The sequence below is a fragment of the Ranitomeya imitator genome, chromosome 1 (assembly GCF_032444005.1).
Source record: "Ranitomeya imitator isolate aRanImi1 chromosome 1, aRanImi1.pri, whole genome shotgun sequence".
Lineage (NCBI taxonomy): Eukaryota > Metazoa > Chordata > Amphibia > Anura > Dendrobatidae > Ranitomeya > Ranitomeya imitator.
In genome coordinates, this window is record NC_091282.1 from 969742827 (window position 1) to 969887005 (window position 144179).

The window sequence follows — 144179 nt, forward strand, 5'->3', positions numbered from 1 at the left end:
TATGTCCTCGTGTGCACCACATTGAGCATGGAGAAAAGAAAGAAGACCAAAGAACTGTCTGAGGACTTGAGAAACCAAACTGTGAGGAAGCATGAGCAATCTCAAGGCTATAAGTCCATCTCCAAAGACCTGAATGTTCCTGTGTCTACCGTGCGCAGTATCATCAAGAAGTTTAAAGCCCATGGCACTGTGACTAACCTCCCTAGATGTGGACGGAAAAGAAAAATTGACAAGAGATTTCAACGCAAGATTGTGCGGATGTTGGATAAAGAACCTCGACTAACATCCAAACAAGTTCAAGCTGCCCTGCAGTCCGAGGGTACAGCAGTGTCAACCCGTACTATCCGTCGGCATCTGAATGAAAAGGGACTGTATAGTATGAGACCCAGGAAGACCCCACTTCTTACCCTGAGACATAAAAAAGCCAGGCTGGAGTTTGCCAAAACTTACCTGATAAAGCATAAAACGTTTTGGAAGAATGTTCTCTGGTCAGATGAGACAAAAGTAGAGCTTTTTGGGCAAAGGCATCAACAAAGAGTTTACAGGAGAAAAAAGAGGCATTCAAAGAAAATAACACGGTCCCTACAGTCAAACATGGCGGAGGTGCCCTGATGTTTTGGGGTTGCTTTGCTGCCTCTGGCACTGGACTGCTTGACCGTGCATGGCATTATGAAGTCTGAAGACTACCAACAAATTTTGCAGCATAATGTAGGGCCCAGTGTGAGAAAGCTGGGTCTCCCTCAGAGGTCATGGGTCTTCCAGCAAGACAATGACCCAAAACACACTTCAAAAAGCACTAGAAAATGGTTTGAGAGAAAGCACTGGAGACTTCTAAGGTAGCCAGCAATGAGTCCAGAACTGAACACCTGTGGAGAGATCTAAAAATGGCAGTTTGGAGAAGGCACCCTTCAAATATCAGGGACCTGGAACAGTTTGCCAAAGAAGAATGGTCTAAAATTCCAGCAGAGCATTGTAAGAAACTCATTGATGGTTACCGGAAGCGGTTGGTCGCAGTTATTTTGGCTAACGGTTGTGCAACCAAGTATTAGCCTGAGGGTGCCAATACTTTTGTCTGGCCCATTTTTGGAGTTTTGTGTGAAATGATCATTGTTTTGCTTCATTCTCTTTTGTGTTTTTCATTTAACCCCTTAGCGACCGCCGATACGCCTTTTAACGGCGGCCGCTAAGGGTACTTAAACCACAGCGCCGTTAATTAACGTCGCTGTGGAAAAAGTAAATAGCGCCTCCCAGAGTCGGATTTTCTCCGGGGTCTCGGCTGCCGGGGGTAGCCGAGACCCCAGAGAACATGATTCGGGGGGTTTTTTACCGACCCCGCATTTGCGATCGCCGGTAATTAACAGTTTACCGGCGATCGCAAAAAAACAAAAAAAAAACGCGATTTCTTTTTAATTTCTCTGTCCTCCGATGTGATTGCACATCAGAGGACAGAGAAATGGGGTCCCATGTAGCCCCCCAATACTTACCTGTCTCCCACGGTGCTCCTCGTGGCTCCCGATGGGCGCCGCCATCTTCAAAATGGCGGGCGCATGCGCAGTGCGCCCGCTGGCCGGCACCGGGAGAATCTTTGGGGTCTCGGCTGCCGGGGGTAGCCGAGACCCCAAAGAACATGACGGACGCGTGATGGCGGACGCGACGTACAAAACAACGTTACATTGAATGTTTTTTGTGCTGATGGTCTGCCAAAACACAACTGATCCAGTGCACGACGGACGCGACGTGTGGCTATCCGTCACGATCCATCGGCAATACTAGTCTATGGGCAAGAAACGCATCCTGCGGGCACATTTGCAGGATCCGTTTTTTGTCCAAAACGATGGATTGCGACGGATGCCAAACGACGCAAGTGTGAAAGCAGCCTTAGGGTTGGGGCTAAAGTTAGGGCTAGGGTTGGGGCTAAAGTTATGTTTAGAGTTGGGATTAGGGTTAGGGTTTGGATTTGGATTAGGGTTGGTATTAGGGTTAGGGTTGGCATTAGGGTTACGCTTGGGATTAGGGTTAGGTTTGGGATTAGGGTTAAGGTTAGGGTTGTGATTAGGGGTGTATTGGGATTAGGGTTAGGTTTGAGGTTAGGGTTGAGATTAGGATTAGGGGTGTGTTGGATTTAGGGTTATGGTTAGGGTTGACATTAGGGTTGTTTTGGGGTAAGGGTTGTGATTATCGTTAGGGTTAGTGATTAGGATTATGGATCGGGTTGGGATTAGGGTTAAGGGTGTGTTGGGGTTAGGGTTGGAGCTAGAATTGAGATTGGGGTTTCCACTGTTTATGTACATCAGGGGGTCTCCAAACACGACAGCCAATTTTGCGCTCAAAAAGTCAAATGGTGCTCCCTCCCTTCTGAGCTCTGCCGTGCGCCCAAACAGTGGGTTACCCCCACATATGGGGCATCAGCGTACTCGGGATAAATTGGACAACAACTTTTGGGGTCCAATTTCTCCTGTTACTCTTGTGAAAATAAAAACTTGGGGGCTACAATATCTTTTTTGTGGAAAAAAAAATATTTTTTATTTTCACGACTCTGCATTCTAAACTTCTGTGAAGCACTTGGGCATTCAAAGTTCTCACCACACATCTAGATAAGTTCCTTGGGGGGTCTAGTTTCCAAAACGGGGTCACTTGTGGGGGGTTACTACTGTTTAGGTACATCAGGGGCTCTGCAAACGCAACATAACGCCCATAGACCATCCTATCTAAGTCTGCATTCCAAAACGGCGCTCCTTCCCTTCCGAGCCCTGCCGTGCGCCCAAACAGTGGTTTAACCCCACATATTGGGTATCGACGTACTCAGGAGAAATTGCACTACAACTTTTGTGGTCTAATTTCTCCTGTTAGCCTTGTGAAAATAAAAATTTGGGGGCAAAAAGATCATTTTTGTAGAAAAAATGCGATTTTTTTATTTTCACGGCTCAACGTTATAAACTTCTGTGAAGCACATGGGGGTTCAAAGTGCTCACCACACATCTAGATAAGTTCCGTAAGGGGTCTAGTTTCCAAAATGGTGTCACTTGTGGGGGGTTTCCACTGTTTAGGCACATCAGGGGCTCTCTAAACGTGACATGGCGTCCAATCTCAATTCCTGCCAATTCTACATTGAAAAAGTCAAACGGTGCTCCTTCGCTTCCAAGCTCTGCGGTGGGCCCAAACAGTGATTTACCCCCACATATGGGGTATTGGCGTATTCAGGAGAAATCGCACAACAACTTTTGTGGTCTAATTTCTCCTGTTACCCTTGTGAAAATAAAAATTTGTGGGCGAAAAGATCATTTTTGTGTAAACAAATGCGATTTTTTATTTTCACGGCTCTACGTTATAAACTTCTGTGAAGCTCTTGGGGGTTCAAAGTGCTCACCACACATCTAGATAAGTTCCTTAAGGGGTCTAGTTTACAAAATGGTGTCACTTGTGGGGGGTTTCCACTGTTTAGGCACATCAGGGGCTCTCTAAACGTGACATGGCGTCCGATCTCAATTCCAGCCAATTCTGCATTGAAAAAGTCAAACGGCGCTCCTTCACTTCCAAGTTCTGCGGTGCGCCCAAACAGTGGTTTACCCCCACATATGGGGTATTGGTGTATTCAGGAGAAATTGCATAACAAAATTTATGGTTACATTTCTGTTTTTACACTTGTGAAAATAAAAAAAATGGTTCTGAATTAAAATGTTTGCAAAAAAAAGTTAAATGTTCATTTTTTCCTTCCACATTGTTTCAGTTCCTGTGAAGCACGTAAAGGGTAAATAAACTTCTTGAATGTGGTTTTGAGAACCTTGAGGGGTGTAGTTTTTAGAATGGTGTCACACTTCGTTATTTTCTATCATATAGACCCCTCAAAATGACTTCAAATGTGATGTGGTCCCTAAAAAAAAAAAAGGTGTTGTAAAAATGAGATATTGCTGGTGAACTTTTAACCCTTATAACTCCCTAACAAAAAAAATTTTGTTTCCAAAATTGTGCTGATGTAAAGTAGACATGTGGGAAATGTTATTTATTAACTATTTTTTGTGACATATCTCTCTGATTTAAGGGCATAAAAATACAAAGTTTGAAAATTGCAAAATTTTAAAAATTTTCGCCATATTTCCGTTTTTTTCATAAATAATCGCAAGTAATATCGAAGAAATATACGAAAACGTGGAAACTCCAGCTCAAAAAATGGTGAAAATCTTTATTAGTCCATCTTCATTTAAAAGGACATCCTTACAGGTTACTAAGGACACCGGTGGTTACATGAATGTAGGCAACGCGTTTCGATCACGCAGGATCTTATTCATGCCCATATACATTCCACGTTTGGTCTTGCTTATATATATACTATGGACCTATCACATATTCCATTGAAATCACATGACAAATAGACAGGTCCTGCAGATCACTGCTGCATAAATTCTATCGCAAGACAAAGCGGAAAATAGCAGAAAATATATACAAATAGTAAATACTAATATAAAATATTAACAATGATAATATAAAATGTCATTCCTTCTATTTTGACCCCAAAAAGAGAAATGGAAAACAAAATTTTAGCCACTATACCAGAGTCACATGATGGTGCATAAGGTCCTAAAGACCGCAGTCAAATGAGCTTAAATACAGGAGACATGTATAGAAATAGCATCAAAAAAATTCTTATAATAAAGATATTAACAGTAATGATACAAAATTTCATTTCTTTTATTAAGACCTGCAGGGGAACGGGTATTTAAATTATACATCCAAAAGGCTTCTCTGGTAAGTAGCCGCCTTTTAGTGTCACCTCCACGTCTATGTGAGTGAACTTTTTCAATACCCTGAACTTTTAACGTTTTAATATCTCCCCTATGTACTGTATTAAAATGTTTGGAAACCATGGATACATTCCTGGTGGTAAAATTTAGAGATATTAGCGTCTCTGATATGTTCCGTAATGCGCGTTTTAAGTTTACGTGTTGTGCAGCCTATATATGCTAATTGACAGGCTGTGCACTCCATTTTATATACTACATTTTTTGTATGGCAATTGATATAGTTATTTATTTTATAACTCTTATTTTTTTCTGAGTTCGTAAATGTGTTCCCAGTTATAGAGTGTGCACATGTACTACACGCTGTTGTGCCGCATTTAAAGAAACCTTTATACTCCAACCATGTACTCCCTTCAAGTTTAATTGTAATAGTATTTGGAGCAACAATATCCCCTATAGTTTGAGCTTTTCTTGCAACCACATTAACTCCATCCTTCAGGATATCCGTAAGAATATGATCCTCATAGAGGATGGGTAATCTATTATTAATAATATTCTTAATTTGTCCAAATTGGGGGCTGTACTGAAGACATACATGGGGCTTATTATTATAATTGTGTCTCGCAGATAGGTTATTTTTATTTGATGTTAATAAATCATCCCTGCATTTCTTGTTCACTATTTTTTTGGCCCTATCAAGCGAGCAATACGGATATTTACGGTCACTGAATTTTTTCTTTAAATCCCCATATTCCTTGAGTCTGTCTTCCTCCCTACTGCAATTACGTTTAGATCTGGTGAATTCGCCAACTGGTATAGCTTTGATTGTGTGAGCAGGGTGACTGCTAGCAGCATGCAAGATAGTATTCCCACTTACCGGTTTAATGTGCGTCTTACTTACAATGAATTCACCATTTATACCGCACAGGTCAAGATCCAAAAATGAGATACTGCAAGGGTCCCAGACATAAGTGAACTTTATACCAAAGTTATTATTATTTATATATTCTACAAATCCCGGTATGGCAGACACATCGCCCCCCCAAATAATGAGGGTGTCATCGATGTATCTGCCATACCAGGAGATGCAATCAATGAATGGATTACTGGCTGAGTAAATATACTCCTGTTCCCATAAAGCCATGGTTAGATTAGCCAAAGATGGGGATTATTTCGCTCCCATTGGAACTCCTGATGTCTGCACATATATCTCATCCCCCAATGTGAACACATTATGTTTCATAAGAAAAGATATAACCTGTGAACAGAAATCAATTAAATTCTGAGAGTAATCTCCACATTCAGTGAGGTGAAATTGTAAGGCTCTTATTGCCACCTCATGTGGTATACTTGTATACAAAGATACAACATCACAACTGAGCCATGTGTAACTTTGTTCCCATTTTTTATGTTTAAATATTTTCAATAGTTCTCGTGAGTCCTTAATATACCCTGGCATTCTCAATACCAAGGGCTGAAGCAAAGAGTCCACCCATTCACATAGATGTTCCAGACCTGATCCAATACCCGAAACTATAGGACGCATTGATGGAAAGCCATCCCTTTTGTGCACCTTTGGGAGGCCATACATAACAGGAAGTTTTGGGTATTGTACGTAAATATAATCTGCTTGTTTTTTGTCTAGCACTGCCAAACTAACACCTTCAGCAATTAAATTGGCTGTTTGCTCATTGATTTTTTTAGTTGGATTTTCTTTCAATTTTTTATACGTGGCAGTGTCAGACAAAAGTTCAGTCATTTTTTCTTTATAATCCCCTATGTCCATAATTACAATAAGTCCCCCTTTGTCACTCTTTTTTTATAACAATATCCTTCATATTTTTTAACTCCTCCAATGCTTTACGTTGTTTATGTGACAAGTTATTCTTATGGGTTCTAATAGGGCTAGAATCTTGAAGATTCTTAAGATCCTTTTCAATTAATTCCTGAAATCTGTCCATACATTCAGCTCTTGATTGAATCGGGTAAAAGTAAGGATTTTTTGTTTTGAAAGTTCTTGAAAAATTCTCAGGTCCCTCTACCGATGTTACTTGTTGTTCTTTCGATAATTTCAGTAAACAATTCAGGGCAACTTGTTCCCTAAAATCTAGACTCTCAAATTCATTAATTCTTGGATTCCCCATATCCTCCGATACTACTTCATGGTCTGAGAAAAAATGTTTCTTTATTGTCAAATTCCTAATAAATTTATTAATATCCAAAATTGTTAAAAATAAGTTGAAATTAGCATCAGGAACGAAGTTGAGACCCAAGGCCAGTACATCCAAATGATCCTGAGTAAACTCATGTGACGATAGGTTCAATACATTATTTTTTCTTTCTATTGTCTGTATTTCCTCCTGTGACGTGTCGTTACCCCTAGATGTTCTTTTGTGTTTCCTTCCGCCACGTCTTTTCCATTTTTTAACACCTTATAATTTCCCTTTCTTCTTTCATTTTCTTTCAAATTTTGTATCATTACTGTTAATATCTTTATTATAAGAATTTTTTTGATGCTATTTCTATACATGTCTCCTGTATTTAAGCTCATTTGACTGCGGTCTTTAGGACCTTATGCACCATCATGTGACTCTGGTATAGTGGCTAAAATTTTGTTTCCCATTTCTCTTTTTGGGGTCAAAATAGAAGGAATGACATTTTATATTATCATTGTTAATATTTTATATTAGTATTTACTATTTGTATATATTTTCTGCTATTTTCCGCTTTGTCTTGCGATAGAATTTATGCAGCAGTGACCTGCAGGACCTGTCTATTTGTCATGTGATTTCAATGGAATATGTGATAGGTCCATAGTATATATATAAGCAAGACCAAACGTGGAATGTATATGGGCATGAATAAGATCCTGCGTGATCGAAACGCGTTGCCTACATTCATGTAACCACCGGTGTCCTTAGTAACCTGTAAGGATGTCCTTTTAAATGAAGATGGACTAATAAAGATTTTCACCATTTTTTTGAGCTGGAGTTTCCACGTTTTCGTATATTGCTGCTGCTTGGCGTCTCGGTCTGGACGCATCTCCGTGCTCAATCATCTATGGTCTGGTTGGTGAGCTGGCTACGGTTTTGTGCCGTTTTTTTCTCTTTATTAAATATCGAAGAAATGTTACCACTAACATGAAGTACAATATGTCACGAAAAAACAATCTCAGAATCAGCGGGATCCGTTGAAGCGTTCCAGAGTTATAACTTCATAAAGTGACAGTGGTCAGAATTGCAAAAATTGGTACCAAATTGGCTCTGTCACTAAGGGGTTAAGACAAATTAAATGAAGATAATAATAACAAAGAATTTGTGATTGCAATCATTTTCAGGAAGAAACTGAGTATTATCTGACAGAATTGCAATTGTCTCAATACTTTTGGCCACAACTGTATATTCATATGTTCACAAGTTACGTTTTTTCCTGCAAGCAAAACCTGTTCTCTTGACAATAAATAAGCTGTTTACAAAGAGCAGGTTTTGCTGCGTTTTTTTTCCCTGATTTTTTTTCATTGTCTCTCGTGCATGTTGATAAAGTTTAGTGCCCCCCCCCCCCAAAAAAAAAAAAAAAAAAACATGATGCAACTTCCTTAGGCTTTTGCACTAGCAATACAGCAAAACTTGATATCCGCATTTTTTGCTGTGTTTTTACACTTACTGCTTTCTATGGGTGAAAAAAAAAACGCTTCAAAAACACTGGAAGTGACATTCTACAGTTTTCAAATTCAGTCAGGAAGAAAAATGCGCATGAAACGTCTGAAATCTCATAGCTTTTGCTGGTACTGTAAGGCGCCCAAACAGCAGAAAACCCCCACTAGTGACCCCATTTTATAAATTACACCCATCAAGGATTTTATTCAGAGGTATAGTGAGAATTTTGAACCCATAGGAACTTCACAGTATTTGATAACATTAGGTCGTAATATTTAAATTTTCCTTTTTTTTTTTTTGCTTTATCCAGAAAATTTTGCACTTTTGTAAGAGGAAACCTGAAAAAAAGTGGACGCCACAATTACCCACTTTCGTTTGAGCGCGGCGATACCCCATATGTAGTCAAAAAGTTCTGTTTGGACACACGGCAGAGCTCAGAATGAAGTAAGCAACATTTGGAATGTAAATTTGGCTAGATTAGATTGCAGACACCACGTCTCATTTGCAGAACGCCTGAGATACCACAGCAGAAACCCCCCACAAGTGACCCCATTTTGGAAGCTAGACCCATAAAGGAATTTATCTAGGGGTGCGTTAAGCTTGATGAACTCATAAGTTACTTAGTTTCATAGGTTGAAAAAAGACCTACTGTAGGTCCATCAAGTTCAACCTTTCTCCATCAATTGTTCATTTTGTCACTAAATTAACTATAACCCACAATGTTATATGTATTGTGGAAATCATCCAGCCCTTTTTTAAAAGCTGTTATAGTGTCTGCCATTACTACCTCTTGTGGTAGGGCATGTAAGGGGAAAGACCGGATCGTGGGTACCTGCACTACACCGGGTCCAGAACTGTCGAGGCTGCGTCCCATGGTGTCCCATGTTGTCCAGGAGGAGACAATAAGGCCCGGACATGTGCCGTGATCCGGAAGCCGGGGGCGCAGTTAAAAGTGAAAGCGCACGCAGCGTCAGCTAGTTTCTTGCCAGCAGTGACACACGGCCTACCCGATGCCAGAACACTGCCAGGGCCCACCACAGTAACAGGGAGAGAGCCCTGTACAGCTGATCGCTGCACGTAAGCCTGAGGGCCAGAGAAGGTTGCAGAACTGTACGCCACTGCTCTCGTTGCTGGACATTGCCACGCCCCCCGACCAGGACCCTGACAGTGCTGCGGCCATGTTTGCATTGGCCACATCCAATTATGGACTAGGGGCCCAGCTGAAGGTATCGGAGACCGACCGCTGCTGCCAGAAGACTGACTACCGTTGCCTGCAGTACCACATTGGACAATCACAGCGTAAGCCATTGTTGGCGCTACTGACTTCCAAGCATCATCTGCAGGCTGAGGAACATCTGACCCGATAAGTGTTTGAAAGAACTTGTGTTACCTCATTTATTGTTCAATAACTCTGCATAACCATTACAATGTAACTGTTTCCTCATTTAACTGTTTGCCTCCCTGCGTGGAGCATTCCACTGTTAAATTGTTAACCCTTGTTCTGCCTCTCGTGCTTCACTGCATCCCGCAACCTGCTCACACTTGGCGTAGTCGGCAGGATGCAGTCTAGAAGCACAGAGACAGCAGATCAAGCCGCCACGGGTGCCCCAAGGGCTAGCTAGCCATAGGGGGCCATGCTCAGCAATCTCCCAAAATTCACAGGGAGCAATTCACTGCTGTGGGACTGGACTGAGCGAGTCAAGGGAATGCTGAGAGTACACCCCATGACACCCGGTATGCAGGCAGAGATTTTGGTGATGACCCTGGACAGGGAAGCCAGATGTTCTGGGATGTTTCCACCCCCCTTTCCCCCCCCCCCCCCCCCACGAGTGGAACACCTTTACCAAGGTTCTGCAAATTCTAGAGGAGATGCATGGGGACCCCACGGATACTGGGGAATTGTGCATGCGCCTGTTCAGCCGAGTACATGAGTGGAAGTCCATGACCCAATATATGAATGCCTTGCAAGAGATTCACGCAGCAATCACCAAGCGGGATGATATTGGTGTGTGGCCTCCCGACATGATACTAAGAGGCCAACTGATAGCCAGTCTTAGAAGCCCATTGCTTAAGCAGGCCCTGCGAGAGCGCTTGCACGTTAGTCCCTGCATGTCCTTTCTAGAAATAGGGGTGGAGGCTCTCACGAGCAAGAGCAGGAGATTTTATCTCTTTTTTTTATACACCCCAAAATCTTGTTTGCTTTTGTGGATGCTGCTTGACATTGAGTACTTCTGCTCAGCTTACTTGTAACGAGAATAGCCAAGTCTTTCTCCTGTTCTGTAGTCCCAAGTATGGTCCCATTTAATGTATATGCATCTATAGGTTTACTCCATCCTAGGTGCATTACTCTACATTTTTCTACATTAAATCTCATTTGCCAAGTGTTTGGCCATTCAGACATCTTATCCAGATCTTTTTGCTAAATTGTACTGTCAAGGTCAGTGTGAGGACATTGGAGACTCCATTTTGGATTTATTAATTCAGGCCCAATATATTTCCAAGAGATCTTCCTCCACTCCTGAAGTGGCCCCCACCCTTTGGAGAAGTACATAAATCCCCAAAAGAACAAAACTTCGCCATTTGGCCAGAGAATTATCTCCCACGTGTTAATGAAGGCAAAGAGGAGAAGAACTAGGACCTCCTGCAGTCTTTTATGAAAGGCGGCCCACATCAATGGAAAGCTCTAGACCGAGCATCACCAACATATAGAGATGAGTTATGAGAGTACCATGAAAGTGTAGACACTTGGGCACGACACCTAGAGATGAATTATGAGAGTACCATGCATCTTGGGGTTAAGTCCAATATACCACCAGAATCCTGGGAGCCCTCTGCACACACCCCAGTGTCTCATATTTCTCTAGTTGACCCGGATACCGAGCTATCGAGATTGGCTCTTCAGAACCTCTTAGCCGACTGAAGATTGGACTCTCCATATCGGTCCAGCCCAAACGAACCCGTTGAGACGTCAGTCGTCCCATTTGGACCTCCCACTAGGAAGTTATCTGACTTTTTGATGATATTCTAATTTTGTGAGAAGCACCACCTGGTATATACATATACAGTATAGTGTTGAGCATTCCGATACCGCAAGTATCGGGTATCGGCCGATATTTGCGGTATCGGAATTCCGATACCGAGATCCGATATTTTTGTGATATCGGGTATCGGTATCGAATCAATAGGGATGTGTAAAATAAAGAATTAAAATAAAAAATATTGATATGCTCACCTCTCCGGCGGCCCCTGGACTTCACGCTGCTATCTGGGAGGCTTCTTTGTTTAAAAAGCGCGCCTTTCGGACCTGTGAATGACGTCCCGGCTTCTGATTGGTCGCGTGCCGCCCATGTGACCGGCACGCGACCAATCAGAGGCCGCGACGTCATTCGCAGGTCCTCAATTCCTAGAATTAGCAGTTTTGTGAATGAGAATGACGTCGCGGCTTCTGATTGGCCGCGTGCCGGTCACATGGGCGGCACGCGGCCAATCAGAAGCCGCGACGTCATTCTCATTCACAAAACTGCTAATTCTAGGAATTGAGGACCTGCGAATGACGTCGCGGCCTCTGATTGGTCGCGTGCCGGTCACATGGGCGGCACGCGACCAATCAGAAGCCGGGACGTCATTCACAGGTCCGAAAGGCGCGCTTTTTAAACAAAGAAGCCTCCCGGATAGCAGCGTGAAGTCCAGGGGCCGCTGGAGAGGTGAGCATATCAATATTTTTTATTTTAATTCTTTATTTTACACATCCCTATGGATCCCAGGGCCTGAAGGAGAGTTTCCTCTCCTTCAGACCCTGGGAACCATGAGAATACCTTCCGATACTTGATGTCCCATTGACTTGTATTGGTATCGGATATCGGTATCGGCGATATCCGATATTTTTCGGGTATCGGCCGATACTATCCGATACCGATACTTTCAAGTATCGGACGGTATCGCTCAACACTAATACAGTATGTATTATAATAATGCTCCCACTGTTGAGTTATGCCCAGGACGAGTAAAGTCTGGGCATATCAAAAGATGGACACCTCCACACTGTTTCCCCTCATATTTTATAATGACACCCCATTCTTCCCCCATGAACGATGAACCACCACAGTGTCTTTCCTTATGAACAATAACTGTCAAGCCACCCCTTCTTATCAACTATGAACTATACACTGTCCGCTCTTCACACTGTACCTGCGTTATACAGTAAAATATAGCCTCAACACTATCCCCATCTTCAGTAGTCCTACCCACACTGTACTCCCTCCATACTGTGTCCTCTTTAACCCCTTAGCGACCGCCGATACGCCTTTTAACGGCGGCCGCTAAGGGTACTTAAACCACAGCGCCGTTAGCTGTGGAAAAAGTGAATAGCGCCCCCCAAAGGCCGATTTTCTCCGGGGTCTCGGCTGCCGGGGGTAGCCGAGACCCCAGAGAACATGATTCGGAGGGTTTTTAACCCACCCCGCATTTGCGATCGCCGGTAATTAACAGTTTACCGGCGATCGCAAAAAAAGCGATCTCTTTTTAATTTCTCTGTCCTCCGATGTGATCGCACATCGGAGGACAGAGAAAAGGGGTCCCAGGTGGCCCCCCAATACTCACCTAGCTCCCCCGATGCTCCTCGTGTCTCCTGGTGGGCGCCGCCATCTTCAAAATGGCGGGCGCATGCGCAGTGCGCCCGCCGGCCGGCCCCACGAGAATCTTTGGGGTCTCGGCTGCCGGGGGTAGCCGAGACCCCAAAGAGCATGATCGGGGTCGGTTTTACTGACCCCTGTTTTGCGATCGCCGGTAATTAACTGTTTACCGGCGATCGCAAAAAAAAAAAAAAGTAAAGTGTAATTATCTGTCCTCTGATGTGATCGCACATCAGAGGACAGAGAAATAGGGGGATTCGGGGACCCTACAATACTCACCTGTGTCCCTGGATCCTCTTGCTGCTCCTCCTGGCCGCCGGCAGAAGAAAATGGCGGACGCATGCGCAGTGCGCCCGCCATCTGTCTCCATCTGCTGGCCGGCAGGAGAACAGCAGTTGGGGCTAAAATTAGGGGTAGGGCTAGGGTTGGGGCTAAATTTAGGGTTAGGGTTGGGGCTAAATTTAGGGTTAGGGTTGGGGCTAAATTTAGGGTTAGGCTTCTTTCACACTTACGTCGGTACGGGGCCGTCGCAATGCGTCGGCCCGACATACCGGCGCACGTTGTGAAAATTGTGCACAACGTGGGCAGCAGCTGTAGTTTTTCAACGCATCCGCTGCCCAATCTATGTCCTGGGGAGGAGGGGGCGGAGTTACGGCCACGCATGCGTGGTCAGAAATGGCGGATGCGACGTACAAAAAAACGTTTAATTGAACTTTTTTTGTGCCGATGGTCCGCCAAAACACAACTGATCCAGTGCACGACAGACGCGACGTGTGGCCATCCGTCACGATCCGTCGGCAATACAAGTCTATGGGCAAAAAACGCATCCTGCGGACACATTTGCAGGATCCGTTTCTTGTCCAAAACGAGGATTGCGACGGAATGCCAAACGACGCAAGTGTGAAAGTAGCCTTAGGGTTAGGGTTGGGGCTAAAGTTAGGGCTAGGGTTGGGGCTAAAGTTATGGTTAGAGTTTGGATTAGGGTTAGGGTTTGGATTTGGATTAGGGTTGGTATTAGGGTTAGGGTTGGCATTAGGGTTACGCTTGGGATTAGGGTTAGGTTTGGGATTAGGGTTAAGGTTAGGGTTGTGATTAGGGGTGTATTGGGATTAGGGTTAGGTTTGAGGTTAGGGTTGAGATTAGGCTTAGGTTTGTGTTGGATTTAGGGTTTTGATTAGGGTTATGGTTAGGGTTGACATTAGGGTTGTTTTGGGGTAAGGGTTGTGATTATGGTTAGGGTTAGTGATTAGGATTATGGATCAGGTTGGGATTAGGGTTAGGGGTGTGTTGGGGTTAGGGTTGGAGCTAGAATTGGGGGGTTTCCACTGTTTAGGTACATCAGGGGGTCTCCAAACACGACAGCCAATTTTGCGCTCAAAAAGTCAAATGGTGCTCCCTCCCTTCTGAGCTCTGCCGTGCGCCCAAACAGTGGGTTACCCCCACATATGGGGCATCAGCGTACTCGGGATAAATTGGACAACAACTTCTGGGGTCCAATTTCTCTTGTTACCCTTGTGAAAATAAAAACTTGGGGGCTACAATATATTTTTTGTGAAAAAAAAAATATTTTTTATTTTCACGACTCTGCATTCTAAACTTCTGTGAAGCACTTGGGCATTCAAAGTTCTCATCACACATCTAGATAAGTTCCTTGGGGGGTCTAGTTTCCAAAATGGGGTCACTTGTGGGGGGTTACTACAGTTTAGGTACATCAGGGGCTCTGCAATCGCAACATAATGCCCACAGACCATTCTATCAAAGTCTGCATTCCAAAAAGGCGCTCCTTCCCTTCCGAGATCTGCCGTGCACCCAAACAGTGGTTTACCCCCACATATGGCGCATCAGCGTACTCGGGATAAATTGGACAACAACTATTGCAGTCCAATTTCTCCTGTTACCCTTGTGAAAATAAAAACTTGGGGGCTACAATATCTTTTTTGTGGAAAAAAAAAATATTTTTTATTTTCACGACTCTGCATTCTAAACTTCTGTGAAGCACTTGGGCATTCAAAGTTCTCACCACACATCTAGATAAGTTCCTTGGGGGGTCTAGTTTCCAAAATGGGGTCACTTGTGGAGGGTTTCTACTGGTTAGGTACATCAGGGGCTCTGCAAACGCAACATAATACCCGCAGACCATTCTATCAAAGTCTGCATTCCAAAACGGCGCTCCTTCCTTCCGAGCTCTGCCGTGCGCCCAAACAGTGGTTTACCCCCACATATGGGGTACCAGCATACTCAGGACAAATTGGACAACAACTTTTGGGGTCCAATTTCTCTTGTTACCCTTGTGAAAATAAAAACTTGGGGGCTAAAAAATCTTTTTTGTGGAAAAAAAAAATTTATTATTTTCACGGCTCTGCATTATAAACTTCTGTGAAGCACTTGGGCATTCAAGGTTCTCACCACACATCTAGATAAGTTCCATGGGGGGTCTAGTTTCCAAAATGGGGTCACTTGTGGGGGATTTCTACTGTTTAGGCACATCAGGGGCTCTCCAAACGCGACATGGCGTCCGATCTCAATTCCAGCCAATTCTACATTGAAAAAGTAAAACGGCGCTCCTTCACTTCCAAGCTCTGCGGTGCGCCCAAACAGTGGTTTACCCTCACATATGGGGTATCGACGTTTTCAGGAGAAATCGCACAACAACTTTTGTCTAATTTCTCCTGTTACCCTTGTGAAAATAAGAATTTGTGGGCGAAAAGATCATTTTTGTGTAAACAAAAGCGATTTTTTATTTTCACGGCTCTACGTTATAAACTTCTGTGAAGCACTTGGGGGTTCAAAGTGCTCACCACACATCTAGATAAGTTCCTTAAGGGGTCTAGTTTACAAAATGTTGTCACTTGTGGGGAGTTTCCACTGTTTAGGGGCTCTCTAAACGTAACATGGCATCCGATCTCAATTCCAGCCAATTCTGCATTGAAAAAGTCAAACTGCGCTCCTTCACTTCTAAGTTCTGCGGTGCGCCCAAAAAGTGGTTTACCCCCACATATGGGGTATTGGCGTATTCAGGAGAAATTGCATAACAAAATTTATGGTTACATTTCTGTTTTTACACTTGCGAAAATAAAAAAAATGGTTCTGAATTAAGATGTTTGCAAAAAAAAGTTAAATGTTCATTTTTTCCTTCCACATTGTTTCAGTTCCTGTGAAGCACATAAAGGGTTAATAAACTTCTTGAATGTGGTTTTGAGAACCTTGAGGGGTGCAGTTTTTAGAATGGTGTCACACTTCATTATTTTCTATCATATAGACCCCTCAAAATGACTTCAAATGTGATGTGGTCCCTAAAAAAAAATGGTGTTGTAAAAATGAGAAATTGCTGGTCAACTTTTAACCCTTAACTCCCTAACAAAAAAAAATTTTGTTTCCAAAATTGTGCTGATGTAAAGTAGACATGTGGGAAATGTTATTTATTAACTATTTTTCGTGACATATCTCTCTGATTTAAGGGCATAAAAATACAAAGTTTGAAAATTGCAAAATTTTAAAAATTTTCGCCATATTTCCGTTTTTTCATAAATAATCGCAAGTAATATCGAAGAAATGTTACCACTAACATGAAGTACAATATGTCACGAAAAAACAATCTCAGAATCAGCGGGATCCGTTGAAGCGTTCCAGAGTTATAACCTCATAAAGTGACAGTGGTCAGAATTGCAAAAATTGGCCTGGTCATTAAGTACCAAATTGGCTCTGTCACTAAGGGGTTAAATACCACTCCTCACTGTCTAAAATAAAAATTCCTTGTATCTTCAGTTCCACTAAGGAGTACTTACCTTCCTCTCCTTAGTGACGCGCTCTATCACAAACAGTCCGCACCCCATGTACCGTGCTCATACAGCCTGCACCCCCTAAATACTGTATAGTCCACACCCCATGTACCACGAACATACAGCCTGCATCCCATCTAACCCCCACATATAGCTTGCACTCCCTTTTCCCCCTCACACACAGTCTGCACCCCCATGTACTTATACCTTCACTCCCATGCCCCCACATATACAGCTTGTACCTCCATATGTAGCCCCCCACATACAGTCTGCATCCCCATATGTATTTTATTTATTATGCATTGCTCATATCACCGCATCATGTTTCACCGTGCTTTACAGACATCATCATCGCTGTCCCTATTTGGGCTCCCAATATAGATTCCCTATCAGAGGAAACCCAGGCAAACAGAGGAGAAGATACAAACTCCTCATATATGTTGTCCTTGATGGGATTTGAACGTAGGAGTAATGTATATAGGGAACTGTGTAGGCCATCATATTTTATGTAGTGGGCTGTGAAAGCCATCATACTGTATATAGGCACCTGTGCTGTGAGAATATCACGCTGTAGGCCACCATACAGTATATGGGGAGCTGTGGGGACACCATACTATAGATATAGACTTGTGGGGACACCATACTTTTTATAGGGAGCTGTGTGGACATCAAACTATAGGAAGTTGTGGGGATAGAATACTGTATATAGGGAAGCTGAGGGGGGCATCATACCGTATATATGGGGCTGTTGGAGTATTGGTGCATTTTATTAAATTTTAGGGGTACTTGGGGGAGAATATTAAATGTTAAGTGAAATTATATATATATATATACACAGCAGTTAAATAACAGGTACAACTCTAAATAAACTAAATTTACATCGCTAGTAAATTGGAATACTGTATGTCCCAAATCTGCAATAAGTGCATATTGTATGAATACCTATAGTGAAGTACCTCTAAAGGTCATAATTCACAGTATGAGGCAACTAGTAATGGTCAGTATTCGTAATGGTATATAATAATGACATAAAAAAAAACTAAGCCCTTCACTACCTTTGACGTACATGTACGTTAAAGGTAGTGTCACTGCCTTTGATGTGGGCTTGCTCTTTGAGCCCACATCTTTCCCCGCACTTGATGGCTGACTTGATCAGCCGTCTATTGCCTCTAACAGCAGGAGGAGTGGTGCTCTGCCCTCTACATGTTGCTTAAAAAATGTCTGAAATTATAATTACTTAAAAAATTGAAATACTGAGGAAAATTTGGAGTATACCTTTATTAATGTTGATAATGTGTGTACAATATAGTCAGTTCAACGCATAAGAACTTGTGGATAATCTTGTAGAAGTTATCAAACATCAAGTTTTGCAATAAGTTGTCTTCCAACATGACGACTTATCCATTCAAAGTAGTGCGCGACTTTTGTGTACACTCCAGGGTAACCAGGTTCACCACAGTTCTCCCCCCAGCTTACTATCCCCCATACATATGCCACCTTCCCAGCATAACATATCAGGGGTCCTCCTGAGTCGCCTTTGCAGGAATCTATTGATCCATCATAAGTCCCTGAAACAGAAAAGTAAAAAAAAAAACACTTTATATTATAATGCTTCATTTTATTTGAATGAGTTCATAGCTTTAGACGTAAAACATTTCATTGTAGTGTGTGATAATCTTAGAGTGGACTTTTTATACAGAATTGGGAATTGTATGAGTTGCAATCATTTACATTACAACTCTAGTGCCACAGGTTCCTATACAAAGTATAGAAGTCACACACGTAGCGACCGTGGTGATAAAGATGTCAGTATGATGAAGTGAGCTTTGTCATCTTGGTTGCTGTCTATGCAGAATGTAGCTGCAGATGATAAACACATTTAAACTTTTGTGAACTGCATAGGCAGCAAATGAGATGACTAATGTGGTGGTAGTTCCCCAGGGGATGAAATGTTTAGTTACAGCAATGAGTATACACTAGAGCAGTATACCAATCTGCAGAACTAATGTAGTGTGTGGAAAGTGGCAGTAAGAGTTAGGCCATGGCACCACAAAACTGCCATCATTTTATGGTAAATCTCACACCAGTTGACCTTCCATTCCATCTTTTACTGTCCGCTCAGAGCCATACACTTTTTGGATGTTTTCCTTATAAGCGCTACAGGTGTAGTTGTGGGTGTCTGGTTTTACTGTATCTGTAAAATCTGCAACTTCTTATTATTTGCTAGGGTCGCCAAAGGAAACTTACTTTAGGCCAGATTTATTAAATAGGAGAAAGTGACACAAATTTTGGCACAAATCTGTAGCTGTGCAGGTGTTGATATAATTTACTGTCCAACAAGGAAAAATGCTCCAAAAGCATTGATGGGGACCTGTCACCAGGTTTGGCCGATATAAGATACGGCCATCACATTTCAGGGCTTATTTATAATGCTGTATATAAACCTCTAATCCGACCTGCAAGAGAAGAAAAATAACTTTTATTATACTCACCTGCAGGGCGTTCCGGTCCGATGGGTGTCGCAGGTCCTGATCCAGTGCCAGCCTCCTGCTTGCTTCATGGCTTCCCGGCATCGTGCAAAGTACTGCAGTGCACAGGCGCTGGGCCTCTCTGACCTGCGCACTGCATTACTTTGTTCTGCCCACAACAGAGCAGAGAAGTGCGCCTGCGCAGAAGCGGGATGCCAGTGAGCCAGCCATGATCAAGCAAGAGGGTGGCGTCGCAAGAAGATGGGAGGCACCGAACCAGGACGTGCGATACCCATCGGATTGGACCGCTCCACAGGTGAGTGTAATAAAAGTTATTTTTCTTATCTTGCAGGTCAGATCGGGGGCTTATCTACAGCATTATAGAATGCTGTATATAAGCCCTGAAAGGCAGTGGCCATAACTCGTATCGGCCAAAACTGCTGACAGGTTCGCTTTAAACCTTTCACTATGAAAATGTAGGCTAATCTGCAAGCATCGTGTTATAGAGCAGGGGGAGCTCAGCAGATTTATATATAGTTTGGTGAGAAAAGATTCAGTATAACCTGTGTTTTAATCATTTAATCCTCTGCTCAATCAACAGTATAAGGGGACAATACATGAGACAGGTTGTGCCGGCATTCTGACATAACACTGTCAAAATTGAGATGTCGCACATTTTTTGCATAGCTCCTGCTTGCACAAAAACACTAACTTTTAGCATTTTTACGTCAAGTTTAGAAACTTTTTGAAATGTCGGAGATTAGCAGGGGGGGGGGGGTCAAATTCATCAATGCAATATAACTGTACTAAGTAGATTTCTTATGTTGGCAAACAGGAAACTGAAATATGTGCCAAATTCACTAAGACATACACCCCGTAATGAGATTAACATATCTTTCCCCAACAGAAATTAATCAATACTGGCATACAAATTTGTCAGAGTGTAAATGTGGTCTTAATTCGTGCCAAAGTTATTGCAGTGACTCATGCCGTATGTTAAATTTGGCGCATCTATAGAAACTTTAATCTATAACACCTAAGTCTCCTACTTTGTGCCAAAAAATTGTTCCAAAGCCATGCCTTCCCTGAATGAAACCACACCCTTTCCCGCTAAACCTGGCCCGTTGTTGAAGGAGGAGCAAATAGAATCTCATACATACAGTAAACGGTATGTAACACAGTTTTTTTGTGTAAATTTCACAAGGTTTCTGTCACATATAGTTTTGTAAATATGTTATTTATTTTAAAGCACCACTAAGTCCAGAGTGCTGTACATGTGCTAAAGTGAAAAGCAAGTACAAGAAACAATATACACTGCTCAAAAAAATAAAGGGAACACTAAAATCCCACATCCTAGATATCACTGAATTAAATATTCCAGTTGTGAATCTATTCATTACATAGTGGAATATATTGAGAACAATAAAACCTAAAAATTATCAATGTAAATCACAACTAATATCCCACGGAGGTCTGGAGTTGGAATGATGCTCAAAATCAAAGTGGAAACTGAAGTTAAAGACTGCTGAACCAACTTAAGTGGAAATGCCTCAAGACAAGAAAATGATGCTCAGTAGTGTGTGTGACCTCCACATGCCTGTATGACCTCCCTACAACGCCTGGGAATGCTCCTGATGAGGCCTCGGATGGTCTCCTGAGGGATTTCCTCCCAGACCTGGACTAAAGCATCGATGTCCCAGATGTGTTCAATCGGATTCAGGTCTGGGGAATGGGTGGGCAAGTCCATAGCTTCAATGCATTCATCTTGCAGGAACTGCTGACACACTCCAGCCACATGAGGTCTGGCATTGTCCTGGATTAGGAGGAACCCAGGGCCAACCGCACCAGCATGTGGTCTCACAAGGGGTTTTAGGATCTCATCTCGGTACCTAATGGCAGTCAGGCTACTTCTTGCAAGCACATGGAGGGCTCCAAAGAAATGCCACCCCCACAGAAATGCCACCCCACACCATTACTGACCCACTGCCAAACTGGTCATGCTGAAGGATGTTGCAGGCAGCAGATCGCTCTCCATAGCATCTCCAGACTCTGTCACATGTGCTCAGTGTGAACCTACTTTCCTCTGTGAAGAGCACAGGGCGCCAGTGGCGAATTTGCCAATCCTGGTGTTCTGTGGCAAATGCCAAGTGTCCTGCATGGTGTTGGGCTGTGAGCACAACTCCCATCTGTGGACGTCGGGCACTCAGAAAATCCTCATGGAGTTGGTTTCTAACATTTGCGCAGACAAATGCACATTTGTGGCCTGCTGGAGGTCATTTTGCAGAGCTCTGGCAGCGCTCCTCCTGTTCCTCCTTGCACAAATGCTGAGGTAGCGGTCCTGCTGCTGGGTTGTTGCCCTCCTATGGCCCCCTCCATGTCTCCTAGTGTACTGGCCTGTCTCCTGGTAGCGCCTCCAGCCTCTGGACACTACGCTGACAGACACAGCAAACCTTGCCACAGCTCGCATTGATGTGCCATCCTGGATGAGCTGCACTACCTAAGCCACTTGTGTGGGTTGTAGAATCCGTCTTATGCTACCACGATTGTAAAAGCACAACCAACATTCAAAAGTGACCAAAACATCAGCCAGAAAGCATTGGTAATAAGATGTGGTCTGTGGTCCCCACCTGCAGAACCACTCCTTTATTGAGTGTGTCTTGATAATTGCCAATAATTTCCATCTGTTGTCTATTCCATTTCCACAACAGCATGTGAAATTGATTGTCAAACAGTGTTGCTTCCTAAGTGGACAGTTTGATTTCACAGAAGTCTGATTTACTTGGAGTTATATTCTGTTGTTTAAGTGTTCTCGTTATTTTTTTGAGCACTGTACTATGTTATATTTACAGATAGAAGGGGAGAGGTCCCTGACCGTAAGGGTTTACAATCTGTGGAATCTATGGGGATTGTGCTACAGACACAGTGACTTTGAAATCTCCCCCACCACATCTACTTGTGATAACTCTAGAAAATCATCAAAATATACATTTGGGGAAACACGTTTGTATAGGACAACTACTTCAAAGAGTGTTAACTGAGTAGTTCATCAAACCACGGTCCCTATGAAAAGGACACATGGGTGTCATCTCTAATTAGGATAGCTAAGGGTGGTTTCACAATGCATTCTGGCACCCGTTCTGTGGCCTCGTTGAGGCTTATGTCCCAACTCCACCGCAAAACGGGATTTGGATGTATGTGTAAGGGGGTTACCTTCTCTGCTCCGTGCCTGGAACCTCTTAGCTGTGCAGCAGGTATCTCTGGGGGCAGACTTAGAGGCCGGGACAGGAAGGAAGCCGGGCTGAGAGAGTAAAGAGGCGCGCTTTCCAGGGCTAGAGCAGCGTGCACATCAGAAAGAGCAGCGTGTGCAGCAGAGAGAGCAGCGGATACAGCGAACAGAACAGCACGCAGCTGCGCTCCGGGGAGGAGAGAGAGAGCTCCTGGTCGGAGGACTGAGACAGGAAGATTGTCCAGAAAGACTGCATCTTGTGAGTACGTGAAAGCGGACTCTGCTGTGACTGGAGAGGTGCGCCCTGACGCTGGTGCAAAGACAGAGACCCGTGCAGAGACAGTGGCCCCTAGCACCCACGGCATTAGTGCAGAGCTCCTGATTCCTGTTGGGAGACCCAATAATAGACTGAGCATCGTTCTCCTGAGATAGGCTGCACTGTTGAGGCAGAAGACTCAGGCAAACTGGGTCCCCTGTACTCTAGCATCCCCTCTACTCACCACAATAACCCCTCAAACCCCAGGTTGCGGGTTCCCAGAGACTACACAGCTCACGGATAACAGAGGGACGACAAGTGCCGCTGTTTCCCAGTGCCTACTTTGGAGAAGATGACCCTACAAGCAAATCCTCATCAGACTGATAAGTGTTTTTCCGAAGAACTTCCGTTTACTTCTGTTATACTGCTTCCCATATATTTTGCACCATTATTTCTGCAGTTTATATTCTACTGTTTTCTCCCTGCGAGGAGAATATCGCCCCTGTTAATAAACCCCCTCAACAGTTGGTCTGTCTGTTCCGTGGTGACATGGTCTACCCTGCACTCTATTACATATGTGCCAGCAGGGCCATACACTATAATGGTGCCGACAGAGTTAATGTGTGCTCTACTGTGCATCATTTTTGAGTGTGTACGCCTACTGCGTGTGACTGTCCTATGCCCGAAAATGATGCACCTCAGAGTGCATGTTTGCTCTGCTGGCACCATTATAGTCTATGGCCCCGCATACTTCCGAATCCCACTGGGCCACTGATTGGGTCCCAAAATGCAATGTGAATGCACCCTAAGAATTCTGGCATTAGCAAACTAGTCTGAAACACTGGTACAAATACTACTGCAGTATGAAAGAAGATAAGGAGTGGAGGAAGTGTGTGATTGGGATACGGTATACAAGCACTATTTTTTTTCATGTAATGGGAGTCTCTCTTCCCGATCGCTAACTAAACCACTTATACAAGTTTGTAGAGGATGTAGCCCCAATAAAGATCATACCTATTGTAGAGCTTTTAGTGGCGTAGATAGCATAAAAAAATTATTTTGTATGCAAATGGTGGGGCTTTAGTGCACATTTCATATGGCCACTGAACCATAAGGCCACGTTACCACAATGAGTTTTTTGAAGCTGTGTATTTTGGAGAAACCTATTTTACATAATGGGTGCAGAAATGAACATGACAAATTAATCAAAAGGCTAATCTTGGGAATGTGGCCTTAGTTCCCCTCAATTTGCTAACCAAGCACTGCTATATCTTGATTGGAGCCCTGCCTGAACTCTGCAGCTGCGCTGACAGTGTCATTGCTGGCTCTAGTCGTTGGCTCCTGTCTGCGAACGGCGCTCAGCACTGTACTGCAGACAGGAACTGATGATGAGAGCAGGCAATGACACTATGTGAGCGTGGATGCAGAGTTTAAGCAGCGGTGGTATACAATATTGTTTTTTTTATATCAACTAAACTACTAAAATCTACTATAGGTATCATTTTTTAAGTCCCCTACATACCTATATAAATGGTTTAGTTAGCGTTTTGGGGAGTGACAAGTTTCCTTTAAAGCGTAAGCGTAGCGCAACATTCGAATCTTACCTGCACATTCCATTTTCTCAAAGAAACGTCCCTCGTAAACAGTTGAGCAGTTATTCATCAAGTGAATATTGCCCCACTTCAAATGGAACACTTTGCTGAATCCTAGGGAAATCACAAAGGAAAATCAAGTCATCAATTAGCAATATTCTTGTATAGATATTAACTAATTAATTTGTATCACTCTGGTCTAGTAGGTACATCAGTATTCCTTGACTGTTGGATGACTGCCCTGTAAGCCACCACCTGCCTCTCTGGGGCCACTTCTGATTAGTAGGCCTGGCACGAGGTCATGGTTGTGGCCTGACGAACAGTATGCATGACATTGCACCGAGCCTACTAATCGGAAATGGCACAAGGGATGGCTGTGGGAAGGAGGGGGCTTAAGAGCTTCTGTCTAGCAGCCACAGACTTCTGCACATTTTATTGTAGTTGAAGAATGAAAGAACATTTTAAGTCCATCACAGTAAGGCCATGCTCACACTATCAGTATTTGGTCAGTTTTTTTCATCAGTATTTGTAAACCAAAACCAGGAGTGGGTCATAAATGCAGAAGTTGTGCATAAGTTTCTATTATACTTTTCCTCTAATTGTTCCACTCCTGGTTTTGGCTTACAAATACTGATGTAAAATACTGACCAAATACTGAATATGTGAGTGTGGCCTTACTGTGTGGGTTCATTTCTGTAGTTCTGATAAAACACTGATATCTGCGATCCCTCTGAAAGTCCAATCAATGATAAGCTCCTGCTATTCAGTCCTCCAAATTGATTAGTTCTGTCTTTCTTCGTACCCCACCATTGATTGGTAGCTTACTGCCTATGCAGGGTGTAGGCAGAAAACTGTTGATTAACACCAGGAGGCTATCAGAGCTGCAGCCAGCACATAAAACTATCATCATCTACAGAAAGTAGCCCCATAAGTGATACATCACTGGAATAATAATAATAATCTTTATTTTTATATAGCGCTAACCTATTCAGCAGCGCTTTACAGTTTGCACACATTATCATCACTGTCCCTGATGGGGCTCACAATCTAGATTCCCTATTAGTATGTCTTTGGAGTGTGGGAGGAAACCAGAGTACCCAGAGGAAACCCACACAAACACGGGGAGAACATACAAGCTCTTTGCAGATGTCGTCCTTGGTGGGGTTTAAACCCAGGACTCCAGCGCTGCAAGGCCGCAGTGCTAACCACTGCGCCACCGTGCTGCCTAATGGAATCAGGATCTCTGTCGATACATCATGCTGAGAGAGTTTATCACCTTATGTTGTATCTCGGTTTTATAATACACATTTTGACTCATGTATTTACTAGTCTTATTTTATGATTGTAAAATTCTTATTCTAATTTCTGTACATAATTAGAAATGAATCCATCTTGAAAATGACCTATTAATTTATATGGGAGAGTTTTGTAGGCATGCTGTACATCCTGTGAAGTTCATATAAGATCGGTATCGGCATGTGATTATGCTGCCTGTAAAGCCATGTTCACACTTTCAGTATTTGGTCAGTATTTTACTTTAGTATAAAGTAACAAAGAAAGTTGAGAGCGCTCACCATAAAATTTTCAATCCTTGAATAGGACCCGTTGAAGCGCAGGTACGCGAAACGGCCGTCGTCCAATTGCAGTACATGTTCTCCCTTGTCTCCCTGCTGCTGACTCTTATGTCACAATAAATGATTGAACATTTTATGGATGGTGAGTGCTCACAACTTTCTTTGTTACTTTGGACTGCACTGTTTTTCATGATTGAGCACCCGAATCCCTCTGTGGCAACATTAAGCAACTAATCAGCTGTTCCTGAAGGACGCATGTGGTGCATCTGTTGTAGTACATGCGGTACATATTTTTCTCTTTTTGATTCATTTTACTTTAGTATTTGTAAGCCAAAACCAAGAGTGGAACACAGGAGAGGTATAATAGAAACACATCACCACTTCTGTATTATCACCCACTCCTGGTTTCGGCTTACAAATACTGATGTAAAATACTGACCGTGTGAACGTGGTCTAAAGCTTCATATAAATTGAGTTGGGTGATGCCCATATTGAAAAAAAAACACACAAGTAGTCAGCTCACCTGGAAATCAGCCATCTCTCATCTGTTCCTGCACGTAGGTAGGAGCACACAGTCCACAGGAGAAAATACCATAAATCCAGCAGGAAATTCAAGTAAAAATTCTTGTTTATTTCTTCATATTAAAATATAGATAATGGTAAACCACTCAAAAAGCCATGATTAAGACATCAAGTCAATAACGCTGCCACTCCATGAACTTTTCATGCGTGATGCTGTGTAATACTTTTTGAGTGGTTTACCATTATCTATATTTTAATATGAAGAAATAAACAAGATTTTTTTTTACTTGAATTTCCTGCTGGATTAATCGTATTATGCCCGTATTGAAGTGCAAAAGTATTTGGATTTCCCTAGCCTAAACTAATGTTAGCAGCATTACAATTAGGTAGTTTACAGAAGAGATTTAAAACGAATACTGAGGAGTAATCTGAGGTTTCCATTAACTTTACGCATTTACCTTCTGCACGTCCCCATCCAGATACTGTGCAAGATTCCCCTGGCATGAATTGATATGGTGACCAAGGCACACAAGCAGCTACAAGGTTATTATCAACTTGCATACATGCTGGATTATTGTATATGTTTATAACCTCCAGCAGAGCAATATCATTTTCATATGTGTTAGGGTTGTAGAGTTCATGGACTTTTACACTTTTCACTGGGAAAGAATCAATGTCTTCATCATAAGCCAGGCGATCCAGGAGCTCAACCATTATCCGGTATCTTTGGGCCTGGTCTGCCCTGTAATCATAAAAGATCACTTTTATTGCAAATAATCACATATTTATTAAGAAAAACTAAACATCTATGGAGCTAAAAGGATAATAAATTCTGCATTTACCACTCCTAGGAGTTTACTAATCATTTTTATTATTGGCTTCAATGTATAAATTCATCTCCAGGCAGCCATAATTCTATAATTTAACTTTGGCAGTGGGAAATGTATGGAACACCTTGTACCTGACGCAGTGAGCAGCTGTCAACACCCAGCAGCCACCAATATAAATTCCTCCACAGTTGATCTTTGTGCCATCTTTTATGGCCACTTGCCATGGAAACTGATTCTGAAATAAAAAAGAAAATGAATGCCACATATCAGTTTTGGGTTTTAAGTAACTTGCTTGCAGAGATAAGGACCATGTTGAGTGATAAATAAATTCGATTCTCCACTACCCTTTACAGATAAGAAAAAAAACATAGCTGCTGATATAGCCAGAATAAAATTTTACATCCATGCATTCAAAAACCCAGCATTCTCTGGAGTTCTCCAAAGCCTCCTTGACTAATAGGGAAATGTCATTAAAATGAGGAGTAGCAAGTTATATTACTGCTAAACATGTAAATAAAATCCATGAACGACCATTTTTAAAGGGTTATAATCAATATGTAAAGTTATCACTTATGCAAAGGACCAATGATAAGTTACATATCGATGGGAGTCCAACAGCTGGGACTCCTACTAATCATGAGAACAGGCTCTGAAATACCCAATAGGAATGGTGTAGTGCATGAACACCACCCCACGAATTATTCATAGTGGCACTGCCAGAAAAAGGGTTATGCAGAGCTCATGAATATGGAGGACTACATAGCAGCAGGTTTACTAGTCCTCTAGAGATAATAATCTTTATTTTTTTTTTATATAGCGCTAACATATTCCGCAGCGCTTTACAGTTTTTGCACACATCATCATCACTGTCCCCGATTGGGCTCACAATCTAGAATTCCTATCAGTATGTCTTTGGAATGTGGGAGGAAACCGGAGTGCCCGGAGGAAACCCACGCAAACACAGAGAGAACATACAAACTCTTTGCAGATGTTGTCCTGGGTGGGATTAGAACCCAGGACCCCAGCGCTGCAAGGCTGTAGTGCTAACCACTGCGCCACCGTGCTGCCCGTAATATAAGATAAGATATAAGATAACATTATGTGGATAAAATAGGGATTCTATCAAAACTGTACCAAGCAGCCCAGTAAGTTATACATTGCTAGAATCAGGGTCTCTGTCTCTACATTATGCTGCTCTCATTTTAGCTGGCAAAAACTTGAGCCAGATTTCCTGTAGGGGCTTATGCATGTGTGTTGGTTGTAGGTTATGCAGTGTCATGTAAAGCATTTTACCTTATCTGCTTTATGACCTCCGATGATTCTTTTCACTCTTATGTGCTCTTGTTTAGGAAGCCCACAATGGAGTTTTGGAATACTATCCTTTATAAGTCTTCTCTCTTTTTGGATAAAAGATAAATATTAATAATTGTAAGGAAACATGCCACTGTCATGACAGAAGTCAAGTGCCCAAACAATTACATGCCTGTAAACCACATACATAGGTAGTACTCATCCTCCCCGGGTACGGCACCAGATTACAAAAACACAGTGTAATAAATGGTTGATTTGACTAAAGAGAAACCATTGTACGAGGGGCGTTCATTAAAGATTTTCCCTGACCCACTTCTATTTATCACAGGATGCTGACACATGAGTAATGATGTAAGGGTACCGTCACACTATACGATTTACCTACGATCACGACCAGCGATACGACCTGGCCGTGATCGTAGGTAAATCGTAGTGTGGTCGCTGGGGAGCTGTCACACAGACAGCTCTCCAGCGACCAACGATGCCGAAGTCCCCGGGTAACCAGGGTAAACATCGGGTTACTAAGCGCAGGACCGCGCTTAGTAACCCGATGTTTACCCTGGTTACCAGCGTAAAAAAAACCAAACAGCACATACTTACATTCCGGTATCTGTCCCTTGCCGTCTGCTTCCCGCACTCAGTGACTGCCGGCCGTAAAGTGAAAGCACAGCACAGCGGTGACGTCACCGCTGTGCTCTGCTTTCACTTTACGGCCGGCAGTCAGTGAGTGCGGGAAGCAGACGGCAAGGGACCTGACGGACACCGGAATGTAATTATGTGCTGTTTGTTTTTTTTTACATTTACGCTGGTAACCAGGGTAAACATCGGGTTACTAAGCGCGGCCCTGCGCTTAGGAACACGATGTTTACCCTGGTTACAAGCGAACGCATCGCTAGATCGCATTGCTAGATCGGTGTCACACACACTGATCTAGCGATGACAGCGGGAGATCCAGCGACGAAAGAAAGTTCCATACGATCGGCCGTACTCTGATCCTTGTCCACTTGTCCTCATCCCGCCTGTTTAAAGATGTTTTAACGGTGTACTAATAAAGTCTGGATTTTAAGAACAGTGAGTGCCACCCTTTTTTCTTTTTTTGCATGGAATAGAAAGTCAATTTACTCCTAAACACACAGAATATATTAATAAATTGAAATATCTAAGAATCCTATGTGTTTGCTTACCTGCTTCAATGTCATAGGGCACTGCATTGCTTCCCTCTGCATAATAAAAGAGATTGCTTAGTGCATAAGGTATCGCAATATAACAATGTAATGTAATAACAATGTAATAACAATGTAGAACAATATCATTCCCTATAATTTATATGTACATGTAGCTTTTTCAAAGACAAGTCAGCAATACCTTTACATGGCCCATCCGTCCCTCCATTACTGAGAAATCAGAGTTTGAGCTGATATGCTGGAGTCTGGTATATATGAAGCCTCTCTCACTTCAGCATTATGCCTCCTCCTGCTTGACTGACGGCTTTTTAGTCTAAAGTCACACAGCATAGAGGATGTCAGTCAAGTAGATGGAGGCTACGCTGGACGGGGAACAGAGCTGTGGTGACTGAGGCTTCAGATCTAGCATAGTCTTTCATTCTCATTTGCACATCCAATTCAAATGTTGATTTCTCAGAGAAACGGACTGGCCACGTGAAAGTATTGTTAGACTTTGAAACCGCTACATGCACATGTAAATAGTATATGGTATGAGATCCTTCTGACCGATTCCCTTAAAGTTTAAGAAAAATCTTTTTTGCAGATTTCCCTTTCCTGTGAATGAGATAAAACGCTCTCCTTAAGGGCAGTCCCACACGTCCAGATAATTCCGGTACCGGAAAAATCGGTACCGGAATTATCCGTGTCCGTGTGCCCGTGCGTTTCTGTGGCAGACGTGTGGCACACGTGTGCTGCCCGTGTGCCCACTGGGTACCACACGCACCGTGCAGGAGACAGCACTAGAGATAAGTGCTGTCCCCCCCACATGGTGCTGAAGCCGCCATTCATATCTTCTCTGCAGCAGCATTTGCTGTAGAGAAGATATGAATAATCCTTTTTTTTTTTTTGTTTCTCGTGTTTAACATAAACATCCATGTCCCCCTCCCGCCCCCTGTGCGCCCGCCCGCTGTTATTAAAATACTCACCCGGCTCCCTCGCTGGCGCTGCTTCCTGTCCTGGCCGCACCTTCTACTGTATGAGCGGTCACGTGGGGCCGCCGATTACAGTCATGAATATGCGGCTCCACCTCCCATAGGGTACCGGTACCGGAATTATCTGGACGTTTGGGACTGCCCTTATATAGACAAGTTTTAAGACGTACATCACCATAAAGTCTGTGAGACCCAATTAGTTCCAAATAACTTATTCTAAAGCCGAGCATACCATGGGGATCTGATAGCAGAAGAACCTGCTGCTGCTGATACCCCTTATGTGTAGAACAATTGTATTTTTGCATTGTAGGCCATGTTCACATGTGGTGGATTTGCAGTGGATTTTTTGAGTGGCAGCCATACTAAAATTCTGCAACAGAAGTATGATTAATGCTAGCAAGTGGGAATTTATAGAACTCTATTCACATGTAGTAAGAGATACCCACATGTATCTGTGGGCATGCTACAAAAATAACCATATCTGTTTCACATTCATCTCTCCATTGTATTGAAATGGGCACATTACATGTGTGAAAACAAAGAAGCAAAATGGCTGAATGAAATCGGGCTATTGCAACCTTCACTGGTTCTCAAAAATTAAATACTGATGGGGATTCAAACCCCATTGATGTAATGTTATGGCATATCACAGTATGGGAAAGAGAAACATGCAAAATAAGATATGTAATAAATAAAGCTTGGGCCTCCTGTGACATATGGCTCTCCTCTCTCGCTGAACCTGTGAGTGCACACATTTACCCATTTTCACCTGGTAAACTTAACGTATAGTTACCATCGGGAACACTGGTTACAGGATTTTCTGATTTAGCTTGTGGACGTTTTGAAGTATCTAAAGGAGAATAGTAGACATTAACTTCGAAAAGCATAGTTAAAAGTCAGATTGAACACTGAAGACATATTTCATATTGTTCTCACATCGGAATATCAAGTTATTTTTAGGTCTAATTCAGATCTCCAAGAAACTTGGTCCGAGTATGGACCCTGAAGCATGGACTAGCCAAAGATGTAGTGTTCTGAACTTGACAGCCACAAAGGCATATATGAGGCTGTTGAGTTTGAATCAGAGACCCATGCCCAGTCTGTACATCACGGTCCGTACATGGACCATATTTCACAGACATCTGAATTTGGCTTTAGAACTCATTCAGGTTTCCATGTCCAAGTACAAACTGCGATGCACTGATTGGCCACGGCTCTCCTGATCACGGATGTCTGTATGCAGCCTTAGAGCTCATTAAGGTGTCCAGGTATAGAGGCATGTATGAGGCAGTAGAGTTTGAGTTGGAAACCCACGGCCAGTCTGCACATGAACCGTGTTTCATGGACGTCTGAATAAGGCCTTAGAGCTCATTAAGATGTCCATGTATCATTGAGTACAAACCGTGATGCACAGACTGGCCGCATTTGGATCATGATACATGAACGTCTAAATTCAGCCTTAGGGCAGAGACACTGCCGTATTTCTCGTGTGGGAATCGCATCGTACTGCACGGACTGGTCTGGCACCCTCCTGACCTGAGCAAGACAGTATGATGAAGTTTGTTCGCCCCCATGTGGCCGTGGGGTACTCGGTACCGGGTCCTTCGGTTCACAAGGGGGATGTCACGGTGGCTGAACCGGTCCGTGGCCCTGGGACGTCCGTGTAAAAGGGAAAGGTCTTTAAAGGGATAAGTTTTGTGTTCGTGACGCCACCTGTGGTATACGGTCAGGGTGCCGGCACTGCTTTAAGGGGTCTGCTGGGGTGATGGTATGGCAGCTAGATGGTATACCTTCCCACAGGTGAAGTATGTCCCCAGGGCTTCCCAGTGTGTAGATGGTGGATGGTGAGAGGCGCAGAGAAGAACGAGGACACAAGGTTGCAGTCTCTTTACCTTTTATCATGCCCCAGCCTCTAAGGGGTGACACCGTCCCTCCTGGGTGTAGGGCGGACAGGTAACGTGAAATTAGCTATCCTGCCGGTCTATGGAGCAAGGCATAAAGGTCGTTACTCCCTCGGTGTTCCGGCTACCGGGATTCTGCGCTGTTGTGAGTTCTGTTGTCGGGCTCCCTCCTGTGGTCATGAATGGTACTTCGGCTGGTTCTGTCCATGGACTTCCTCTGGTGGGTGTTTCTGAGTTTCCTTCCTCAGGTGACGAGGTTAATTCGTTAGCTGGCTGCTCTATTTAACTCCACTTAGATCTTTGCTCCATGCCACCTGTCAATGTTCCAGTATTGGTCTAGTTCACTCCTGGATCGTTCTTGTGACCTGTCTTCCCAGCAAAAGCTAAGTTCCAGCTTGTATTTCTTGGGTTTGCTATTTTTCTGTCCAGCTCGCTATTCTTATTGTTGTCTTGCTTGCTGGAAGCTCTGGGACGCAGAGGGAGCGCCTCTGCACCGTGAGTCGGTGCGGAGGGTCTTTTTGCGCCCTCTGCGTGGTCTTTTTGTAGGTTTTTGTACTGACCGCAAAGTAACCTTTCCTATCCTCGGTCTGTTCAGTAAGTCGGGCCTCACTTTGCTAAATCTATTTCATCTCTGTGTTTGTATTTTCATCTTTACTCACAGTCATTATATGTGGGGGGCTGCCTTTTCCTTTGGGGAATTTCTCTGAGGCAAGGTAGGCTTTATTTTTCTATCTTCAGGGCTAGCTAGTTCCTTAGGCTGTGCCGAGTTGCATAGGGAGCGTTAGGCGCAATCCACGGCTATTTCTAGTGTGTTTGATAGGATTAGGGATTGCGGTCAGCAGAGTTCCCACGTCCCAGAGCTCGTCCTTTATTATCAGAAACTATCAGGTCATTCCGTGTGCTCTTAACCACCAGGTCCATTATTGTCCTGACCACCAGGTCATAACACTGCGCCTCAGAAGGAGGCAGCTTGTGTAGGGCTGGTCCCCTTTTGGTATCCTCTCCTTTGCTACGACTTCCTTGCACGCTCGCTGCAATACATTTCTGCCTTCGATGTCTCTTTCTAGGAGCTGCAGCTCTGAGGGCATGCACAGCTCCGTGTCCTTCTACTTCGTTCTCTGACAGGATCCCACCCCTGCCAGGGACCAATGAACTGAGCAGAGCTCAGCCAGCAACTAAGGCTACTTTCACACTTGCGACGTTTGGCCTCCGTCGCAATGCATCATTTTGGGAAAAAAACGCATCCTGCAAATGTGCCCGCAGGATGCGTTTTTTTCCCATAGACTTGTATTGCCGATGGATCGCGACATATGGCCATATGTCACGTCCGTCGTGCACTGGATGTGTCGTGTTTTGTTGGACCGTCATGAAAAAACGTTCAAGGGAACGTATTTTCATACGTCGGATCCTGCATTTCCTACCGCGCATGCGTGGCCGGAACTTCGCCCCCTCCTCCCCGGGACTTTAGAATGGGCAGCGGATGCATTGAAACACTGCATCGGCTGCCCACGTTGTGCTGAATTTTCACAACGTCCGTCGGTACGTTGCGCCGACGCTTAGCGACGGCCGCGTACTGACGCAAGTGTGAAAGAAGCCTAACTCACTTTCACTACAGGCGAGCATTTTTACCAATGTGGGGAGTGACCTAATAAATAGGAGCAAGAGCTCCCCCTGGTGGCCTGCAGTATGAAATGTGTTGCATGTATGTGGTACCTGGATACAGTTATCCTTCTTTGCCTCCAAACGTAGAATCACTCTCCCCGAGAGGAAAGCAATACCACAGTGACCACCAGGACCCTGGGGCGCCGCATATTTATATGCAGCTGTCAAGCTCAGGTCAGGAGGGCCGACAGTACAAGGTTTACGATGCGATTGTCACACGAGGAATGCGGCAGTCTGTTTCTGCCCTTAGTGGTATATTTCATTATGGTGTTATTTATAAAGTAAAATACAACAAAAATTGAATTTCCAGTGTCTTGCATCTTTCTACAGCAGAAGAAAAATTCTGTATTAGGCAATGTTCATATGTTGCATTTTTGCTGCAGCCAAAACCTGATCTCATGATCTCATAGCAGTAAAAAAAACTGCAGCCAAAATGCAGATTTTACTTTTTTTTCCTTGCTACATTTTTACTGCGTTTTTCAGGATCCCAAAGTTCAGCTTTGCTTCTACCTTGCAAGCATAAACGATGGAAGGTGTTAGGGTATGGGCACACATAGAAAGCTCCTCTGCATATTTTTCTGCAGCGGATTTGATAAATCCGCAGTGCAAAACCGCTGCTGTTTTTTCTGCGGATTTATCGCGTTTTCTATTGCGGATTCCGCTACGGTTTTACATCTGCAGTTTTCTATTGGAGCAGGTGTAAAAACTCTGCGGATTCCGCACAAAGAATTCACAAGCTGCGGAAAATAAAATGCTGCGTTTCCGCACGTTTTTTTCCGCAGCATGGGCACAGCGTTTTTGGTTTCCCATAGGTTTACATTGTACTGTAAACTCATGGGAAACTGCTGCAACTTGAACTTGAGCGTGGGAAAATATTCCCATGCTCGAGTTCATATGAGGACATCCAGCAGAGGGCGCATCACCGCAACTCGAGGTAACTACAGGTCATTCACCTACATTCCATTCATTCGCTGGGTTTTTACAGGCAGGGGCGGCTGCATTAGCAGGCTTCTGCTTGTAAAATTAGTTAACCCTTTCAGATGGATTTACAGCGTGGGACGAGACTGATCGTCGGAAGGTATGGAATATTGTTGTTTGTTTTGTTTACATTTGTTTCAGGTCACAAGGGTCTTCAGGTGGATTACTCGATAAGCGCTATAGTTTGCCCAATAAGGAGGGAGCCAAACATATTCGCTCATCTCTAATCAATAGCAAAACATTTTAGTAAATCAAATCCCCCTTTATCATCCCTTTAGTTAGATAAAAATTATAAAGTAAAACATTTTTTTTCCATTCTTTTCAGTTGGGGTTGGGGTTGTGTTAGGGTTGGCGTCAGAACTGGGGTTTTTTGGAAAGTATAAAAAAAATTATGATATGATGGCTAGTGATGATAGCAATTGCTCGCTACTAGAGTTTGGAACATGTATGCACGGAGTATCGCGGATCCTCACATTTTTTTTTTGCTTATACCAGCCGAAAAACATACAGGGCAAAAACTCGAGCATGTCACTCGAGCACCCACAATATTTGGCGCATACCCAAGCACCCAAAGCAAATTGTCGTAGTGAGCACGTACGCTCAACACTAATGACGACGTATTCAATATGACAACCTAATGTTATCAAAGTCTGTGTCGTACCTGTGAGTTCAAAATACTCACTATACCCCTGGATAAAATCATTGAGGGTTGTGGCTTCCAAAATGGGGTAACTTTTGTGGGATTTTCTCTGTTTTGGCACATCAGAGGCTCTCCAAATGTGACATGGCATCCTCTTAATTATTCCAGCAAATTTTACATTCAAAAAGGCAAATGGCACTCTTTCCATTCCGAGTCCTGCCGAGCGCTCAAACAGTAATTTTTTTCCACAAATGAGGTATCTGTGTACTCAGGAGAAATTGCACAACAAATTTAGGGGTCCATTTCTCTTGTTACCCTTGTGAAATTATAAAAAGTTTGTGTCTAAAGTAAATTTTTTCTGAAAAAAGTTAAATGTTCATTTTTTCCTTCCACAATGCTTCAGTTCCTGTGAAGCAACTGAAGGGTTAATAAACTTCTTGAATGTGGTTTTGAGCACCTCGAGGGTTCAGTTTTTAGAATGGTGTTACTTTTGGGTACTTTCTGTCATATAGGCCCCTCAAAGTGACTTCAAATGTGATATGGTTCCTAAAAGAAAATGGTTTTGCAAATTTTGTTGGAAAGATGAGAAATCGCTGGTCAACTTTTAACTCTTCTAACTTTTTCAACTATTTTGTGTCACATAACTCTAATTTTAGGGCATAGAAATTAAGTGTCAATGGTCATTAAGGTCAAAATTGACTCAGTCACTAAGGGGTTAAACCATGTTATTGCTCACTGTGGTTAGTAAGTATGATTTGGCCCAATATTATGTGCCTGATGAAGACAATAGCTTATACACTACTTGCATTTGGCAGCAGTATGTGTTGTCATGTTGAGTAACTTAGTAACTTAGTGGTATGACATGCTTCACTTCTTAAATATAACAGTGAAAATGAATAAGCTATTTTAATAGTTTTGTTACACACTTGATCATTCTGATCTGCAGTGAAGGAAGATTTTTCCTGTGTTATATTAAAAGCTGTAATTTCTCACTATACTGCAACAGATATGTCTGAATTACAGCCACAATCGCAATTCCCAAAAACTGGGACGCTGTGCAAGAAGTAAAAAAAAAAAAGAATGCAATGATTTGGACATCTCTTATAGCCATGTTTTATTCTCAACAGAACACAGTTGAGAAGTTGAATGTTAGACATTTTTTCCATTTTATTTGAAAAAAAATTAGCTCAAAATTTAAACATTTATGGTAGCAACATGTCAAAAAGGTTGTGACACAAAAGGCTGGAGAAACAAGTGGTGTTAAGGAAAAACATCTGGAGGATCAATTTTTCAAGTCCAAGTCACATGACTGTATAAAAAGAGGCAAAGATGGTCAGAGGTGCAACAATTCGTGAACTGCGTCTAATAATTGTGGGACAATTTCAGAAAAATGTTCCTAGATGAAATATTGCAAAGACTTTTAATATCCTATCATCGACGGATTCAGAGATTCTGGAGAAAACCTTGAGCACAAGGGACAAGGCTGACACACAATATTGGATGATACATGGGCCCTTAGGCAGCACGGCGTGATAAAAAGGATATCGTCTGTGAACACAGTTCGCCGTGCAATATACAAATGCAAGTCAAAGCTCTATCATGTAAAGAAGACGAGAGCCAAGACTGGGCTGTGAATTTACAGGGCTATAGTCTGTTCAGAAATGACTGTATAGATAAGCGAGGGGTGTGTGTGTGTTTATATGTAAAATCATCCTTAAAACCCATCCTGCGTGATAATGTAGGTGAATCTAATGAAAATGTAGAGTCCCTGTGGGTGGAGATAAGGGGAGGAGGAAAAAAATAATAAATTATTGATAGGGGTTTGTAATAAGTCTCCAAAAATAATGGAAGCAATATAGAATATCCTCGTAAAGCAAATAGATGAAGCAGTGACTCAAGGAGAAGTCATTATTATGGGGGACTTCAACTACGCTGAAATAGACTGGAGAACAGAAACCTGCAGTTTGAGCAAATGTAATCAGTTTTTGACCTAATTTTAACCCCTTTCTGACCTCGGACAGGATAGTACGTCCGAGGTCAGATCCCCCGCTTTGATGCAGGGCTCCGGCGGTGAGTCCGCATCAAAGCCGTGACATGTCAGCTGTTCTGAACATCTGACATGTGCCCGCAATAGCGGCAGGTGAAATTGCGATTCACCCGCCGCTATTAACTAGTTAAATGCCGCTGTCAAACACTGACAGCGGCATTTAACCGGCGCTTCCAGCCATCCGGCCGGAAATGAGTGCATCGCTGACCCCCGTCACATGATCCGGGTCAGCGATGCATCTAAATGGTAACCATAGAGGTCCTTGAGACCTCTATGGTTACTGATCCCGGCTTGCTGTGAGCGCCACCCTGTGGTCAGCGCTTATAGAAAACCTGCAATTCAGCTACATAGCAGTGATTTAATGATCGCTGCTATGTAGCTGAGCCGATCGAGTTGTGCCAGCTTCTAGCCTCCCATGGAGGCTTTTGAAGCATGGCTAAAGAAAAAGAAAAGTTTGAAAAAATGTGAAAAAAATAAAAAAATATAAAAGTTTAAATCACCCCCCTTTCGCCCCATTAAAAATAAATCAATAAAAAAAAAATCAAACCTACACATATTTGATATCGCCGCGTTCAGAATCGCCCGATCTATCAATAAAAAATAAAGGATTAACCTGATCACTAAACGGCGTAGCGAGAAAAAAATTTGAACCGCCAGAATTACGTTTTTTTGGTTGCTGCGACATTGCATTAAAATGCAATAACGGGCGATCAAAAGAACGTATCTGCACCAAAATGGTATCATTAAAAACGCCAGCTTGACACCCAAAAAATAAGCCCTTACCTGACCCCAGATCATGAAAAATGGAGACGCCATGCGTATCGGAAAATGGCGCAATTTTTTTTTTTTTTTAAAAGCTTGCCATTTTTTTTTCACCACTTAGATAAAAGAGAACGTAGACATGTTTGGTGTCTATGAACTCGTAATGACCTGGAGAATCATAATGGCAGGTCAGTTTTAGCATTTAGTGAACCTAGCAAAAAAGCCAAACAAAAAACCAGTGTGGGATTGCACTTTTTTTGCAATTTCACCGCACTTGGAATTTTTTTCCCGTTTTCTAGTACACGACATGCTAAAACCAATGAGTCGTTCAAAAGTACAACTTGTTTCACAAAAAAATAAGCCCTCACATGGCCATATTGATGGAAAAATAAAAAAGTTATGGCTCTGGGACAGAGGGGAGCGAAAAACGAACACGGAAAAACTGAAAATCCCAAGGTCATGAAGGGGTTAACCAACAGGCCAGCTTGCATATCAAATATGAGGAATGGGGGTCACTTGGGTAATAGTGATAAAAAAATAATAAGTTTCCATGTATCCTTTAATAAGATGTATAATAGAGGGGTTACAAGGACACTAAACTTCAGGAAGGCAAATTTCCAACGGATGAGAGAGGATCTTGGTGCAATTAACTGGGACGATATCCTGAGACATAAAAATACACAAAGAAAATGAGAGACGTTTATTATCATCCTGGATAGGACCTGGGCACAGTATATACCGTATGGGAATAAACATACTAGAAATAGGAGGAAACCAATATGGCTAAATAGAGCTGTAAGGGGCGTAATAAGTGACAAAAAGAAGGCATTTAGAGAATTAAAGGAAGTAAGTAGTGAGGAGGCATTAAATAAATAAAATATAGAAAATTAAATAAATTCTGAAAAAAGCAAATCAAGGCAGCAAAGATTGAGACAGAGAGACTCATTGCCAGAAAAAGTAAAAATAATCCCAAAATATTCTTTAACTAGATAAATAATAAAAAACAAAAAAATGATAGTGTTGGCCCCTTAAAAATAGTCTGGGTGAAATGGTGGATGAGGAAAAAGCCAATATGCTAAATGACTTTTTTTCATCAGTATTTACACAAGAAAATCCCATGGCAGACAATATGATCAGTGATAACAAAAATTCCCCATTAAGTGTCACCTGCTTAACCCAGCATGAAGCACGGCAGCATCTAAAAATCACTACAGTTGACAAATCCCCGGGCCCGGATGGGATACACCCCCGAGTACTGCAGGAACTAAGTACAGTCATTGATAGACCATTATTTTAAATTTTTAAAGATTCTATAATAACAGGGTCTGTACCACAGGTCTGGCGCATAGCAAATGTGGTGCCAATATTCAAAAAGGGGACAAAAACTGAACTCGGTAATTATAGGCCAGTAAGCTTAACCTCTATTGTGGGTAAAATACTGGAGGGCATTCTAAGGGATGCTATAGTGGAGTATCTGAAGAGGAATAACCTCATGACCCAGAATCAGCACGGGTTTACTAGGGACCGTTCATGTCAGACTAATCTGATCAGCTTCTATGAAGAGGTAAGTTCCGGACTGGACCAAGGGAACCCAGTGGACGTAGTGTATATGGACTTTTCAAAAGCTTTTGATATGGTGCCACACAAAAGGTTGATACATAAAATGAGAATAATGGGGAAAGGGGAAAATATGCGTAAGTGGGTTAAGAGCTGGCTCAGGGATAGGAAACAAAGGGTGGTTATTAATGGTTAACAGTCGGACTGGGTCACGGTTAGCAGTGGAGTACCACAGGGGTCAGTATTAAGCCCTCTTCTTTTTAACATATTTATTAATGACCTTGTAGGGGGCATACAGAGTAGAATTTCAATTTTTGCAGATGACACTAAACTGCAGTGTAATCAATACAGAGGAGGACAATTTAATATTACAGGAGGATTTATGTAAACTAGAATCTTGGGCTGATAAATGGCAAATGAGCTTTAATGGGGACAAGTGTAAGGTCATGCACTTGGGCAGAAGAAATAAGTATAATTATGTGCTTAATTGTAAAACACTGGGCAAAACTGTCACTGAAAAAGACCTGGGAGTATGGGTGGATGACAAACTCACATTTAGTGGCCAGTGTCAGGCAGCTGCTACAAAGGCAAATAAAATAATGGGATGCATTAAAAGAGGCATAGATGCACATGAGGAGAACATAATTTACCTTTATACAAGCCACTAGTGCGACCACACTTAGAATACTTTGTACAGTTCTGGTCTCCGGTGTATAAGAAAGACATAGCTGAACTAGAGCGGGTGCAGAGAAGAGCGACCAAGGTTATTAAAGTACTGGGGGTCTGCAATACCAAGATAGGTTATTACACTTGGGGTTATTTAGTTTGGAAAAGCGAAGGCTAAGGGGTGATCTTATTACAATGTATAAATACATGAGGGGACAGTACAATGACCTTTCTAATGATGTTTTTATTGGTAGACCTGAGATGGGGACAAGGGGGCATCCTCTACGTCTGGAGGAAAGAAGGTTTAAGCATAATAACGGATTCTTTACTGTAAGAGCAGTGAAACTATGGAACTCTCTGCCGTATGATGCTGTAATGAGTGATTCATTACTAAAATTTAAGAAGGGTCTGGATGCCTTTCTTGAAAAGTATAATGTTACAGGTATATATACTAGATTCCTTGTTAGGGTGTTGATCCAGGGAACTAGTCTGATTGTCGTATGTGGAGTCGGGAAGGAATTTTTTTCCCCAATGTGGAGCTTACTGTTTACCACCTGGGTTTTTTTTTGCCTTCCTCTGGATCAACATGTTAGGGCATGTTAGGTTAGGCTATGGGTTGAACTAGATGGACTTAAAGTTTTCCTTCAACCTTAATAACTATGCTCCAATGTTACTATATATTAACACAAACCAGAAATGCTGTCGTCTTCTTTGGGCCAAAGTTAAAATGGGCTAAGGAAAAATAAAAAATTGTTCTGTGTCTGAATCAAAATCTTCATGAAAACCACAGATGTTGTGTCCTCAAGAGGGAAGGGATTAGCTAGCTGGTTATCAGTGCACAGTTCAAAAGCCTGACTAATGTCTGTGACATGGCAGCTTTCACATCTTGAAAGCCACTATCAATGGTGAGCATTATATTGAGGTTTTGGAACAACATATGCTCCCATACAGACAATGTCTTTTGCAAGAAGGCCTTACATATTTCACGAAAATAATGCTAAACCACATACTGCATCCATCTTTGCAGAAGAAGAGTTTGGGTGATGACCTGTCCGCCTGCAGTTCAGACTTTTCACTTATAGAAAACACTTGGTGCATTATGAAATGTAAAATTCAACAAAGAAGTCCCAGAACTGTTGAGCAGCGGGAGTCTTAGGCTATGTGCACACGTGGCGGATTTGTTGCATTTCTGCAGCGTTCTTTCCATGCGAAAATGCTATAAATCTGCAATAGATTATTAAAGCAATGTTAATCAATGGCATTCCTGAATTGTTGTGCACATGCTGCGGAAATTTCCATCCTTATTTGCAGCATTTTACATTCCACAGCATGTCAATTCTTTTTGCGGATCTGCAGCGTTTCTGCACCAATTGACTTCCATTGAATCAGTCAAATCCACAGCAAAACCGCAGGTATAAAAAGGTTTGCGGATTTGCTGTGGAGTTGCGTGCAAAAAGCGCTGCAGAAAAAAAATGATGTCAGAAGGAGGAAGAGTGTGGGGGCGGAGAATGTGTGTGCGGATGTCTCCGTGTGTGTGCCGCTGTATGCGGGTGTCTGCGTGTGTGTACGGGTGTTTGCATGGGTGTGCGGCTGTGTGCGGTAATGCTACCGCCGGTACTGTTGGTCACAGCGCTGCGGGATCATGCTGCCAGATGTCAGCATGATCCCACAGCTGACTGTGACCCGCAGCGGTGGCCTGCGGTAAACATGCAGGCGTGGGCCGATGAGAGTACTGCTTCCATCGGGCTATGTCTGCTGTCACTGATAACAGTGGCAGCAGGTGCCGCTGATTGGAGAGTAGTATCATTTGCCGGCGCCTGTGCTCACAGTTAGAATTAAAAAATACCTAAGATTACATACATATTCACATAAAAATAAAAACCCATTCTATTCACCTCACACCAAATCCCCGACGCCCTTGTCTCCTAGAAATAATGTAAAATAATAATCCAACATATACTCCCTGTCCGCCATAGTCCAGGTAATCCAGATTGTCCCACAACGATCTCACGTGTAGAAGAGTCCAAAGTCCGATGTGACTCGCTCTACCTGGCCTCCGGCAATACACTGACAGGCACTTGCGGCACTGCTGCGTGGGAAAGTTCTCACACAGCGGTAGTGCCATGAATGACAGCTCCGGAGCTGATGAACTCCGGTGAACTCTCACGGCAGCACAGTGATACACTATGGGAGCGATCATCTCCTGTCAGTGTATCAGTGGAGGCCGGGTAGAGCGGTCACGTCTCCCGATGTGACTGTTCTACACGTGAGATCATCGTGGGACACTCGGTAAATGGACTACGTTGGACAGGGAGTATTATATGTTGGTTTATTATTTTATTTTTGTTGCAGGAGACAAAGGAGTAGGGGATTAGGCGTTCAGTAAGTATGGTAAATTAAGGTTCAATAAAGGAGTCTGTGTGATTATTTGAAATAAAGGACTTTATTATGGCTGTGTCTTTATTTAACATATAACTATAGGATTAGTAATGGATAGGTGTCTTATTGACGCCTTTCCATTACTAAGCCGTGGGTTTGATGTCATCGGACAATACAAAGGTGACATCAACCCTAGAAATATGAACCCCACTTGCCACCGCTATAGGGCAAGTGGGAAGAGCGAGGCTAAGTGCCAGAATTGTTGAATCTATAAGATGCGCCATTTCTGGGGCGGCTGAGAGCTGATGTTTTTAGCTTGGGGGGTGCCAATATCCATAGCACCTTCCCAGGCCATTAATATCAGCCCGCAGCTGTCTGCCTAGCTTCTGCTGGTTCGATTTTATAGGGGGACCCCATGTCAATTTTTTCTGGGGTTCCCCTGTAAACTAGCCAGTAAAGGCTAAACAAACAGCTGTGAGCTGATATTAATAGCCTGGGAATCTTTAAGGCTATTGGCTCCTTGCCAGAATATTAACCTCAGCCGTCGGCATTCCCTCTGCTGGTTATGAAAATTCCACGGGAGCCCACATAATTTTTTTTTAAATTTTTTTAAAAATAAATATTGCGTTTCCCGCGAATTTTGTGTGTGTGTCTTTATTTAACTCTTTATGTACCGTTTTATTAATGAGGGTATCTGGCTGACACCTGTTCATTACTAAACCTCGGGCTTGGTATTATATATATACAGTATTTATAACATATTCACTTATATTTGTTTTGTTTGTGTAAACATTATATTTGAACATGGTATGTAATGATATTATGGTCTTCGATGGAGAATGAAAAAGAAGTGGTTGAAAAAGGAAATTACATCACAATTCTTTTTTATTTTAATAATATATCTTTATTTAGCTTAAAAAAACGCATACAAATCCGCATGAAAATCCACATGGATTTTCAACTGTGTTTTCTGCTGAGAGGCAGAAACCGCGTAGAATTTTACAAAAGCATGTCCGCAACGTGCACACGTAGCCTTACTGTAATGTGGTGCAGGGCGGTAGCCGTGGGTGAGAGACTCGTCTTTCAAGCCACAGCATGCTACAAGAAGAGGGGGTCCTGGCTGGGTGTGTGGGCTTCATCTATGGGGGCGCTACGCCACATGATGTCAGCAACTTCGGCTCGCCAGGCCCGGATCTTGAAGAAGTTCAGTGAGGGAGACCACCACTCAAAAATAAACAGACTTTTACTTAACCTTAACTTTGTGGGAATTATGTTCAATAGATAGCAGGTGCATAACTTCACAAACGTTTCCTTTACAACAAGGAGCATCTTCACACACAGTCTCTGTACCTCTTACCAGGTTACTTGTTTCTGCCCCCAAATTCCTCTGCCTTCACCGCAACCAAGCATAGTACTACGGTCCAGTAAGTTAGAGTCCTGTCCTTAACCCGCCGTTCTGCTTCCTCCTTTACCTTAGGGGAACTAGTTTACCACTATGGCAGTTACTTTACTTCTTCACTTGCTGACACCTTTGAATTACCGCCCAGGGCACTCTCTTCATCTCACGTTCCCTGTTTTGTCCTGGCCCGTTACCTCTCCATCTTCTGAACTCGGGGCCATACTGCTAGTCATCCTATCCCAGGACCTGTCTCTAGTAAATCACTCTGTCTTTCTATCGCTTTTCATTTCTCTGCTCAGGATTAGTGATGAGCGAGTGTACTCGTTGCTCGGGTGACCTCCGAATATTTATGACTGCTTGGAGATTTAGTTTTCATTGCGGCAGCTGAATGATTTACAACTACTAGCCTGCTTGATTAAATGTGGGGATTCCTAAGCAACCAGGCAACCCCCACATGTACTCAACCTGGCTAGCAGCCATAAATCATTCAGCTGCCGGGATGAAAACTAAATCTCCGAGCCAAGTAGTCATAAATACTCAGAGGTCACCCAAGCGTGCTCTTGAAAACCCGAGCAACGAGTATACTTGCTCATCACTACTCAGGATCAGACTATCCACTGCCTTGGTCTCCACTCACTTTGGGGACACCCAACTCATGCGGCCCCGCTGAGTGCTCAAACTAAAGAACTGACTCACTATCAGGAAGTGCTCTCTGTGCTAGTCCCAACTCTTTATCCATACCTACTCACTACCGATTGCTCGGCAGGACATATCTCTATCACATAACAATGTAAAACATTTTAATGCATCATATCACAGCACAGCACATATCAACAAGGGTGAATGTGGGCACAACTTCCATGTTCTTTTACTACATCAGGCAAAAGTGGGACAAAATTCGTTTCCCAAAGCTCCAGCAATTGATTTCCTCACTTCACAGATGATTACAAATTGTTATAAAAAGAAGAGAGATGCCACACAAAATGGACTGTCCCAACTTTTTAAAGATGTGTTGCTGCCATCAATTTCAAAATGTGTTAATTTTTTCAAATTAAATGGAAAACTGTCTCACTTTCAATTTATAATACGGTATGTGTTCTATGTTCTGTTGTATTTATTTAGTGTTATGTCTCCATTGGTATGAATAAACCACACTTTTGGTAACACAAGACTTAAAACAAGATACAAGATATTTTCAAAGTGACCCTTTATTTTTTTTTTCTACGGACATGTTCATTTTACCTTCGCAGTTGTCCTCGTCTTCACCACTGATACAATCCACCTCACCATTGCACTTATTTTCCATTGGGATGCATACATCTGCTTTACAGTGGAAGCTATTTTTACATTCTGAAATTACATATGAAAATGAATGTAATACCAGTGTCAATGTATGCCCTAGCAATAGGAAAGATATGATAATTAAATCTACTATATAATTGTCTAAGGGTCACTTCCATCTTTCTGTCTGTCCTTCTGTCTGTCCTTCTTTCTGTCACGGATATTCATTGGTCGCGGCCTCTGTCTGTCATGGAATCCAAGTCGCCGATTGGTCTCACCAGCTGCCTGTCATGGCTGCCGTGACCAGTGACGGCCACAGTCCGATTAGTCCCTCCCTACTCCCCTGCAGTCAGCGCCCGGCGCCTGCTCCATACTCCCCGCAGTCCACGCTCACACAGGGTTAATGCCAGCGGTAACGGACCGCGTTATGCCGCGGGTAACTCACTCCGTTACCGCCGCTATTAACCCTGTGTGATCAAGATTTTACTATTGGTGCTGCCTATGCAGCATCAATAGTAAAAACATCTAATGTTAAAAATAATGAAAAAAATAAAAAATCATTATATACTCACCTTCTGCCGCCTTTCCCACTCCTCGCTACGCTCGGGTGACCACTCCATGCAACTGGCAGGTTCCAGTGGCAAGGATGGTATGGGAGAAGGACCTGCCATGACGTCACGGTCATGTGACCGCGACGTCATCACAGGTCCTGCGTGAGAACGACCTGCCATGATGTCACGGTCATGTGACCGCAATGTCATCACAGGTCCTGCGCACCTGCGCGAGAAGGACCTGCCATGACGTCACGGTCATACGACCGAACTACAAGGGGCCCTCGGAAGGTGAGTATATGTTTATTTTTTATTTTTTAACCTGTGACATACGTGGCTGGGCAATATACTACGTGGCTGGGCAATATTCTACGTGGCTGGGCAATATACTACGTGGTTCTGTGCTGTACACTACGTTGCTGTGCAATATACTACGTGGCTCTGTGCTGTATACTACATCACTGGGCAATATACTACATAACTGGGCAATATACTACGTGGCTGGGCAATATACTACGTCACTGGGCAATATACTACGTAACTGGGCAATATACTACGTCAATGGGCAATATACTACGTCAATGGGCAATATACTACGTGACTGGGCAATATACTACGTCAATGGGCAATATACTACGTCAATGGGCAATATACTACGTGACTGGGCAATATACTACGTGGCTGGGCAATATACTACGTAGCTCTGTGCTGTATACTATGTCGCTGTGCAATATACTACGTGGCTCTGTGCTGTATACTACGTCACTGGGCAATATACTACGTAACTGGGCAATATACTACGTGGCTGGGCAATATACTACGTCACTGGGCAATATACTACGTAACTGGGCAATATACTATGTGGCTGGGCAATATACTACGTCAATGGGGAATATACTACGTGACTGGGCAATATACTACATAGCTGGGCAATATACTACGTCAATGGGGAATATACTACGTGACTGGGCAATATACTACGTAGCTGGGCAATATACTACGTGACTGGGCAATATACTACGTGACTAGGCAATATACTACGTGACTGGGCAATATACTATGTGGCTGGGCAATATACTACGTGACTGGGCAATATACTACGTGACTGGGCAATATACTACATGACTGGGCAATATACTACGTGACTGGGCAATATACTATGTGGCTGGGCAATATACTACGTGGGCTGTGCAATATACTATGCGGCTGTGCAATATACTACGTGGCCATGCATATTCTAGAGTTCCCGATGCGTTAGAATCGGGCCACCATTTAGTGTTATATATTGTATCAGTGGTTAGTCTGTCATAGTTACCTGTACAGCACAGTTCATCACTGAGGTCTCCACAATCATTTTGCCCATTACAAGTTTGATTAAAATTAATGCATTTTCCATTGACACAAGTGAAGAGACCTTTGTCACATTCTGCAATAGAACAAGAGATTAGTTGCTTGTGCAAGTGTTTTATGCATTGTCAGGACTTTTTAGAAAAAAATAATTTTCACCACTGATGATGCGCTGAAATCTCATCTCCCGAGATCTTGGTGCTGAGATCTCCATTTGCATATGCGCCGCCCCCGGCCGGCAGCCATTTTCCCGGAGTCCAGTCCACCGCATGTCACTGCGGGGGCTCTGGGCTTTCACAAGATGTCGGCAGAGCCCCCACAGCAGCGGACCACATCAGAACACCCCCTGATCCCAGCCTGCAGCCAGTAAGGTATATCGAAATTATGAGACGCACCCCCATTTGCCCCCCAAATTTTTTGGGGAAAAAGTACGTCTTATAATCCGAAAAATATACGGTAACCTATTTAGATATCACATTAACAGACTATAGCTTGGCAGCATAAATAAATATCAACCCATACTGAAAGCCCATAGATTGTAATTCCATTTTAGAAGCATACTCATGTCAACAAGATTACATTATAGAATCTAAAATCATTATGAACAGACTAAGGCAAAGAGGTTATTCTCACTGTTCCTTGTGGAAAACTGATTCCATAGTGGATAATATAGAGAGAGAAAAATTGTTGAAAGACAAAAAGATAAAATATTTATCTAAATAAAAATTACAACATGACACCAATCACGTTTTTGACCCAATATAGTCCAAAATATGATGATATAGTCACAATTATAAAAAAATACCTCCCCATTTTGAATAAAAATAATTTTCTAGCAGACGAACTAAAAGAAGCAGAAGTCAGATTCACAGCCAAAAAGGCTCCTACACTCAGTGCGGTACTCGCACCAAGTTTATTCCAGGGAAAACAACATCAATGAGAACAAAACATGGTTGTCTTGTAAAGGCTTTTACAAATGTGGACATATACCCTGCAAAAGCCTGTCAATATGTAAATGTAAAAAACTACAACATTTACTTCTATCACTACGGGTCAGGAATTTAAATTCAAAATTTTATTAATTGCAATACCGTAGGAGTTATCTATCTAATTGGATGTGCAGAACGTAAGCTACAATACGTAGGCTGTACCACGGGTCCCCTCAAAAAAGAATTAGAAGACATTTATCGGATACAAAAGCCTAACAGCAGTGAATATATCAGCTGTTTCCAGACATTTTGCACAGATACACAAAGGGGATACCAGATCTTTTAGATTTATGGGGGAAGAAAAAGTTATGAAACCAAATAGAGGGAAAGATATAAAAAGGAAAATATTGAATAAAGAATCCTATTGGATTTTTAAACTCCAAACAAGAGCATGACAGGGTCTAAATATAAGGCAGGATTTAATATTAGAATATAATTAATCATAGTTTGTTTTTCCACTATTTGTTTCCGAGTATATTTTTTTTTACACCTTCACCATCTGGCATTTAATTTTTTTTCTTAAATATGTTTCTCTCCTCAGCACTATAAGGGATTAATTCCTCAGACCCACACCAACTAATTACCAAGCATACAAGTGCACGAGTGAGAGGCTTTCTATAAAAGAATTCAATTTTCCCTGTCTAGTAGACCAAGACGTATTCATCGAAACACATCGGAAGGCAGTCAGTGGTATGCTGGCGTTACTGTTTTTATGAAAGGCAATACATGTGAAGTTTTATTCAAGAAATCAGCGTTGGAGAATCCTCACTTTTTTCTCTTGTTTGAAAAACATCCCAAACCGAGGCGGCTCCGTGCGGAGAAGTACACCTGGACAAGGTGCTACAGATAACGATGATCTGACCTCCCCTCTTCCTAGTATAGATAGTAAAAGCTTCAACTCAATCCGCAAATAAAAGCAAGTTCACACTCCGGCCCGTCGTCTGTCAATGAAAATATAGGGGGCTTCCACGTTACTGGTAGCACAGAGGCTCTGGAAAAGTGCTATGACTCCTTGACCACCAAAAGAAATCCAGCAAATTCTGCGCTACCAAATCCAAATGCCCCCCCCCCCCATCTTTTCCAAGCCTCACAGTGTGCCTAAACCACATTTTGCATCCACATGTTTGGAATTTTTGTAGCGTTGAGACTGAGAGTCCACCGAATTTACTGGGTGCGTGTCTGCAGTAGCACAAGCTGGGCACACTGTATGAGTTCTACAAAGTACGGGCACTACAACGTACTGGTCACTATATTCTGCTGTTCTATCACCTCATGGCACTTTCAAACCATTCCAGCAAAATGGCGCTACTTCTCTTCTGACCTACTCAAATTGTGTAACAAATTGTCTGGTACATTTTTTCCTATTATCCTATTTGAAAACTTGAGGACCAAAGCAACAGTACGAGGCCCCGGAAAGGTCAGAGAGGCCCGGCGCCTGCGCACTGCAGTACTTTGCTCTGCCCTCAACAGGGCAGACAAAGTACGCCTGCGCCGGAGCCGCGGCGTGAAGACCAGAAGAGGACATCATGGAATGAAGATAGGAGGCACCGGAGCGGACCTGAGACACCCATTTGACCAGACCACAGAGGGACCGCCCCTGGGTGAGTATAATCTAACTTCTTTTTCTCCTCTTTCAGGTAACATCGGCGGCTTATCTACAGCATTACAGAATGCTGTAGATAAGCCCCTGATGCTGGTGAGCTTACCTCACCATCGATTTTGGGGGTGACAGGTTCCCTTTAAAAACAACTATTAGAAAGCAATCAGTAATTTTGCATCCTATAAATGGGAAAAATAACAGCATTTTTGTTGCTAGCAAATACTATGAGGATATGGAAAACTATGCATTGCAGTCTCTCCAGCTCTGCATTATGACCACTTCATCTTAGGGGGAATATACGTGCCTGTTGTGCACGGCCCTGTTCTTCGCTGGCACAGAGCGGCCACAGATCGCTCCTGCCAGCGATTCAGCTGCTTCTACTAACATCACGTCAACAGAAAGGTGTTTTTTTTCTGCTCTGCTTTGTTGACAGAGTGGAACTGCAGATGTTATGCTGATTGACAGTCGCCTCCCTGCTGCCTAACTGGGGGAGCCGGCTGCCAATCAACATGATGTCGGCAGTCATGCTCCATCGATTCGATTGCCTGGAGAAGAAGAGCTTCTTTGTTGATGTGGAGCAAAAACAGTCAATGATCGCTCTGTGCCAGCGCTGGATACAACAGGCAGGTAGTTGCCTCTGTTAGCAACTACCTGCCTGCTAGTTTTTTTGACAAATAGTAAAAAAAAATTCCTGGACCACCCCTTTAAATCATTACTTCAAGACGTCAACTGTCCTGACTATGTTGCTATACTATGGATAACATTCCTTTGAGTGTATGGGTTTTTTCCTAACAGTATCACAGTTACAACAGTGGCTTACTATTATTATTATTATTTAGTATTATAGCACCATTTATTCCATAGCGCATTACATGTGAGGAGGGGTATACATAATAAAAAACAAGTACAATAATCTTAATCAATACAAGTCAAAACTGGTACATAAGGAGAGAGGAGAGAGAGGACCCTGCCCGTGAGGGCTCACAATCTTCAAATGTTCTGAGGTCAGCTAGTGCTTTATATGGTCCATGATACCCACCATTTTTCTTGTCATAACATGAAACAGCAGCTCGCTCTGTCTTAGTACTTGTGCTCTTTATAATACTACATTCAGCCAAAGTATTTTCAGATCCCCGACATTTCACCTGAAGACACTCCTGATTGCTTTCTTCATGATTTGAGATATTGTACTTTAATGCTTCAATAGTAGCACCTCTGAAAGAAAAAAAAATAAACCAAGGGTGCAACGAAAAGTTCTATAAGAAAATACAATAAAGCTGTTTGGACAGGAACCCCCCTACTCACGTTTGGAAAATGCCCTACCAATCATGACCATTTGGCCAAAGATTTTGTATGGCGCTGTGCCCTCCCCTTCACAGCAGAACTACTGTCAACTGATTATGCAGGGAATACAGTACTGCACTACGTACCATATTTTTCGGACTATAAGACACATCGGACCATAAGACGCACCCCAAATTTTGGGGTGGAAAATATCAGAAAAAAGATTTTCATAAGATGGGGGTCCGTCTTATTGTCCGAATTTAAGATATCTTACCTGAGGGCTGGCGGTGGTACAGCGAGGTCATAGAAGGCATGGTCCCTTCCTCAGGATGCCAGTGGTGGCAGAAGTGGGGCAATTCTGCAGTCCCAGGGTGCGATGCCATGAATCCAGTGCCAGCGGTGAGACAGAGCATGGAGCAGGGTCCCTTCATCAGGATGCCGTCGGCAGAAATGTGGCGACGCCACGGCCCGGTGGCCATGTGGAGCAGAGCCAAGTGCATCACCGGTTTCCCTGCAGCCATCTTCCTGAGCTTCAGGCCATTTTCCTAAAACCGAGTGCAGCCGAGATTTCAATCTGCACGCTTGCGGCCTACGGTGGCCATTTTCCTGAAGCCTCCGTCTGCCCACGGCTTCAGGAAGATGGCCGCAGGGAAACCGGTGATGCACTCGGCTCTGCTCACCGTGGACACAGGGCCACAGCATCGCCACATTTCTGCCGCCGGCATCCTGAGGGAGGGACCCTGCTCAGGTGCATTCCGCACTGCCCACTGCCGCAGCATCGCCACACCTCTGCCACCGGTTCTGCTGCTAGACCACTGCCGCAACCCCCCCGGTAAGCCTGCATTCGCACCCCCCATTTTCCTTCCAAATTTTTTGGAGAAAAAGTGCATTTTATAGTCCGAAAAATATGGTAATATTTATTATGCTTTGTTTATAGTGCTATCTTATTGTGCAGCGCTTTACAAACTATTGGCACTGTCCCCATTGGGGTTCACAATCTAGATTCTCTATCAGTATGTCTTTGGAATGTCAGTATGTCTTTGGAATCTGCACCTTGCAGATGTTGTCCTTGGTGGGATTTGAACCCAGGACTCCATCGCTGCAAGGCTGCAGTGCTAACCACTGAGACACCGGGCTGCACAAATAATTGAGTTGTGCTGCAGTTTCCAAATACCAGGGATACTAAAGCACACAGTTCTAACAATGTTATGCCAAATCATACAGTTTATAATAGTGTTGATCAGCATAATTTGCTTATTTTCAGAACACAATTCTTGAGCTAGGAAACAGACATTGACAACTGTATCAATACTTACTGGGGAAAATCAAGTTGTCGGCAGGCTACATTGGCTTCTGTGATTGTCCATTTTTCAGAACACACAAAGGATTCACTATGATGTTTAGGTAATTTAATTTTTACAACACCATTTTTGGTTGTTGACTCTCCATTGCTGTTTTTCAAGAATATTTGAAATTTGCCTGGAACGTGAAGGAAATAGTTGTAATATTGTATGTTATTATGTAAAACACTTGATTCAGCTTTAATCTGTATACTATTATTAGTATACACATACTAATATGTTTAAGCTGCAATGCTAATTTTCAAATGGTTTTCATTTCACCAATTTTTCATATTTTTTTAATTACGGTATTTCTTGGGCCATTTTAACTCTATATTTTCATAGTTTCTGTAAAGCTGTTTACAGAACTAAAGCACAAAGCAGTTCCAGTTTAATACTATATACAATCCCAATCCCAAAACGTTTGGACACTGTGGAAAATGTAAAGAAAACAAGATTGTAATGATTTGGAAATTTCACAACAGAACATAGAACACAAATCAGAAGTTGACAAACACTTTTCCATTTCATTCGAAAAAAAAAAACCTCATAAAAATTGATGGCAGCAACACATCTCAAAAAAATTGGGACATAGAATGGGGTTTTTGGGTGGGGGAGGGAATGGGTTGAGTTTATGACTTCTAATCCATTTTGTTATTACCAATTGTTTGTTGGACATATTAAAAAATTTAATAAACAGATTTACAAAAAAAAATTGGGACAGAGTTAACAAAAGGCTGGAAAAGTAAAGGCCCCTTCACATTTAGCGACGCTGCAGCGATACCGACAACGATCCGGATCGCTGCAGCGTCGCTGTTTGGTCGCTGGAGAGCTGTCACACAGACCGCTCTCCAGCGACCAACGATGCCGGTAACCAGGGTAAACATCGGGTAACTAAGCGCAGGGCCGCGCTTAGTAACCCGATGTTTACCCTGGTTACCATGCTAAAAGTAAAAAAAAAACAAACACTAGATACTTACCTACAGCCGTCTGTCCTCCAGCGCTGCGCTCTGCTTCTCTGCTCTCCTCCTGTACTGTCTGTGAGCCGGAAAGCAGAGCGGTGACGTCACCGCTCTGCTTTCCGGCTCACAGCCAGTACAGGAGGAGAGCAGAGCGCAGCGCTGGAGGACAGACAGCGGTAGGTAAGTATGTACTGTTTTTTTTTTTTTACTTTTAGCATGGTAACCAGGGTAAACATCGGGTTACTAAGCGCGGCCCTGCGCTTAGTTACCCGATGTTTACCCTGGTTACCAGTGAAGACATCGCTGGATCGGTGTCACACACGCCGATCCAGCGATGTCTCCAGGGAGTCCAGCGACGAAATAAAGTTCTGGACTTTATTCAGCGACCAACGATCTCCCAGCAGGGGCCTGATCGTTGGTCGCTGTCACACATAACGATTTCATTAACGATATCGTTGCTACGTCACAAATAGCAACGATATCGTTAACAATATCATTATGTGTGAAGGTACCTTAAGTGGTACTAATGAAAAACAGCTGGAGGGTCGAATTCCAACTAAGTCATTTGTGTATAAAAAGAGCATGTTAGAGAGGCAGAGTCTCTCAGACGTAAAGATGGTCAGAGGTTCACCAATCTGTGAACAACTGCGTCTAAGAACAGTTTGCCATACAGTTCACAAATAAAAATTAAAACTCTATCATGCAAAGAATTAGCCATATATCAACACAGTCCAGAAACGCTGCCGTCTATATAAAATGAGGGAAAATGGAAGTGTTCTGTGGTCAGATTAATCAAAATGAGTCAAAATGTTGTGTCCTGTGGACTGAAGATCAGGGGAGCCATCCAGCTTGTTATCAGTGGATGGTTTAATAGACTATATCTCTGATGGTATGGGGTTTTATTAGTGACTATGGCATTTTGCACATCTTGAAAGGCACCATGATGAGCATTATATAGAGGTCTTTAAACAACATACTGTATGTTCCCATCAAGACAATATCTATTTCAGTGAGGTCCTTGAATATTTCAGCAGGACAATGCAAACCCACAAATTGCATCCATCACAACAGCATAGCTTAACAGTAAAGGTTGGATGAAAAATTGGCCAGCCACCTGCAGTTCAGATCTTTCACTAAAAGAAAACATTTGATGCAGTATGAAATGAAAAATTTGGCAAAGACGACCCAGGACTATTGAGCAGATAGACTCCTACAACAGACGACATTCCTCTTCCAAAACTACTACCAATTGGTCTCCTCACTTACCAAACATTTACAGACTGTTGTAAAAAAAAGGATGCTACACAATTGTAGACATTGCCCTGTCCTAACTTTTTTTTTAGATGAGTTGCTGACTGTTATTCCATCAGTGTTTTTCACAAATAGAACACCTTCCAATTATAGTCTATAGAGCTGTTCGCATGTCTGTGTTTTTTGTGGACCTTGTGGCCTCAAAAAATCATGGAGACATGTCCATTTTTTATTTGAGTTATGGATCAAAATTACCCCAAAAAGGCTACGAGCCTGTAAATCGCAGACAGCACACATTGCCATCAGTGTACAAACTGTATGCTGTCCATGATTAACATTAATCCTAATGAATAAGAAAAGCTTTTCAATGTATTTATTTTTTAAATCAGTGAAAACCACTGATGGTAAAAACTGACAAATGACCAAACACTGATGAAATTCGAATCCAAAATACTGATGAACAATGATCTGTATTTTTACAAACGAGAAAAATCACGGATGTCTGTAAATACATGGCCAACATAAAGAGTACAGAGCAGATATTCTAATGCCCTCACCAGCGCATGGAGATTCGGAGTTAAACCTGTATTTTTGGTCGTTGCATTCAGCAGCCTTCAACTGACAGTAGGTCAGAAATGATTTGTTGGTTTCACTGCAAGCCCCTATGGTCTTATTTTTAGGACATTGGTAAGCGATTTTACAAATACACCTCCCATCCACACATCTCTGCCAGGGAGCACAAAACACTTTATGACATGAATTAACAGTGTACTTCTCATCCCAACATGTCTTCGCTTTCTTCTCTGACGTGGTGCCCTGTAAAAGACAAGATGTTAACTAAAATTCAGTAGATTATCTTATTATGGTCTATAAACCCTGTCTTTAAATGTTTATTGGAGAGTTGCATTGTATGTAGCTATCCTGGGTAAAAGGATGTGTTAGCAGCGGATTAATCTCTGTACTATCCAGTCATTCAACAGTGTATATATTTATTTAGGAACAAAAATAACATAGCTTACAACTGGTATTTTGTTTATAGCTTAGGATTTTAGCATTTTGTCTTTTTTAACAGTTTATTATTGGCAATATAACACTATAGCTTAAGACAGAACCTCATGCACTATTAAACAGTAGTAAATAAATAGCAATTAATGCAATATATACAATAATAAGCATTATTCCAACACCCCTACTCAACAACTACGTATCCTGTTAATCCCATAGTGGTTCTGAAGTCTTCAAACTTGGCTCTTGGAAGGTGCTTTGTCAAAATATCAGCTATATCTGGCCAGTCTCGCAATAAACAAACTCAATTTGTGAGCTGCAGCATGTGCTACATGTTCACAGACCGACCAGAAGAAGAATCAAATTTCACCTGTCAGAAGTGTAGACTAGTGGCCCTTTTAGAAGAAAAGGTGCGGGGTCTGGAAGAAAGAATAGCAACTTTGAAACTCATCAAAGAGAATGAAGACTTTCTAGACAGAACAGAAGCATCTCTACTGGTCACAGAAGGTGAAAAAAGTGTCAGAGAACCTCCAAAAGCAGATGAGTGGAAGCATGTGACCAAAAGAAGCAAGAAGACCATGGAGAAATCACCAACCACACAACTGAAGAACCGATATCAAATCTTTGTAGAGGATGAAGATGGCACACCTAAGGATGAAGCAATACCAGCAAGCAAAAAAGAAAAGGGCACACAGCAACAAGTGACAGCAAAAAGTACAGCCAAGAAGCAACGAAGAGTGGTGGTGGTGGGAGACTCACTACTGAGAGGCACAGAAGCAGCCATCTGCAGACCGGACATAACTGCAAGAGAAGTATGCTGCCTTCCAGGTGCGATGATCAAGGATGTGACCGATAGGATACCAAAGCTCTTCAGCTCCAAGGACGTCCACCCATTTCTTCTGATACATGTTGGCACCAATGACACGGCAAGGAAAGACCTACCGACAATCTGCAAAGACTTTGAAGAGATGGGGAAGAAAGTAAAGGAACTGGATGCACAGGTAGTTTTTTCTTCTATCCTTCCAGTAGACGGGCATGGCACCAGGAGATGGAACAGGATCCTTGATGCAAACAACTGGCTAAGACGATGGTGCAGACAACAAGGATTCGGATTCCTGGACCACGGTGTGAATTACTGGTACGATGGACTCCTCGCCAGAGATGGACTACACCTCAACAAACCTGGGAAACACACATTCGCCAGAAGACTCGCTACACTCATCAGGAGGGCGTTAAACTAGAAGAAGAGGGGACGGGAAGAAAAACATTAGACTTGAACAAAGAAGACCCAGGAAAACATACTCAGATGGGAGGTAAGAACATTTCTAAAGCAATCCACAGCGAGGAGATTGGAACAAAACAAAATCCTCTAAACTGCATGCTCGCAAACGCCAGAAGCCTGACAAACAAGATGGAAGAACTAGAAGCAGAAATATCTACAGGTAACTTTGACATAGTGGGAATAACCGAGACATGGTTAGAGGAAAGCTATGACTGGGCAGTTAACTTACAGGGTTACAGTCTGTTTAGAAAGGATCGTAAAAATCGGAGAGGAGGAGGGGTTTGTCTCTATGTAAAGTCTTGTCTAAAGTCCACTTTAAGGGAGGATATTAGCGAAGGAAATGAGGATGTCGAGTCCATATGGGTCGAAATTCATGGAGGGAAAAATGGTAACAAAATTCTCATTGGGGTCTGTTACAAACCCCCAAATATAACAGAAACCATGGAAAGTCTACTTCTAAAGCAGATAGATGAAGCTGCAACCCATAATGAGGTCCTGGTTATGGGGGACTTTAACTACCCGGATATTAACTGGGAAACAGAAACCTGTGAAACCCATAAAGGCAACAGGTTTCTGCTAATAACCAAGAAAAATTATCTTTCACAATTGGTGCAGAATCCAACCAGAGGAGCAGCACTTTTAGACCTAATACTATCTAATAGACCTGACAGAATAACAAATCTGCAGGTGGTCGGGCATCTAGGAAATAGCGACCACAATATTGTACAGTTTCACCTGTCTTTCACTAGGGGGACTTGTCAGGGAGTCACAAAAACACTGAACTTTAGGAAGGCAAAGTTTGACCAGCTTAGAGATGCCCTTAATCTGGTAGACTGGGACAATATCCTCAGAAATAAGAATACAGATAATAAATGGGAAATGTTTAAGAACATCCTAAATAGGCAGTGTAAGCGGTTTATACCTTGTGGGAATAAAAGGACTAGAAATAGGAAAAACCCAATGTGGCTAAACAAAGTAGTAAGACAGGCAATTAACAGTAAAAAGAAAGCATTTGCACTACTAAAGCAGGATGGCACCATTGAAGCTCTAAAAAACTATAGGGAGAAAAATACTTTATCTAAAAAACTAATGAAAGCTGCCAAAAAGGAAACAGAGAAGCACATTGCTAAGGAGAGTAAAACTAATCCCAAACTGTTCTTCAACTATATCAATAGTAAAAGAATAAAAACTGAAAATGTAGGCCCCTTAAAAAATAGTGAGGAAAGAATGGTTGTAGATGACGAGGAAAAAGCTAACATATTAAACACCTTCTTCTCCACGGTATTCAGAAAATGAAATGCTAGGTGAAATCCCAAGAAACAATGAAAACCCTATATTAAGGGTCACCAATCTAACCCAAGAAGAGGTGCGAAATCGGCTAAATAAGATTAAAATAGATAAATCTCCGGGTCCGGATGGCATACACCCACGAGTACTAAGGGAACTAAGTAATGTAATAGATAAACCATTATTTCTTATTTTTAGGGACTCTATAGCGACAGGATCTGTTCCGCAGGACTGGCGCATAGCAAATGTGGTGCCAATATTCAAAAAGGGCTCTAAAAGTGAACCTGGAAATTATAGGCCAGTAAGTCTAACCTCTATTGTTGGTAAAATATTTGAAGGGTTTCTGAGGGATGTTATTCTGGATTATCTCAATGAGAATAACTGTTTAACTCCATATCAGCATGGGTTTATGAGAAATCGCTCCTGTCAAACCAATCTAATCAGTTTTTATGAAGAGGTAAGCTATAGGCTGGACCACGGTGAGTCATTGGACGTGGTATATCTCGATTTTTCCAAAGCGTTTGATACCGTGCCGCACAAGAGGTTGGTACACAAAATGAGAATGCTTGGTCTGGGGGAAAATGTGTGTAAATGGGTTAGTAACTGGCTTAGTGATAGAAAGCAGAGGGTGGTTATAAATGGTATAGTCTCTAACTGGGTCGCTGTGACCAGTGGGGTACCGCAGGGGTCAGTATTGGGACCTGTTCTCTTCAACATATTCATTAATGATCTGGTAGAAGGTTTACACAGTAAAATATCGATATTTGCAGATGATACAAAACTATGTAAAGCAGTTAATACAAGAGAAGATAGTATTCTGCTACAGATGGATCTGGATAAGTTGGAAACTTGGGCTGAAAGGTGGCAGATGAGGTTTAACAATGATAAATGTAAGGTTATACACATGGGAAGAAGGAATCAATATCACCATTACACACTGAATGGGAAACCACTGGGTAAATCTGACAGGGAGAAGGACTTGGGGATCCTAGTTAATGATAAACTTACCTGGAGCAGCCAGTGCCAGGCAGCAGCTGCCAAGGCAAACAGGATCATGGGGTGCATTAAAAGAGGTCTGGATACACATGATGAGAGCATTATACTGCCTCTGTACAAATCCCTAGTTAGACCGCACATGGAGTACTGTGTCCAGTTTTGGGCACCGGTGCTCAGGAAGGATATAATGGAACTAGAGAGAGTACAAAGGAGGGCAACAAAATTAATAAAGGGGATGGGAGAACTACAATACCCAGATAGATTAGCGAAATTAGGATTATTTAGTCTAGAAAAAAGACGACTGAGGGGCGATCTAATAACCATGTATAAGTATATAAGGGGACAATACAAATATCTCGCTGAGGATCTGTTTATACCAAGGAAGGTGACGGGCACAAGGGGGCATTCTTTGCGTCTGGAGGAGAGAAGGTTTTTCCACCAACATAGAAGAGGATTCTTTACTGTTAGGGCAGTGAGAATCTGGAATTGCTTGCCTGAGGAGGTGGTGATGGCGAACTCAGTCGAGGGGTTCAAGAGAGGCCTGGATGTCTTCCTGGAGCAGAACAATATTGTATCATACAATTATTAGGTTCTGTAGAAGGACGTAGATCTGGGTATTTATTATGATGGAATATAGGCTGAACTGGATGGACAAATGTCTTTTTTCGGCCTTACTAACTATGTTACTATGTTACTATGTTAATTATGCTGCATTCTATCAAGTCACTCAGGTAATGTTGTTTAATGTCAATGTGTTTGGTTATCGCATTGATCTTCTCACTGGATGCAAGTTTGGTTGTCTTCATAAAACACCATCAGTTGAGTTGATGGCTTACCAAGATCACCTAACAATTGGTTTAACCAAATGATCTCTTGACTCACGTGGGCTGCAGACACATACTCTGCTTCTGTAGATGACCAGGCTACAGACACCTGTTTTCTGCTAGGCCAAGAAATTAAACTTTCTCCAAGCATGAACAAATAAGCATTTGTTGATTTGCAATCAATTAAGTCACCAGCCCAGTCTGCATCCACATAGCCTGTGAGTTGTAGATCTCTTGTTACAGATATCATTAATTTTATTTCTTGAGTCTCTTTCAAATATTGAATCACTCTCTTAATGGCATTTTGGTGTGATTTTTCCACGTATCTGCAGAGAAATCAAATTGTTGCTGCGATATTCAGTCAAGACATAGTTACTATGTGTAGAAGTGCCCTCACTGCCTGTCTGTATTTCTCATTGCTAGGTAACATAGTCAGTCTTCCCAGTGCATCATATAAATGTATCATAGAAGTGTGTGGAGCTATGAAAGAATTAATCCAGAATTGAACCAGAAGGAAACTGAAGGTAACTGGACAGTATCTGTAAACAATGTTTCTGTTTGTTTTCACTCTCACCCCTATAATCCTTAACTTTCTGCTAACCCCCGTAATCTCTGGTTATCTCTCCCTCCATCCTCACCATTTATCTCACCTCCTCCTCAGAACTGTTCCTCAATATACAATCCCTTTGTCTCCAAACACAGACAGCTCCCTCATGTCCTCTCCTGCTCCCACTTTCTTTGCTCCTCCTGACTGCCGGTGATATCTCTCCAATTCCTGGCCCTACTTACCACATTCCTAAAGTCTTTTCTACCTCCTATCCACAATCTGTCACAAATTTCAGTAACCTCTCTAACCTTATACCCATTTGCTCAGCCCCCACTTCCCCAGTCCCACTAACAGGAGTTCTATGGAATACTCTCTCTGTCTGCAACAAACTTTCATACATCCATGATCTTTTAATTGCTAACAAACTTTCCTTCCTCACTATCATCGAAACCTGGCTCACCCCCTCTGACACAGCCACTCTAGCTGCACTTTTGTATGGTGGATTCCAACTTTCCTACATCCCCTGTCCCAGCAGCAAGCATGGCAGAGGAGTTGGGTTTCTCCTGTCAGATAACTGCTTCTTCATCCACAACCCTCTGCTTCGAATCTAACCTCTGTAACTCACCTTTAACTCTTTCTGACCGCAACCTGCTTACATTCTCTTCCCTCTCCTCTCCAGGTACACAATCCCCACCCCACAAACTTGCACACCCTCCCAGAAATTTTAAACACCTTGATCTACACTCACTCTCTGAATCCCTTCTCTCTCTTAAAGACATGTTTCCTAAACAGTGCAAATGCCACTGCTGCTTTATATAACACCACCATAGCTGAAGCTCTTGAATCGGTTGCCCCTCTCACACATACCAAAGCTTGCAAAATCAATAGACATCCCTGGCACACCAGCCTTACCAAAGAACTGAGGTGGGCTACCAGAGTTGCTGAGTGGAGATGGAAGATCACACCCCAACAAGCACTTCATCGCATTCAAACAGTCCCTCACTACTCTCAAGGCCAAACTCGCCACAGCAAAACAAACCTACATCTCATCTCTCATATCCTCCCTGTCTAACAACCTTAAACAGCTATTCAACACCTTCAATTCTCTCCTCCATCCCCCAGCACCTCCTCCCTCTCCACTCATCTCAGCTGAAGACTTTGCCTCATTCTTCAAGCAGAAGATTGATAACATCAGAGAAAGCTTTGGTCTACAACCCCTCTTCCTAACTATGACCAACTTCTACTCTCGAGATCACATCTCGCCACCTGTGCACTTGACCCGATCCCATTCCACTTCATCCCAAACCTCATCACAGTCCTCATCCCAACCCTAATCCATCTCTTCAACCTATCACTAACAACTGGTGTTTTCCCGTCATGCTTAAAACATGCCTCAATCACACCCATCCTCAAAAAGCCCTCTCTTGACCCATCCTCTGTATCTAGCTATCGTCCCATATCACTTCTCCCTTATGCCTCAAAACTACTGGAATATGTCCATTTCAAACTGTCCTTCCAACTCTCTTCCTGCTCCCTCTCCGACCGCTTGCTATCTGGTTTCCGACTGCATCACTCCACTGAATCTTCCCTAACTAAAGTCACTAATTACCTCCTGATTGCCAAAGCTGCGGGACACTACTCTGTCCTCCTGGACCTGTCCTCTACCTTTCACAAAGTGGACCACTCCCTATTACTACAGACTCTCTCATGATAATGTGTGCAAAACTGTAAAGCGCTGCGGAATATGTTAGCGCTATATAAAAATAAAGATTATTATTATCTCTTGGCATCAGAGACTTGACTCTTCAGAGACTTGACTCATCTTGGATCACGTCATACCCAACAGACTGGTCAGTGTCTTTCACTCACACACCATCTTCTCACCTCGCCCCCTAACTGTTGGAGTCCCCCAAAGTTCAGTCCTAGGGCCCCTGCTCTTCAGCTCATAGAATCTCATGTCTTGCAATATCACCTCTATGCTGATGACACACAGATCTTCCTCTCTAGACTAGATATCACCTCCCTATTAACCAAAATCCCACAATGTCTGTTTGCTATTTCATCCTTCTTCTCCGCTAGATTTCTAAAAGTTAACATGGACAAAACATGGACAAAACAGAATTCATCATCTTTCCCCATCTCACTCGACTCCCCAACAGACCTATCCATTAAAGTAAATGGCTACTCACTCTCCCCAGTCCCACTAGCTTGCTGCCTCGGGGTAATCCTTGACTCTGATCTCTCTTTCAAACATATCCAAGCCGTTTCCACTTCCTGCTGACTTCAACTCAAAAATGTTTCCTGGATCCGTACATTCCTCATTCTAGAATCTGCAAAAACTCTGGTGGATGCCCTCATCATCTCCCACCTTGACTACTGCAACCTCCTGCTTTGTGGCCTCTAACACTCTTGCGCCCCTCCAATCTATCCTAAACTCTGCTGCCCGACTAATCCACCTGTCCCCTCGCTATTCCCTGACCTCTCTTCTCTGTCAATCCCTTCACTGGCTCCCCATTATTATTATTTATTTATATAGGACCATTAATTTCATGGTGCTGTACATGAGAAAGGGGTTACGTACAGAGTTATAGATATCGCTTACAGTAAACACATTTACAATTACAGACTGGTACAGAAGGGAGAGGACCCTGTCCTTGCGGACTTACATTCTATGGAATAATGGGGAAGAGACGGAAGGTCGGGGTGCGACAGCTTTGGTGTTGGTGAGACGGCAGCTCTGGTGGTGGTGACGCAGCAGCTCGGGTGGTGGCGAGGCGGCAGCTTGGGTGGTGTGATGTGGCAGCTCGGGTGGTGGTGAAACGGCAGCTCAGGTGGTGGTGAGGCGGCAGAATGGTTATTGCAGGTTGTAGGCTTTCCTGAAGAGATGGGTTTTCAGGTTCCATCTGAAGAATCCAAGGGTGGTGGATAATTGGTCGTGTTGAGGCGTGGAATTCCAGAGGATGGGGATATTCAGGAGAAATCTTGGAGGCAGTTGTGTGAGGAACGAATAAGTGTGGAGGGGAGTAGGAGGTCCAGGGAGGATCGAAGATTACATGAGGGAAGATATTGGGAGATTAGTTCAGAGATATAAGGAAGGGACAGGTTTGTGGATGGCTTTGTAGATCAGTGTTAGTAGTTTGAACTGGATTTGTTGGGGAATTGGGAGCCAGTGGAAGGATTTGCAGAGGGGAGAAGCAGGGGAGTAGCGAGGAGACAGGTGGATTAGCCGGACAACAGAGTTGAGGACAGACTGGAGCAGTGCAAGAGAGTTAGTGGGGAAGCCACAGAAGAGGGTGTTGCAGTAATCGAGGCGGGAGATGATAAGGGCATGCACAAGAGTTTTAGCATATTGTGGGCTGAGGAAGGGACAGATTCTGGCAGATTTCAGGTGCGGGAGAGAGCGTGATGCCATTTACCATAATAGATAGATCAAGTAGGGGGGATACATGAGATGGGGGAAAGATGATGAGTTTGGTTTTGTCTACATTGAGTTTTAGGAAGTGAAGAAGGAGGATATGGCTGATAGACATTCCGGGATTCTGGACAGCAGAAAGGTGACATCTGGGCCAGAGAGGTAGATCTGAGTGTCGTTTGCATACAGGTGGTACTGGACGCCATGGGACTTTATGAGTTGTCTTAGGCCAAGGGTATAGATGGAAAAAAGTAGGGGCCCTAGGACAGAGCCTTGAGGGACTCCCAACAGAGAGAGGGCGGGATGAGGAGGCAGTTTGGGAGTGGGAAATGCTAAATGGGCGGTCGGAAAGGTATGACGCAATCCAGGACAGGGCAAGGTCTTTGATGCCAAGGGAAGAAAGAATCTGTAGCAGTAGGCAAAGTTCGACCGTGTCGAAGGCAGAGGACAGGTCGAGAAAGAGGAGGATGGAGAACTGTCTGTTAGCTTTGGCTGTGAGTAAGTCATTAGTAATTTTTGTCAGGGCAGTTTCGGTGGAGTGGTGGGGGCGGAAGCCAGATTGGAGGTTGTCAAGGAGAGAGTTAGATGAGAGGTGGCAGGAAAGTTGAGCATGGACATGCTGCTCAAGGAGTTTTGAAGCTAACGGGAGCAGTGATCTGGGGCGATAGCTGGGCATAGCAGTTCGGTCAAGGTTAGTTTTTTTGAGGATGGGTGTGATGGTGGCATGTTTGAAGGCAGAGGGGAAGGTACCAGAAGATAGCGATAGGTTGAAGAGATGGGTTAGGGCTGGAATGAGCGTGTTATCGAGGTTGGGGAGCAGGTTGGAAGGGATGGGGTCAAGTGCACAGGTGGTGAGGTGTGAATTGGAAAGGAGGTGAGTAAGCTCTCCTTCAGTGATGTTGGAGAGGGAGGTTATTAGGGAAGGGCAGAGGTCTGGTATATGGAGTGGTTGGGGTGGTGGAATATTACCCAGAGACTCCAGTTCAAAACCCTAACCATGGCATACAAAGCAATCCACAACCTGTCTCCTCCATACCTCTGTAACCCCCTTCCCCGGTACTTACCTGCACGCAACCTCTGATCCTCACAAGATCTCCTTCTCTATGTTAAGAGCCATGGAATAAATGGCGCTATAAAAATAAATAATAATAATTATAATAGTAACATAACATCTTCCCCTTCCAACTTTAAGTCATGGTGGTTCCATTGGGGTTGATGTACCTTTGGCTTCTGACATTCCAAACGGATTCAGGATTGAGTTTATTTTGCACTTTGGTTAAAAAGAAAACTTCAATCTTCTTCTGTCAAAATGCTGATTCCGAATTTTAGTCAGCTTTGCAAATTCTGTTTTCTTTTTGATGAACCATAATCACATCGTCCACATATAAGAGAATATATATCCTCTTTCCATCTGTACATTTTGTGTATAAACACGGATCTGCTTGACCCCTGTTAAATCCTTCCAATAAGAGTTTGTTCATTTTGGTGTTCTATGCTCCTGTCGATTGCTTAAGACAAATAGAGAAATTTTTGTAGTTTGCAAACAAGATTTTCTTCACCCTCTTTGATACAACCCTCAAGTTGCATCATGTACAAGTCCTCTTCAATGACACTATTTCAAAAGGCAGTTTTGATGTCTGATAAACATCTCTTTTGTACATCAGCTATAGCCATTAGAGTCCTGAATGTGGTCTGCTCAGCAACTGGAGAAAATATAACATCGTAATTTTCACTATTTTCTAAGAATATTCTTTTGCGACTAATCTTGCTTTAAATCTGTGAACATAGCCATCAAAGTTTTAAAAATACATCTACATTTGATTGCTTTCTTGTCTTATGGTAGTTTTGTGAGTATCCAAGTTTGAAGTTGATGAAGGGACTTTGTCTTATTAGCAGCATTATTCCACTTCAGTTTTTCATGGACAGGTAATTGTTGCATCTCATCTGTGACTGTGGCTCTAAAGGTACCGTCACACTCAGCGACGCTGCAGCGATATAGACAACAAGCCGACCTAAACTAGATCGCTGGAGCGTCACTGTTTAGGTCACTGTAGAGACGTCAAACACAGCAACTCCAGAACGATGCAGGAGCGATCCAGTGACGTAACGGCGACTCACTTCTCGTTCTCGCTGGTTCTTAGCTCCATGTCAAACAGCCGGAGTGTACCGATCCGACACACATCTAAGGACCCTATGCTCGTTGCTGGCGTCGTTGCTTTTGATGTCAAACATGACGATACACGCCGACCTGGCGACGAAATAAAGTTCTGGACTTCTAGCTCCGACCAGCGATGGCACAGCGGGATCCAGATCGCTGCTGCGTGTCAAACACAACAAGATCGCTATCCAGGACGCTGCAACATCACGGATTGTTGTCGTTCTCTTTGCAAAGTTGCTGAGTGTGACGGTACCTTTACTCAGGCAGTGTTTTTACAAAGTAGGGTGTACAATAACAAATTGTATTGTGGTACAGTGTTGGGTAGATGTTTACCGTAACTGGTATACCATTGTTTGATCTCAACGATCTCCTGCCTTCAGGTTCACCTGATTTTCTTGTTCCTTCTTCAGTGGTTGAAGAACCTAACCAAACCTTTACATTATTTTTCTTGCTATTTTGAAATTATGACTGAGGTTGTTGTTTCAGCTGGACTACTGGTATGATGTCATGAAACTTGAACGACACAAAATTCTCATCAATTATTACATATCTGCTTATTGTGTCTTTCATTTGTTTCTGGGTGTTGGATTCAATATTCTTTCTGGGTTTCACTGTAGTCCACCAGGATACCATCTTTTGCATGAGATTCCCATTTGGTGAGTTTTTCTTTGGGAATATGTACAAATACTCTACTTCTAAATATTCTTATGTGTTGTAGTTCAACCTTCTTGCTGTTCCATTGCTCAAATGGACTCACTAGCTTTACCTGGCAGTTTGTTTTGAAGATAGCAAGCTGTTATGATTGGTTCGCCCCAATATGTTGTTGGCAAATCTGCATCAAATAGCATACTACTTCCACTTTTACAAAGTGTCTGGTTCCTTCTTTCTGGTACACCATTTTATTAAGGGTTGTATGGTACATTCTGAAACGCAACTCTATTTTTTCCTTAAAACACTTTGTGTCTCATTACTTGTATATTCAGGTCCATTATCTGCATGCAGAATTTTTTGCATTCTCTCAAGTTTGTTCTGTACATCAGCAAGATATATTTCAAGTTTCTCTGGAACTTCATCTTTCTGTGAATATGCTGCCAGAAGATACAAAAGTGATTCCAGCGGAATAGTAAAAGAAATAATCTTTATTAATATACTAATAAAATAAAGCAATAAAGAAAACAGTGCGGGAATGGACCTCCAATGGGGGGAGGTGCAAAATACAAGGCTGGGTCAACTGAAGCATGGATGGATGGATGAAGCATGGATGGCATGTCATTACAGTAGGACACATTTAGAAGAGTGGTGTCTCTGGAGTTGTGGGGAGTTTACAAGATTAGTTATTTTATTTATTTTAAACATTTAATTATTTTAATTATTTTTTTTTAGTACATGTTGAGTATATTTTAATTCCGGAGAAGTCGTTTAAGTATGGTTTATAAAGAATAGAAATTTTTAGCTGGCAGTACAGTAAGATATTTCACAATTCTTCCTGATAAATGTGTATTTAACTATACAAATATTTGCATTGGCCTAGAAGCTATATATGTTACACAAGCCTATTGAATAAACATCTGAAAGCAAACTATTGAATACATTGTGCAAGAACACTTGAAATAATAGTATAGCTTTTACAGGCTTACTCCAAAAACTGATTGCAAAGACTATGATTGAGGAGGCAACTGTGTTACCATACAAGAACTCACATATAAATTGAAATCTATGTACCCAACTTGTCCTTTAAGCCATGTACACAGACACAGCAATATAACAAAATCACAGCTGCCATCACACACTAGGTCATTACTCAGCATTTTTATGGGCCATTATGGGAAATCTGAAAATAAAAATCTACAATAACTGTAGATGCCCGAGCTGATCAGCCCCACATATTAATAGGGACTCTAAGCACAGAATGAAAAGATAATATAACGGAAATACGGCACTACTAAGGTTTCCGGATGCTCGCATGGGATCCAACTCCGTACAAACACAATAAAGAAGAGAATTTGGCAAATTCTTTAATTATATCGTCCACTGTGATGTATATATATGTGAGACCTTTTTTAAACATACACCTGATATAAGCACGCCTTTCTCTCAGTGATGAAGTTTTCATAGCGCAACATTCTTCAAGCCATTGATGTGGTCATGTCCTATGGGTGTATGTTTGGAAAAGGTGTTACTGACCGAAATAAAGTATTTATAGATATGGCATATCTATACTTTGCGTCGTGTTCAAATTTTTTGTGGATTATTCAATAAAACCATTGATTATTATATTTGGATCTTTGGAACTGGATATTTCTTTGTTTTCGTAACATATTTATACACCACAGTGGACCAAATAATTAATAATTTCCTATATTCATTTTTGAGAGTGCTGGACACCCTTTTTTTTATTGAGCACAGAATGATTGTTCAACCCAAGTACAGGCGCTTGATTCATCTTGGTGGGGCCAATCAATAAAATGTACCTTCCCAAATGCTTTTCCCTCTATATCCATGCCCCCCTCTTTTGATTGACAGCTCTGACTTCATAAAGTCAGATAAGGGAGGAGATAGAGGGGGGGGAGGGGGGAAACAAGTAGGTGGGACAGTGCAATTGTTTGGACCATCATGATGGTCTCTAACATCATGTCCTCCCTCTATCTGAAACTGAACCTGTCAAAAACTGAACTCCTCATGTTCTCTCCCTCAATTAACCTACCTTTGCCTGACATTGCCATCTCCGTGTGCGGTTCCACCATTACTCCAAAGCAACATGCCCCCTGCCTTGGGGTCATCCTTGATTCCGAGCTTTCATTCACCCCCCACATCCGATCACTGGCTCGCTCTTCTTATCTGCATCTCAAAAACATTTCTAGAATTCGCCCTTTTCTTACTTTCGACTCAGCAAAAACTCTTACTGTCTCACTTATTCATTCTCGTCTGGACTATTGTAACGCTCTACTAATCAGCCTCCCTCTTACCAAACTCTCCCCGCTCCAATCTGTCCTGAATGCTGCTGCCAGGATCATATTCTTCACCAACCGTTACACCGATGCCTCTACCCTGTGCCAGTCATTACACTGGCTACCCATCCACTCCAGAATCCAGTACAAAACTATTACCCTCATCCACAAAGCACTCCATGGCTCAGCACCACCCTACATCTCCTCTCTGGTCTCAGTCTACCACCCTACCCGTGCCCTCCGCTCCACTAATGACCTCAGGTTAGCATCCTCAATAATCAGAACCTCCCACTCCCGTCTCCAAGACTTTACACGTGCTGCGCCGATTCTTTGGAATGCACTACCTAGGTTAATACGATTAATCCCCAATCCCCACAGTTTTAAGCGTGCCCTAACTCATTTGTTCAGACTGGCCTACCACCTCAATGCATTAACCTAACTATCCCTGTGTGGCCTATTAAAAAAAACAAAACAACATATTCAGGTTCCTCGCATCATGTTCTCATTCACTTTATGCAGTTAATAGCCCTCTGTGTCTGTACTGTTACATACTTAGGCAGTTAACTGGTTCATGCAGCTTTACATGAACACCCGAGCCTTACACTATGGCCGGTCCGAATAACTAAAGCAATTGTTACCATCCACCTCTCCTGTCTCCCCTTTTCCTCATAGTTTGTAAGCTTGCCAACAGGGCCCTCATTCCTCCTGGTATCTGTTTTGAACTGTGATCTCTGTTATGCTGTATCGTCTATTGTCTATACAAGTCTCCTCTATAAGTTGTAAAGCGCTGCGGAATATGTTGGCGCTATATAAATAAAAATTATTATTATTATCATGATGCACCGAGTTCCTGTACTTGGTTTGCACAGTCATTATGTACAGAAAGTCCATTTAAATAATGAGAGTGATTGAAATATTTCTGATTCGTCACAGGGTGTACCCTCAGCACCAATGTCAGTATGCTGATGTGTCCATTTTTTGTTTTATATGTTAAGGAAATACTGAGTTCCAAGCAAAATGCCAGCCTCACATTACTGCCATTTTATGGTAAATGTGTTTGATTATGTCTTCTTTTTACAGGACAAAGACGGACTGATCTAAGCCTTTATGATGGACTGCACTCCTTTTCCATTATCGTAGCAGAGTGGATCATAAGAAACACATTTTGTAGCTTTCCTTTTAATTTGCTGCAAAATGCTATTTATGTTCTGTTCTTTATTACACGTGGTTCAGTATGACCAATGCTCTTACTCGGTAATAAGATTGGGTTCTGTTTGTAAATCCAACACGATCATGGTTGCCATGATGCTAGATTCTAATTAACTTGGGGTATGTGCTCTACAGGACTAAGTGGATGCTGTTTAACCCGTTATGGACCTAAGAACTTTTTGTTTTAGTGGTTTAATTTTTTGTTACCCATGTTGCTAGAACCATAACTTTTTAGTCGACGTGGCCACAAAAGTGCTTTCAGTGCAGGATGAGTTGTAGTTTTGAATGATACCATTCATTTTATCATACAATTGTGAGAGGTGGACATACTCAGCTGCTTCCCAAGGTGGACACAGGAATGCTTCACCTGCTGGTTTAATGTGGAACATCATAAACCATGGCAGGGCTCAGCAAAGTAAACAGGGCTTTTCTGGCATAACAGCAAAGCAAAAAGACAAACGTATAACAAAGTCCATATGTCTGAGGGGTTTGCCCGCTCAGACCTCCATGTATCTTCAGCTCCACCAGGAGCCACCGTTTGGAGCCTTGCCTCTCCAAACACAACACACAGACTGCCTCTCATGTCTAGCGATTTAACCTAGACCATGTGATGATCACATGACTATGACATCATCACAGGTCCTGTCAGGACTTTGTAGGTGGAGATACGGTGGACATCCTCCCACCCGCTCTATGAATGTCCATCAAAAACCAGCCCATGTAACTTTAACTTAACCCTCTCAACACAGTGTGCTGGAGGAAAATATCTTGATTTCACATCACAGAGGCCAGTGTCAGACTGGGGTGCCAAGGGCCCACCAGTAACACTGACTTTAGGGGTCCACTTGCATACAAATATTACGCTACCCTCGTTCACAAATTTACCTATATCTCTCTATAATAATAAACTGTAGTTTGATTAATGAATGAAGAGATTCTGCTTTCTTCTATACAGAATCAATTGAATTATGCCAAGTACTGCTCATACAGTGGGGTTGGGGGCCCAGACCTGCACAGAGGCCCACAGGAGAATTACTCTGTTACCCTATGGGCCAGTCCAAGCCTGACTGAGGCCATTATGTGCAGTGTCACTTAGCTCCCCTCATACATTGTGCCAGTTACCCTGTCACATAATGTACTGGAAACCGGGAAAAAAAAGTCCAGGGAAAATCCGGGAAAAAAACGCATCTCCGACATTACTTTTTGGGTTTTATTTTTGCAAATACATTGTGTGGTAAAACTAACCTTGCAACATTATAATCCAGGTCAATACAATTACGGTGATACCAAACTTGTCCAGTTTTTTTTTTTTTTTTATTAGTTTAGTGGTATTTTTTTTTTGAAATTTGTAAAAAAGAAAAAAAAATAGTTTGTGTGCCGTTTTCTGAGACCCATAACTTTTTTATTTTTTCCGTTGATAGAGCTGTGTGATGGCTTATTTATTGTGCACTGAGCTGACATTTATTTATCCCATTTTGGGCTAAATATCACATTTTGATTGTAATGTTTTGATTATACTGTGTTGAATACTTTGAGGAGGTGTAGTTTTTAAAAAGGGATCTTTTTGGTGATTTTCTGACGTATAATCTTTAAAAGTTACCGTATTTTTCGGACTATAAGACCATAAGGTTCCGTTGGGGTGGAAAATAGCAGAAGAAAAGATTTCTATAAGATCGGGGTCTGTCTTATTCAGATATTATTCAGGTATCGTACCTGAGGGCCGGCGGTGGTACAGCGGGGTCACAAAAGACAGATTCCCTTCCTCAGAAAGCCGGCAGCAGTAGAAGTGGGGCAATGCTGCAGTCCCGGAGTTCGATGCTGTGGATCATTGAGCAGGGTCCCTTCTTCAAGACGCCGGCGGCAGAAATGTGATGACGCTGCTGCCTGGTGTCCAAGTTGTGCGCAGATTGAGATCTCGGCGACCATTTTTCTGAAGCTGAGTGCTGCTGAGATTTCAATCTGCGCATGCGTGCCCTGCGGCGGTCATTTTCCTGAAGCCTCCGGCAGCCCATGGCTTCAGGAAGATGGCTGCGGGGAAACCGGTGATGCAATCTGCTCACCATGGACACTGGGCTGCAGCATCGCCACATTTCTGCCACTGACAGATCCTGCTCAGAGTGATTTATTTCAAATGTTTATTTCTGTTAATGTTGATGATTATGGCTTACAGCCAATGAAAACCCAAAAGTCATTATCTCAGTAAATTAGAATACTTTATAACACTAACTTGAAAAATAATTTTAAAATCCGAAATGTTGGCCTACTGAAATGTATGTTCAGTAAATGCACTCAATACTTGGTCGGGGCTCCTTTAGCATCAATTACTGCATCAATGTGGCATGGCATGGAGGCGATCAGCCTGTGGCACTGCTGAGGTGTTATAGAAGCCCAGGTTGCTTTGATAGCATCCTTCAGCTCATCTGCATTGTTGGGTCTGGTGTCTCTCATCTTCCTCTTGACAATACCCCACAGATTCTCTATGGGGTTAAGGTCAGGCGAGTTTGCTGGTCAAATAAGCACAGTGATACTGTTGTTTTTAAACCAGGTATTGCTACTTTTGGCAGTGTGGACAGGTGCCAAGTCCTGCTGGAGAATGAAATTTCTATCTTCAAAAAGCTTGTCGGCAGAGGGAAGCATGAAGTACTCTAAAAATTTTTGGTAGATGGCTGCGCTGACTTTGGTTTTAATAAAATACAGTGGACCTACACTAGCAGATGACGTGTCTCCCCTAACCATCACTGATTGTGGAAACTTCACACTAAACCTCAAGCAGCTTGGATTGTGTGCCTCTCCACTCTTCCCCCAGACTCTAGGACCTTTATTTCCAATTGAAATCCAAAATTTACTCTCATCTGAAAACAACACCTTGGACCACTGAGCACCAGTCCAGTTCTTTTTCTCCTTGGCCCAGGTAAGACGCTTCTGGCATTGTCTATTGTTCATGAATGACTTGACACAAGGAATGCGACACTTGTAGGCCATGTCCTGGATTCCTGGATACATCTGTGTGTGGTGGCTCTTAAAGCAATGACTCCAGCAGCAGTACACTCTTGCGAATCTCCCCAAAACTTTTTGAATGGCCTTTTCTTAACAATCCTTTCAAGGCTGCGGTTATTGTGGCTTATGCACCTTTTTCTACCATACATTTTCCTTCCACTCAAATTTCCAGTAAAGGGAACCTGTCACCTGAATTTGGCGGGACCGGTTTTTGGTCATATGGGCGGAGTTTTCGGGTGTTTGATTCAATCTTGCCTTGCGCAGGCGTGTACTACGGAGGACAGAGAATGAACCTCAATCCAATATTGCGGCCAGCATGCAACCAGCGGGTAAGGAAAGGGTGAATCAAACACCTGAACACTCCACCCATATGACCAAAAACCGGTCCCGCCAAATTCAGGTGACAGGTTCCCTTTAATATGCTTTGATACAGCACTCTGTGAACAGCCAGCTTCTTTAGCAATGACTTTTTCTGGCTTACCCTCCTTGTGGAGTGTGTCAATGACTGCCTTCTGGACATCTGTCAAGTCGGCAGTCTTCCCCATGATTATGGAGCCTACTGAAGCAGACTAATGGACCTTTTTAAATGCTTAGGAAGCCTTTGCAGGAGTTTTTGTTAATTATTCCAATTCACTGAGTTAATGACTTTCGGGTTTTAATAAAATATAATATATGAGTTTCACTTTTTGTATTGAAGAACTGAAATAAATTATCTTTTTGATGATATTCTAATTTTGTGAGAAGCACTTATATGTTACTAAATTGAACTTTCATGCCTGAACCTGACCTCATGCTGGCTGATGAGAACACTATAGGGGAGTTCTTTTTTATATGGTGTATATGTAAGGAGGTGGTGAAGAACCTCATTGCTTCTCTCCCTCTCTCCCGTGTGCTGGGTCTGTGCATTTTATATGGTACCTGGACTGTGTACCCATTTAGCAATGTCTGCATTTCTTATAATAATAATAATCTTTTATTTTTATTTTTATATAGCGCTAACATATTCCGCAGCGCTTTACATTTTGCACACATTATCATCACTGTCCCCGATGGGGCTCACAATCTAAATTCCCTATCAGTATGTCTTTGGAATGTGGGAGGAAACCGGAGTGCCCGGAGGAAACCCACGCAAACACGGAGAGAACATGCAAACTCTTTGCAGATGTTGTCCTTGGTGGGGTTTGAACCCAGGACTCCAGCGCTGCAAGGCTGCTGTGCTAACCACTGCACCACCGTGCCGCCCGGTGGCGCAGTGCCTTGTGTATTAATGTATTACCCTTTTATTCCTATGCTGTGATCTGTGTTAACTTGTAATGTAATGTATGTGCTGTGTTTTCTAATGTCTGATAATGTTCACTATGGTTATTGCATGTATGTTAAAGAAAGGGACATAAGGGGTTAACTCAGGGGGTTGGGTTAACAGCCCCAAAAAGGAGCAGGAAGTTCCTACTCCTCAGTTGGAGCTGAGGCAGGCTTGCCTATGGCAGGACATTCTCCCCTGTGGAGAGCTGGCCAAACCCCAGGAGGAGAAAAGACGCTGCCCCAGACCTTTGGGCAGTGAAATGGGCACCAAGACTACGGAGGTGCCCTGACGAAGGGACTTAAGGCATCCAGATTCCGGTGTATGGACTGGGAGAGAGCAGGAAGTTGATGTTGCACTTTCTTCAGTCCTGTTATTAAACCATTTCCCTGTTGGACTGCAGCTGCGTCTGGGATTGCGTTTGTCCTGTCCTTTTCTATACAAGGTGCCAAGGTGTATACTGACTGTGGATTATTTGACTAGGCTGGGACTACCTCCTCGGGACACCTTGTTACATACACTACCGTTCAAAAGTTTAGGGTCACCCAGACAATTTTGTTTTCCATGAAAACTCATACTTTTATTAATCAGATGAGTTGCCAAATGAATTGAAAATGTAGTCTGCTGTGAATTCAGCTTTTGGGCTCCCTCCGGTGGTTGTAGAGGGTAATGCAGTTGTGCCTGGATTGCAGGAGTGGACATGTGTATCTACTAATTGCAGGACTGACTGGGGTATATAGCTTTGCAGGATCCTTTAGTCAGTGCCAGTTGTCCATTGTTCTTGAAGGATTCACTTCCTGCTGGTCTCTCCAGTTTGCTGTGCTTTTCTACAAAGATAAGTCCTGGCTTTTTTTTTGCTGTCCACCTGCTGTGGACCTTAAAGTTCTGTGCATTTTCATGTTTTTGTCTTGTCCAGCTTAGTCTGTGAAGGATTTTTTGCAGCCTAGCTTTTTCTCTGGAGATGCAGATATACCCCCCATGTCTTTAGTCAGATGTGGTGATCCGTATTTTCTGCGGTGGATATTTTCTAGTGTTTTATACTGACCGCATAGTACTCTGTTCTATTCTTTCTTTTTAGCTAGTATGGCCTCCTATGCTAAAATCTGATTTCATTTCTGCGTATGTTATTTCCCTCTCCTCTCACAGTCAATATTTGTGGGGGGCTATCTATCCTTTGGGGATTTTCTCTGAGGCAAGATAGGTTTCCTGTTTCTGTCTTTAGGGGTAGTTAGATCTTAGGCTGTGCCGAGGGGTCTAGGGAGTGTTAGGTACCCCCCACGGCTACTTCTAGTTGCGCTGCTAGGTTCAGGGTTTGCGGTCAGTACAGGGATCACCTTCTCCAGAGTCCGTCTCATGCTGCTCCTAGGCCACCAGATCATAACAGTACAACTGGCCCCTAATGAGTTAAATGCATCTCAGAAGAAGGGAAGAAAGGTCTTGAGCCATTTTTTTTTCTTCAGTCTACTTTGTCTACTCCTCCCTCTTAATCCCTGGGTGGCTGAAGAGCCTTGTGCTAGCATGAACGTTCAGGAATTAGCTTCTCGTGTAGACCAGCTTGCTGCTAGAGTACAGGGTATTTCAGATTTCATTGTTCAGACTCCTGCCTTAGAACCTAAGATTCCCACTCCTGATTTATTCTTTGGTGACAGATCCAAATTTTTGAGTTTCAAAAATAACTGTAAACTGTTTTTTGCATTAAGACCCCGGTCTTCTGGTGATCCTATTCAGCAGGTTAAAATCATCATATCTCTGCTGCGTGGTGACCCACAGGATTAGGCATTTTCCCTGGAATCTGGCAATCCTGCTTTGCTTAATGTTGATTCGTTCTTTCAGGCTTTGGGGTTGTTGTATGATGAGCCTAATTCTGTGGATCAGGCTGAGAAAATCTTGTTAGCCCTGTGCCAAGGTCAAGAAGCGGCAGAATTGTATTGCCAGAAATTTAGAAAATGGTCTGTACTGACTAAATGGAATGAGGATGCCTTGGCGGCAATTTTCAGAAAGGGTCTTTCTGAATCCGTTAAGGATGTTATGGTGAGGTTCCCCACGCCTGCTGGTCTGAGTGATTCTATGATCCTTCATGCATGATATCTTTCGGAGTTATCTTGATAAATTCATGGTTGTATATTTGGATGATATTTTGATTTTTTCCAATGATTGGGAGTCTCATGTGAAACAGGTCAGGATGGTATTTCAGATCCTCCGTAATAATGCTTTATTTGTGAAGGGGTCAAAGTACCTCTTTGGAGTGCAGAAGGTTTCTTTTTTGGGTTTCATTTTTTTCTCCCTCATCTATAGAAATGGATCCGGTTAAGGTTCAGGCCATTCATGATTGGATTCAGCCCACATCTGTGAAGAGCCTTCAGAAATTCTTGGGCTTTGCTAATTTTTATCGTCGTTTCATTGCCAACTTCTCCAGTGTGGTTAAACCTCTGACCGATTTGACCAAGAAGGGCGCTGATGTGACGAATTGGTCCTCCGCGGCTGTTTCTGCCTTTCAGGAGCTTAACCGCCGATTTACTTCTGCTCCTGTGTTGCGTCAGCCAGATGTTTCTCTTCCATTTCAGGTTGAGGTTGACGCGTCTGAGATTGGGGCAGGGGCCGTTTTGTCTCAGAGGAATTCTGATGGTTCCTTGATGAAACCGTGTGCCTTCTTTTCTCGGAAGTTTTCGCCTGCGGAACACAATTATGATGTCGGCAATCGGGAGTTGTTGGCTATGAAGTGGGCATTTGAGGAGTGGCGACAATGGCTTGAGGGGGCCAAGCACCGTATTGTGGTCCTGACCGATCATAAGAATCTGATTTACCTCGAGTCTGCCAAACGGCTGAATCCTAGACAGGCTCGATGGTCCCTGTTTTTCTCCCGTTTTGATTTTGTGGTCTCGTACATTCCTGGTACTAAGAATGTTAAGGCGGATGCCCTCTCTAGGAGTTTTTTCCTGATTCCCCTGGGGTTCTTGAGCCGGTCGGCATTTTGAAGGAAGGGGTGATTCTTTCTGCCATTTCCCCTGATTTGCGACGGGTTCTTCAGGAATTTCAGGCTGATAAGCCTGACCGCTGTCCTGTGGGGAAACTGTTTGTTCCTGATAGATGGACTACTAAAGTGATTTCTGAGGTTCATTGTTCTGTGTTGGCTGGCCATCCTGCGATTTTTGGTACCAGAGATTTGGTTAGTAGGTCCTTTTGGTGGCCTTCTTTGTCGCGGGATGTGCGTTCTTTTGTGCAGTCTTGTGGGATTTGTGCGCGGGCTAAGCCTTGCTGTTCCCGTGCTAGTGGGTTGCTTTTGCCATTACCGGTCCCCGAGAGGCCCTGGACACATATTTCTATGGATTTTATTTCTGATCTTCCTGTTTCCCAAAGAATGTCGGTTATCTGGGTTGTCTGTGACCGATAACGGCATGGTATTCCGGAGAATATTGTGTCCGACAGAGGTTCCCAGTTTGTTTCTAGGTTTTGGCGGGCCTTTTGTGCCAAGCTGGGCATTGATTTGTCTTTTTCTTCTGCATTTCATCCTCAGACAAATGGCCAGACTGAGCGAACTAATCAGACCTTGGAGACCTATTTGTGATGCTTTGTGTCTGCTGATCAGGATGATTGGGTGGCTTTTTTGCCATTGGCCGAGTTTGCCCTTAATAATCGGGCTAGTTCGGCTACTTTGGTTTCGCCTTTTTTTTGTAATTTTGTTTTTTTTCATCCTCGTTTTTCTTCTGGGCAGGTTGAGCCTTCTGACCTTCCTGGTGTGGATTCTGTGGTTGACAGGTTGCAGCAGATTTGGGCTTATGTGGTGGACAATTTGGTGCTGTCTCAGGAGGAGGCTCAACGTTTTGCTAATCGTCGTCGGTGTGTTGGTTCCCGGCTTTGGATTGGGGATCTGGTTTGGTTATCTTCCCGTCATGTTCCTATGAAGGTTTCTTCCCCTAAGTTTAAGCCTCGATTTATTGGTCCTTATAGGATTTCTGAGATTATTAATCCGGTGTCCTTTTGCCTGGCGCTTCCGGCCTCGTTTGCTATTCATAATGTCTTCCATAAATCTTTGTTGCGGAAATATGTGGAGCCCGTTGTTCCCTCTGTTGATCCTCCGGCCCCTGTATTGGTCGATGGGGAGTTGGAATATGTTGTTGAGAAGATTTTGGATTCTCGTTTTTCGAGGCGGAAGCTTCAGTACCTTGTCAAGTGGAAGGGTTATGGCCAGGAGGATAATTCTTGGGTTTCTGCCTCTGATGTTGATGCCGTTGATTTGGTTCGTGCCTTTCATCGGGCTCATCCTGATCGGCCTGGGGGCTCTGGTGAGGGTTCGGTGACCCTTCCTCAAGGGGGGGGGGTACTGTTGTGAATTCAGCTTTTGGGCTCCCTCCGGTGGTTGTAGAGGGTAATGCAGTTGTGCCTGGATTGCAGGAGTGGACATGTGTATCTACTAATTGCAGGACTGACTGGGGTATATAGCTTTGCAGGATCCTTTAGTCAGTGCCAGTTGTCCATTGTTCTTGAAGGATTCACTTCCTGCTGGTCTCTCCAGTTTGCTGTGCTTTTCTACAAAGATAAGTCCTGGCTTTTTTTTTGCTGTCCACCTGCTGTGGACCTTAAAGTTCTGTGCATTTTCATGTTTTTGTCTTGCCCAGCTTAGTCTGTGAAGGATTTTTTGCAGCCTAGCTTTTTCTCTGGAGATGCAGATATACCCCCCATGTCTTTAGTCAGATGTGGTGATCCGTATTTTCTGCGGTGGATATTTTCTAGTGTTTTATACTGACCGCATAGTACTCTGTTCTATTCTTTATTTTTAGCTAGTATGGCCTCCTATGCTAAAATCTGATTTCATTTCTGCATATGTTATTTCCCTCTCCTCTCACAGTCAATATTTGTGGGGGGCTATCTATCCTTTGGGGATTTTCTCTGGGGCAAGATAGGTTTCCTGTTTCTGTCTTTAGTGGTAGTTAGATCTTAGGCTGTGCCAAGGGGTCTAGGGAGTGTTAGGTACCCCCCACGGCTACTTCTAGTTGCGCTGCTAGGTTCAGGGTTTGCGGTCAGTACAGGGACCACCTTCTCCAGAGTCCGTCTCATGCTGCTCCTAGGCCACCAGATCATAACAGTAGTCCAGACATTGACAAGGTTCGAAAAAAAGATTTTATTTTAAATAATAATTTTCTCCTTTAAACTTTGCTTTCGTCAAAGAATGTCCTTTTTCAGCAATTACAGCATTGCAGACCTTTGGCATTCTAGCAGTCAATTGGCTGAGGAAATCTGGCGAAATTTCACCCGATGCTTCCAGAAGCCCCTCCCACAAGTTGATTTAGCTTGATGGGCACTTTTTGCGTACCATACGATCAAACTGCTCCCATAACAGCTCAATGGGGTTGAGATCTGGTGACTGCGCTGGTCACTCCATTATAGACAGAATACCAGCTGCCTGCTTCTTCCCTAAATAGTTCTTGCATAATTTGGAGCTGTGCTTTGGGTCATTGTCCTGTTGTAGGATGAAATTGGCTCCAATCAAGCGCTGTCCACAGGTTATGGCATGGCGTTGCAAAATGGAGTGATAGCTTTCCTTTTCAAAATCCCTTTCATCTTGTACAAATCTTCCACTTTACCAGCACCAAAGCAACCCCAGACCATCACATTACCTCCACCATGCTTGACAGATGGCGTCAGGCACTCTTCCAGCATCTTTTCAGTTGTTTTGCATCTCACAAAGGTTCTTCTGTGTGATCCAAACACCTCAAACTTGGATCTGTCTGTCCATGACACTTATTTCCCAGTCTTCCTCTGTCCAATGTCTGTGTTCTTTTGCCCATATTATTTTTTCCTTTATTAGCCAATCTCAGATATGGCTTTTTCTTTGCCACTCGGCCCTGAAGGCCAGCATCCCGAAGTCTCCTCTTCACTGTAGACGTTGACACTGGTGTTTTGCACTATTTAATGAAGCTTCCAGTTGAGGACCTGGGAGGCATCGATTTCTCAAACTAAAGACTCAAATGTACTGTACTTGTCTTGTTGCTCAGTTGTGCAGCGGGACCTCCCACTTCTCTTTCTACTCTGGTTAGAGCCTTTTTGTTCTCTCCTCTGAAGGGAGTAGTACACACCGTTGTAGGAAATTTTCAGTTTCTTGGCAATTTCTTGCAATAGCCTTCATTTCTAAGAACAAGAATAGACTGTCAAGTTTCACATGAAAGTTCTTTTTTTCTGGTAATTTTGAGAGTTTAATGGAACCAACAAATGTAATGCTCCAGATTCTCAACTAGCTCAAAGGAAGGTCAGGTTTATAGGTTCTCCAATCAGCCAAACTGTTTTCAGCTGTGCTAACATACTTGCACAAGGGTTTTCAAGGGTATTCTAACCATCCATTAAGCCTTCTTACACAGTTAGCAAACACAAAGTACCATAAGAACACTGGAGTGATGGTTGTTGGAAATGGGTCTCTATACACCTATGAAGATATTGCATTACAAACCAGACGTTTACAGCGAGAATAGTCATTTACCACATTAACAATGTATAGAGTGTATTTCTGAATCATTTAATGTTAGCTTCATTGGAAAAAAAACTGTGCTTTTCTTTCAAATATAAGGAAATTTCTAAGGGACCCTAAACTTTTGAACGGTAGTGTATATACCATCAAAAAACAAGAATTATGTAGTAATGGAGTGGATTGTTAAAAGTTGCTTTCTACACTGTTATGTCATGGCTGGATGTGAACAAGACTAGTTCACATAATATGCAGGCATGTGTACTGTGTACATTCAAATATAGGGGTGATTTTAACACTGGTCCTAAATCCATTAGTCATGACTCATAATGATCCTAATTTCGATACCTGACACTACACTTTATGCTACTGATGGATATTTGTTAGAATTTTTCTTATGCATTTTCAGTTTAGCAACATTGTGAAATCGTATAACTGGACCTTGTATCAGGAAATAGTTTGAATTTTCATATGAATAATTTGTTTGCTCGATCATTTGGACGCATCTGGCTGGCTATGCTACAATTCTGCGAACATGAATATAATTGCAAACATGTTTATGTCAGATTTCACCAGGATGTTCTTAAAAAAAGGAAAAAAATGTAAAAGAGTGTAGAAGAAAGAACAATTTGTTACAAAGATGAACGATGAAGGTTCTTTTAATACCAATTATTAAGTTATAAAATATGACAGATCAGATTCTGTTGTTTTATTTACTTGATAAAGACACCTGTCAGGCATTGAAATGCGTTAAAGACACAAATCTAAAGGCAAGGTACACATATAAAAAAATCAGAAAAAAATCTGAAAAAAATTTTTTGAGAAAAAATTAGAAAAAGGGTGGAAAAATTTCTCAACCATCACCATTATGTATACCAAATGGACAATCTAACAGACAACTCGGCAATTACAAACAGATAAACAAAAACAAAAAAAATGAAAAAAAATCCAATAATTTGCTAAATAATAATATTTATTGAAGATATGAACAACATGGGGTAGAGGGGGAAGAAAATACCAAAGAAAGGGCACTATGCCAGAGGACGACAAAGTTAATTACAAAATAATGTGGTAACACATGAGAATTGTATGAAATATTTGATCAAATGGCAAATTCATATAGCCGAATAATTATTCACATATATTAATACCACAGACAAAAATGTGATTAAAATGCATTGTCGGTCATCCCCCATCTTTTGAAGCAAATGATTCTTTCTCCATCATCACAGCCTTTTAACGTTTTTTCCCCTTTTTTTCCCGAACAATTTTACCTGGGTATAAATACGTCCAAGGTCATGTCCCTGCGTTTGATGTGGGCATCTTTCCCCTCACATGACAGCTTGTCTGATCAGCTGTCATGTACCCCTAAGGCTGCAGTCACACTATTAGTATTTGGTCAGTATTTTACATCAGTGTTTGTAAGCCAAAACCAGGAGTGGAACAATTAGAGGAAAAGTATCATAGAAACATATGCACCACTTCTGTATTTATCACCCACTCCTTGTTTTGGCTTACAAATACTGATGAGAAATACTGACCAAATACTGATAGTGTGACTGCAGTCTAAGGCCGGCGTCACACACAGCGTAAAACAATACGGTCCGTATATTACGGCCGTAATACGCTGAAAAGTCCCCAAAAAAATGGTCCGTTGCTCCTCCGTAGGCAGGCTGTGTCAGCGTTTTTTGCGCATGGCATCCTCCGTATGTAATCCGTATGGCATCCGTACTGCGTGGTTTTCTCGCAGGCTTGCAAAACCAACATACCGCTATAGAAGTGATCCATGTGTCCCAAAAAGAAAAGAATATATATATATATATATGTCAGTAGACACATATATGTATATATATTAATACTTATTCCAGCGCTATACAGCTTGAAAGCCGGTAATTCAATTACCGGCTTTTTCTTTCTCCTTCATAAAACCCGACATGATTTGAGACATGGTTTACATACAGTAAACCATGTCTTCTCTCCATTTTTTTTGCAGATTCCACACTACTAATGTCAGTAGTGTGTATCTGCAAAATTTGGCCGTTCTAGCTCTTAAAATAAAGGGTTAACTGGCGGAAAAAATTGGCGTGGGCTCCCGCGCAATTTTCTCCGCCAGAGTAGTAAAGCCAGTGACTGAGGGCAGATATTAATAGCCTGGAGAGGGTCCACGGTTATTGGCCCCCCCCTGGCTAAAAATATCTGCCCCCAGCCACCCCAGAACAGGCACATCTGGAAGATGCGCCTATTCTGGCACTTGGCCACTCTCTTCCCATTCCCGTGTAGCGGTGGGATATGGGGTAATGAAGGGTTAATGCCACCTTGCTATTGTAAGGTGACATTAAGCCTAATTAATAATGGAGAGGCGTCAATTATGACACCTATCCATTATTAATCCAATTGTAGTGAAGGGTTAAATAAAACACAAACGCATTCTTTAAAATTATTTTAATGAAATAAAAACAATGGTTGTTGTAGTATTTTATTCAACGCCCAATCCAGTCACTGAAGACCCTCGTTCTGTGAGTAAAGAAACATAATAAACCAACAATATACTTACCCTCCGCAGATCTGTAACGTCCAACGATGTAAATCCTTCTGAAGGGGTTAAAACATTTTGCAGCAAGGAGCTGTGCTAATGCAGGCTGCTCCTCGCTGCAAAACCCCAGGGAATGAGGCTAAAAATAGATCAATGATCTATATTTAGCATCATTTGCGGTGAGGCGCCCTCTGCTGGCTGTTCATAGATCGTGGGAAATTACCTAGAAAGCTCCCTGGCTCCCTGGCTTTCTAGGTAATTTCCCACGATCTATGAACAGCCAGCAGAGGGCGCCTCACCGCAAATGATGCTAAATATAGATCATTGATCTATTTTTAGCCTCATTCCCTGGGGTTTTGCAGCGAGGAGCAGCCTGCATTAGCACAGCTCCTTGCTGCAAAATGTTTTAACCCCTTCAGAAGGATTTACATCGTTGGACGTTACAGATCTGCGGAGGGTAAGTATATTGTTGGTTTATTATGTTTCTTTACTCACAGAACGAGGGTCTTCAGTGACTGGATTGGGCGTTGAATAAAATACTACAACAACCATTGTTTTTATTTCATTAAAATAATTTTAAAGAATGTGTTTGTGTTTTATTTAACCCTTCACTACAATTGGATTAATAATGGATAGGTGTCATAATTGACGCCTCTCCATTATTAATTAGGCTTAATGTCACCTTACAATAGCAAGGTGGCATTAACCCTTCATTACCCCATATCCCACCGCTACACGGGAATGGGAAGAGAGTGGCCAAGTGCCAGAATAGGCGCATCTTCCAGATGTGCCTGTTCTGGGGTGGCTGGGGGCAGATATTTTTAGCCAGGGGGGGGCCAATAACCGTGGACCCTCTCCAGGCTATTAATATCTGCCCTCAGTCACTGGCTTTACTACTCTGGCGGAGAAAATTGCGCGGGAGCCCACGCCAATTTTTTCCGCCAGTTAACCCTTTATTTTAAGAGCTAGAACGGCCAAATTTTGCAGATACACACTACTGACATTAGTAGTGTGGAATCTGCAAAAAAAATGGAGAGAAGACATGGTTTACTGTATGTAATCATGTCTCAAATCATGTCGGGTTTTATGAAGGAGAAAGAAAAAGCCGGTAATTGAATTACCGGCTTTCAAGCTGTATAGCGCTGGAATAAATATTAATATATATACATATATGTGTCTCACTGACATATATATATATATATACCTATTCTATGTGTACACATTTATTATATCTATTGGACTGGAAGCTGTCAGTGTGATTTTACTGTACACCGCACTGAATTACCGGCTTTTCTCTCTAACAGCGCTGCGTATTTCTCGCAAGTCACACTGCTTGTCCGTGTGTAATCCGTATTTTTCACGCTTCCATAGACTTTCATTGGCGTATTTCTTGCGCAGTACGGTGACAAACGCAGCATGCTGCGATTTTGTACGGCCGTAGAAAGCCGTATAATACTGATCAGTAAAATACGGCAAATAGGAGCAGGGGCATAGAGAATAATTGTGCCGTATTTTTTGCGAGTTTTACGGACGTAGATTCTGCGCTCTTACGTCCGTAAAACTCGCAAGTGTGACGCCGGCCTAACAGCCACGGGTGGATCCGAGATCAACCTACTGAACAGCCGCACAGCCAGCTCTTCCCTCTCCTAGTGTATCCTCACCCACCCCCTGCAGACTGTGAGCCCTCGAGGGCAGGGTCCTCCCTCCTTATGTACTCGTGTGCCTTGTTATCTGCTCATGTTTAATGTATTTGTCTATATTTGCCCCGTATTCACATGTAAAGCGCCATGGAATAAATGGCGCTATAAAAATGTATAATAATAATAATAATAATAATCCCCCCGGGGCTGTCAACCAGTTAAATGCTGCATTTAACACACGCTGGGTGGAAGCGTGTCACAAGTCCTGCTCATTAGCACCCCTGTCACGTGATCGTGAGGCACGGATGGGTTGTCATGCAGCTGTGGGTCTGCAGAAGACCTTCGTGCCTGTCATTGTGACTCTTCTATGAACGCCGATCCGTGGCAAATTCATAGATTGTGATTTTTTGCTACACATAGTAGGGCTAATGCCCCGCTCTGCATAGCACAGGCATTCGGATGATCGTAGCTTCAAGCCTCCTGAGGGGACTATTGAAACCAGTAAAAAAAAATATATATATATTAAAAAAGAAAAAAAAAGTTTAAATCATCCCCCTTTTGCCTCATTGAAAATAAAACAATGAAAATACACATATTTGGTATCACTGTGTTTAGAAATGTCTGATCAAAATATAAATCTATAAATCAAATTAATCCGACTGGTAAACGACGTAACAAGAAAAAAATAGAAATGCCATAATTCCTTTTTTTTTCGCAGCCACAATATTGCAATGAAAAGCAATAGCAGGGCGATCAAACATTGTATCTACCCCAAAATGGTATCAATAAAAACATCAGCTCAGGGTGCAAAAAATAAGCCCTCATCCAACCCAAGATCATGAAAAATGGAGACTCTACGGGGTATCAGAAAATGGCGACATAAGCAAACATTTTTTTTTCTTACAAATTTCAGATTTTTTTTTTTTACCACTTAAATAAAAAAGAACCTACACATGTTTGGTATCTGTGTACTTGTAGTGACCCTTGGAATCATATAGGCAGGTCAGTTTTAGTTTTAGTGAGCATGGTAAATAAAAAAAAAACCAAAACATTTGTGGAATTGCACTTTTTTTTTGCAATTTTACCGCATTTGGAATTTTTTTCCCCATTTTTCAATATGCTATATGTAAAAATCAATGGTGTCATTCAAAATTACAACTCATACTGGAAAAAAATAAGTCCTCAAATGGCCATATTGAAAATAAAGTAAACAAGTTAAGGCTCTGAGAAGGGGAGGAAAAAACGAAAGCGCAAAAAACAGAAGATCAAAAGGTGGTGAAAAGGTTAAACATGGACAAAAATGTAGATTATGCATATATTTTCTGCATGTATATACACAATATCAATTAAGAGCATAACCATAGCATGACAATACAGCAGAGCTATCTGCAATGAGTTTCCATCATTAGGGTCCAGTTAAACGTGGACACGGGTTTACTGGAGATTAGAGTAAAGATCAATTAACTACCATTGTAGTTTCCTACCGTTGTAATGCAGACACAGAGAAGGCTCAACATAAGCCATGTTAAGCTTGAGGTCTTCATCCTGATGTTTCTTCCAAACTTACTGTCATTTCTCCCCAAACCATCAGTTTCTAGGGAATTTGGGCAGAAATCTACAATGCTTAATCTTTAACCACTGATCTAACAAGTGGAAGAGGTTTATTTGTAGTACTATGAGTGTGCACAAGACTGGAATCTGAACCCTACAGATTAGTATCACCAATGCAACTCAAAGAGCTATAATCCTGTACACAAAGGGAGTGAACAAAGACTGTAGTCATTTAAGTTTTGACAGTGATTGTACTGTATTTCTTCATCTGTTAATTTCTTCTTAATTTCACCAAGGAGTGGCTGCTCAATGTTTAGTATCCTGGTGGTAACCACATAACAAAGAAATATGCATTGTGTGTATTTTTTTCTCATGAACCAATACAAAAATAAATTATTCACAGCGAATCCATAGCATTTATAGTCCGTTATAGTCTCTTTAAAGCAGAGAATAGAGAAGTTCAACACCAGTTGAATAACTACAGCTCACTGATGACAATCGATGACCCTTTTATCTGGCTAAGATTTAATTGTCAGGAACCCCCAGAGCTGCACCTTGAAGGGGCAGTAGGAGAGGCCAGATGTCCCTGTGCTATGTTTTAATACCACTTTGCGGCAGCCAATGTTTTTTCCTTCAACAAAATGATGCCGGCGACAGTGCTTGCTCAGTAGCATTTATTGGTAAGAGATAGATGCTACTGCGCAGGCGCCGCAGGCAGTGCTATTTTTCTGGATGTAAATTTTTTTTTCTAAGCCTCACAATAGCCACACTATTATAGGTATTATCAACGATATTACATATCAAGAATATTATCAACAGTAATATCAACACTATTATATGCATTATATAAGAAAGGGGGCAGTCAGGAGCCTGTCATAAGCCCATACAGAGGAGTATGTAAGCAGAGCACCACATAAAGACCCCCCTCAGGCCGCCCCAAAGCAAGAGAATCTCATTAACTGAAAAATACAAATACAGATTAAACAACAACCACAAGACGGATTTCATCTACCCAGGTATCATTTTAATCAGTGTAACAGCGCCAACCTGACAGTGTCTGTAGTTTACTGGGCACAATCCTGCTGACAGGTTCACTTTAAGAGACCATTAACAGAAAAACAACGGGGAAAATTTCTAACAGCGCTCACGCTGACGTAAGTTAGGTGAAGTGAGTTCATTGGTCCCAAGATCTTTCTGACAGCATCACAAGCGTGAGAACTTTATAGGAGTTCACCGCGAGACACTGAGCAGAGGTAGCAGACGCTGCTCAGTGTCTCTGCTGGATGGCAGGCTGTATGGTCGCATCATGCAACCATGGAGCCTGCCATCTAGATCTAGCAGAGATTAAATGGATTATTATCTTCTCAGTGGACAGGTGAGGAATACTGCTGTTTATTGTCAAGCAGCTGCAGTACAGCGCAACCTTCACCAGGGGGAGCTTTATAGGGAAGCTAGACTGCACACACTGAGCAGCAGAACAGATGCCACCTAGTGGCAAGAGAGTAGTCAGAAAAGCCGAGTCAGGGCACAAGATAGCACGTCAGTACAAAAAGGATTTAAACAGAAAGGATAGTCAGGATGTAGCAAGAGATCAGTAAACCAGGACGGGCAATATACAGTACAATAGGGACAAATCAAAACAGAGTCAATAGCCAAGCCAGGAGGTCAGAATCAGAGAATCAAGCAGAACAGACAAACGCAGGGAAAGGGCAGACAGAGGGAGATAACAGACACAGGACAAGTCAGGGTTCACAGCAGGACAAACCAAGGGCTTCCAGAGTCAGGTTCACCAGCCGAAGACAGAACAATAGCTGACACTGCCAGCAAGATTCATGGGAGCTAAATAGCAAACCTGAACCCAGAATGAGGCAGAGCAAAGTTAACCCTTGACATGATCCTTCCAAAAAAGGGCAGACACTAATAAACCCTGGAACGGATCATGACAGTACCCTCCTCTCAGGGGGGGGGGGGGCCACCGGACCCCCAGGTTTCCCAGGATAACGTGCATGAAATAACCAGATCAATCGATCAGCATGGACAGATCACGCCGGGACCAAGATCGATCCTCAGGACCATAACCCCTCCAATGGACCAAATACTGAAGTGAACTACGGACCATACGAGAATCCACGATCCGTTCAACTTCAAACTCAGTCTGACCATCCACAGAGACAGGAGGCGGAGGGGATGGAGGCCCAACGGAAGATGGTACAAAGGACTTAAGAAGGGATTTATGGAACACATTGGGGATCCGAAGTGACTGAGGAAGGCATAAACGAAAGGCAACTGGATTGACCACCTCAATGATCTCGTAAGGACCGATAAACCTAGGACCAAGCTTAGCAGAAGGAATCTTTAGACGAATGTTCTTGGTAGACAACCACAGTTTATCTCCTACCAGAAATATAGGTCCTACAGACCGTCGGTTATCAGCAAAAAGTTTATGTTTGCCCTGAGCCTTCCCAATGTTCTTCTGAACCTCCCTCCACACCTCCCCCAACCGTTGCATTGCCGTATCAGCCCCTGGACCTCCTTAATCCAGCCTAGAACATTCACCAAAATGGGGGTGAAAACCGTAGTTACAGAAGAATGGAGAGGTGCCAGTGGACTGGTTAATCCGATTATTAAATGCAAATTCAGCCACGGGCAATGAAGAACACCAATCATGCTGCTGAGACGTAGCAAGACACCTCAAAATCTGTTCAAGTGACTGATTGGTCCTCTCTGTCTGCCCATTGGTCTCAGGATGGTAAGCAGAGGAAAAGTTCAAACAATTACCCAATCTTTTACAAAATGCCGTCCAAAATTTGGACACAAATTGTACCCCTCTATCAGAAATCACACTCAAAAGCACGCCATGCAACCGTACCACATGCTCCACAAACAATCTAGATGGTGTCTCAGCATTAGGCAATCCTGCCAGAGGTACAAAATGCGCTTGCTTACTGAATCTGTCAACCACTACCCAGATTACAGTTTTGCCATTGGAAGGAGGGAGATCAGTGATAAAATCCATGGACAAATGAGTCCAAGGTCTATCTGGAATTGGCAATGGCACCAATTCCCCGGCCAGCCGGTTATGGGAGCTCTTAGCATGGGGACAGGTATCACAAGCAGACACAAACACAATGATATCAGAGTTCATGTAGGGCCACCAAAACAGCCTAGCAATAGCTTTCCGGGTGGCAGAGATCCCCAGGTCACCATTAAGAGCAGAATCATGGAACTCCCGGAGAATCCTCAATCTGTACTGAACTGGGACAAAAAGCTTATTGTCAGGCAAAGAGGGAGGAGCAAGAGACTGAGCCTTTCGAATCTCCTGCTCTAATTCAGAGGATACCCCCGCAACAACTACCCCATGCTGAAGAATGGAGGAAGGAGGTTTGGGGGGTGATATCGGATCAAAACTGCGAGATAAGGCATCAGCCTTGACATTCTTGGAACCAGGCCGAAAAGTGATTGAAAAATGAAAGCAAGAGAAAAAAAGCGACCACCTAGCCAGTCTAGGAGTTAACCGTTTGGCAGTTTCAATATAAGACAAGTTCTTGTGGTCAGTAATCACCGTGATCCAATGAACCGCCCCCTCCAAAAAATGCCTCCATTCTTCAAAAGCCAATTTTATAGCCAATAACTCCCGGTTCCCAACATCATAGTTCCTCTCAGCAGAAGAAAACTTCCGGGAGAAAAAAGCACATGGTCTTAAGTTGGTCAAAGTAATGGGTTCCTGAGACAACACTGCCCCTACTCCCACCTCTGATGCGTCCACCTCTACAAGGAATGGTTTAGATGGATCGGGCTGAACTAATACAGAAGCAGACATAAAACACTTTTTTAATGTAATAAATGCTTCAACTGCCAAGGATGACCAAACTTTGAGATCAGCCCCCTTGCTAGTGAGATAGGTGAGTGGCTTGACTGTTATGAAAGGCAATTCAGTACTACAATGGACATAGCGGTCAGAGCACATACAGTGATCTGACAATAACCCAAAATCATAGAACGAGCTCTGAGACGTGGGAACTCTGCAGACCGCAATCCCTAATCCTCTCCAAACAACACTAGAGGCAGCCGTGGATTGCGCCTAACTCTGCCTATGCAACTCGGCACAGCCTGAGAAACTAACTAGCCTGAAGATAGAAAATAAGCCTACCTTGCCTCAGAGAAATACCCCAAAGGAAAAGGCAGCCCCCACATATAATGACTGTGAGTTAAGATGAAAAGACAAACGTAGAGATGAAATAGATTCAGCAAAGTGAGGCCCGACTTTCTTAACAGATCGAGGATAGAAAAGGTAACTTTGCGGTCTACACAAAACCCTAAAGAAAACCACGCAAAGGGGGCAAAAAGACCCTCCGTACAGAACTAACGGCACGGAGGTACACCCTTTGCGTCCCAGAGCTTCCAGCAAAAAATAGACAAGCTGGACAGAAAAAATAGCAAACAAATAGCAAAGAAGAACTTAGCTATGCAGAGCAGCAGGCCACAGGAATGATCCAGGGAAAAGCAAGTCCAACACTGGAACATTGACAGGAAGCCAGGATCAAAGCATTAGGTGGAGTTAAGTAGAGAAGCACCTAACGACCTCACCAGATCACCTGAGGGAGGAAACTCAGAAGCCGCAGTACCACTTCCCTCCACCAACAGAAGCTCACAGAGAGAATCAGCCAAAGTACCACTTGTGACCACAGGAGGGAGCTCTGCCACAGAATTCACAACACTTGACTACTTGAGAAAACCCCTTGATGAATTTCCGGTAATAATTGGCAAAAACCCAAAAAAACGCTGCAACCCCTTGAGGTCTCTGGGTTGCACCCAATCAACAATGGCCTGTACCTTTACAGGATCCATCCGAAACCCATTTCCAGAAAGGATGATCCCCAGAAAAGAAAGCTCATGGACACAAAACAAACATTTCTCCGGTTTAGCGTACAAAGAATTTCCCAGTAACCTGTGAAGAACAGCACGTAAATGACCAATGTGACATTCCTTGTCAGGTGAGAAAACAAGGATATCATCCAGGAATACAACTATAAAGCGCCCGATAAAATCAGAAAAAATATCATTTATGAAGTTCTGAAACACCGCGGGCGCGTTCGTGAGACCAAAGGGCATGACCAAATTTTCAAACATGCCCTCGGAGGTGAGAAATGCTGTTTTCCACTCATCCCCTTCCTGAATACGGATAAGGTTATATGCTCCCCAAGATCAAGTTTGGAAAACCACTTAGTCTCCGACAATTGGTTATAGAGATCAGGAATGAGTGGGAGAGGGTAGGTATTTCTCACCGTAATTTTATTTAGTTCCCGGAAATCGAGGCATGGACGTAAACCACCATCTTTTTTCTTGATAAAAAAAATCCTGCGGCCACAGGTGAGACAGAGGGACGGATGTGACCTTTGTGTAGACTATCAGAGATATAGTTTTTCATAGCAGTACGTTCCGGGCCAGAAAGATTGTACAAACGGGCTTTGGGCAATTTAGAACCCGGAATAAGATTAATGGTGCAATCATAAGGACGATGGGGTGGTAAGACCTCAGCCTCTTTTTCGGAGAACACATCCCCAAAGTCCTTTAGGTACTCAGGAATACCCTCCGGACTAATGGCGGACACAAACACAGCAGAAAGACAACCATTGGAACAATTAGGACCCCATTTAACAATATCACGAGATCCCCAGTCTATAACAGGATTATGCCTCTGCAACCAGGGGAACCCCAACAGTCCCACAGGAAGATGATTCATAACATAATATGAAATTTGTTCCTGGTGCAATGAACCCACCTTGAGGAGGAACTCCCCAGAGACAAATTTAAGGACATTTTGAGCCAACGGTGTCTTATCAATGGCAACGATATGGATGGGAGTCTCTAGCCTAACTGTCCCTAACTTTAACTTGGACACCAGACTATAGTCAATGAAGTTCATGGAAGATCCACAGTCCACAAATGCTGAAGTGGATGCAAAAACACCTCCATAACACAGTTACACCTCTAGCAAAAATTTTTGAAATGACGAAAATGGTACCTGAGAGTCTGGATGACCTCCTAGACCATCACCCAGACTCGGCAGCTTGTTACTTGATGGACAAGAGGGGCAGTCTTTCTTCCAATATCCCGGATCTCCACAATAAAAACATAATTTCCCATCACGTCGCCGTTTCCTCTCCTTCTCCTTCAAATTGATGGCACGAACTTCCATAGTCTCCTCAGACTTGACAGGCAAAATAGGAATCTCATGCTGGATAATTCTTCTCTCCCGTAATCTCTGGTCCATACGAATGGCCTGAGTCATGGCCTCCACCAGGGAACTTTGTGGCGTATGAAGGGCCAGCGCGTCCTTGAGATGATCAGAAAGTCCTCCCTCAAACAGGCATCTCAGAGCAGAGTCACCCCAAGACACCTCACCGGACCACTGTCTAAACTCAGAAAAATACTGTTCAGCAGTGAGTTCATTCTGAGAGAGACTCATGATCATGTCCTCTGCAACCCTGACCCGATCTGGTTCGTCATAAATAAGTCCCAAAGCTTCAAAGAATCTATCCACAGACACACGTTCAGGGGCAGAAGCAGGTAACGAGAAAGCCCATGATTGAGGTCCCTCCCGCAGTAAGGAAATAATTATCCCCACCAGCTGACTCTCATCTCCAGAAGATTGAGGTCTAAGAGAAAAAAAAAGCTTGCAACTCTCCTTAAAAGTATGAAATCTATCCCTCTCCCCAGAGAAGGTATCTGGGAGTTTGACAATAGGTTCAGGAGAGTGCAAAGAGACATCCACAGAGTTACCAGGTAGACTAAGAACATGAGAGGTGTCTCCCTGCACAGTCATAACAGTCTCAGTCAGTTTTTTCTGTAAATGGGTATGAGACGTGACAAGGGACTGATGTTTCACAGAAAAATCATCTGTGTCACCATCTGTGTCAAACTGGACACTTGATCCGCCAAGTTATGCAGCGGATCCATGACCAGAGGAAAAAAAAAAGCAAAATCCTGTTTAAATGTATGGTCAGCTATAATGTCAAGCAGCTGCAGTACAGCGCAACCTTCACCAGGGGGAGCTTTATAGGGAAGCTAGACTGCACACACTGAGCAGCAGAACAGATGCCACCTAGTAGCAAGAGAGTAGTCGGAAAACCCGAATCAGGGCACAAGATAGCACGTCAGTACAAAAAGGATTTAAACAGAAAGGATAGTCAGGATGTAGCAAGAGATCAGTAAACCAGGACGGGCAAAATACGGTACAATAGGGACAAATCAAAACAGAGTCAATAGCCAAGCCAGGAGGTCAGAATCAGAGAATCAAACAGAACAGACAAACGCAGGGAAAGGGCAGACATTGGGAGATAACAGACACAGGACAAGTCAGGGTTCACAGCAGGACAAACCAAGGGCTTCCAGAGTCAGGTTCACCAGCCGAAGACAGAACAATAGCTGACACTGCCAGCAAGATTCATGGGAGCTAAATAGCAAACCTGAACCCAGAATGAGGCAGAGCAAAGTTAACCCTTGACATGATCCGTCCAAAAAAGGGCAGACACTAATAAACCCTGGAACGGATCATGACATTTATTATTTTAATTCTCTCACAGAGGACAATGGCTTCACTGGAATAGGCGATGCTGTAAGTATGGTTTAATTAAGATTGATTAAAGGAGTCTGTGTCATTCTGTCAATTAAATGACTTTATTCTGGGTGTGTGTGTTTTTCTGCAATATGACTATGTGGATAGTAATGGGGGCGTCTTATTGACGCTTCTCCATTACTAACCTCTGGGCTTGATGTCACCTGACAATACAAAGGTGACATATACCCCCCCAACTATCACCCCACTTGCCTCTGCATCAGGGCAAGTGGGAAGAGCAAGGATGGCTCCCAGAATTGTTGCAACTTATAGATATGCCTTTTTTGGGGCAGCTGAGAGCTGATGCTTTTAGCCGGGTAGGGCCAATATCCATGGTCCCTTCCTAGGCTATTAATATCAGCCCGCAGCTGTCTGCCTAGCCTTTGTTGGTTATTAATTATACGTCATTTTTTGGGCACATTTTAATAGCCAGTAAGGGCTAAATATACATCTGTGCACTGATATTAATGGCCTGGGAAGCTCCATGGATATTACCCCCTTCCCAGGATATAAACATCGGCCCCCAGCTGTCAACTTTCCCTTTGCTGGATAAGAAAATTACGTGAAAGCCCACACCATTTTTTTAAAGAAAAATAATCTTTTAATAATTAACCCCTTCTTGACATTAGCAGTACATGTACGTCATGAACGGGAAGGACTTCCCGAATGATGCAGTACATGTACAGTACAGACCAAAAGTTTGGTCACACCTTCTCATTTAAAGATTTTTCTGTATTTTAATGACTATGAAAATTGTACATTCACACTGAAGGCATCAAAACTATGAATTAACACATGTGGGTTTATATAATTAACAAAAAAGTGTGAAACAACTGAAAATGTATCTTATATTCTAGGTTCCTCAAAGTAGCCACCTTTTGCTTTGATGACTGCTTTGCACACTCTTGGCATTCTCTTGATGAGCTTCAAGAGGTAGTCACCGGTAATGGTTTTCACTTCACAGGTGTGCCCTGTTATGTTTAATAAGTGGGATTTCTTGCCTTATAAGGCTGCCGTCACACTAGCAGTATTTGGTCAGTATTTTACATCAGTATTTGTAAGCCAAAACCAGGAGTGGGTGATAAATGCAGATGTGGTGCATATGTTTCTATTATACATTTCCTCTAATTGTTCCACTCCTGGTTTTGGCTTACAAATATTGATGTAAAATACTGACCAAATACTGCTAGTGTGACGGCAGCCTAAATGGGGTTGGGACCATCAGTTGTGTTGTGCCTTCCTCATTTCAATGCAATTTTCATTATTATTACTATATATAGTGGGGAAAAAAGTATTTAGACAGCCACCAATTATGTAAGTTCTCCCACTTAAAAAGATGAGAGAGACCTGTAATTGACATCATAGGTAGACCACAACTATGAGAGTCAAAATGGAAAAAAAAAAACAAATCCAGAAAATCACCTTGTCTGATTTGGCAAGACTTATTTTGCAAAATATGGTGAAAAACAAGTATTTGGTCACCTAAAAACATGCAAGATTTCTGCTTCTCACAGACATGTAACTTCTTCTTTAAGAGGCTCATCTGTCCTCCACTCACTGCCTGTAGTAATAGCACCTGTTTGGACTTGTTATCAGTGGACAAGTCACATGTCCACAACCTCAAACAGTCACACTCCAAACTTTGCTATGGTGAAGACCAAAGAGCTGTCGAAGGACACCAGAAACAAAATTGTAGCCCTGCATCAGGCTGGGAAGACTGAATCTGCAATAGGCAAGCAGCTTGGTGTGATGAAATCAACTGTGGGAGCAATAATAAGAAAATGGAAGACATACAAAAACACTGATAATCTCCCTCGATCTGGGGTTCCACACAAGATCTCACCCCGTGGGGTCAAAATGATCACAAGAACGGTGAAAAATCAAAAATCAAAGATCCACATGGGGGAACCTAGTGAATGACCTGCATAGTGCTGGGACCACCTTAACAAAGTCTACCATCAGTAACGCACTATGCCGCCTGGGACTCAGATCCTGTAGTGCCAGAAGTGTCCCCCTGCTTAAGCCAGTACATGTCCAGGCCCATCTGAAGTTTGCTAGAGAGCATTTGGATTATCCAGAAGAGTATTCGGAGAATGTCATATGGTCTGATGAAACAAAAGTAGAACTGTTTGGTAGAAAAAAAAACTTGTCGTGTTTGGGGGAGATAGAATGCTGAGTTGCATCCAAAGAACACCATACCTACTGTGAAGTATTAGGATGGCAACATCATGCTTTGGGGCTGTTTCTCTGCAAAGGGACCAGGACGACTGATCTATGTACATGAAAGAATGAATGGGGCCATGTATCGTGAGAATTTGACTGCAAACCTCCTTCCATCAGCAAGGGCATTGAAGATGAAACGTGGATGGGTCTTTCAGCATGATGATGATGATCCCAAGCACACCTCCAGGGCAATGAAGGAGTGGTTTCGTAAGAAGCATTTGAAGTCAGTCTCCAGATCTCAACCCCATAGAAATCTTTGCAGGGAGTTGAAAGTCCGTGTTGCCCAGCGACAGGACCAAAACATCACTGCTCTGGAGGAGATCTGCATGGAGGAATGCGTCAGCATTAGTGATGAGTGAATATACTCGTTACTCAAGATTTTTCGAGCATGCTCGGGGGTCCACCGAGTATTTTTTAGTGCTCAGAGATTTAGTTTTTCTTGCAGCAGCTGAATGATTTACATCTGATAGCCAGTATAAGTACATAAGTGGGTGTTGCCTGGTTGCTAGGGAATCCCCACATGTACTTAAGCTGGCTATCAGATGTAAATCATTCAGCTTCAGCAAGAAAAACTAAAACTGCGAGCACTAAAAAATACTCGGAGGACCCCCGAGCATGCTCGACAAATCCCGAGTAACGAGTATATTCGCTCATCACTAGCCAGCATACCACCAACAGTGTGTGTCAACCTTGTGAAGACTTACAGAAAACATTTGACCTATGTCATTGCCAACAAAAAATATATACCGGTAACAAAATATTGAGATGAACTTTTGATAATGACCAAATACTTTTTTTCCACCATAATTTGCAAAATATATCTTGCCAAATCAGACAAGATGATTTTATAGATTTGTTTCCTCATTTTGATTGTCATAGTTGTGGTCTTCCTATGATGTCAATTACAGGCCTCTCTCATCTTTTTAAGTGCGAGAACTTGCACAATTGGTGGCTGACTAAATACTTTTTTTCCCCACTGTAGTGTGGTTGTGCAATGCATAACACTAGAAAAACAAGAAATAAAATGTAAATATTTTTTTTCCTTTTTTTCCTGTTAAGTGCATGTAAAATAAATACAATCGTATCAACTGGTTTTAGGCCGGTTTCACACTAGCGTTTAGAGGAGCTGCGGAGCGCTGCAGGCTTCCTCCGTGAAGCCCCACCCTCGTCCGCACCTCTGCAGCTAGCTCCGCCTACTTCTGCATGCGGCCTGCATGCGGCCTGCATGCGGCCTGCGTACCTATCTTTAACATTAGGTATGCAGGTCGGGCAGCTGTATGTGGATGCTTCAGCGTTTTGACGATGCGGCAACCAGCGTAGGATGCAGCTGGTAGCAATTAATTTTTTTCTCCGCATCGTCATAACGACGCATGCAGAAGCATCCGCATACAGCCGCACGACCTGCGTACCTAATGTTAAAGATAGGTACGCAGGCCACATGCAGAAGTAGGTGGAGCTAGCGACGGAGGTGCGGCCGAGGGCGGGGCTTCACAGAGGAAGTCCGCAGCCCTCCGCAGCTCCTCAAAACGCTACTGTGAAACTAGCCTTAGACATTTGTTCAAACATGAAAACATCTATTATTGTAAATAAATTATGTATTTCAAAAAATGTTCTGGCTTATTAACCTGGATAAAAAAATATTTGACATACAAATAAATATGTCTTAACTAAATCGATGTCTACAAATACTTGTGCTACTGGAATTCAACAGTAATAAGCTATGCAGACGTTCAACAAAAGTATTCTCATTCCTGTCATTGGAGGATACAGAAATCGTGATTAATTAGAGCAGAATGGCGGCAGCACCAGTGATCTCACATTTATACAGGCTGGGTGCACCAGCCAGTCACAGCCATACTAATACTTGTCATGGCTGTGATGGTGCTGGAGGTGTCCACAACATAAAAAGTTGTTTAATTGTTGCACTGCTGACTTTCAACAAATTTTCTTCATCACCAAACCCAACCAGTAAGGCTACGTTCACATTAGCGTTGTTCGGGGCAGCGTCGGGCGCAGACGCGGCGACGCATGCGTCATGCGCCCCTATATTTAACATGGGGGGCACATGGACATGCGTTGTCTTGCGTTTTGTGATGCATGCGTCATTTTGGCGCAACTGTCAGGGCGCAGAGGATGATGCATTATGCAGTTTTTTCTGCGCCAAAATTCATGCAAAAATGAACGCATGCATCACAAAAAGCTGCGTTGTGCATGCGTTGTGCGTTGTGTCGCCGACGCTGCCCCGCACAATGCTAATGTGAACGTAGCCTTAACCCCTTAGCGACCGCCGATACGCCTTTTAACGGCGGCCGCTAAGGGTACTTAAACCACAGCGCCGTTAATTAACGGCGCTGTGGAAAAAGTAAATAGCGCCCCCCAGAGTTGGATTTTCTCCGGGGTCTCGGCTGCCGGGGGTAGCCGAGACCCCAGAGAACATGATTCGTTTTTTTTTTTTACCGACCCCGCATTTGCGATCGCCGGTAATTAACCGTTTACCGGCGATCGCAAAAAAAACAAAACGCGATCTCTTTTTAATTTCTCTGTCCTCCAATGTGATCGCACATCAGAGGACAGAGAAAAGGGGTCCCAGATAGCCCCCCGATACTCACCTATCTCCCCCGGTGCTCCTCGTGGCTCCCGGTGGGCGCCGCCTTTTATGACCTGGTGGTTAGGAGCACCCGGAACGACCTGATGGTTAAACTCCCACAGGACAAGCTCTGGGAAGTGGGAGCTCTGCCGACCGCAACCCCTAATCCTATCACACAACTAGAAATAGCCGTGGAGCGTACCTAACACGACCTAGACGCCTCTTCACAGCCTAAGAGCTAACTAGCCCTAAAGATAGAAAATAAAGCCTACCTTGCCTCAGAGAAATTCCCCAAAGGAAAAGGCAGCCCCCCACATATATTGACTGTGAGATAAGATGAAAGTCACAAACACAGAAATTAAACAAGTTTTAGCAAAGGGAGGCAAGACTTACTAAACAGACTGAGGATAGGAAAGGTATCTTTGCTGTCAGCACAAAACCCTACAAAAAGACCACGCAGAGTGTGCAAAAAGACCTCCGCTCCGACTCACGGTGCGGAGGTGCCACTCTGCATCCCAGAGCTTCCAGCTAGCAGGGCAAGATCATGATAGCCAGCTGGACAAGGAAACAATGAACAAATAAATAACTAGCAGGAACTTAGCTTCTGCTGGAGTAGACAGGTCACCAGAAAGATCCAAGAGCGAACTGAACCAGTACAAGAACATTGACAGCTGGCATGGAGTAACGATCTGAGTGGAGTTAAATAGAACAGCCAGCCAAAGAGTAAACTACGTCACCTGTGGAAGGAACCTCAGAAGCAGCAGCTCCACTCACAGCCACCAGAGGGAGTCCATGGACAGAACTCGCCGAAGTACCATTCATGACCACAGGAGGGAGTTCGATAACAGAATTCACAACAGCCGCCATCTTCAAAATGGCGGGCGCATGCGCAGTGCGCCCGCTGGCCGGCATCGGGAGAATCTTTGGGGTCTCGGCTGCCGGGGGTAGCCGAGACCCCAAAGAACATGATCGGGGTCGGTTTCACCGACCCCTGTTTTGCGATCGCCGGTAATTAACTGTTTACCGGCGACCGCAAAAAAAAAAAAAATCAAAGTGTAATTCTCTGTCATCTGATGTGATTGCACATCAGAGGACAGAGAAATAGGGGGATTCGGGGACCCTATTATACTTACCGGTGTCCCTGGATCCTCCTGCTGCTCCTCCTGGCTGCCGGGGAAAAGAAAATGGCGGGCGCATGCGCAGTGTGCCCGCCATCTATCGCCATCTGCCGGCCGACAGGAGAAGAGCAGTTGGGGCTAAAATTAGGGTTAGGGCTAGGGTTAGGGTTAGGGCTAGGGTTAGGGCTAGGGTTAGGGTTAGGGTTAGGGCTAGGGTTAGGGTTAGGGCTAGGGTTAGGGTTAGGGCTAGGGTTAGGGTTGGGGCTAAATTCAGGGTTAGGGTTCTTTCACACTTACGTCGGTACGGGGCCGTCGCAATGCGTCGGCCCGACATACCGATGCACGTTGTGAAAATTGTGCACAACGTGGGCAGCGGATGTAGTTTTTCAACGCATCCACTGCCCAATCTATGTCCTGGGGAGGAGGGGGCGGAGTTACGGCCACGCATGCGCGGTCAGAAATGGCGGACGCGGCGTACAAAACAACGTTACATTGAACGTTTTTTGTGCCGACGGTCCGCCAAAACACAACTGATCCAGTGCACGACGGACGCGACGTGTGGCCATCCGTCACGATCCGTCGGCAATACAAGTCTATGGGCAAAAAAACGCATCCTGCGGGCACATTTGGAGGATCCGTTTTTTGTACAAAACAACGGATTGCGACGGATGCCAAACGACGCAAGTGTGAAAGTAGCCTTAGGGCTAGGGTTAGGGTTGGGGCTAAAGTTAGGGCTAGGGTTGGGGCTAAAGTTAGGGTTAGATTTGGGGTTAGGGTTTGGATTAGAGTTGGTATTAGGGTTAGGGTTGGCATTAGGGTTACGCTTGGGATTAGGGTTAGGTTTGGGATTAGGGTTAAGGTTAGGGTTGTGATTAGGGGTGTATTGGGATTAGGGTTAGGTTTGAGGTTAGGGTTGAGAGTAGGATTAGGGGTGTGTTGGATTTAGGGTTTTGATTAGGGTTATGGTTAGGGTTGACATTAGGGTTGTTTTGGGGTAAGGGTTGTGATTATCGTTAGGGTTAGTGATTAGGATTATGGAGCGGGTTGGGAATAGGGTTAGGGGTGTGTTGGGGTTAGGGTTGGAGCTAGAATTGGGGGGTTTCCACTGTTTAGTTACATCAAGGGGTCTCCAAACACGGCAGCCAATTTTGCGCTCAAAAAAGTCAAATGGTGCTCCCTCCCTTCTGAGCTCTGCCGTGCGCCCAAACAGTGGGTTACCCCCACATATGGGGCATCAGCGTACTCGGGATGAATTGGACAACAACTTTTGGGGTCCAATTTCTACTGTTACCCTTGTGAAAATAAAAACTTGGGGGCTACAAAATCTTTTTTGTGGAAAAAAAAATATTTTTTTATTTTCACGACTCTGCATTCTAAACTTCTGTGAAGCACTTGGGCATTCAAAGTTCTCACCACACATCTAGATAAGTTCCTTGGGGGGTCTAGTTTCCAAAACGGGGTCACTTGTGGGGGGTTACTACTGTTTAGGTACATCAGGGGCTCTGCAAACGCAACATAACGCCCACAGACCATTCTATGTAAGTCTGCATTCCAAAACAGCGCTTCTTCCCTTCCGAGCTCTGCCGTGCGCCCAAACAGTGGTTTACCCCCACATACGGGGCATCAGCATACTCGGGATAAATTGGACAACAACTTTTGGTGTCCAATTTCTCCTGTTACCCTTGTGAAAATAAAAACTTGGGGGCTAAAAAATCTTTTTTGTGGAAAAAAAAATATTTTTTTATTTTCACGACTCTGCATTCTAAACTTCTGTGAAGCACTTGGGCATTCAAAGTTCTCACCACACATCTAGATAAGTTCCTTGGGGGGTCTAGTTTCCAAAATGGGGTCACTTGTGGGGGGTTACTACTGTTTAGGTACATCATGGGCTCTGCAAACGCAATATAATGCCCACAGACCATTCTATCTAAGTCTGCATTCCAAAACAGCGCTCCTTCCCTTCCGAGCTCTGCCGTGCGCCCAAACAGTGGTTTACCCCCACATATGGCAGATCAGTGTACTCGGGATAAATTGGACAACAATTGTTGCAGTCCAATTTCTCCTGTTACCCTTGTGAAAATAAAAACTTGGGGGCTAAAATATCTTTTTTGTGGAAAAAAAAATATTTTTTATTTTCACGACTCTGCATTCTAAACTTCTGTGAAGCACCTGGGCATTCAAAGTTCTCACCACACATCTAGATAAGTTCCATGGGGGGTCTAGTTTCCAAAATGGGGTCACTTGTGGGGGGTTTCCACTGTTTAGGCACATCAGGGGCTCTCCAAACGCGACATGTCATCCAATCTCAATTCCAGACAAATCGACATTGAAAAAGTAAAACAGCACTCCTTCTCTTCCAAGCTCTGCGGTGCGCCCAAACAGTGGTTTACCCCCAAATATTGGGTATCGACGTACTCAGGAGAAATTACACTACAACTTTTGTGGTCTAATTTCTCCTGTTACCCTTGTGAAAATAAAAATTTGGGGGCAAAAATATCATTTTTGTAGAAAAAATGCGATTTTTTTATTTTCACGGCTCAACGTTATAAACTTCTGTGAAGCACATGGGGGTTCAAAGTGCTCACCACACATCTAGATAAGTTCCTTAAGGGGTCTAGTTTCCAAAATGGGGTCACTTGTGGGGGGTTTCCACTGTTTAGGCACATCAGGGGCTCTCTAAACGCGACATGGCGTCCGATCTCAATTCCAGACAATTCTACATTGAAAAAGTAAAACGGCACTCCTTCTCTTCCAAGCTCTGCGGTGCGCCCAAACAGTGGTTTACCCCCACATATTGGGTATCGACGTACTCAGGAGAAATTACACTACAACTTTTGTGGTCTAATTTCTCCTGATACCCTTGTGAAAAAAAAAATTGGGGGGCAAAAAGATCATTTTTGTAGAAAAAATGCGATTTTTTTTTTTTCACGGCTCAACGTTATAAACTTCTGTGAAGCACATGGGGGTTCAAAGTGCTCACCACACATCTAGATAAGTTCCTTAAGGGGTCTAGTTACCAAAAAGGTGTCACTTCTGGGGGGGTTTCCACTGTTAAGGCACATCAGGGGCTCTCCAAACGCGACATGGCATCCAATCTCAATTCCTGCCAATTCTACATTGAAAAAGTAAAACGGCGCTCCTTCACTTCCAAGCTCTGCGGTGCGCCCAAACAGTGGTTTACCCTCACATATGGGGTATCGACGTATTCAGGAGAAATTGCACAACAACTTTTGTGGTCTAATTTCTCCTGTTACCCTTGTGAAAATAAGAATTTGTGGGCGAAAAGATCATTTTTGTGTAAACAAACGCGATTTTTTATTTTCACGGCTCTACGTTATAAACTTCTGTGAAGCTCTTGAGGGTTCAAAGTGCTCACCACACATCTAGATAAGTTCCTTAAGGGGTCTAGTTTACAAAATGGTGTCACTTGTGGGGGGTTTCCACTGTTTAGGCACATCAGGGGCTCTCTAAACGTGACATGGCGTCCGATCTCAATTCCAGCCAATTCTGCATTGAAAAAGTCAAACGGCGCTCCTTCACTTCCAAGCTGTGTGGTGCACCCAAACAGTGGTTTACCCCCACATATGGGGTATTTGCGTATTCAGGAGAAATTGCATAACAAAATTTATGGTTACATTTCTGTTTTTACACTTGTGAAAATAAAAAAAATGGTTCTGAATTAAAATGTTTGCAAAAAAAGTTAAATGTTCATTTTTTCCTTCCACATTGTTTCAGTTCCTGTGAAGCACGTAAAGGGTTAATAAACTTCTTGAATGTGGTTTTGAGAACCTTGAGGGGTGTAGTTTTCAGAATGGTGCACACTTCATTATTTTCTATCATATAGACTCCTCAAAATGACTTCAAATGTGATGTGGTCCCTAAAAAAAAAGGTGTTGTAAAAATGATAAATTGCTGGTCAACTTTTAACCCTTATAACTCCCTAACAAAAAAAATTTTGTTTCCAAAATTGTGCTGACGTAAAGTAGACATGTGGGAAATGTTATTTATTAACTATTTTTTTGTGACATATCTCTCTGATTTAAGGGCATAAAAATATAAATTTTGAAAATTGCAAAATTTTAAAAATTTTCGCCATATTTCAGTTTTTTTCATAAATAATCGCAAGTAATATTGAAGAAATGTTACCACTAACATGAAGTACAATATGTCACGAAAAAACAGTCTCAGAATCAGCGGGATCCGTTGAAGCGTTCCAGAGTTATAACCTCATAAAGTGACAGTGGTCAGAATTGCAAAAATTGGCTCGGTCATTAAGTACCAAATTGGCTCTGTCACTAAGGGTTAACCAGACTTCAGGTAAAAAGTCAGTGTTTGGAGTTTCAGTAAAGGACACTAGCTGTCAGGTACGAACGCCAAATTTGACAGTTCAGGTTCACTCAACTCTAATTAACTATGCAAATGACACTCTGATCAATGTTTGATGACAGTTTGATCATAGTTTGCTCCGATTCTCTCAGATGCAATGAAGGTGGAGAAAAAAAATTCACCATTTTCTCCATTATGTCGGTCCAGAGAAATTGGCCTGTACTCGGATGTCATCTGATGGATTCTGTAACCCTAATGCCAGTGCCCCTGCATAATTCTCACTGCCCCATGGCGCAGTCACCTCCCTGTCTCTGGAACATCTCCCTGCTTCATGTGCACTGACTTCTGGTGGTGAGCCTGGTGCATTTAATGTTTCTCAGAGGGGCAGCGCACGCATGTGCTAAGATGCCCCCAGATGAAAATTTTTGAGCGTCACCTTGTGTAAAAGGCAAGCTTCCCAATAGGAAGGTGCTGAAGCAATGTTAGTTCATTAGTGTCTTAGTGTGGAATTAGTGAGTTGTAGGGTTGTAGCAAGATAGATAAGAGAGGCCGAATAACTGTAAGCGTACACCTCCATCTGCTGGACCAAACTTAAAGTGAAATTAAAAAAAGAAAGAATTGTGTTAGTAGGAACCAAATTTTGCTGGGAGATTTGCAGGGGGAGTGAATTAACCTGCTGATCCTGATCAGGTGACACACAGGAAGGACTTCCTGAATATAAAAGGCCTGGCCAGGGTTAAAAGGGCAGTTGGCGCCAGAAAATGCATGATGGCAGGTTGTATACCTGTGAGATGGGCTAGCAGCCACTATCGGCACAGAAGAATATGAGAGTGATCAGATGCCGGAGAAAGCCTAGGTTGTGAGGAAGATCCGTGCCCGCTCCCGTGGAAGACCGTGATAAAAGCCAAGCCAGGTCCAAAAGACGCCACAGCCGAGTTACAGGGACATGCTTTGAGAGAGAGACAGGCAGGACATTGTGAGTCAGTGAGCGAGATCAGGATGACTCCAGTCAAGGTGTGGGCTCCAGACTACGCTGGTCAAGTACTGAAGACCAGAGCAATGCCGGTCAAGACCCAGAATCCAGACTACGTCAGGTTAAGAGTGGAGGACCAGCCACCCACTTTACCAGATCGAGGAAATTTTATATACCAAAGGAAAGAGTATCAGCAACACCAAAAGAGTAATTAGTTAAAAGTTAGTCTTTATTGCATAATAAAAACATACCAAAATCACATACACCATAATACAAAATAAGTAGGAAAAGAGGAGGAAACAAAACAGGTACACAAAGGGAAGGTCACATGTCCACTATATGACCTGGGAGAGCATGTGAAGATATGGCTATGTAAACAATCAAGGAGACCGGGTGCAGAAAGGTTCCCAATCATGCAGTAATCCCACAAGTATCGCAGTAAACAAAGAACCACCGAGTCAGTTCAGCACATATTAATATATCAAAATCAATGTTCACCCATGCTAAGTCAGGACTCCAAGATGACCTTTCCACGACTCCTGATGCGCATTTCGCGTGATGGCTTTCTCAGATGAATCTCCCCTTTGAGAAAGCATCAGGCGAAACGAGCGTCAGGGGTCGTGGGAAGGTCATCTTGTAGTCCTGACTTACCATGGGTGAGCATTGACTTTGATATATTAATATGTGCTGAACTGACTCGGTGGTGCGTCTACTGCGATACTTGTGGGATTACTGCATAATTGGGAACCTTTCTGCACCCGGTCTCCTTGATTGCTTACATAGCCATATCTTCACGTGCTTGTTACGACCGCCGCACATACTTACCCGGCTTCTCTCATCCCTCGGCGCACTAGCGATCCTGTCCCGCGCCGCTCTGCTTCCTCCTTCGCCGGCTCACGGCGTCCGGTCTCACTGCGCATGCGCGGTCGCGTCTCCTCCATCGCAGAGCCTTCTGGGAGGTCGCGACCCGGTGGCTCCGCCCCAACATGGCGGCGCCCATCGGGTATTTCTTCCCGGCGTCTTCCTAGGTAAGATGCCTTTGCTTTGTAGGTGCACTGCAGCCGTCAGTGTCCCTATGTCCTAGGCTCCCCTATTCCGATATATTTTCCCTGCTCAGTGTTCGCTTTGTTTCAGTGCTGTGTCCTGCCAAGTTCCGTGTTCCTGCTGTGTCCTGCCTAGTTCCGTGTTCCTGCTGTGTCCTGCCAAGTTCCGTGTTCCTGCTGTGCCCTGCCAAGTTCCGTGTTCCTGCTGTGTCCTGCCTAGTTCCGTGTTCCTGCTGTGTCCTGCCTAGTTCCGTGTTCCTGCTGTGTCCTGCCAAGTTCCGTGTACCTGCTGTGCCCTGCCGAGTTTCGTGTTCCTGCTGTCTCCCGCCAAGTTCCGTCTTCCTGCTGTGTGTCCTACCCAGTTCCGTGTTCCTGCCGTCTCCTGCCAAGTCCTGTGGTCCTGCCGTGTTCTACATTGTCTGTGTTCCTGTCATCTTCAGTTAAGTCCTGTTTTCCTTTTATGCCCCGCCACTCTAATAGCTCTGTAGTTTCCATCTATCTTGGGTCGTCCCTTTGGCTCTAGCTGTTGTGTCTCCATTCCCCCGAGGTCCTGCTCCTAACGCTCCCTGTATAGGGGGTGATTCCATCTGGTCCGCTCGACCCCGGGGGCTCTAGAGTCACGACCCAGAGGGTCCACTCTCGGATTTCTGTCCGAATCCCTACAGTGCTCTCCTAGGTCATATAGTGGATGTGTGACCTTCCCTTTGTGTACCTGTTTAGTTTACTCCTCTTTTCCTACTTATTTTGTATTATGGTGTATGTGATTTTGGTATGTTTTTATTATGCAATAAAGATTAACTTTTAACTAGTTACTCTTTTGGTGTTGCTGATACTCTTTCCTTTAGTATGTAAAATGTCTTTTGGAGTATTTCACCTGGCGATATGTCGCTTGGATATATTGGGAGGGTTTTCATTGTAGTATACCCTTGGCCTTTGATTACATTATGTGCTCGATGATTATTGTATGTGTTCACATCGAGGGAATGACCATCGGCTGTCAAGCACCAAAGATACCCGAAGAATACACCACCGGAGACTCTCACCTCAGCTGGAGATCGGAGGACGCGAGTGAGTAGGGCTGTTGCTTTCAGCACACACTCATGGTACGGGTGTGGGCAGGAGGAGGCTGCAGATGAGATGGGGCTTGGCAGACAATAAAAAGCCCCAGAAAGTGTTATTAGACTTTGTCAGGGCCTGGAAAGCTGCAAGGGTGCCCTTGAGACTGTTCCTGCTAAATACAGCGTTTGCTCCCTTCCCTTAGACCAAGGTTGGACTGTAGACCCAGAGCTGATCTCGACATACCAGTCGTAATGTACTAACACATATATCTCTAGGCATATAAGTGTCTGTTGCTTGTAAATGATAATGTGGATATTGATCTTGTGCATTTATCTGGGATAACTTTGTACTTTTTTGAATCCTCTTTTTGTCCTGATTTCAAAAATGTATATAGTTTTTTCTGTAGCACATATGGAGCGCCCCCACTTCAGGGCAATGGGGTACTCGGTACCAAGCCCCTTCTGTAGTTGGTGGGGATGTCACGGTGGCTGGACCCGGTCCGTGGCCCTTTGAGGGTCGTCCAATAAAAGGACTAACGTTTATAGGATAATGTTCGTGACGCCACCTGTGGTATTCGGTCAGGGTGACCGACGCTGCTTAGGGGTCCACTGGGGTGATTTTATGGCAGCTAGATGGTATACCTTCCCACAGGTAAACTATGTCCCCAGGGCTTCCCAGAGTGTAGATGATGAATGGTGGATGTTGAAAGGCGCAGTGAATAACGAGGACACAAGGTTGCAGTCTCTTTACCTTTACTGAAGGCTTCAGCATCCACAGTCCAGAGTCGGGACTACAGGGTAGGCAGTGTCCGGCCGGTTTGAAGGTAAATCCAGAGTCCCCTTATCCATGTGGAAATCAGTAGCCTTCCCCTAGTGCACAGTAATACAGTAGGTCCCTACTTGCATAAGCTCCAATAAGGTCCTCACTGTTGTTACTCCTCTCACTGTTCCCCGTGGTCGGATAGAACAAAACACGTATGACCGGTGGCCTGAGGCTTTTTATAGGGACCCTAGAGACGCCCCGGCCCCCACAAGTTGCCACCGAGCCTCCTGTGTATGATGGGTCGGACAGCCAACATGGAATTAACTGTCCTGGCAGTCTCTGAACTAACGGCATAGAACTCTTTACTCCCTCGGTATTCTGGCTACCGATTCTGCGCTTCAGAAAGAGGCAGCCTGCTTCTAGCTGGTCTCCCTCTGATGTTTCACTCCTGTTGCTATGACTTCGTTGCTCACTCACTGCAACACACTTCCTTTCGTGTCCTTTCCTAGGATGCTGCCGCATGGGATGCAGGCGCAGCTCCATATCCTTCTCCCTCTGCAGACCTTCTGTCTGCTCTCCTCTCCTCCTCAGACTGATTCTGACCCACTTTCTAACCAACCCACCAGTTTTACCCTGTGTGAGGAGTGGCCTAGTAGATAGAACCGTTGCACACCCTGGTGGACTGGAGTGTGAAATGTATGTAGGTGGTTGTGATACCTGGACAGAAAATCTCCTTCATTGCCTTCAGACGTAACATCACTCCCCTGGTGGAAGAATAACATTACTGCAACAAACCAGGACTCTGGGGCGTTGCACATATAGTTTACATGGAGCAGCATCATTATTATAAGATATAGGAAATATACTGTCAACATTAAGAAAATAGTACTCTCCATATCAGAAAAAAATGGTTCACAGTACAAAAGGTTTTATTGAACTAAAATAATTTCACATGCAAAATAGAAACCAAAATATAAGCAGAAATTAAGTACTTGATATTAGACTGTTGTTGATACGATTTTTCAGGGTTGTCTCTACACAACATCCAAGATTAATCTGCCATCATTGAGTCATTCCAAAAACCCTGGTAGCAGTGTTCCATTACTTTAATGTCCTGGTGAAATCGCTCGCCTTGCTCCTCACTTACGTCGCCAAGATTTTGAGGGAAGAAATCTAAATGTGAATGCAAAAAGTGCATTTTCAGAGACAATGGACATCAAAGACACTGGTAAGCATTTAGCAGTTCCTCAACACCTTCAACATATTCTGGAGATTTTTGTTTTCCTAAGAAGTTTTCACAGATCCACTTGAAGCGTTTCCAAGATCTCAATTCCTTATCATTTAGAGTTCCTTTAAACAAATCTCCAAATCATGGGAACAGCAAATGGCATAGTCACTTTCCTCATAGTCAACCAGTCGCGAAGACCATTTGAACAACTTGAGCATATCATATGAGGGGCCCAGCTTTTGTCTTGCTCATCAAGTGGACACTTAAAGTACATCTGGTACATCTTTTTAATATCATGAGTGATTGAACGTACTTGGCCTTTTAGTGTAAAAGAATCACACACTTAGCAGAATCTGTCCTGGTGATTGATACACTGCCGGGGCATTTTTCTCCTTTAAATCAGATCAAACAGTAAAGTAAGTTCAGTTCAATAGTGGTGACAAACTAAAAAAAATGCTTCTTCTGTATACTGAGCAAAGGGTCTGAATACTTATGACCATGTGATCAGGGCCGTATTTGCCACTAGGCACGCGAGGGCACGTGCCTAGGGCGGCGACATTGCGGGGGGCGGCACCTGAGCAAGGTGTGTTTTTTTTTTTTATAAGTCCCGGCCCGGGTCAAAAACGCGACCGACGGCCCCGCCCCCCCCCGCCTCCGAGTCCCCCCGCCTCCGAGTCCCCCCACCTCCAAGTCTCCGAGTCCCACCCACCCTCCTTGAAGACGATACTCACCTGCTCCAGCGATGCCTGGTCTCAGCGTCTGTAGCGCGTCCTGAGTGAGCGGTCATGTGGTACCGCTAATTAAGGTAATGAATATGCGCATATTCATGACCTTAATTAGCGATACCACATGACCACTCACCCAGGAAGAAGGCGCTGCGGCGGGACAGAGCCGGAGCCGGAGGGATGTCGGCGCGGCGTGTGGGACAGGCAGCTGACAGGTGAGTATGAGGTATGAGGGGCGGGCGGGGGGAGGATGGTAAGCCACCCACGCCATGCAAGATGGCCCGGGAGAAGGAGCTGGGGAGGGGGTGGAGAGATGAGCCATGCATAGGGAGGGGGGGAAATTATGAGCGCCATCAGCCATGCATAGGGAGGGGGGGGGGAATTGTGAGCCATCAGCCATGCATAGGGAGGGGGGGGAATTATGAGCGCCATCAGCCATGCATAGGGAGGGAGGGGGGGGAATTGTGAGCCATCAGCCATGCATAGGGAGGGGGGGGGGGGAATTATGAGCGCCATCAGCCAGGCATAGGGAGGGAGGGGGGGGGGAATTATGAGCGCCATCAGCCATGCATAGGGAGGGGGGGGATTATGAGCGCCATCAGCCATGCATAGGGGGGGGGGAATTATGAGCGCCATCAGCCATGCATAGGGAGGGAGGGGGGGGGAATTGTGAGCCATCAGCCATGCATACAGGGGGGGGGGATTATGAGCCATCAGCCATGCATAGAGAGGGGGGGGGGAATTATGAGCCATCAGCCATGCATACAGGGGGGAGGGGGGAATTATGAGCCATCAGCCATGCATACAGGGGGGGGGGAATTATGAGCCATCAGCCATGCATACAGGGAGGGAATTATGAGCCATCAGCCATGCATACAGGGGGGGGAATTATGAGCCATGCATACAGGAGGAGGGGGGGGGAGATATGAGCCATGGCCATTATACAATATGGAGCATCATGTGGGGCCATTATACAGTATGGAGCATCATGTGCGGATATTATACAGTATGGAACACTGTGCGGTCATTATACAGTATTGAGCATCATGTGCGGTCATTATACAGTATTGAGCATCATGTGCGGCCATTATACAGTATGGAGCATCATGTGCGGTCATTATACAGTATTGAGCATCATGTATGGCCATTATACAGTATTGAGTATCATGTGTGGTCATTATACAGTATTGAGCATCATATATGGCCATTATACAGTATTGAGTATCATGTGTGGTCATTATACAGTATGGAGCATCATGTGTGACCATTATACAGTATGGAGCATCAGCCATGCATACAGGGGGGAGGGGGGAATTATGTCAGGTATATACTACTTAGTCGACAACACCCAGTGGTATGACAATCCAAAAGTAAACCGGAGCAGCGCTTACCAATGCAGGGTCCCAGAGCCAGGCGCAGCGGGAGAGATCCACCAACAGAACCCCCGACGCGCGTTTCGCCCACGAGTTAGATAGCTTTATCAAGGGGAGATAGCTCTGACCGAGTGTGACATCATTAAATAGCGCCGGCCTGCCGCCATGTAAGCGGTCACCTGTTGTACCCTGGCCAATGGCAGCGGAATGTTCGGCGCATGCGCGCGTCTCAGCCCCAGGCCCCGCGTCACGGAAGGCGTCATGCATCGCAAGGGCGCCTGGGAAAACACCCAGGACGCACGCGCGGTGCAGGGAAAGACGCCGCCGCGGCGGGGAGCCAGGGGGAGAAGACACAGCGCATGCGCACTACCGCAATAGACCGGCTAAAGGGTATGGGATCTCTCACTGCTGTGAGCCCCAACACAACACCAAAGGGAAGGGGAACAAACACATCATAGGGACCAACATATGAAACCGAACCACAGAGTACATATATCATATATAGAGCCCGGCGGTGCAGTCCACAGTGATTTGGATTTCCAGCAGTATCCACCGCAATACATATAGGGCTCCTCTGGTCAGTTCTATGTTGGAGATGAAATGGTGGCAGACTCATGTGATTTTGGAGAGAGGTTCCATTCCGGTCAAAGCCAGTAGAATTGTTCCGATGTCACTAACTCAGTCATTGCTGTAGAATAGCTACAAAAGATAATAAGCAAGTAAAAACTAAGTGAAAATTAAAAAAAACATATTTAAAATCAAACATGAGGATCCCAAATAGGAACCCACTCAAGGGGGGAGATGTAAACAAGGAAGGGTAACGAATGCACACAAGCAGAACTCATATTGCAGCTGTTAGGGTAAATACATGACCACATCATCAATGTCATTACAGGGCTGTAGGGGAACCAGGCACCACACAGAAAACCCAGAACTATAGAAGGTTTAAAGAAAAGAGGAGAAGCTTAGAGACTCATTCAGTCCTTTGGGTGTCATAGTATCAACCCGAATGATCCAACCTGCTTCCCGCTGGGCAAGGGTCTTCTTATAATTCCCACCCCTCGCTCCAAGATGGATACACTCGATGCCTCTGATCTGAAGAGACCCCGCATCGCAGTTGTGAAATTGTTTGAAATGGCGGGGAATAGTCTTCAGATCAGAGGCATCGTCCAGAGAGCGTGCTGCCCGTATGTCCCTCACGTGTTCGCGGACACGTACCCGTAACTCCCTAGATGTCAGTCCGATATAAATTAAAGGATAAATTTACAGATGGGGTCACATAATCCCTCAATGCCTGACACGATCGGACGCCCCGGTGGGTTGACGGCGTCCTTGTGGATCTTTGGAAGCAAATAGAACGTGGGTACCTTCGGCGACTTAACTGTTAGACCCTCCAGGACCTTCCTATCTATGATCCCTTCATCAAAAGCCCTCCCGAGGATAGCCTGCAGCTGAGACGCAAAGGAAGACAGAGGATTATAGGTCAACTTAGTGTACGTAGTGTTATCCCTCAATTGGCGAAACGCTTCTTTTTCGTATTTATCACATGGCCAGATGACTATGTTCCCCCCTTTGTCAGCTGGCTTAATCACGATGTCCTTTAAGGACTGCAGCTCTTTAATTGCATTTCTCTGTTTAAATGAAAGATTGTCAAACTTACGTCTTGATGATAAACGTTTGAAATCTTCGGTAACCAATCTGGTAAATATGTCCACAGCTGGACACAGGGACAAAGGGGGGAACCTAGTCGATCTGGGCATGGATGCAGGCGGAAACCTACCTTGAGGGGTGTCAAATTGTTCCTCTAGGAGATCTTCTAAGGCCTGCAATGCCTCCCTCTCCGCCTCAGACACAGGCCCCTGGGCTTGATGATTTTTATAATGTAATTTTTTTTAAAACAAGTTTCCGGGAAAATAGGTGGAGGTCCTTTATAGCTAGGAAAAAATCAAAAGAGTTAGTTGGGGAAAAATTCAACCCTCTACTTAGAACCTCAATCTGGACATCCGAAAGGGATCGAGTCGATAGGTTTAGTACCTGAAGGCATGGTTGTTTGATCCCTGTTGCTTGCTGGTCGCAGTCATAGCCTTAGAAGCCTGTCGTGTGACTATTTTTTTAGCATGTGGGTTAGGTCCAGATTGTTCCCCTCTGGTTTCCATACGTGGGGTGTGCATATCCTCAGAGGGAGCATTGGATCTAGTTGATCTGGAACGTGATCTAGAACTTGAAAAGTTTCTGAAGCGGGAACGTGACCGATCATCCAAGCTTCGCCACCTATAGACATTAGAGGTCTGTTTGTCATGCACGTCCCGTTTAAACTTTTTGGCCTTTGACCCTTGAATCTCATTGACCCATTTTTGCAGTTCTATGTCCATATCATCATTAAGTTTTTTAATGGCATCCCCGGACAAATCTTTTTTAAGTTTAGTTTGAACAACTTCAATTTCTGTTTCAATCTCCCCCAGCTTCGATGAATCAAGGCCCTTAAGTAATGCCATAAAGCCGAGAGAACAGGTATTTGAGAGTTCTTCCCATTTATTTTTAAAATCTTCGTCAGTGATAGGGAAAGACGGGAAGACCTGGATTCTCAGTCCACGGGGGATAAGTCCCCCCTCCAAATATTTTTCAAAATATGCATGGTTCCACCAAACCTTAGTTCTCTTTTTCAAGAGATCTTTAAAACGCCCAATGGTCTCCTGCAGGTCTGCACTCGACCCCTCCAAACCCCCGTTAAGACCATCCTTGAAAGTATCATTATACAGTATGGAGCATCATGTGCGGTCATTATACAGTATTGAGCATCATGTATGGCCATTATACAGTATTGAGTATCATGTGTGGTCATTATACAGTATTGAGCATCATGTATGGCCATTATACAGTATTGAGTATCATGTGTGGTCATTATACAGTATGGAGCATCATGTGTGACCATTATACAGTATGGAGCATCATGTGGGACCATTATACAGTATGGAGCATAATGTGGGGCCATTATACAGTATGAAGCACCATGTGTGGCCATTATACAGTATGGAGCATCATGTGCGGTCATTATACAGTATTGAGCATCATGTGGGGCCATTATAAAGTGTGGAGCATCATGTATGGCCATTATACAGTATTGAGTATCATGTGTGGTCATTATACAGTATGGAGCATCATGTGTGACCATTATACAGTATGTAGCATCATGTGGGACCATTATACAGTATGGAGCATCATGTGTGGCCATTATACAGTATGGAGCATCATGTGTGGCGATTATACAGTATGGAGCATCATGTAGGGCCATTATACAGTATGTGGAGCACTGCGTAGCTATTATACAGTATGGAGCACTGCGTGGCCATATTTTTTTGGTTTTAATTATTGTATATGAAACAGTGTAATCAGCAGTGCTGAATGGGTGTGGTTGGGACTTGGATATGGGTGTGATTAGTTGTGAAATGGGTGTGGTCAGAGGCGTGGCCCAAAATTTGCCGCGGCGCACTATGTGCACCGCAACCTTTACACATTTTTCCCTTCTTCAAAAGTTTGGAAGTATGGTACCGCATTTCCCAGATCACAGCAAGTACCGCAAATACCATAGGGAATGAATGAAACCAAACGCAGTGTTGCCGTAAGTGATCCGTTACGTGGCAGATGCAGAAAAACTGCCCAATCTGCTGCAAAAGGCGACTTTCACAACAGCGATTCTTGCCAAAGTCACTGCCGATAGTGTCATACTCACCAATGGGGGAGGCAGCACTAAAAGTGCCTAGGGCAGCAGAAACTCTAAATACGGCCCTGCACGTGATATTTAAATTTTTCTTTATTAATAAACTTGCAAAAATTTCTACACTCCTGTTTTTTTTAAGTCAAGATGGGGTGCAGAGTGTACATTAATGAGAAAAAAATGAACTTTTTTGAATTTACCAAATGGCTGCAATGAAACGAGTTAAAAATTTAAAGGGGTCTGAACACTTTCCCTACCCACTGTAACCCTGTTAAGTGAATAAAGTAGAAGTAGATTGTTGATCCAGCCTGTTGTCTCTGCTGTTGCATTCAGATCACCTGCATTACAGAGTCCCCTTGTCCTTGTGTAGCCAGGCCCTAAACTCAAACGCCTGGTCCATGTGCAGCCAGTGCCTAAACCAAAATCCCTGGTTTGTGCCAGGATTGTACCTGAAGCCGAACCCCAGGTCATTGTGCAGCCGGTGCCTGAACCTGCTTCCCTGGTCCGTGTATAGCTAGTGCCTGAACCCGAACGCTTGGTCCTTGTGCAGTCAGTGCCTGAACTCTGAAGCCACTCTGGCAGAACCTGTGCCAGTTCCCGAGACCTGTGGGTCTAAATGAGTACCTGTCCCCATAATGTGTATTGTCCGACCTGGTATACTAGCCTGCGAATCCAGTCCTGTCAGCGACTCCATGTCAGTGTCCGATCGGTGAGGATGCAGAAGCTGTGTAGTGTGTACGGAGCCTGAGTCCGTGTTCGTGTCTGCCTACTTGATCTCTGTGGTCAGCAGCGTCAGTACGGAGGTCTGCCTTGGAGTGGTACCTAGGGGCTACCTGCAGCTCAATTCTGACTCCACCATGTAGCAGCTTAGCAACACCCCTCCTAGGCAAGCCCAGCCACTTGGCACATTGGATGTGCGTGTGTGACTTGCTTCTGCAATTGCAATCTGAATACTGGATCAAACTCTGGCATGCTGTGATTTTTTTTTACCTGGACCAGCTATGTCCGAGGTAAAAAATCATTCATGTGCATGGCCCCATAGAAAAATATTGGTCTGGGTGCGATGTTATGTTTTTGTCGGATCGTACTCAAAACCAAAATACGATCGTCTGTATGAGCCCTAAAAGCAGGGGTCAGGAACCTTTTTGGCTAAGAGAGCCGTAAACGCCACATATTTTGAAATATAATTCCGCGAGAGCCGTACAATATGTTTAACCCCTTAAGCCCCGAGGGTGGTTTGCACGTTAATGACCGGGCCAATTTTTACAATTCTGACCACTGTCCCTTTATGAGGTTATAACTCTGGAACGCTTCAACGGATCTTGGCGATTCTGACATTGTTTTCTCGTGACATATTGTACTTCATTTTAGTAGTAACATTTATTCGATATAACTTGCGTTTATTTGTGAAAAAAACGGAAATTTGGCGAAAATTTTGAAAATTTCGAAATTTTCCAACTTTAAATTTTTATGCCCTTAAATCACAGAGATATGTCACGCAAAATACTTAATAAGTAACATTTCCCACATGTCTCCTTTACATCAGCACAATTTTGGAACCAAAATTTTTTTTTGTTAGGGAGTTATAAGGGTTCAAAGTTGACCAGCAATTTCTCATTTTTACAACACCATTTTTTTTTAGGGACCACATCTCATTTGATGTCATTTTGAGGGGTCTATATGATAGAAAATACCCAAGTGTGACACCATTCTAAAAACTGCACCCCTCAAGGTGCTCAAAACCACATTCAAGAAGTTTATTAACCCTTCAGGGGTTTCACAGGAATTTTTGGAATGTTTAAATAAAAATGAATATTTAACTTTTTTTCACACAAAATTTATTTCAGCTCCAATTTGTTTTATTTTACCAAGGGTAACAGGATAAAATGGACCCCAAACATTGTTGTACAATCTGTACTGAGTACGCTGATACCCCATATGTGGGGGTAAACCACTGTTTGGGCGCATGGCAGAGCTCGGAAGGGAAGGAGCGCCATTTGACTTTTAAATGCAAAATTGACAGGAATTGAGATGGGACACCATGTTGCGTTTGGAGAGCCACTGATGTGCCTAAACATTGAAACCCCCCACAAGTGACACCATTTTGGAAAGTAGACACCCTAAGGAACTTATCTAGATGTGTGGTGACCACTTTGACCCACCAATTGCTTCACAGAAGTTTATAATGCAGAGCCGTAAAAATAAAAAATCATATTTTTTCACAAAAATGATCTTTTCGCCCCCAATTTTTTATTTTCCCAAGAGTAAGAGAAGAAATTGAACCTCAAAAATTGTTGGCCAATTTGTCCTGAGTACGCTGATACCCCGTATATGGGTGTAAACCATTGTTTGGGCGTATGGCAGAGCTCGGAAGGGAAGGAGCGCCATTTTACTTTTCAATGCAAAATTGACTGGAATTGAGATGGGATGCCATGTTGCGTTTGGAGAGCCCCTGATGTGCCTAAACATTGAAATCCCCACAAGTGACACCATTTTGGAAAGTAGACCCCTTAAGGAACTTATCTAGAGGTGTGGTGAGCACTTTGACCCAACAAGTGCTTCACAGAAGTTTATAATGCAGAGCCGTAAAAATAAAAAATCATATTTTTTCACAAAAATAATCTTTTCGCCACCAATTTTTTATTTTCCCAAGGGTAAGAGAAGAAATTAGACCACAAAAGTTGTTGTGCAATTTGTCCTGAGTGCGACGATACCCCATATGTGGGGGTAAACCACTGTTTGGGCGCATGGCAGAGCTCGGAAGGAAAGGAGCGCCATTTGACTTTTCAATGCAAAATTGACTGGAATTGAGATGGGACGCCATGTTGCGTTTGGAGAGCCCCTGATGTGCCTAAACATTGGAACCCCTCACAAGTGACACCATTTTGAAAAGTAGACCCCTTAAGGAACTTATCTAGATGTGTGGTGAGCACTTTGACCCAACAAGTGCTTCACAGAAGTTTATAATGCAGAGCCGTAAAAATAAAAAATCTTATTTTTTCACAAAAATGATCTTTTCGCCCCCAATTTTTTATTTTCCCAAGGGTAAGAGAAGAAATTAGACCACAAAAGTTGTTGTGCAATTTGTCCTGAGTGCGACGATACCCCATATGTGGGGGTAAACCACTTTTTGGGTGCATAGCAGAGCTCGGAAGGGAAGGAGCGCCATTTGACTTTTCAATGCAAAATTGACTGGAATTAAGATGGGACGCCATGTTGGTTTGGAGAGCCCCTGATGTGCCTAAACATTAAAAACCCCCACAAGTGACACCATTTTGGAAACTAGACCCTCTAAGGAACTTATCTAGATGTGTTTTGAGAGCTTTGAACCCCCAAGTGTTTCACTACAGTTTATAACGCAGAGCCGTTAAAATAAATTTATTTTTTTTTCGCAAAAATTTTTTAGCCCCCAGTTTTGTATTTTCACAAGGGTAACATAATAAATTGGACCCCAAAAGTTGTTGTCCAATTTGTCCTGAGTACGCTGATACCCCATATGTGGGGGGGAACCACTGTTTGGGCGCATGGCAGAGCTCGGAAGGGAAGGAGCGCCATTTGGAATGCAGACTTAGATGGATTGGTCTGCAGGAGTCACGTTGCATTTGCAGAGCCCCTGATGTACCCAAACAGTACAAACCCCCCACAAGTGACCCCATATTAGAAACTAGACCTCCCATGGAACTTATCTAGATGTGTTGTGAGAACTTTGAACCCCTAAGTGTTTCACTACAGTTTATAACGCAGACCCGTGAAAATAAAAATTCTTTTTTTTTTCACAAAAATGATTTTTTAGCCCCCAGCTTTGTATTTTTTCAAGGGTAACAGAATAAATTGGACCCCAAAAGTTGTTGTTCAATTTGTCCTGAGTACGCTGATACCCCATATGTGGGGGGGAACCACTGTTTGGGCTCATGGCAGAGCTCGGAAGGGAAGGAGCGCCATTTGGAATGCAGACTTAGATGGATTGGTCTGCAGGCGTCACGTTGCATTTGCAGAGCCCCTGATGTACCCAAACAATAGAAACCACCCACAAGTGACCCCATATTGGAAACTAGACCTCCCATGGAACTTATCTAGATGTGTTGTGAAAACTTTGAACCCCCAAGTGTTTCACTACAGTTTACAACGCAGAGCCGTGAAAATAAAAATCCTTTTTTTTCCCACAAAAATGATTTTTAGCCCCCCAAATTTTTATTTTCCCAAGGATAACAAGAGAACTTGGACCCAAAAAGTTGTTGTCCAATTTGTCTCGAGTACGCTGATACCCCATATGTTGGGGTAAACCCCTGTTTGGGCGCACGGGAGAGCTCGGAAGTGAAGGAGCACTGTTTTACTTTTTCAATGCAGAATTGGCTGGAATTGAGATCGGACGCCATGTCGCGTTTGGAGAGCCCCTGATGTGTCTAAACAGTGGAAACCCCCCAATTATAAATGAAACCCTAATCCAAACGCACCACTAACCCTAATCCCAACTGTAACCCTAACCACACACCTAACCCAGACACACCCCTAATTCTAATCCCAACCCTAATCCCAACCGTAAATGTAATCCAAACCCTAACCCTAGCCCCAACCCTAGCCCTAACCCTAACCCTAACCCTAACCGGAAAATGGAAATAAATACATTTTTTTTTAATTTTATTATTTTTCCCTAAAACTAAGGGGGTGATGAAGGGGGGTTTGATTTACTTTTATAGCGAGTTTTTTAGCGGATTTTTATGATTGGCAGCCGTCACACACTAAAAGACGCTTTTTATAGCAAAAAAGTTTTTGCGTCTCCACATTTTGAGACCTATAATTTTTCCATATTTTGGTCCACAGAGTCATGTGAGGTCTTGTTTTTTGCGGGACGAGTTGACGTTTTTATCGGTTACATTTTCGGACACGTGACAGTTTTTGATCGCTTTTTATTCCGATTTTTTTGTGAGGCAGAATGACCAAAAACCAGCTATTCATGAATTTCTTTTGGGGGAGGCGTTTATACCGTTCCGCATTTAGTAAAATTGATGAAGCAGTTTTATTCTTCGGGTCAGTACGATTACAGCGATACCTCATTTATATCATTTTTTTTATGTTTTGGCGCTTTTATACGATAAAAGCTATTTTATAGAAAAAATAATTATTTTGGCATCGCTTTATTCTGCGGACTATAACTTTTTTATTTTTTTGGTTATGATGCTGTATGGCGGCTCGTTTTTTGCGGGACAAGATGATGTTTTCAGAGGTACCATGGTTATTTATATCCGTCTTTTTGATCGCGTGTTATTCCACTTTTTGTTCAGCGTTATGATAATAAAGCGTTGTTTTTTGGCTCGTTTTTTTTTTTTTTTTTCTTATGGTGTTCACTGAAGGGGTTAACTAGTGGGCCAGTTTTATAGGTCGGGTCGTTACGGACGCGGCGATACTAAATATGTGTACTTTTATTGTTTTTTTGTTTTTTTTTTATGTAAAGAAATGTATTTATGGGAATAATATTTTTTTTTTTCTGCTTTATTTAGGAATTTTTTTTTTATTTTTTTTTTTACAAGTGTGGAAATTTTTTTTTTTACTTTTTCACTTTGTCCCAGGGGGGGACATCACAGATCACCGATCTGACAGTGTGCACAGCACTCTATCAGATCGGTGATCTGACATACAGCCGGGCAGGATTAGAGCTGCAGCTGCAGCCTGATCCTGACCCGGAAGTGCTCCCTGCAGGACCCGGATGCAGCCCGGCGGCCATTTTGGATCCGGGGACTGCAGGGAGAAGACGCTCGGTACACGGTGAGCACATCACCGTGTACCGATCGTCTCAGGGAAGCCCGCAGGGAGCCCCCTCCCTGCGCGATGCTTCCCTGCACCGCCGGCACACCGCGATCATCTTTGATCGCGGTGTGCCGGGGGTTAATGTGCCGGGAGCGGTCCGTGACCACTCCTGGCACATAGTGCCGGATGTCAGCTGCGATAGGCAGCTGACACCCGGCCGCGATCGGCCGCGCTCCCCCCGTGAGCGCGGCCGATCGCATATGACGTACTATCCCGTCCATGGGAATTAAGTCCCAGGTCACCTGGACGGGATAGTACGTCATATGGGATTAAGGGGTTAAAGGGCCATTGACAGATCAATCGCTCCAATGTTCACTTAGTACAGCAAGGAATGCTCCTCCCTGCTGTATAAAGCCACAACTGGACTGAAACAATGGTAATTAGCAGTAAAAAATTAAATAAATAACTTACATTGTGAGCTTGCGATGCATGACATCAGTCCAGCAGTCTGGCTTCTTCTTTTTCCTGCGCATGACTGGAAGCTGGCATTCTTCCCACCTGATGTTGAGAGAATGCCAGCTTTGAGGCATTCGCAGAAGAAAGAAGCTGGAATGTTGGACATGTCACACAACGCATTGTCAGTTATGTCAATTGTCTATTTTATTATTTTACAGCGAATTATTGTTTAGGTCCAGCGGTGGCTTAGTGCAGCAGTGAGGAACACTCCTTTGTGTACTAAGTGACCGCTGGAGCAATTGTATCTGTCAGTGGCCCTTTTAAAAGTGTTGGTCTTACAGAAAATGAACAAAAAAGAGAGGCTCAGACCCATAGGGAACTAAAGCATTTACTACTTAAAGTGGTACATACAAGCAGGCACACCCAGCGTAATAAATAATTGAACTTTATTAAATAGTCTCACTGTACATAAAGTGCACACATTGACTTGTATTTAATTTTAAAGAACAACAAATCTCCGAACTCTTTTTTTTATAACATAATAACGTTTTAATGCTGTTGCTAACCAACGATGAATAGAATACTTCCTACCATTAATGTAACTTCTGGTGCTGCATGGATTTGCTGATGGCTTTGTAATCTGGTTCATACGTGGTGAGGTTTAGCTTCATGCAGGCGTTGAGACTTCCATCCGTTAAACGTGAACGTATGTTAGTCTTGATGTGCTTTAGATGTGAGAAAGACTGCTCGCATGCATAGGTAGAGCCAAACATTGTCAGTACAGCAATACCCACACGCTGCAGTGTTTGGTATGTGACAGGAAGTGCATTCCAAGTTTTGACAATCAGCTGGTCTGCATGTTGGAGTTGTTTCATTTCTCTCCACTTGTGTTTGCTTGCCAACTCTGCTTGCTGTCGTGCAAGTTTTTCCAAATCTTCATTAAGTGATTTAAACTTATTCACCCACATGTCTGAAGCCTTCAGGTCAGCAGCTTGTAGCTCAAAATCTCTGATGGAGACACCAGGGATATAACTCAGGTCAGTGCTGTCCAGTGCATACTCATGTGGATGAGTGATGAACTTAAAAAGACGAGTGTGCTCACGAAATTCTCCAAAGCGCGCTTTGAATGATTGCAGGAGATTGGATGTAAAGCCTGCTAGCTGCTGAATATCAAGATGTTGTGCAGGGTCATTTGCTGTGCATGCATCTTTAAACTCTCCCAGTTTTTCAAAGTGTATTAAACGACCTGTTTCAATGTCTGCGATAAACAGTTCCAGCTTATTTTCAAATGCAAACACAGCTTGTTGAAGCGATAAAACTGTATTACCAACGCCTTGCATTTTCACATTGAGCTGGTTCAGATGTTCAGTCATATCTACAAGATAGAAGAACTTCAGGAGCCACTCAGTGTTGGACAACTCAGGATGGTCAACGTTTTTCATTTCAAGAAAAGTTCGTATTTCACTCAGACAAGCTGCGAAACGGCTGAGCACCTTCCCTCTTGACAGCCAGCGCACGTTGCTGTGCAGAAGCAGACCAGGATAATTATTCCCAACTTCATCCAGGAGTGTTTTAAACTGGCGATCATTTAAAGCACGGGCAACAATAAAGTTGACCACCTGAATGACAAGTGACATCACCTCACCAAGCTGCTCACCAAACATCTGAGCACAAAGTGCCTCCTGATGTAGGATGCAGTGAAAACTAAGGATAGGTCTTTTTTCATGTTCACGAAGAAGCGCTACAAATCCTTTGTTTTTTCCTACCATGCTTGGAGCACCATCAGTACACACTGAAATAAGTTTATGCATTGGTAGATTTTTTTCTTTAGTGAACTCAGTGAATGACTTGAACAAATCATCCCCTCTTGTTGTCCCTTTCAGAGGCAAAACAGCAAGACTTTCCTCATGTAACGTGTCACCGACAGCATACCTTGCAATGATGCTGAACTGAGATATATGGCTTACGTCAGTTGATTCATCCAAAGCAAGAGAAAAGAACAGAGCTGTATTTATGTCCTTCACTTGGGATGCCTCAATCTGATTTGCCATCATGATGGCACGGTCATGAACTGTTCTTGCTGACAGAGGCATGTCTTTTATCCGTTTGATAATCTTGGCTTTATCCGGAAAATCATCAAAAAGTTCATTGGCAACATCAAGCATAAATGTTTTGGCATACTCCCCATCTGTGAATGGTTTTCCGTTTCTGACAATTGCCAAAGCACCAACAAAGCTAGCCGAATTTAAGTCACCTTGTTGGGTCCAAACTCGAAGTTGCTGCTGACTAGCTTGCACTTTGCACAGCAGCTCTTGACAGGCTTTCTTCCTGCTGTCCCCTGCAGGATATTTCGATGCAAATGAAGCATGGCGTGTGTCAAAGTGGCGCTTTATATTTGACCGCTTCATGGATGCAATTTTATCATTGCATATAAGACAAACTGGTGAACCTGCTCTCTCCACAAAGGCAAATTCGTCTGTCCACTCCTGCTGAAAAGTACGATACTCCTCATCCTTCTTTCTTTTAGCCATCTTCTTCAATAAAGGGCAGTACTGTGGGGTGAAAAGAAGGCTCTGAGTCATTATTTCTTTAATTTGTGGATTTGTCTGCAAGCAGGGCCAACTCCAGGTTTCTTTTGGTCCTTGTGCTATAGAACTTTAGTAGACCTCTAGAAGAGCTGTCTTCTTTTCGTCACGGGTTAGTCGGGTGCACAGTGGTCTATACAGCACAGCCCGCACAGTGGTCTATACAGCACAGGCCGCACAGCGGTATATCCAGCACAGCCCGCACAGTGGTCTATACAGCACAGCCCGCACAGTGGTCTATCCAACACAGCCCGCACAGTGGTCTATACAGCACAGCCGGATGGATAGACCACTGTGCGGGCTGTACGGTATATACATACCACTGTGCGGGCTGTAAAATAAAGAGGAGAAATCACGCTGCAGCCGATCACAGCTATGGGCCCCAGGGGCCCGAGCTCCTGCTGCACTGTGCCCCCGTACCTGTCCCTGGTGGTCGATGTAGTAGAAGTACTCCTTGGTTTAGGGGTCGGGGTTCTGGCCCTGGACATAATGAAGGCTCCTGCGGGGGCCCCTGAGGGCCGGGGACAGGCGGCAGAGTCGGAGCCGCAGTGCGTGACAGGACATGGCTAGGACGGCCGCGGGTCACTATGGAAACAGGTGCTGCCGCTTCCGGGCACCGCCGGAAACATGGGAACTGAAGAAAGCATCCGCACGCGATGCTTGTGTAGTGGGCATGTCAGGGGCGTGGCGGCGGATACAGAGAGCCACCCCCTGCTATGGATGGGAGGAGCCGCTCTGCAGCGTCACTGAGCCTGCGCACTGCTGCTTATCTATAGATAGAAGTAAGTGACGGAAGTGTGCGGGAGCAGGAGGCGGACATAGTGCGGTGACCAGGGGCGTCTGACTTGCCGGCCCCGGGCCCCCTGTCTGCGAGCCAGATACGGCCATCAAAAGAGCCATATCTGGCTCGCGAGCCATAGGTTCCCGACCCCTGCCTAAAAGTAATGAATTCAGAAACACCGAGTAGCTGTACAGGTGCAGCATTTCCCTATAGATCATTTGAACCTTAGGGTCTGTAGTCACAGGCTGACACTTTGCATTCCTATTTTTAATCAACTTAAACACTGAAAGTCGTCCATCACAATCAGTTTAGGCCTTTTTCTGTCCTGATGTGTTACGAGCTGTGCGTTCTGACCTTGTATTTTTACACTGTACAAACATAAAATGGTGCTTGGCTGGTCCCCTTCACTCTGCCTGTTATAGCCCCCTTGATTGGCTGCAATAGACCATGTGATGTGTTAGCTGCAGGACATTATTGGGAGACTGCACAGCCGCGCTTGATGCCATTAGACCGTTATCTGAGTCTGTGAAGTGATGCCTGTCATTTTGGATGGGGAATGGGAGGGAAATGTTCTTCGCAAATTGCATCCCAGACTTTAGAATTTATAGATAACAGTGATTTTTGCAAAATTCCACTAGCTCATCTCTAGTCAGAAATCCACACATCCACACATTATTCTTAATCACTGATAACAAATGACTCTGTTGTGATATCCCCCTTGATTGGTTGCACTAGACCATGTGAAGTGTTAGCTACAAGACATTATTGGAAGATCCAGTGGCGTATCCAGGGGGGGGCAGCCGGGGCATGTGCCCCGGGCGCAGCCGACAGGGGGGCGCCAGCGGGCCGCCTGATGATGCGGCGGTCCAAGGAGGCTCCTCGTCGAGTCATACCCAGGGGTGAGTCAGCAGGGGAGGGGGAGCGGGGGGGGGGGGCTATCTAATTATACTCACCTGCTCCTGGTGCGGTCCCTGCAGGTCCCCGGCTCCCCTGCTTCTCCCTGTATTGAGCGGTCAAATGGTACCGCTCATTAAAGTAATGAATATGCGGCTCCACCTCCCATAGCAGTGGAGCCGCATATTCATTACTGCAATGAGCGGTAACGGTGACCGCTCAGTACAGGAAGCTGCAGCGCCGGGAAGCAGGTGAGTATAACGGGGAGGGGAGTGCAGCGCGATATTCACCTGTCCTCGTTCCAGCTGCCGCTCCGTCTTCAGCGTCTTCTGCAGTGACGTTGAGGTCAGAGGGCGCGGTGGCGTAGTTAGTGCGCGCCCTCTCCCTGAAAGTCAGTGCAGAAGACGCTGAAGAAGATGGAGCGGCGGCTGGAACGAGGAGCAGGTGAATATTGAAAGTGCCGGGGGCCTGAGCGACGGAGAGGTGAGTATGTGATTTTTTCTTTTATCGCAGCAACAGCAAATGGGGCAAGTGTCTGTATGGGGCATCTTATGGAGCAATAACGTTCGTGCAGCATTATATGGGGCAAGTGTCTGTATGGGGCATCTTATGGGGCCATAACGTTTGTGCAGCACTATAATGGGGCAAGTGTCTGTATAGAGCATCTTATGGGGCCATAACGTTTGTGCAGCACTATATGGGGCACGTGTCTGTATGGGGCATCTTATGGGGCTATAACGTTTATGCAGCACTATAATGGGGCAAGTGTCTGTATGGAGCATCTTATGGGGCCATATGTTAGGTGTCGAGTTCCCGCCTCTGCACAGGGGGAATCTCGAACCATCTCTGCTGCAGTCTCCCATTCTTCTCCAGCCGCAGTGGAGTCTGCTCAGCGGAGATGTCGTTCCCAGCGTCTTGCTCAGTCTCACTCTGTGCATAGGATTACTGCTGCTTTGCCTGCTTCTGCCATTGAAGCCAGTGCTGGGCAGCGGCGAGCAGACGCTTTTGGGATCTAAGTCCTGCTTTTTCCCTTCTGAGCATGCCCAGGGTGAGATCTCCCATTGGAGATCGAGGGTCACATGCTCAGATGCTGCAGCGGTTCCCATTGGTCCTTTATTGGAAGGTCCTGAACGTGCTGCAGCTATATAAGCTGCGCATGACCGCACGGCCATGCGCTAGTGTACATTTGTAAACGTATGTGTGTTGTGAGTGAAAGTCGTTCATTAAAATCCCCTCCCTATTGAATGACTGTTCGCGGAAGGTGGGTGATTGCTATCTAGCGCCCGACTTAGCTACCAGCACGTTACACACCATACAGCGTCTAATTGCTGTGACCGCCAGTGCAGCGCCGTGCGCTTTCACAACGCTTTCCTGACCCAAGCCTGGGTGGTTAGTGGCGTCCGCCAGTGCGGCACCGCATGCACTCTCGTGCATCTGTTATTATTACTTTGGTTACGCTGACACCCCCTTAGCGGTGTCGAGCGCAAGTAGTCTAGTCGGACTCGGATCCCAAGTCTTGGGACTGAGCTTAGTGACTCCTTGCTTGCGCTCTTGTGTGCGGTACCGCGGCCCTGTGACTTAACAGGGTTCGCTTCCTTCACACAGGGTGAAGTTAACACGTGTGTGTATTCACATTGTACCGCCATGTAGTCCGTCATTACTTGGCAGCAGGTTCCATCTCTGCACGGTGGACCCCGGGCTGCGAACGCACCTTAATCTATCTTATTATTTGGTGCGTTCCGCTAGCCTTAACACCATAACGTTTGTGCAGCACTATATGGGGCAAGTATCTGTATGGAGCATCTTATGGGGCCATAACGTTTGTGCAGTATTACAATGGGGCAAGTGTCTGTATAGAGCATCTTATGGGGCCATAACATTTGTGCAGCACTATATGGGGCAAGTGTCTGTATGGAGCATCTTATTGGGCCATAATGTTTGTGCAGTACTATAATGGGCCAAGTGTCTGTATAGAGCATCTTATGGGGCCATAACGTTTGTGCAGCACTATATGGGGCAAGTGTCTGTATGGAGCATCTTATGGGGGCCATAACGTTTGTGCAGCACTATGTCGCAAATGTCTGTATAAAGCATCTTATAGGGCCATAACGTTTGTGCAGCACTATATGGGGCAAGTGTCTATATGGAGCATCTTATGGGGCCATAATTAATGTTTGTGCAGCACTATATGGCGCAAATATCTTTATGGAGCATCTTATGGGGCCATAATCAACGTTTCTGCAGCACTATATTGGGCAAATGTGTCTATGGAGCATCTTATGGGGTCATTATTAACCTTTATGCAGGATTATATGGGGCTCCTGATTCAATATGGATATTCAAAAACTCTTAACCTACTGATGTCTCAATTAATTTTACTTTTTTTGGTATCTATTTTAACATTATGGAGATTCAGGAATGTACCTTGGCTTGGTCATACAGATTCAATACCATTAAGGTTCAAATGAGGGAGGTTTGTTTGGCGCCAAACTGATCCTTTGCCCTGGGGGTAGGAAAGGCTAGATACACCTCTGTGAAGACCTCACAGCCGTGATTGATGCCATTAGCCCGTTATCTGAATCTTCAGCCATGTGTGAAGTGACTCCTGGTATTTTGGTTGGGGAATGTGGGGTACGAATCTTCGCAAATTGTATCGCAGACTTTTAAATTCATGGATACCCGTAAATTTCAACTTTTGTCAAAAACCCACACTTTTTTTAATCACTGATAACAAATGAATAAAATCAGTATGAATAATAGAGTGGGGGATATAACCTTCCCAACATGTATATCGGTCGTGACATTCTCATAGAGTTATTTTATAATGACTTTATGGAAAATACATTACAGCTACCTGGCACACTCTGAGCAGGGAGGTGCAAAGGGACCCCATTAATATGATCTGAGCAGCCTGCAATTCCCTGCAAAACCCAGTATACACACTGCAATACTTAGAAGGGGATGTAGAATTACATCAGCATAAGGGAACCATCTTTTTAGGATTGAGGATGATCCTAAAGTTCTTGGACATATCAGATTCACTTGCAATTTATAGTATAAAACATGAGTTGTGTTTATTACTTGTTGGGGGGATTTTATCAAGACAGACTATAAGCTTGCTGGAGTAAAGGAAGCCAAATTTATCAAGAAGCTCATGTGTCATGCCGTTCTGTCTGTTTCTGGTTTTCGGCATGACAATGCATATGTTTGTTTTAACCCTTTGCTCTTTTCCCCATACTTTGAGCTGAGATACTGTTGGCTGTTACTTGGATGGAGCCTACTCAGTTCCCTGCGCTGCTGCACAGTTGTACATGGGTTTTTAGGTATTTGCCCTGCTGCATACCTTCCTCATGTGCGTCCCTGGTTGCTGCTGTGAAGCTGTCCACGGGTTGTGAGGTCATTTGCAGCTGGTGCATGACTTTCCACCTGGGTCAGTTCATGCAGTTTCAGTCAGGTGCCCTGAGCCTCAGATCCTGCACTGATTGTGCTGTAATGGTTTCTGTTTGTGCTTAGGGCGTGCGCGGCCACACCTCCCCTGCTTTTATCAGGGTGAGGGTGTGTACTTCAAATTCTGTCCCCAGCCAATTGCTGAGGGGCAGCTCCTATATAAAGTTCCCCTGCCCTATGGGCAGGGCCTGAGCTACTCACAAAGCTCCTGAACTTTGCTATGTGTGTTTGTGTTCCTGCACCTTGCCTGTCTATGTTTTGGTACCAAAGCCCTTGCCTTGAATCCTGTTTTGTCCTGTTCTGGCGCCTGTCCTGGAGGCGGTATATCCAGGCCCGAATCCTTGATCCTGTACCTGTCCTGTACCTGAACCTGTCTGAACTATGTCTGCTGTGATTATGTTCCTGGAATCCACCTGCATCTGGAGCCTCATTCCCAGTGACTTTGAGTCTCTTGAAACCGGTGTTTCTGCTGAGCATCTACTACTCTGTGCTCTGACTAACATGCGGTGTTAACCCTGTCTGGCTCATGTCCAGTACGGCAGTGCTTGCACCATCACGCTTGAGTTCCTTCCTAGGTCCGATGCCCGGAGCCTGACGACTGCAGTCTGTAACCTGATTACCTGGGCTGCCATGCCAGTGTCTCAGCTGATGACCTGGGCTGCCACGCCAGTGTCCCAGATGTCTGTCCAGTATTCCTGTGTCCTGATGCCCTGCCTGTGTCCTGATGTCCTGAGGTCTTTCCTGAGTTCAGATGTCCTGTTTGTATCCTGATGTCTTGCCTAATGTCCTCGTGTACCCTAATGTCCTCGTGTACCCTGATGTCCTGCCTGTGTCCTGATATCCCGCCTATGTTTTCCTTGGTGATCCGTTGGTGCCTTGGGGTCCACTGGGTGGTACCCTTCTGAGGTGTGGAATCACGAGCCTGACATCGTCATGTTTTGTTTATGTACTGTGTGACTTTACTTTAGTAAACTTTACTTTTTCTATACCTGAAGTATTGGTGTAATCAAGTCCTACGTGTTTCTTTTTTTGTCCACATGTTCAGCTGCCACAGAACCCCGGTCGCTGCCCTCCCCTAGTTCGCGTAGACCAGGTCCCCCTCTGCGGTTTAAAGGGTCCGTATTGCGTCCCCGGGGGATGCGCGCCCCATGTCCTCTGAGGTTGGTCGGCTTGGGGGCGTCCATGGGCTGGGCAGCATCTGCGGCTGCAGCTGACCGTGACATCATGCCTAAGTATTTTTGGCATATTTTTGGGGCTGTTTGTGCACCAGAATATAAATCTATTCCAGCTGTGGCCAGATGTACATTTTAGCTACAAAGTATGCCTGTTTTCTAGTCATTAAAGAGGTTGTCCACTACATTGTATAATTCCTTCACAGATTTAAACCTTGTAAAGAAGTATTATTGCAAATACCTCTTGTTGCCATCTGTGCTTTCTCTCTCTGCTTTCATTAGCAGCAATCACACGCTGGATACTGAGCTGTGACGTGAGGTGAAACACCACCCAGAGCCCAGTCAATCAGGAGGGGTGCGCACGACTGGGTAACACCTGGGTGATGCAAGGGGTTCTGGAACTTGACGCGACATCAGCAGATGTCAGCGGAGGCTGCTGCCGGAATCACTTGATGCCTAGTGAGCGATCAGCGATAGCTCCGCTCACAAGCGCAGATGGTAACAAGAGGTATTTACAAAAATATGGCTTTATAAAGTTTAAATTAGTGCGTGTGTAAGAGGTAGTCATTGCCAAACACTCTGGTGTGTCTGTGCCCCGGCTCCCCATTACATGAAAACATTGTCTATCACTTTGTGTATCTGTGGCTCCATTCGGCATGTTACAAGAAAAAAAGGGGACCATCAAGTATGAAACTATATATCAAATAGAACAAACTTTTATTAATGTAGGTGCACAAACAAAACCACACAATAAAAACATTTAAAAACAATGTTTACAAAGAAACAACAGACATGTTTCCACACAGAGCTCTACTGGCAAGAAAAACATGGTGTCTTTCAAATAATGCACAATGCCCAAATATATAAGGTGTACGTGAGTGGCCCTGAGCTACATATATATATATATATATATATCTATAATATAACGCTGGGAGCGTCACTCTGTCCGAAGCCTCTATAGACTGCGCAAGCGCAAGCGCCGGCGCAGTCTGGGCCTCACAGAGCGACGCTCCCGGGAGATCGCGGTGTGCGTTCACACTGAACACACACCGCGATCTCCACCGCAGAAGCAGGGACCGCCAGGAGGGTGAGTATCGGCCTATATTCACCTGTCCCCGTTCCATCGCTGAGCGGCGCCATCTTACCGGTCTTCGGTCTGTGGCCTTCAGTTCAGAGGGCGCGATGACGCGCTTAATGCGCGCCGGCGCCTCCCTCTGACTGAACAGTCACAGCCAGGAGACCGGGAAGATGGCGGCGCTCAGCGATGGAACGCCGGACAGGTAACATAGTAACATAGTAACATAGTTAGTAAGGCCGAAAAAAGACATTTGTCCATCCAGTTCAGCCTATATTCCATCATAATAAATCCCCAGATCTACGTCCTTCTACAGAACCTAATAATTGTATGATACAATATTGTTCTGCTCCAGGAAGACATCCAGGCCTCTTTTGAACCCCTCGACTGAGTTCGCCATCACCACCTCCTCAGGCAAGCAATTCCAGATTCTCACTGCCCTAACAGTAAAGAATCCTCTTCTATGTTGGTGGAAAAACCTTCTCTCCTCCAGACGCAAAGAATGCCCCCTTGTGCCCGTCACCTTCCTTGGTATAAACAGATCCTCAGCGAGATATTTGTATTGTCCCCTTATATACTTATACATGGTTATTAGATCGCCCCTCAGTCGTCTTTTTTCTAGACTAAATAATCCTAATTTCGCTAATCTATCTGGGTATTGTAGTTCTCCCATCCCCTTTATTAATTTTGTTGCCCTCCTTTGTACTCTCTCTAGTTCCATTATATCCTTCATGAGCACCGGTGCCCAAAACTGGACACAGTACTCCATGTGCGGTCTAACTAGGGATTTGTACAGAGGCAGTATAATGCTCTCATCATGTGTATCCAGACCTCTTTTAATGCACCCCATGATCCTGTTTGCCTTGGCAGCTGCTGCCTGGCACTGGCTGCTCCAGGTAAGTTTATCATTAACTAGGATCCCCAAGTCCTTCTCCCTGTCAGATTTATCCAGTGGTTTCCCATTCAGTGTGTAATGGTGATATTGATTCCTTCTTCCCATGTGTATAACCTTACATTTATCATTGTTAAACCTCATCTGCCACCTTTCAGCCCAAGTTTCCAACTTATCCAGATCCATCTGTAGCAGAATACTATCTTCTCTTGTATTAACTGCTTTACATAGTTTTGTATCATCTGCAAATATCGATATTTTACTGTGTAAACCTTCTACCAGATCATTAATGAATATGTTGAAGAGAACAGGTCCCAATACTGACCCCTGCGGTACCCCACTGGTCACAGCGACCCAGTTAGAGACTATACCATTTATAACCACCCTCTGCTTTCTATCACTAAGCCAGTTTCTAACCCATTTACACACATTTTCCCCCAGACCAAGCATTCTCATTTTGTGTACCAACCTCTTGTGTGGCACGGTATCAAACGCTTTGGAAAAATCGAGATATACCACGTCCAATGACTCACCGTGGTCCAGCCTATAGCTTACCTCTTCATAAAAACTGATTAGATTGGTTTGACAGGAGCGATTTCTCATAAACCCATGCTGATATGGAGTTAAACAGTTATTCTCATTGAGATAATCCAGAATAACATCCCTCAGAAACCCTTCAAATATTTTACCAACAATAGAGGTTAGACTTACTGGCCTATAATTTCCAGGTTCACTTTTAGAGCCCTTTTTGAATATTGGCACCACATTTGCTATGCGCCAGTCCTGCGGAACAGATCCTGTCGCTATAAAGTCCCTAAAAATAAGAAATAATGGTTTATCTATTACATTACTTAGTTCCCTTAGTACTCGTGGGTGTATGCCATCCGGACCCGAAGATTTATCTATTTTAATCTTATTTAGCCGATTTCGCACCTCTTCTTGGGTTAGATTGGTGACCCTTAATATAGGGTTTTCATTGTTTCTTGGGATTTCACCTAGCATTTCATTTTCCACCGTGAATACCGTGGAGAAGAAGGTGTTTAATATGTTAGCTTTTTCCTCGTCATCTACAACCATTCTTTCCTCACTATTTTTTAAGGGGCCTACATTTTCAGTTTTTATTCTTTTACTATTGATATAGTTGAAGAACAGTTTGGGATTAGTTTTACTCTCCTTAGCAATGTGCTTCTCTGTTTCCTTTTTGGCAGCTTTAATTAGTTTTTTAGATAAAGTATTTTTCTCCCTATAGTTTTTTAGAGCTTCAATGGTGCCATCCTGCTTTAGTAGTGCAAATGCTTTCTTTTTACTGTTAATTGCCTGTCTTACTTCTTTGTTTAGCCACATTGGGTTTTTCCTATTTCTAGTCCTTTTATTCCCACAAGGTATAAACCGCTTACACTGCCTATTTAGGATGTTCTTAAACATTTCCCATTTATTATCTGTATTCTTATTTCTGAGGATATTGTCCCAGTCTACCAGATTAAGGGCATCTCTAAGCTGGTCAAACTTTGCCTTCCTAAAGTTCAGTGTTTTTGTGACTCCCTGACAAGTGCCCCTAGTGAAAGACAGGTGAAACTGTACAATATTGTGGTCGCTATTTCCTAGATGCCCAACCACCTGCAGATTTGTTATTCTGTCAGGTCTATTAGATAGTATTAGGTCTAAAAGTGCTGCTCCTCTGGTTGGATTCTGCACCAATTGTGAAAGATAATTTTTCTTGGTTATTAGCAGAAACCTGTTGCCTTTATGGGTTTCACAGGTTTCACTTTCCCAGTTAATATCCGGGTAGTTAAAGTCCCCCATAACCAGGACCTCATTATGGGTTGCAGCTTCATCTATCTGCTTTAGAAGTAGACTTTCCATGGTTTCTGTTATATTTGGGGGTTTGTAACAGACCCCAATGAGAATTTTGTTACCATTTTTCCCTCCATGAATTTCGACCCATATGGACTCGACATCCTCATTTCCTTCGCTAATATCCTCCCTTAAAGTGGACTTTAGACAAGACTTTACATAGAGACAAACCCCTCCTCCTCTCCGATTTTTACGATCCTTTCTAAACAGACTGTAACCCTGTAAGTTAACTGCCCAGTCATAGCTTTCATCTAACCATGTCTCGGTTATTCCCACTATGTCAAAGTTACCTGTAGATATTTCTGCTTCTAGTTCTTCCATCTTGTTTGTCAGGCTTCTGGCGTTTGCGAGCATGCAGTTTAGAGGATTTTGTTTTGTTCCAATCTCCTCGCTGTGGATTGCTTTAGAAATGTTCTTACCTCCCATCTGAGTATGTTTTCCTGGGTCTTCTTTGTTCAAGTCTAATGTTTTTCTTCCCGTCCCCTCTTCTTCTAGTTTAACGCCCTCCTGATGAGTGTAGCGAGTCTTCTGGCGAATGTGTGTTTCCCAGGTTTGTTGAGGTGTAGTCCATCTCTGGCGAGGAGTCCATCGTACCAGTAATTCACACCGTGGTCCAGGAATCCGAATCCTTGTTGTCTGCACCATCGTCTTAGCCAGTTGTTTGCATCAAGGATCCTGTTCCATCTCCTGGTGCCATGCCCGTCTACTGGAAGGATAGAAGAAAAAACTACCTGTGCATCCAGTTCCTTTACTTTCTTCCCCATCTCTTCAAAGTCTTTGCAGATTGTCGGTAGGTCTTTCCTTGCCGTGTCATTGGTGCCAACATGTATCAGAAGAAATGGGTGGACGTCCTTGGAGCTGAAGAGCTTTGGTATCCTATCGGTCACATCCTTGATCATCGCACCTGGAAGGCAGCATACTTCTCTTGCAGTTATGTCCGGTCTGCAGATGGCTGCTTCTGTGCCTCTCAGTAGTGAGTCTCCCACCACCACCACTCTTCGTTGCTTCTTGGCTGTACTTTTTGCTGTCACTTGTTGCTGTGTGCCCTTTTCTTTTTTGCTTGCTGGTATTGCTTCATCCTTAGGTGTGCCATCTTCATCCTCTACAAAGATTTGATATCGGTTCTTCAGTTGTGTGGTTGGTGATTTCTCCATGGTCTTCTTGCTTCTTTTGGTCACATGCTTCCACTCATCTGCTTTTGGAGGTTCTCTGACACTTTTTTCACCTTCTGTGACCAGTAGAGATGCTTCTGTTCTGTCTAGAAAGTCTTCATTCTCTTTGATGAGTTTCAAAGTTGCTATTCTTTCTTCCAGACCCCGCACCTTTTCTTCTAAAAGGGCCACTAGTCTACACTTCTGACAGGTGAAATTTGATTCTTCTTCTGGTCGGTCTGTGAACATGTAGCACATGCTGCAGCTCACCATGTAGGTTGTCACATCTGCCATGTTGCTCATAGATCCTGCTGACTTGCTGTGTGTTTTCCTTCTTGTGTAATCTACTCAGCCAAGCTCTCTTGCAATAATATCCTACAGGCAAAAATTCGGTTTTAGGTGAATATAGTAAGTGCTGGGGGGCCTGAGCTGGCGGCAATACCGGCACCTGACCCCCACAGCGCGCCGGTGTCCCCGCCTGCTCAGGCCCCCCAGCACTCGGCGCCGAGCGGGTCAGAGGCAGTATGGGGACGCAGGATGGAGCAGCACATAAGGATGGGGACGCAGGATGCAGCATTACATAAGGATGGGGACGCAGGATGGAGCAGCACATAAGGATGGGGACGCAGGATGGAGCAGCACATAAGGATGGGGAAGCAGGATGGAGCAGCACATAAGGATGGGGACGCAGGATGGAGCAGCACATAAGGATGGGGACGCAGGATGGAGCAGCAAATAAGGATGGGGACGCAGGATGGAGCAGGACATAAGGATGGGGACAGGGCCGTATTTGCCACTAGGCACTCGAGGGCACGTGCCTAGGGCGGCGACATTGCGGGGGGGCGGCACCTGCAGGGAGGGAGGGGGGGGCGATGTTCTGCAGGGAGGGAGGGGGGGGGCGATGTTCTGCAGGGAGGGAGGGGGGGGCGATGTTCTGCAGGGAGGGAGGGGGGGCGATGTTCTGCAGGGAGGGAGGGGGGGCGATGTTCTGCAGGGAGGGGGGGGGGGCGATGTTCTGCAGGGAGGGAGGGGGGGGCGATGTTCTGCAGGGAGGGAGGGGGGGGCGATGTTCTGCAGGGAGGGAGGGGGGGGCGATGTTCTGCAGGGAGGGGGGGCGATGTTCTGCAGGGAGGGAGGGGGGGCGATGTTCTGCAGGGAGGGAGGGGGGCGATGTTCTGCAGGGAGGGAGGGGGGGGCGATGTTCTGCAGGGAGGGAGGGGGGGCGATGTTCTGCAGGGAGGGAGGGGGGGGCGATGTTCTGCAGGGAGGGGGGGGCGATGTTCTGCAGGGAGGGAGGGGGGCGATGTTCTGCAGGGAGGGAGGGGGGGCGATGTTCTGCAGGGAGGGAGGGGGGGCGATGTTCTGCAGGGAGGGAGGGGGGGCGATGTTCTGCAGGGAGGGAGTTGGGGGCGATGTTCTGCAGGGAGGGAGGGGGGGCGATGTTCTGCAGGGAGGGAGGGGGGGCGATGTTCTGCAGGGAGGGAGGGGGGGCGATGTTCTGCAGGGAGGGAGGGGGGGCGATGTTCTGCAGGGAGAGAGGGGGGGGCGATGTTCTGCAGGGAGGGAGGGGGGGAGATGTTCTGCAGGGAGGGAGGGGGGGGCGATGTTCTGCAGGGAGGGAGGGGGGGGCGATGTTCTGCAGGGAGGGAGGGGGGGGCGATGTTCTGCAGGGAGGGAGGGGGGGGCGATGTTCTGCAGGGAGGGAGGGGGGGGCGATGTTCTGCAGGGAGGGAGGGGGGGGCGATGTTCTGCAGGGAGGGAGGGGGGGGCGATGTTCTGCAGGGAGGGAGGGGGGGGCGATGTTCTACAGGGAGGGAGGGGGGGCGATGTTCTACAGGGAGGGAGGGGGGGCGATGTTCTACAGGGAGGGAGGGGGGGCGATGTTCTACAGGGAGGGAGGGGGGGCGATGTTCTACAGGGAGGGAGGGGGGGCGATGTTCTACAGGGAGGGAGGGGGGCGATGTTCTACAGGGAGGGAGGGGGGGCGATGTTCTACAGGGAGGGAGGGGGGGCGATGTTCTACAGGGAGGGAGGGGGGGCGATGTTCTACAGGGAGGGAGGGGAGGCGATGTTCTACAGGGAGGGAGGGAGGGCGATGTTCTACAGGGAGGGAGGGAGGGCGATGTTCTACAGGGAGGGAGGGAGGGCGATGTTCTACAGGGAGGGAGGGAGGGCGATGTTCTACAGGGAGGGAGGGAGGGCGATGTTCTACAGGGAGGGAGGGAGGGCGATGTTCTGCAGGGAGGGAGGGAGGGCGATGTTCTGCAGGGAGGGAGGGGGGCGATGTTCTGCAGGGAGGGAGGGGGGGGCGATGTTCTGCAGGGAGGGAGGGGGGGCGATGTTCTGCAGGGAGGGAGGGGGGGTCGATGTTCTGCAGGGAGGGAGGGGGGGCGATGTTCTGCAGGGAGGGAGGGGGGGCGATGTTCTGCAGGGAGGGAGGGGGGGCGATGTTCTGCAGGGAGGGGGGGGGCGATGTTCTGCAGGGAGGGGGGGCGATGTTCTACAGGGAGGGGGGGGCGATGTTCTGCAGGGAGGGGGGGGCGATGTTCTGCAGGGAGGGAGGGGGGGGCGATGTTCTGCAGGGAGGGAGGGGGGGGCGATGTTCTGCAGGGAGGGGGGGGGGCGATGTTCTGCAGGGAGGGGGGGGGGCGATGTTCTGCAGGGAGGGAGGGGGGCGATGTTCTGCAGGTAGGGAGGGGGGGCGATGTTCTGCAGGGAGGGAGGGGGGGCGATGTTCTGCAGGGAGGGAGGGGGGGCGATGTTCTGCAGGGAGGGGGGGGGGCGATGTTCTGCAGGGAGGGAGGGGGGGGCGATGTTCTGCAGGGAGGGAGGGGGGGGCGATGTTCTGCAGGGAGGGAGGGGGGGCGATGTTCTGCAGGGAGGGAGGGGGGGCGATGTTCTGCAGGGAGGGAGGGGGGGGCGATGTTCTGCAGGGAGGGAGGGGGGGGCGATGTTCTGCAGGGAGGGAGGGGGGGGCGATGTTCTGCAGGGAGGGAGGGGGGGGCGATGTTCTGCAGGGAGGGAGGGGGGGCGATGTTCTGCAGGGAGGGAGTTGGGGCCGATGTTCTACAGGGAGGGAGGGGGGGCGATGTTCTGCAGGGAGGGGGGGGCGATGTTCTGCAGGGAGGGAGGGGGGGGCGATGTTCTGCAGGGAGGGAGGGGGGGCGATGTTCTGCAGGGAGGGAGGGGGGGCGATGTTCTGCAGGGAGGGAGTTGGGGGCGATGTTCTGCAGGGAGGGAGGGGGGGCGATGTTCTGCAGGGAGTGAGGGGGGGCGATGTTCTGCAGGGAGGGAGGAGGGGCGATGTTCTGCAGGGAGGGAGGGGGGGCGATGTTCTGCAGGGAGGGAGGGGGGGCGATGTTCTGCAGGGAGGGAGGGGGGGGGGGCGATGTTCTGCAGGGAGGGAGGGGGGGGGGCGATGTTCTGCAGGGAGGGGGGGGGGCGATGTTCTGCAGGGAGGGAGGGGGGGCGATGTTCTGCAGGGAGGGAGGGGGGGCGATGTTCTGCAGGGAGGGAGGGGGGGCGATGTTCTGCAGGGAGGGAGGGGGGGCGATGTTCTACAGGGAGGGAGGGGGGGCGATGTTCTACAGGGAGGGAGGGGGGGCGATGTTCTACAGGGAGGGAGGGGGGGCGATGTTCTACAGGGAGGGAGGGGGGGCGATGTTCTACAGGGAGGGAGGGGGGGCGATGTTCTACAGGGAGGGAGGGGGGCGATGTTCTACAGGGAGGGAGGGGGGGCGATGTTCTACAGGGAGGGAGGGGGGGCGATGTTCTACAGGGAGGGAGGGGGGGCGATGTTCTACAGGGAGGGAGGGGGGGCGATGTTCTACAGGGAGGGAGGGGGGGCGATGTTCTACAGGGAGGGAGGGGGGGCGATGTTCTACAGGGAGGGAGGGGAGGCGATGTTCTACAGGGAGGGAGGGAGGGCGATGTTCTACAGGGAGGGAGGGAGGGCGATGTTCTACAGGGAGGGAGGGAGGGCGATGTTCTACAGGGAGGGAGGGAGGGCGATGTTCTGCAGGGAGGGAGGGAGGGCGATGTTCTGCAGGGAGGGAGGGGGGCGATGTTCTGCAGGGAGGGAGGGGGGGGCGATGTTCTGCAGGGAGGGAGGGGGGGCGATGTTCTGCAGGGAGGGAGGGGGGGCGATGTTCTGCAGGGAGGGAGGGGGGGGCGATGTTCTGCAGGGAGGGAGGGGGGGCGATGTTCTGCAGGGAGGGAGGGGGGGCGATGTTCTGCAGGGAGGGAGGGGGGGCGATGTTCTGCAGGGAGGGGGGGGGGCGATGTTCTGCAGGGAGGGGGGGCGATGTTCTACAGGGAGGGGGGGGGCGATGTTCTGCAGGGAGGGAGGGGGGGGCGATGTTCTGCAGGGAGGGAGGGGGGGGCGATGTTCTGCAGGGAGGGAGGGGGGGGCGATGTTCTGCAGGGAGGGAGGGGGGGGCGATGTTCTGCAGGGAGGGAGGGGGGGGCGATGTTCTGCAGGGAGGGGGGGGGCGATGTTCTGCAGGGAGGGGGGGGGCGATGTTCTGCAGGGAGGGAGGGGGGCGATGTTCTGCAGGTAGGGAGGGGGGGGCGATGTTCTGCAGGGAGGGAGGGGGGGCGATGTTCTGCAGGGAGGGAGGGGGGGGCGATGTTCTGCAGGGAGGGAGGGGGGGGCGATGTTCTGCAGGGAGGGAGGGGGGGGCGATGTTCTGCAGGGAGGGAGGGGGGGGCGATGTTCTGCAGGGAGGGAGGGGGGGGCGATGTTCTGCAGGGAGGGAGGGGGGGGCGATGTTCTGCAGGGAGGGAGGGGGGGCGATGTTCTGCAGGGAGGGAGGGGGGGCGATGTTCTGCAGGGAGGGAGGGGGGGGCGATGTTCTGCAGGGAGGGAGGGGGGGGCGATGTTCTGCAGGGAGGGAGGGGGGGGCGATGTTCTGCAGGGAGGGAGGGGGGGGCGATGTTCTGCAGGGAGGGAGGGGGGGCGATGTTCTGCAGGGAGGGAGGGGGGGCGATGTTCTGCAGGGAGGGAGTTGGGGCCGATGTTCTACAGGGAGGGAGGGGGGGCGATGTTCTGCAGGGAGGGGGGGGGGGCGATGTTCTGCAGGGAGGGAGGGGGGGCGATGTTCTGCAGGGAGGGAGGGGGGGCGATGTTCTGCAGGGAGGGAGGGGGGGCGATGTTCTGCAGGGAGGGAGGGGGGGCGATGTTCTGCAGGGAGGGAGGGGGGGCGATGTTCTGCAGGGAGGGAGTTGGGGGCGATGTTCTGCAGGGAGGGAGGGGGGGCGATGTTCTGCAGGGAGGGAGGGGGGGCGATGTTCTGCAGGGAGGGAGGGGGGGCGATGTTCTGCAGGGAGGGAGGAGGGGCGATGTTCTGCAGGGAGGGAGGGGGGGCGATGTTCTGCAGGGAGGGAGGGGGGGGCGATGTTCTGCAGGGAGGGAGGGGGGGGGGCGATGTTCTGCAGGGAGGGAGGGGGGGGGCGATGTTCTGCAGGGAGGGAGGGGGGGCGATGTTCTGCAGGGAGGGAGGGGGGGCGATGTTCTGCAGGGAGGGAGGTGGGGGCGATGTTCTGCAGGGAGGGAGGGGGGGGCGATGTTCTGCAGGGAGGGAGGGGGGGGCGATGTTCTGCAGGGAGGGAGGGGGGGCGATGTTCTGCAGGGAGGGAGGGGGGGCGATGTTCTGCAGGGAGGGAGGGGGGGGCGATGTTCTACAGGGAGGGAGGGGGGGCGATGAAGTTCTGCAGGGAGGGAGGGGGGGCGATGAAGTTCTGCAGGGAGGGAGGGGGGGGCGATGAAGTTCTGCAGGGAGGGAGGGGGGGCGATGAAGTTCTGCAGGGAGGGAGGGGGGGCGATGAAGTTCTGCAGGGAGGGAGGGGGGGCGATGAAGTTCTGCAGGGAGGGAGGGGGGGGCGATGAAGTTCTGCAGGGAGGGAGGGGGGGGCGATGAAGTTCTGCAGGGAGGGAGGGGGGGGCGATGAAGTTCTGCAGGGAGGGAGGGGGGGGCGATGAAGTTCTGCAGGGAGGGAGGGGGGGCGATGAAGTTCTGCAGGGAGGGAGGGGGGGCGATGAAGTTCTGCAGGGAGGGAGGGGGGGCGATGAAGTTCTGCAGGGAGGGAGGGGGGGGCGATGAAGTTCTGCAGGGAGGGAGGGGGGGCGATGAAGTTCTGCAGGGAGGGAGGGGGGGCGATGAAGTTCTGCAGGGAGGGAGGGGGGCGATGAAGTTCTGCAGGGAGGGAGGGGGGGCGATGAAGTTCTGCAGGGAGGGAGGGGGGGCGATGAAGTTCTGCAGGGAGGGGGGCGATGAAGTTCTGCAGGGAGGGAGGGGGGGCGATGAAGTTCTGCAGGGAGGGAGGGGGGGCGATGAAGTTCTGCAGGGAGGGAGGGGGGGCGATGAAGTTCTGCAGGGAGGGAGGGGGGGCGATGAAGTTCTGCAGGGAGGGAGGGGGGGCGATGAAGTTCTGCAGGGAGGGAGGGGGGGCGATGAAGTTCTGCAGGGAGGGAAGGGGGGGCGATGAAGTTCTGCAGGGAGGGAAGGGGGGGCGATGAAGTTCTGCAGGGAGGGAGGGGGGCGATGAAGTTCTGCAGGGAGGGAGGGGGGGCGATGAAGTTCTGCAGGGAGGGAGGGGGGGCGATGAAGTTCTGCAGGGAGGGAGGGGGGGCGATGAAGTTCTGCAGGGAGGGAGGGGGGGCGATGAAGTTCTGCAGGGAGGGAGGGGGGGCGATAAAGTTCTGCAGGGAGGGAGGGGGGGCGATGAAGTACCGCAGGGAGGGAGGGAGGGGGGGCGATGAAGTTCTGCAGGGAGGGGGGGGCGATGAAGTTCTGCAGGGAGGGAGGGGGGGCGATGAAGCTCTGCAGGGAGGGAGGGGGGGCGATGAAGTTCTGCAGGGAGGGAGGGGGGGGCGATGAAGTTCTGCAGGGAGGGAGGGGGGGCGATGAAGTTCAGGAGGGAGGGGGGCGATGAAGTTCTGCAGGGAGGGAGGGGGGGCGATGAAGTTCTGCAGGGAGGGAGGGGGGGCGATGAAGTTCTGCAGGGAGGGAGGGGGGGCGATGAAGTTCTGCAGGGAGGGAGGGGGGGCGATGAAGTTCTGCAGGGAGGGAGGGGGGGCGATGAAGTTCTGCAGGGAGGGAGGGGGGGCGATGAAGTTCTGCAGGGAGGGAGGGGGGGCGATGAAGTTCTGCAGGGAGGGAGGGGGGGCGATGAAGTTCTGCAGGGAGGGAGGGGGGGCGATGAAGTTCTGCAGGGAGGGAGGGGGGGCGATGAAGTTCTGCAGGGAGGGGGGGGCGATGAAGTTCTGCAGGGAGGGAGGGGGGGGGCGATGAAGTTCTGCAGGGAGGGAAGGGGGGCGATGAAGTTCTGCAGGGAGGGAGGGGGGGTGATGAAGTTCTGCAGGGAGGGAGGGGGGGGCGATGAAGTTCTGCAGGGAGGGAGGTGGGGCGATGAAGTTCTGCAGGGAGGGAGGGGGCCAGGGGGGCGATGAAGTTCTGCAGGGAGGGAGGGGGGGGCGATGAAGTTCTGCAGGGAGGGAGGGGGGGCGATGAAGTTCTGCAGGGAGGGAGGGGGGGCGATGAAGTTCTGCAGGGAGGGAGGGGGGGCGATGAAGTTCTGCAGGGAGGGAGGGGGGGCGATGAAGTTCTGCAGGGAGGGAGGGGGGGCGATGAAGTTCTGCAGGGAAGGAGGGGGGGCGATGAAGTTCTGCAGGGAGGGAGGGGGGCGATGAAGTTCTGCAGGGAGGGAGGGGGGGCGATGAAGTTCTGCAGGGAGGGAGGGGGGGCGATGAAGTTCTGCAGGGAGGGAGGGGGGGCGATGAAGTTCTGCAGGGAGGGAGGGGGGGCGATGAAGTTCTGCAGGGAGGGAGGGGGGGCGATGAAGTTCTGCAGGGAGGGAGGGGGGGCGATGAAGTTCTGCAGGGAGGGAGGGGGGGCGATG

General features: G+C 44.9%; 2 protein-coding genes across 2 annotated transcripts; both read right to left on the reverse strand.

Annotated features, from left to right (window-relative positions):
* Positions 1 to 18061: 18061 nt before the first annotated feature.
* CFI (complement factor I) lies at positions 18062 to 87653 on the reverse strand. Its single transcript, XM_069743847.1, has 13 exons — positions 87412 to 87653; positions 55890 to 56148; positions 53096 to 53258; positions 51535 to 51710; positions 47875 to 47985; positions 45970 to 46077; positions 31530 to 31586; positions 29766 to 29801; positions 28564 to 28667; positions 27402 to 27505; positions 26899 to 27182; positions 24357 to 24458; positions 18062 to 18370 (listed from the first exon to the last, which is right to left on the reverse strand). Exons 1-13 carry the CDS (start codon positions 87469 to 87471, stop codon positions 18156 to 18158), a joined length of 1779 nt encoding a protein of 592 aa, XP_069599948.1. The 5' UTR covers positions 87472 to 87653; the 3' UTR covers positions 18062 to 18155.
* A 35369-nt stretch (positions 87654 to 123022) lies between these two features.
* Positions 123023 to 124960, reverse strand: LOC138652303 (protein FAM200C-like). The gene has a single exon (XM_069743109.1). It carries the CDS (start codon positions 124958 to 124960, stop codon positions 123023 to 123025), a length of 1938 nt encoding a protein of 645 aa, XP_069599210.1.
* Between the last annotated feature and the right edge of the window lie 19219 nt (positions 124961 to 144179).

Bases quoted from the DNA above. Each gene is read 5' to 3' on its own strand.
- CFI (XM_069743847.1), bottom strand. From the start codon at position 87,471: ATGAAGACCTCAAGCTTAACATGGCTTATGTTGAGCCTTCTCTGTGTC. The intron at 56,149-87,411 runs GTAGGAAACTAC...TGTCTTTTACAG, and splicing joins TCTGTGTCTGCATTACAACG to GGCACCACGTCAGAGAAGAA. The intron at 51,711-53,095 runs GTAAGTATTGAT...TTTTTCTTTCAG, and splicing joins CGACAACTTGATTTTCCCCA to AGGTGCTACTATTGAAGCAT.
- LOC138652303 (XM_069743109.1), bottom strand. From the start codon at position 124,960: ATGGCTAAAAGAAAGAAGGATGAGGAGTATCGTACTTTTCAGCAGGAG.